At 37.0% G+C, this 144,179-nt stretch overlaps 10 protein-coding genes across 14 annotated transcripts; 4 read left to right on the top strand and 6 right to left on the bottom strand.

Annotated features, from left to right (window-relative positions):
• The first annotated feature begins 21,235 nt into the window (after window positions 1-21,235).
• LOC306872809 (GTP-binding protein Rhes-like) lies at window positions 21,236-22,204 on the top strand. Its single transcript, XM_079421660.1, has one exon. It carries the CDS (start codon window positions 21,339-21,341, stop codon window positions 21,999-22,001), a length of 663 nt encoding a protein of 220 aa, XP_079277786.1. The 5' UTR covers window positions 21,236-21,338; the 3' UTR covers window positions 22,002-22,204.
• Window positions 22,205-26,527: 4,323 nt separating this feature from the next.
• Window positions 26,528-32,114, top strand: LOC306872385 (serine/threonine-protein kinase PLK1-like). Its single transcript, XM_079420910.1, has 11 exons — window positions 26,528-27,228; window positions 27,853-28,021; window positions 28,115-28,259; window positions 28,408-28,501; window positions 28,824-29,046; window positions 29,208-29,274; window positions 29,443-29,543; window positions 29,728-29,805; window positions 30,416-30,570; window positions 30,677-30,859; window positions 30,975-32,114. Exons 1-11 carry the CDS (start codon window positions 26,866-26,868, stop codon window positions 31,179-31,181), a joined length of 1,785 nt encoding a protein of 594 aa, XP_079277036.1. The 5' UTR covers window positions 26,528-26,865; the 3' UTR covers window positions 31,182-32,114.
• A 4-nt stretch (window positions 32,115-32,118) lies between these two features.
• Window positions 32,119-47,598, bottom strand: LOC306872386 (serine/threonine-protein kinase/endoribonuclease IRE1-like). Its single transcript, XM_079420911.1, has 22 exons — window positions 47,253-47,598; window positions 42,899-43,016; window positions 42,661-42,694; window positions 42,262-42,334; window positions 42,111-42,183; window positions 41,713-41,835; window positions 40,863-40,967; window positions 40,493-40,748; window positions 40,210-40,288; window positions 39,980-40,133; window positions 39,364-39,491; window positions 38,484-38,612; window positions 38,131-38,344; window positions 37,758-37,848; window positions 37,489-37,678; window positions 36,797-36,896; window positions 36,408-36,607; window positions 36,090-36,237; window positions 35,683-35,810; window positions 35,487-35,610; window positions 35,248-35,315; window positions 32,119-34,147 (listed from the first exon to the last, which is right to left on the bottom strand). The coding sequence occupies exons 1-22, from the start codon at window positions 47,310-47,312 to the stop codon at window positions 33,977-33,979; spliced, it is 2,766 nt and encodes a 921-aa protein (XP_079277037.1). The 5' UTR covers window positions 47,313-47,598; the 3' UTR covers window positions 32,119-33,976.
• Window positions 47,599-49,569: 1,971 nt separating this feature from the next.
• Window positions 49,570-63,774, top strand: LOC306873295 (chromosome transmission fidelity protein 18 homolog). Of its 2 annotated transcripts, none has more exons than XM_079422485.1 (22): window positions 49,570-49,803; window positions 49,984-50,151; window positions 50,700-50,820; window positions 50,964-51,189; window positions 51,267-51,359; window positions 51,454-51,506; window positions 51,680-51,821; window positions 51,926-52,138; window positions 52,676-52,773; window positions 53,281-53,404; window positions 53,494-53,633; window positions 53,879-53,972; window positions 54,061-54,159; window positions 54,239-54,369; window positions 54,962-55,085; window positions 55,453-55,677; window positions 56,619-56,768; window positions 58,599-58,729; window positions 61,165-61,309; window positions 62,714-62,830; window positions 63,214-63,277; window positions 63,395-63,774. In XM_079422485.1, the coding sequence occupies exons 1-22, from the start codon at window positions 49,716-49,718 to the stop codon at window positions 63,523-63,525; spliced, it is 2,877 nt and encodes a 958-aa protein (XP_079278611.1). In that variant the 5' UTR covers window positions 49,570-49,715; the 3' UTR covers window positions 63,526-63,774. The 2 variants fall into 2 exon arrangements, with proteins under 2 accessions (XP_079278611.1, XP_079278610.1); XM_079422484.1 differs by having other exon boundaries at window positions 49,601-49,803; window positions 49,969-50,151; window positions 63,395-63,743.
• A 127-nt stretch (window positions 63,775-63,901) lies between these two features.
• gng13a (guanine nucleotide binding protein (G protein), gamma 13a) lies at window positions 63,902-64,463 on the bottom strand (the record flags this gene model as incomplete). Its single annotated transcript, XM_079422486.1, has 2 exons — window positions 64,330-64,463; window positions 63,902-64,007 (listed from the first exon to the last, which is right to left on the bottom strand). The coding sequence occupies exons 1-2, from the start codon at window positions 64,437-64,439 to the stop codon at window positions 63,902-63,904; spliced, it is 216 nt and encodes a 71-aa protein (XP_079278612.1). The 5' UTR covers window positions 64,440-64,463.
• A 3,722-nt stretch (window positions 64,464-68,185) lies between these two features.
• LOC306873299 (uncharacterized protein) lies at window positions 68,186-70,044 on the bottom strand (the record flags this gene model as incomplete). Of its 2 annotated transcripts, XM_079422492.1 has the most annotated exons (2): window positions 68,186-69,802; window positions 69,898-70,044. In XM_079422492.1, the coding sequence occupies one exon, from the start codon at window positions 69,800-69,802 to the stop codon at window positions 69,026-69,028; it is 777 nt and encodes a 258-aa protein (XP_079278618.1). In that variant the 3' UTR covers window positions 68,186-69,025. The 2 variants fall into 2 exon arrangements, with proteins under 2 accessions (XP_079278618.1, XP_079278617.1); XM_079422491.1 differs by having other exon boundaries at window positions 68,186-69,922.
• On the bottom strand, window positions 68,186-74,119 carry LOC306873297 (uncharacterized protein). 3 transcript variants are annotated; one of them, XM_079422488.1, is made up of 5 exons: window positions 73,929-74,119; window positions 73,353-73,481; window positions 73,127-73,242; window positions 72,210-72,932; window positions 68,186-70,044 (listed from the first exon to the last, which is right to left on the bottom strand). In XM_079422488.1, the coding sequence occupies exons 1-5, from the start codon at window positions 74,087-74,089 to the stop codon at window positions 69,980-69,982; spliced, it is 1,194 nt and encodes a 397-aa protein (XP_079278614.1). In that variant the 5' UTR covers window positions 74,090-74,119; the 3' UTR covers window positions 68,186-69,979. The 3 variants fall into 3 exon arrangements, with proteins under 3 accessions (XP_079278614.1, XP_079278615.1, XP_079278613.1); XM_079422489.1 differs by having other exon boundaries at window positions 68,186-69,945; window positions 73,929-74,092; XM_079422487.1 differs by lacking the exon at window positions 68,186-70,044 and adding an exon at window positions 70,494-72,126 and having other exon boundaries at window positions 73,929-74,092.
• Window positions 74,120-75,892: 1,773 nt separating this feature from the next.
• LOC306872327 (protein disulfide-isomerase) lies at window positions 75,893-80,825 on the bottom strand. The gene is made up of 11 exons (XM_079420832.1): window positions 80,625-80,825; window positions 79,860-80,066; window positions 79,621-79,754; window positions 78,327-78,464; window positions 78,107-78,214; window positions 77,886-78,011; window positions 77,554-77,751; window positions 77,186-77,306; window positions 76,789-76,970; window positions 76,523-76,612; window positions 75,893-76,429 (listed from the first exon to the last, which is right to left on the bottom strand). Exons 1-11 carry the CDS (start codon window positions 80,788-80,790, stop codon window positions 76,367-76,369), a joined length of 1,533 nt encoding a protein of 510 aa, XP_079276958.1. The 5' UTR covers window positions 80,791-80,825; the 3' UTR covers window positions 75,893-76,366.
• A 760-nt stretch (window positions 80,826-81,585) lies between these two features.
• ubn1 (ubinuclein 1) lies at window positions 81,586-93,611 on the bottom strand. The gene is made up of 17 exons (XM_079420833.1): window positions 92,918-93,611; window positions 91,518-91,803; window positions 90,946-91,047; window positions 90,642-90,740; window positions 90,405-90,545; window positions 90,181-90,278; window positions 89,613-90,039; window positions 89,466-89,536; window positions 89,235-89,364; window positions 88,394-88,512; window positions 88,154-88,267; window positions 87,818-87,961; window positions 87,242-87,292; window positions 87,022-87,061; window positions 86,444-86,899; window positions 85,577-85,814; window positions 81,586-82,775 (listed from the first exon to the last, which is right to left on the bottom strand). The coding sequence occupies exons 2-17, from the start codon at window positions 91,731-91,733 to the stop codon at window positions 82,723-82,725; spliced, it is 2,499 nt and encodes an 832-aa protein (XP_079276959.1). The 5' UTR covers window positions 91,734-91,803; window positions 92,918-93,611; the 3' UTR covers window positions 81,586-82,722.
• Window positions 93,612-101,932: 8,321 nt separating this feature from the next.
• On the top strand, window positions 101,933-105,724 carry uncx4.1 (Unc4.1 homeobox (C. elegans); the record flags this gene model as incomplete). Its single annotated transcript, XM_079420834.1, has 3 exons — window positions 101,933-102,194; window positions 102,862-103,052; window positions 104,756-105,724. The coding sequence occupies 3 exons, from the start codon at window positions 101,933-101,935 to the stop codon at window positions 105,722-105,724; spliced, it is 1,422 nt and encodes a 473-aa protein (XP_079276960.1).
• Window positions 105,725-144,179: the final 38,455 nt, after the last annotated feature.

Genomic DNA, 144,179 nt, shown 5'->3' on the forward strand with positions numbered 1-144,179 from the left:
TTGAACAAAGGAGTATTATCACTCATCTGTATCAAAATAAAACTTTTAGTGTGTGTGAACCTACTGTGCCAGGTTATTTGTAGAGGAGACAGTAGTAAATTGTCACACTTTGTACTAGATTAAACATTAAACAACAAAACTAAGTTGGTTTCTGCAAAAACACATAGTCTTACCAACTGAAAAAAAAGTTTCCACCTGTATTTCCAAGTAAAAAGTTGAAGTTTAGTTTATGTTAACCTTTTGGGTTCGTGGTGATAAGTGATAATCGTGTTATTATATATTAATTCTATATTATTATAAATTTTTTAAATAATATTTATTTATATTTTTTTAAGGTCCAATTTGCTTCATTAACAAACAATTAACTACGACTTTTGCCTCAATAAACTCCTAATTTGCTGCTTATTAATATTTAGTAAGGAAGTTGTTAAGTTTAGGTATTGGGTAGGATTAGGAATGCAGAATATGTGCTTTAGAAGTACTAATAAACTGCCAATATGTTAATAATAGCATGCTAATAAGAAACTAGGTAATAATAAGAATTGGTCCCTATACTAAAGTGTTACCATTGTTCCCAACCAGAGAGTTTTGTTTGCAATTTTCATCTGTAAAACGGCACACCTTCTTCCACATAAAACTGGACTGTTTCCGTCAAGGGTTTCAAGAAATCTTTCAGGAAGAGTTCCGTCTTAATGACAGTCAATGACTTGACTGAACCTGAGTTTTGTAATTAGTGTAATGAATCTCTGTTTGAAACAGAGAAGTTTAGGAAGCTAGACAGGAAACTGAAAAAACAGCTAACAGCTGCTGTGGTGTGAATCTGCCACAAATCATCTTATCTGATAAGGAACGAGCTGTATGGGCTTGCCCACAATCAAGGCATCTGTTCTTCCCAGAGACTTTCATAATAATATATTGATTTCACACAGGATCAAAATTACAGGAATCTTGTAAGGTTAAAAAAGTTCATAGTGCAGTCATATAGACCTTTCAGTTACTTTAAGTTTATTGTCTTATAAAAAGGAGCAGGATAATAAATAATAATGATAATATTTTTTTTTTACTATTTTTAGTCTATTTAAAAGCTCTAATCTATCTTTTATATAGCTAGCCTACACCAGTAAAATGTCTTTTTTTTGGTCTTTACTAGACAAGGAAGAGTTGTATGTTTTCCCCTCAGTCCTTGATCCTCATTGAGGAAATGTGAAAATGGGAAATTTCCAAGGCAATCTCTTCAGATTGAGTGAGTCAGACACACTTGTTTAGTGTAGGTGTGGGTGTGTAAGATATATTAAGACGATGTGATTAGTAGCATAGTTTTCTCATCAACATGACAGACCTGCACTGTAAAACATGAGCAGGCGGTTATTTCCACCAAATCCGACTGTTAAAAATCACTTTTATTAGTTTGAATAAACATCAGTTTGATTTAGTATTTGCAATAAGGTATATATGCCTTGAGTGAAACCCTGAAGCACTTTTTAGGCTGTGAAACAAAACATTACAGTTGAGCAATTGCTTTAGGTGTGGGTGCCTTTCTAGTGACGACATCAGGAAGTGTGCTACTTGTTTCACAGTAGTATTATTGTACTCACTGCAAATTCAGCCATTTCAATACATTGTACCATCATAGCCTTTACAAATGGGGTTGTGGAATCCTGGAATATTTGTTTGGCATACCATGCGGTCTATCTACCTATGCGGTCATATGCACTTTTAAAATGGAGAAGTTATACAAAGATCAGTATACCCCTGATTACACAAAGATTATGATGTGCATACTTGACAAAATTGCTTTTGTGTCATTTAATAAGGATAAATCCTCTGTAAACTGTAATATTCAGGATAGCAGAGAGACATAGATGGTGTCAGTGTCTGTGTGTGTTATGAAATATGAAATAGTTGTCTAAGAAGTATTTAGACACTATAAGCCACATACAATGTCTGAATGAATGAACTATTACTAGACCTAGCTTTTTTGAGTCATTTTCGCATTTACTTTTCTGGCTCAATCTGGACCCAAGGTGGATATATGATGTCAGTTCTCCTCAAATTCAAACAGGTGTCTAAGCATAACCTCAGGTGTTGCTAGTCACATTAAATGGTTAATTCACCTAAAAATGAAAATTCTGTCATTAATTACCCTCATGTTGTTCAAAACCCTTAAGACCTTCGTTCATCTTCAAAACACAAGTGAAGATATTTTTAATGAGCTTTAAAGAGCTTTCTGTGAATGCCAAGGAGTAAGGACAAGCTACGAGAATACCTTTTATGTGCAAAGAAAACTAAAATAATGACTTTATTTTACGAATTCTTCTCTTCTGGGTCAATCCGCTGCCATTCACGAGAGTACCACAACGAATGCGTGTGCAGTAAATAGTTTTTTACTTAAAGAATGCTTGTGCTTTATTTTGTTAAAATAAATGCCACTTGGTTTGACATTTTCCAATGTAATACTGACTGGTACAACATTTTATTTGAAACTTACTTTGCAAAAAATATGTTCTCTATAGTATGAAGAAGTATGAATAAAATTTGACGTACTCTGTCTGTCATGACATGTTTTTTCTGCCCTGTAACTAACCAGTGTCAGATGTGTCACTTTACTGTCATGCCCTCATGAAATCCATGTACTTCAGCTATTCAGAATCTCAACTGGAAATAGTAGGTTGTATACTGTTGTTATTATTAATAATTTGAATTTGGACATACTGATAATCTATACTGTTTTTTTCTACTATAGAAGGGAAGTATTCAGACAGATCCATAACAACCTCATTTTTATCTACCCTGACTAAAGTCTATACCCATGAAGCAATATCCATGTGTTCAGTTAAAGATCACTTCTTTCCCGTTTCACTTCATTGTGTTTTTTTTTTAAATCAAATTCTGTCTATAGATAAAAGAACACCCTATTGAAATGGTTGTTATAGCTGGTTATTCCCCTAGGCACGTTGCCAGCAGAAAGCTGGAGGCAAACCAAAAAGAGTGAATGTTCCTGTAAAAGATTAAGCCCAGTGTTTGTTTTATTAAGGCCAGGATTGATCCTGCTCAAGAAATACTTGTCTTGTTTTATTCCAGTTTACAAGAAAAGATTAAAGCAAATTTATTGCAGCAATATTTTAATTGCATTTTCTCTGTTTTCTGTTTGTAAAAACTATCCATCTATCTAGTTCTCCAACATGTCTTTGTTATACATTTCTGTCACTAAAACAAGCTGTTGAGTTGTTATGGTTTAGAACGAAGAAGACACTCAAGTAATAACATCACTCAGCATGTAGTAACTTCGGTTTAATGTTGTTGAGTTGCAAAATAATCTCAAAAGGTCAGATTACAGCCACCGAGTGATAAAGTGTTAAAACGGTTTACTTTATGCTTTCTTCAAGTTATAATGTATTTGCTGTCAACACATTACTTGATTTTTTATTGCTCAACAGATGGCAAAAATATTTTACAAGACAACCTGAAACTGACATTCAAGCTTATATAATAACACCAAGGAGAAAATGAGAGAGAACTTGCTTCATTACACACACACACACACACACACACACAGACAGACACAGTGTGTGTGTGTCTGCATGTTTATGTGGTTTATGAGGACACAAATTTGTATAATGACATGGGTATGACAGAGGTATTACAATATGAAGGTGGTTTATGAGGACACTGCCTATGTCCCTGTAATTCAAAAGGCTTAAAAAAAACATACTAAATGGTGTTTTTTTGAAAATCTAAAAATGCACAAAGTCTCCTGTGAGGGCTAAGTTTAGGTGTAGGGTTGGTGTAGGGCAATAGCACACACAGTTTGTTCAGTATAAAAACCATTACACCTATGGAGAGTCCCCATAAACCACAAAAACCAACATGTGTTCATACACACACGTTTTTTGACTGTGACTTGTAGTTGTATTTGCATGGTACAGGGCCAAAAAGGTTAAAGTAGCTACTCACCCCCATGTTGTTCCAAACCTGTAATGTGTGAGTAAATGATGACAGAATTTTCATTTTTGGGTAAACTATCCCTAACTGACACAAAGATTGAATGCCAAAGATAGGAATGCAGTGCGAGACGGAATATTCTAGGGTATAATATGAAGAAAGATGTTGCTGACATATTTACTGTCAGCAATAGTACAGCTGTATTATATTTTAAAGCCTCTGTAAAATAAGGTAAGGCGATTCTGAAATTATGGCTTCTACAACAGTGCGCTCTTGTGTTCAAAATATAGGAGCGCACAAGAGATTGTTTCTCCGCACGTGGACATGAGTAGAAATACCAGCTGAAGATGTCAGTTCTGCGCTCTGGCCGCATATGTGCTTTAAAGCGATGGATTCTTGTGAGTGAATTATGAAATCTTTAAACACATGTCCGTATAAAGTAATAATTTGGATTGATTGATTGATTTGTCAATTTATTTATCAGTAACAGCAAGGTTTGGAATTAACACCCGCCAAATGCGCGTAAAAATCAGCTGTGGCGCGTAACGCTGTCAAATCACAAGTTACTTTTCTTAAGTTATGTTCACTCATTAATTTCTTGGGAAGTTCATGCAAGCCAAATCTACCAGGTTTAACGCGAATACTGAACTCGTGAGACATCATGACATTATCAAGTATATTACAAAAACAAAACTTAGTGCGCGTGCGCATTTAGAGTGCGTTCTTTTACTGCATTCAGTCTATTATGCATTAGGAATGAGCACAATTCAAGATAAGGGGGCAGAAAAGGTATATAGTTATATCAATTCATTAAGTTAATCAATATCACACGAAGAATACCGCTTAAAAATCAGCTACAAATGTGATATTGATTTTATTCAACAGTTCAATAAACTATAAGTTACTATCAAGAGATTTACGTTTTAGACACCATATTGCCTGTTTTTGCGCTATATCTACAAGAGAAAATATTCCAAACACAGCCACAGCACTGTTTTCCGTCTCTGCGCACCACGATGGTGTTTGAATCCTGAATGAATCAACCGTTTAAATGATTCGGTTCAGTCGCAATGAATCACTTATTAACAGTGACTTGATGCCACATACTGGCGGTTTCAATTTCACATTTACAGTATCTTTTCATCATTTAAATAATTTCAAATATGTTTCATGTTTAAAATATCAAAACATTATTTATGCATTTCTAACTGCAAGTTAAAGCATTCCATGTCCCTCTAAGCTGCATTAACGTGAAAAAAACATCTATATGCCACTTCAGATATAACTTCTGCAAAGATAAATTTTATTGATACTGATTTCATTTGTTTAGTAACAGCCTAAATGTATTATTATATCTGACTGATTAAATGTAAAAAAAAAATGACTCAAAAGATGATGCACACTTTTAGAAAAAATGGCTTTATAAAGGTAAAAATGTCCATAAAAGGTACAAATCAATTTAAACTTTTTTGGAAAAGATACATTTCTATCACTGCTGTGAACTGACCACACGGAATATGAAGAATATCAAAAACCTTAGGAGCCAGCTGTCCACAACAGTCCTTAAGATACCAGCACAATTACACACTCAGCAAAATATAATCTAATTATCTTTATCGATAAAATCCCCAAGAATGTTGCGATTTTTTTCATCAATATTGCACACCCTTAGTACTGACACAAAATGATTTGCAATGGTCGCTTTGTCACTTCCAGTGTAGACAGCCTCAAGCTGTTGGTTTATTCCATTTTTTTTTTTTTTTTTTGGCTGGTAGAAGTTATGAATGGCCGGTAACTTAAAAATTTAGTAGCCAAATTGGCTGGTGAATGAAAAAGTTAATTTCAATCCCTGAGTAACAGTACTCCCTATTGTACTGTACTGTACTGTACTCTACCGTAAAATCCACAAAGTAGGCTACACTAGATTGTTAGATTTTCTTTTATTTTTTCAACCTGCAATACAGTTTTTTTTAATACCAGTTCTTTTGTACTGTTGTTTGTCTTTTGGTAGAACCATTATTGCTATCGCACTCTCAAAAAGTACTACACAGTGGGCCCAGTATGTTTTTTGTTTGTTTGTTTTTTGTTATTGTTGTTTTTTTCCTCGAGGGTGGTGGATACCATGATGATTATCAACTTTTCAAAAAAAGGACATAGTGAGAAGATATCTTGAAATGCATAACAGGCTATTACAGAATACAGCAACATTTGCTGGCAATGTTGTTTCTGTAAAGTTGGAGGAAATTATTATTATCATTATTACTTATTTATTATTAATATATAGTAGTAGCCTAATAGTTAAAAACTAAGGACTTGTTTCTCAATGCACATTTGCAAATTTTGATTTGTGCTGCCTACTGTGACTAAATGTGATTTTTTTTTTCTATGTATAAACAAGCAAATTTTTATAAGATCAAAAACATGCATTAAGTGAAAATATGTTTACAGTTTTAGATGGTGCTTTGCATGTTTGCAGTGTGAAATATCACAATATGGGCTACACTGTCAATTATTTATTTGACTTTATTGCTATTGAAAGGAAGATTTATTAAGTATGAATATAAAAAACTCTACAAGTGTATGATTTTTGTGAAGGGGGGGCATGGCTTTGAAAGGGAGGGGGTGGAGAAGGGGGCGAGGTGCTGCATGCAAACACGTCGAAGAGAGATATGGCAACGTCAACGCGCATAATGATGAGCCCATGGAACCGTCGGATGTGAAAGCGCTTTTTCCTCCCGTCGACGATCGAACCCTAGGTTTACATATCTGATCATCTGACACTGATCGGCGCATCTCACTTCAAGAGACCAGAAACAGCAGCTAAGAAAAAAAAATCATTCAAGTGCTCTCCTTCGGTTATTTGTAGAGGAGACAGTAGTAAATTGTCACACTTTGTACTAGATTAAACTTTAAACAACAAAACTAAGTTGGTTTCTGCAAAAACACATAGTCTTACCAACTGAAAAAAAAGTTTCCACCTGTATTTCCAAGTAAAAAGTTGAAGTTTAGTTTATGTTAACCTTTTGGGTCCGTGGTGATAAGTGATAATCGTGTTATTATATATTAATTCTATATTATTATACATTTTTTAAATAATATCTATTTATATTTTTTTAAGGTCCAATTTGCTTCATTAACAAACAATTAACTACGACTTTTGCCTCAATAAACTCCTAATTTGCTGCTTATTAATATTTAGTAAGGAAGTTGTTAAGTTTAGGTATTGGGTAGGATTAGGGATGCAGAATATGTGCTTTAGAAGTACTAATAAACTGCCAATATGTTAATAATAGCATGCTAATAAGAAACTAGGTAATAATAAGAATTGGTCCCTATACTAAAGTGTTACCATTGTTCCCAACCAGAGAGTTTTGTTTGCAATTTTCATCTGTAAAACGGCACACCTTCTTCCACATAAAACTGGACAGTTTCCGTCAAGGGTTTCAAGAAATCTTTCAGGAAGAGTTCCGTCTTAATGACAGTCAATGACTTGACTGAACCTGAGTTTTGTAATTAGTGTAATGAATCTCTGTTTGAAACAGAGAAGTTTAGGAAGCTAGACAGGAAACTGAAAAAACAGCTAACAGCTGCTGTGGTGTGAATCTGCCACAAATCATCTTATCTGATAAGGAACGAGCTGTATGGGCTTGCCCACAATCAAGGCATCTGTTCTTCCCAGAGACTTTCATAATAATATATTGATTTCACACAGGATCAAAATTACAGGAATCTTGTAAGGTTAAAAAAGTTCATAGTGCAGTCATATAGACCTTTCAGTTACTTTAAGTTTATTGTCTTATAAAAAGGAGCAGGATAATAAATAATAATGATAATATTTTTTTTGAACTATTTTTAGTCTATTTAAAAGCTCTAATCTATCTTTTATATAGCTAGCCTACACCAGTAAAATGTAATTTTTTTGGTCTTTACTAGACAAGGAAGAGTTGTATGTTTTCCCCTCAGTCCTTGATCCTCATTGATCCTCAAGGCAATCTCTTCAGATTGAGTGAGTCAGACACACTTGTTTAGTGTAGGTGTGGGTGTGTAAGATATATTAAGACGATGTGATTAGTACATAGACTGTAAAAAAAAAAATGGACAAAGTGTCCGTGACGTCACTCGTAGGTTTCTGAAGAGCGTTTTTGAAGCCTAAAGTGGGCGGAGCCGACCGCCGCCATCTTGGCAACGCGTCACCGCGCGTCACTCCCGGATGATCCAAAATGGGCAATGAGGCGGGACGTGGGCGGAACTGAGGTGCCTGGTTGTCTGTATATAGTATGCTTTATTAATCATGTTCTCACTGAGTTTCGTCTTTTAAAAACAGTTTTAATCGGTTTTAATTCTTTAAGCCACAGAGTTTGTATTATAGCCTAACAGTTTTCTATTGGAGGAAAACGCTTAACCAGTAACGTTAATTACAGGCCTAACGTTACAGCCAATCACAGTCTGTCGGATTCTGGAGTGTAGTTAAGTTTTAAATAAAATTATAAAGAATAAATAAATTAATAAATAAAATGGAAAAAAAATGGAGCCTAGACTTGGACGGTCTGTAGTACAATTAACCGCACAACAAGCCATTTTATTAGATAATTTTAAGAAATAATAACGAAAAAAGCCATAGACTGTATAAAACAAAAGCAGAAACACGGCAGAGATGCCAAGTTCAGCGGCTGAGGTAACGTGACGGCTAACAGACAGCAGATAGAGACAGCAACGTCAATCAACCTGTCACTCAACTGGCCACGCCCTTAATTATGCAGAGGTTTAAGGCTTAATATAATTTAAATGGATGAGTTATAAAAAAATTCACCCCCCTCACAGTTGTCACGAAGGGCAAAATTAGCTATATAGACCAAAATAAATTTTTGTACCAGGCTGTAAACATGTTTTTTTCTACTGTAAAGTTGGGCATTTTAACATGGAGAGTCAATGTGATTGCCTCCCTTTTGGAGCCAGCCTCCAGCGGCTAGTCGATGAATTGCAGTTTTAATCACTTCCGTGTTGGTTTCACTAGAGGGAGCGGGAGGTTGCCGCTTGGATTAGTAGCATAGTTTTCTCATCAACATGACAGACCTGCACTGTAAAACATGAGCATGGGCGGTTATTTTTACAGTTGTTACTCACTTTCCACACACCACTCCAAATATCATATTCTACCTATTCTGCCTGTGATTTTGGATAACTCTAAAAAGGAAACTCCCTGTTTCCACAGACCAGTTTCAATTCAGATGAATAGTCCACTACCCCAGGGGGGCACTCAACCAGTTTCAAGACGATCTGATCTTGCATTACAAAATAAAAGCCCTCCAAAATCTCATATATGACCAATCTTGTCTTTGATTTTAGATGGCTCTAAAAAGGAAATTCCCTGTTTCCACAAACCAGTTTCAATTCAGATTAATAGTCCACTACCCCAGGGTGGCACTCAACCAGTTTCAAGACGATCTGATGTTGCATTACATAATAAGAGCCCTCCAAAAACTCATATTCTACCTGTTCTGCCTGTGATTTTGGATAACTCTGAAAAGGAAACCCCCTGTTTCCACAGACCAGTTTCAATTCAGATCAATAGTCTATATCTAAATACTTAGACCTAATAGCCTATTTATTTTAATTTTTAAAAATATTTTAATCTGTACTTTACATTAATTAACATTAGTTAACATTAGTTCATTCAGTAATTAGCATAAACTGCCAATGAATAATTGTTCTAAGCATTCACTAAATTTGATTAACTTGAACATTTAACACATTAAAAGCAAAAGTTTACTTTTACTTACTTTTAGTCATTTAGCAGACGCTTTTATCCAAAAGCGACTTACAAATAAGAAAAAGTAACTAAAACTAAAAGTTAACACTCTGTAAATACTCTATACACACCCATTTAAGAAAATACAGAAATTAAATAAAATTGACAAATGCATACAACAACATTTCAATAGTAAACATATAAAGGAAAAAAAAATAAAAATAAATTAAAAATAAAAAGCGATATTTCCTTTGATATTTCCCTTGATATTTCCTCACGATAGAGTCGATGATCTTTACACTCTTTGGTCTTCACACTAAAAAGAAGGCTTCACACGAGGGCTGCCGCGGTATAATAACCTTTTTTTTATACCTATCTAACAAATCACTACTAGAATTCAGCTGAACCCACTTTCCTATTAATCACTGAAAATGGCCAAGCAAGTGCACACACTGACAAGGTACGCGATACAGTATGAGACCAAACGCGATTTCAGCAACTCTTAAGTTGAAAAAGTTTAACTTTATTATTTAATGAACCTGAGTTAACATGAACTAACAGTTTTATATTTTTAAGTTTCAAGTTTAATTTATTAATATAGCACAATTTACAACAGCAGCATCTGTCCAATGTGCTTTACAGCATCAAAAAAACAAAGCACATTGCACAGTTAGTGGCTTCATTGAACACTAAAATATAAGCATACATATCAATAAATTAATAACACCAAGAGAGGCTGTATATTGTTAAATGCTATGTTGGGGAAACTTCCACTTCGACTTTCACTTAACAAGCTTACAATAATTTCAGAATACAGCCAAAATGACATTGATTCCTGTTTTTTTTTTTTTTTTTTTTTTATAAACTATTAACAGCAAACATCTATATATATATTTTTTTTTAATTTATTTAACCTTTATTTATCCAGGTAAACTGTTTGAGAACCACTTCTCATTTACAAACATGACCTGGCCAAGAGGCTACAAAAATCAATAAGGACATACTATACAACTGTACATAGTCAAACACATAACACACATAGGACAGGCAATTGAATTAAAAAAGGTAAACAGCAAAAAAGAAAAAGGAAAACGAAAAAGTGCTTAAATATGTGTGTATAAATATAGTTCATAATTGTCAGCAGGAACAAGAGTCAACTATGTAATTTTGGAGGTTTTGTTTAAAGGTGGAAATTGGAATCAGAGATGTAAGTTTCAGTGTGTTTTGTAGTATATTCCAGTCATGTACTGCTGCAAAGCGGAAGGCATTACGTCCAAAGATAGTAGAAGTAGGAGGGGTACTAAATTTAATCAAATTACTTGATCTTGTATGATAGACGTTATGAGCAGCATGAAGAAGAGATGACAGATAGAGAGGTGTCTTGCCCAGGATTGTTTTATATATGAAGAGAAACCAGTGATGGAGCCGCCGAGTATGAAGAGAGGGCCAGCCCACCCGTTTATACAGGTCACAATGATGAGTGTGAAAGGGTACATTAGTGACAAAATGGATGGCTGAATGATAAAGTGTGTCAAGTTTTTTTTAGAGCTGTATTTGGTGCCATTCTATAGATAATATCGCCATAGTCCAAAATTGGCAGTACTGTCATCTTAACGAGGGTGCGTTTAGTTGCATGAGTAAAGGAAGCTTTATTGCAGAAAAGAAAGGCTAATCTAGCTTTAACTTTTGTTTGAAGGTTAATGTTGTGTGTGATGAATGACAGATGAATCCAACCATATACCTAGATATTTATATTTTTTGACATACTCCAGAGCCATACCGTTCATGCAGGTGATTATAAGTGGAGTCTCGGTAACTGGTTTTCGGCTAAAAAGGATACATTTAGTCTTGCTGGTGTTAATTTGAAGGTGGAGATTATCAAAAAACTGCTCTATAGAGGTGAAGCTGAGTTTAAGACTGGAAGCCACAGAATTGGGAGAGGAACCAACTGAATACAGAATGGTATCATCTGCATAAAGATGTATCCTAGAGGTGCCAGCAGCTTTGGCTATATCATTGACATAGATAGAAAAAAGGGTTGGGCCCAGGATGGAGCCTTGAGGCACACCTTTAGAGATATTAATTGGGTCTGACATAATATTTTCCACCTTCAATTGCTGGGCACGGTTGGTGAGATAATTGGCAAACCAAACACAGCTAGAAGAGGACAGACCAATACTGGAAAGCTTATGTAAAATGATCCTATGGTCTACAGAGTCAAAGGCCTTGGCGAGGTCTATAAAGGTGGCAATACAGACCTGTTTGCTGTCTAATGCTGTAATTATCTCGTCAAGGACCTTTGTGATAGCTGTTATACACCCATGTCCTACCCGAAAACCAGATTGCATGTCAAATAATATATGATTTTTATCCAGAAAATCATTTAACTGTTTTAGGACGAGCTTCTCCAGAACTTTGGCAAGACATGGTAGGATGGAAATTGGGCGATAACAATTTGGATCAGATTCAGAACCCCCTTTGAAGAGGGAAAAATTATAGCTGATTTCCAATCAATAGGGAACTCAGAAAGCTGTAAGGACATGTTAAAGAGTCTTGTGACGGGAGCGGCAATAATGCGGGATGCTGCTTTTAAGAACATGGGATCAAGACCATCAAGGCCAGCAGATTTGTTTGTGTTCAGCTTGGAGAGTTCATCCTGGACTTCAGAGGTGGAAAAAGGCATAAAAGAAAAGCCATTGTTGCATGATGAAGAAAGTTGGGCATCTGCTAAGGTTGGAACTGAAGTATCCATTGAGACTGGATTAAGGTTTGACATTGAAGCTGTATCGGTTGCATTAATAAAGTGATGATTTAGAAGTGAGGCCATCCGAGACTTCTCGGTAATAATGATGTCATTAAATGACATAGAAACTGGTAAATTAGGTGAAATAACTTTATTTTCCATTACCTTGACTGTTTTCCAGAATGCCCTAGCATTAGTGCCACATGTGGTGAATTTTTCTTTAAAATGCGAGATTTTGGCATTTCTGATGGCCTGTGTTGCTTTATTTCTGCATTGGCGGAAGGCCAGCCAGTCAATTGGAGTTTGGGTAAAGCGAGCTTTTCTCCAAAGAGCATTTATATGATGAATAATCTCAGCCAAGTCATTTGAAAACCAGGGACTATATCGATTTTTTATTCTAATTTTTTTCAGAGGGGCATGCTTACTCATAATCAAACTGAAGGTGTTTTTAAAAAAAGACCATGCCTCTTCCAAGAGGTGGAAAGAATTAATTCTGTCCCAGGACACGGCCGCAACATCTTGGAGAAAAGCTTGCATGTCTAGTTTTTTCAAAGAGCGCTTGGTTACAATTACTGGGGGCCTTTTGAATGAATGGCCAGAACGTACACATGCAATAGCGCAATGATCAGTTATTTGACTGAAAACTCCGGCTTGATAATTAGATGGATTGTTAGGCAAAAGGAGGTCAATCAGAGTAGATGATGAGGAAGATTTAAGATTAAGTCTGGTGGGCTCAGATATCATCCTAGTAAGGTTTAGAGCATCAAACTGTTGCAAAACTGTATCTGGGGGATTAATCATATCCCAGTTCAGATCACCCATAAGGACAAACTCAGAGGATATGTATGGAGTTAGGAATTGACTAAAGGCTGTAAGTGCAGAAACTGGAGCTGAAGGTGCTCTATAGCAAACAGCAACAGAGATAGAGAAAGTAATTGAAAGCCTAAGCTTTAGTACCAATAATTCAAGTTGTTTAGGAACTGACTTAGAAAGAACAACAGTATATTGTAGATGATCTTTAACATACATAGCTACACCACCACCCCTGGTAGCTCTGTCCAACACATTATAACCTGGTATAAAGATGTCAAGATCAGTATTCCCTTTTTTAAGCCAAGATTCAGAAATAGCGAGAACATCAGGATTAGCTGTATGAACCAATGTTTTTAAAGTGTCAAAATGCTTAGAATTCAGCAGACTGCAAATATTTACATGTAAAAAACCCAATGATTTACGGTCACAAAATTCACCAAATGACAGCTGGCCAGTAACTGAGTTAGCTGGCCCAGGATTTGGATGAACATTACCAGAGATCAATAACATGAAAATAATTAACATGCGTCTAAGAGCAACACCAGAACAAATCGATTGTTTGTCTTTTACAGAGGGCAAAGCCAGTAACAAGTTAGAGTCAAACAGTTCCTGCAATAGCATAATTGAAAAATATGGAAGAGTTCGAAATACCTGGGTGACAGAAAGTCCAACAGATTTAGTAATCCAATAGGATAGGACATCTCTCGAATGAAGAATGAAGTCTAATGTTCCCCGACAATGAAATGCTGTGGCAGACCCTAGAGTGCATTTACCAGCAGGCCCGGGGTCCTGATACTGAACATGCAGCAAAAAGGTAAATGACAAAATCCAGAAAACCAGTAATATTTTTATAAAGAAAAGCATGATTCAGAGCTATAGTAGTGTAGCACAGGCTTCAATGTATGCTGAAAACAAGCCTTGATGTATCTTGATGTAAATCCTGATCCGAAGACCCCTGCCACGGATCTAGGCTGAAGGCAAGCCACACGGCAGCAGGTCCATGTAGGCCTCAGACCAGGAGGAGTAGGCCGAGATCCTCTCGAAAACAAACAGGTAGGCCTCAGACCAGATGGAGTAGGCCGAGAACCTCTCAGAATAGCTGTAGCCAGATAGCGTAGGCTTTAGTGTGTGCTGGAAGCAAACCACAATACAGCTGGAGATAGATGTTGTTATCTTGCTGTAAATCCTGTTTAATATTTAAGAAGTGACTAAAAGCAGCATTTAAATTAGACCTTAAGACAATGCATGTGGTACAATGTGGGTAACACTTTTAAGACTTCAATCAGTCCATAAGCATCCCCTTCTTCATTGAGACACCACTCTGTATTTCTGTGTGGTTGTTACTTTTATGTTTTTGCAGATCTCATACTTACAGGTTACATCAGTAATACTGCACCACTGTTGCATGGCAATCATTGAGAAAAACACTGCTGAAGAATGCCACTGCTCGGATGAATTATTACTTTATCAGTAAATTATTTCAGTCACATTGTAGTTTGTGAAACAATTCTCACTATTAATAGATGTAAGACATTATATTCTGCCTCAACCCAGCTTCCACTCCAAATTTTATATTAAACTATTCTCCTTTCCCTACAAAGAGCTTAATTATCCTAGAGATAGTTATTCCTGATCCGAATAATATGTAAATAGTATCTCCGGAGTGATAATTCTTCACTTATAGCGTGGGAGCAACAGTAGGCCATCAAGAACCATCTGCTGACCAAAAATGGTACATGAAACAACTGATAGGGATTCTGTTTAATCTTATCATCCAAACTTGAAAGTCTACTAAAGATGAGGGAACGGAAGGCTATAACTTGCATTGTTATCCGCAATTTACATTTAAAACTAAACTTCATTTACATGTTGAGCAGGAAGATGAACATAATACAGTTTAAAATGTTTTAGTATAGGACGTTCGGAGTTCATTTCGACTACGCTGAATCCGAAGTGTTATTTGTACTTTGTCACTGCTACGCTGTAATGAAAAAAAAATTTTCATCAAGACCTTCGACGTCTTCATCACTTTTTCTAACACAGACTATTAACTATGACTTTTGATTCAATAAACTTATAATTTGCAACTTCTTGATAGTTTGTAAGGTAGTTGTTAATTTTAGGTATGGTGTAGGATTAATGGATCATATGCATAATAAGCATTACTGTGTGCTCTATAAGTAATAATAAACAGCTATATGCTAGTAATATGTATGCTAATAAACAACTAGTTAGTATGGAGAATTTATCCCAAAACTAAACTGTTACCAATATTAAATTTGGTATATATTTTTTGGTTCGTATTACTACACACTACACACAAACACTTTCCTTACAAACCTGATGCTTTAAGTATCTGCAGAGCCATTGTTTTCCGCTCATTTGCCATTTCTTTTTTCGCTGTACCAAAACTTATTTCTGGAACAGCTGGAAAGGTCTTCATCACTGCTCTTGCCATCTAAACAAACAGACATTTATCATCATACTACCATCTATATCTGTACCAGACTCATGCATAGGGCAGCAGTACCAATGCATTAACCACAACTACATTAACAAAATAATAATTATTTACTCATTTAGGGCTGTACAAGTCAGTTAAAAAGAGTTAGAAGACATGGATTTAAATGACATGATACAAGTATGAGCAAGGTATTACATTTTTTTCACATACCATGACGAGAATTACCCCACAGCTACAGCTATCTTGCTGTATTGGATGGGTCAGGACTCCACCTGTCCATTCAATGTCCACCCAGTCCCCTTTTTCATCGCCTGGCTTTCTTATTTTTAGGTAGTCACTGTATGTGATTCATTGTGGGAGTAACTTACATTAGGAACAATGCAGATAAAGTTTGCAACGTATAATCTAAATAATAACTAGATCAAAAATATATTTCTAGTAATATTTCATAATGTTTAAAAAATTAAAAAACACCACAGTTGCATTGTTTAACTCTTAACGTCCTATTCATTAAATAATGTACATAAAGTAGTAATTAACACAGAATGTAAAGTAATCAAGTACTTCACTAGTATATAGATTATGCTTAATATTACATATTGTAATCTCTATTATACATTACATGAATACCTGAATCTTTTGGCTGCAAGATTGGAATCAGTTTCCTCTGTCGAACTTTTTGCAGGATCCACCACATACACTTTGTGGTTCAACGCATTTATGTACTGAAAATTATAAGTAAACAATGTAATACAGTTAACACTGATTACATTTAAAAATAAAAAGGTACCTCACATTGTAATGAAATTATTAAAATGTAGCATACTCACCAGAAACTTCCAGTGGACATTGCAAACATTTACAAATGAAACCACAGCTTGGTAATTTTTAAAGTCCACCTGAATGAATGAATAAACAAATTTAGAATACACACACACACAGTGGTTCAAACTTTGTACCCTGAAGGTGGTGCCATGTACCAGGATGAAAATGCACCAATACACACAGCAAGACTGGTGACAAAGTGGTTTGACGAATATCAAAGTGAAGTTGAACTTCTTCCATTGCCTGCACAGTCACCAGATTTTAATATTTTGATCCACTTTGGTGTGTTTTGGAGGAGTATTCAGGAGAGTCAGGAAACGTTTTCCTACACCAGCGTAACGTATTGACCTTCTTCTGCGAGAAGAATGGCTGAAAATCCCTCTGGATAATGTGCAGGACTTGTATTTGTCATTCCCAAAATGAAATTATACTGTATTGTCCACAAAAGGAGGCCCAACAACATACTAATTGTGGTGTAAACCTAGGTGTGTCAGTATCATTCTCTAACCCCTGTATATATATATATATATATGTATGTATGTATATACATCCTGAAAGTAAAAAATCCAGTATCTCCAAATAATAGAATATTTATATTGTATTTTCATTAAATGACCATCCCTACAGTATACATTCCGGTTTCACTTGTTCTTTGAAACCACAATAATGGGGACGATTGCTGACTTGGCAAAGGTCCAGAAGAAAATAACTGGCACCCTCCACAAAAAGGGTAAGTCACAGAAGGTCATTACTGAAAGGTGTGGCTGTTCACAGAGTGCTGTATCAAAGCATATTAAATGCAAAGTTGCCTGGAAGGAAGAATTTGGGTAGGAAAAGGTGCACAAGCAACAGGGATGACCGCAAGCTTGAGAATACTGTCAAGCAAAGCCAATTAAAACACTTGGGAGAGCTTCACAAGGAGTGGACTGAAGCTGGATTCACTGCATCAAGAGTCACCACGCTCAGACGTCTTCAGGAAAAGGGCTACCAAGCCACTTATGAACCAGAGACAACGTCAGAAGTATCTTACCTGGGCTAAAGAGAAAAAGAACTGGACTGTTGCTCAGTGGTCCAAAGTCCTCTTTTCAGATATAGGTCAATTTATCATTTCATTTGGAAATCAAGGTCTGGAGTCTGGAGGAAGACTGGAGAGGCACAGAATCCAAGCTGCTTGAAGTCCAGTGTGAAGTTTCTGAAGTCAGTGATGATTTGGGGTGCCGTGACGTATGCTGGTGTTGGTCCATTGTGTTTTATCAAGTCCAAAGTCAATGCAGCTGTCTACCAGAGATTTTAGAGCACTTTATGCTTCCATCTGCTGACAAGCTTTATGGAGATGCTGATTTCCTTTTCCTGCAGGACTTTAGCACCTGCCCATAGTACCAAAACCACTTCCAAGTGCTTTGCTGACCTTTATATTACTGTGCTTGATTGGCCAGCCAACATGCCTGACCTGAAACCCATATGTAATCTACGGGATATTTTCAAGAGAAAGATGAGAAAGATGTCAATCTGAGCTGAAGGTTCAATAGTGCCTCAGCAGTGCCAGACTGATCACTTCCATGCCACACCTCACTGATGCTGAAGGAGCCCCGACCAAGTATTGAGTGCATAAACAAAGATACTTTAAAGAACTTGAACTTCTGTTTTGCAAATCTTTTTTTTTTTCATTGAACTTAGGAAATATTCTAATATTAGAGATACTGGATTTGTTTACTTTCATGAGCTATAAGCTCTAATCATCACAATTAAAACTTTTGAAATGTTTTACTTTACATGTAATGAAATAAGAATATATATTTAAAGTTTCACTTTGTGAAATAAGTTAAAAATTAAATGTAAAAAATATTTATAAATATTAAATATAATAAATATATTTAAATATATAAATATTCATAACGATATTCAAATATTTTGAGATGCACCTGTATACACACACTCACATTTTTCTGGTAACACTTTAGAATAAGGTTCCATTTATTAACATTAGTTAACATTAGGAAAGGGAAAGGGAAGTGGTGTGTGGCCAAGTATGGTGACCCATACTCGGAATTTGTGCTCTGCATTTAACCCACCCAAGTGTACGCACAGCAGTGAACATACACCCGGAGCAGATGGCAGCCATTGCTGCGGCGCCCGGGGAGCAGTTGGGGGTTCGGTGCCTTGCTCAAGGGAGTAAACATGAACTAAGAATGAACAATACTTCTACAGCATTTATTAATCTTAGTTAATGTTAATTTCAGCATTTACTGATGCATTTTTAAATTTAATAAAATAATTAAATAAAAAAAAAGTTGTGTTTGTTAACATTAGTTAATGTAGTGTTATGTGAAATAGAGGACCAAAAGGCGAGATGCGATAACTCAGTCTTTAATGAAAATTATTCACTGAGACGGGAAGGAACAAATCTTCTCAGGATTCTTTGATAACAGTCCAACAGAAAACTTCGCTCGTAAAACTGGAACATAAACTGCAGGTAGCAACTTAATAAAGCTGGAACTCTTGATGCGCAGCAAAGTGTTGGGTGAAGTTGAGGTCCCCGTGGAGGCTGCAGAGAGAGACGAAGCCCGCCGAGGGCGAGAGTACCGCAGACTGGATGCTGCGTCTGGTCAGGAACTCAGCGTCTGAATCGGCAGGACAGAGTTCAGTGAGCGAGTAAGAGACTGGAGGGAAATACCGGTTCGAGGAGAGGCATCCACACGAATAACACAGGGCAGACCAGGACAGGAGAGGAGAGGACGAGACAAGACTTTGGTTCAGCTCCACAAGATAGGTAAGAGAAGCGTCATCTGCATAGAAAGCTTGGAATAAACTGACAAAGAGACAGAGAAAGGGAGGGTTAGAAATAGTAGGAAGCATCGGGGGGAAAGGAGAAACAGGTGAGAGGATAGAGCGGAGATTAGGGTAAATGGGAACAGCTGAAACTGATGAGGCTAAAGAGACGGTGTAGTGAATGAGTGTGACGTGCGGCCACGAGAGGGAGGCAGAGAAGCGAGGAACCCGGATCATGACATGTAGTGTGAACTAACATGAGTAAACAATGAACAACTGTATTTTCATTAACTAACATTAACCAAGTTTAATAAATAGTGTAATAAATGCATTGTTCATTGTTTGTTCATGTTAATAAATGTAATTTTAAAGTGTTACCATTTTTCTTATTTATCCTAAATATCATATTTCTTTCATTTAGTACTGCCCTCAGTAACTACTGAATATAGTTACGTTGCCCAGAAAAAAAAGAAGTTAAATTTACCCTGATCCCCCCCTCCACCCGGCTCTTAATGCATTGTGTTCCTTCTGGAGCATCAATGACAATTTGAACCTTATGTAATAGTTACATATGAGTCCCTTAGTTTTCCTCAGTGTGAAAAGATGGCTCTTAAAATCACAGTGTCAATATTTACATATACTGACCACTGCAGACTGGAGACAGGGAGTTTCCTTTTCAGAGTTACCCAAAATCACAGGCAGAACAGGTAGAATATGAGTTTTTGGAGGGCTCTTATTATGTAATGCAACATCAGATCGTCTTGAAACTGGTTGAGTGCCACCCTGGGGTAGTGGACTATTAATCTGAATTGAAACTGGTCTGTGGAAACAGGGAGTTTCCTTTTCAGAGTTATCCAAAATCACAGGCAGAACAGGTAGAATATGAGTTTTGGAGGGCTCTTATTATGTAATGCAACATCAGATCGTCTTGAAACTGGTTGAGTGCCACCCTGGGGTAGTGGACTATTAATCTGAATTGAAACTGGTCTGTGGAAACAGGGAGTTTCCTTTTCAGAGTTATCCAAAATCACAGGCAGAACAGGTAGAATATGAGTTTTGGAGGGCTTTTGTTTTGTAATGCAACATCAGATCGTCTTTAAACTGGTTGAGTGCCACCCTGGGGTAGTGGACTATTAATCTAAATTGAAACTGGTCTGTGGAAACAGGGAGTTTCATTTTCAGAGTTATCCAAAATCACAGGCAGAACAGGTAGAATATGAGTTTTTGGAGGGCTCTTATTATGTGATGCAACATCAGATCGTCTTGAAACTGGTTGAGTGCCACTCTGGGGTAGTGGACTATTGATCTGAATTGAAACTGGTCTGTGGAAACAGGGAGTTTCATTTTCAGAGTTATCCAAAATCACAGACAGAATAGGTAGAATATGATATTTGGAGTGGTATGTGGAAACAAGGAGTTTTTTTGTGGAGACAGGGGTTTTTATTTTTATAACTATGTGTATTTACAGATAAAAAATGGTTAATTGCAAGTTGTAAAAGGCTTTTTTTCTCATCAGACTGTTTTATTTTTTTTCAAATTAATTGGTCTATTTATTTATTTATATCAGACCGTTTTAAACTCATTATTTTTATTTATTAATTAATTTATTCGTTCATTCATTGACAGAGAAACTGGCTGAATGAATGCCAGATATCGCTTTTCCTCTGATCTGAGTTTTACTCGGTATTACCGCAACGCCTAGTAGCCTATATGAGCGCACCACAAAATAACGTGGCGGCTAGAATGACCGTGTTTTTGAAAGTGGAGGCTGGCCTGACCGCGGTTACTAACCCCACTAAATAATTCCTATAAGTCTTTCAAATCGTCAAACTCTACAACACAGAAACCCACGCTTCGCGTCATTTGCGTTTCCATTGGCTGTAGTAGTAGCCTGCGTAGGACGCATGCAGGTAATATAATGGCAGCATCCTTGCCTCATCTCATTTCAACACTTCAGTACCGCGTCTCGATGGCATAAGGACATTAAAAGTATTAGATTTGTAAGTCTTACTGAATCTCTTCTGCAAACTATAATGTATAAAATTAACAACAGAAGCAATATGTCTTTGTTGGTGCGGGAGCATCGGACGGTGCGCTTTGTGTTTTTGGGCGCCGCCGGGGTTGGAAAAACTGCCCTGATCACCCGTTTCTTGCAAGATCGCTTCGACTCCAAATACAAGCGCACGGTGGAGGAGCTTCACGCTCTAGAGTACGACACAGACGGCGCGAGGGTGCGCATTGAGATCTTGGACACGAGCGGTAGTTATTCGTTCCCAGCGATGCGCGCTTTGTGCATCCGAACCGGGGACGCGTTTGCGCTTGTGTACGCCGCAGACGAGCCAGACTCCCTGGAGGAGGTGCAGCGACTCCGTGAGGAGATTCTGGAGTTGAAGGGAGAGAAGTTTACTGGAATCACGGTGATAGAGAACAAAGCGGACCTGGGCAGCCGGAGTCGCCAGGCCACTGCTGAGGTGATGCGCGCGGTGGAGAAGGACTGGGGCGCGGGGTTTGTGGAGACGTCCGCACGCACCGGCGAGAACGTCACCGGTGTGTTTCGGGACTTGCTTCAACAGATGAAGTTACCGAGCCGCGTGAGCCCAGCACTGCGCAGACGGACGCAGACAATGCGCAGAGAACTTACAGAAACGCGGGAAAAGCCTCCAATGAAGAAGAACAACAGCTGTATCTTGTCTTAATGGACAGTCACGTTATATTATAGTTGTGCATCATACTGATGCTTAAGTGGTCTGGATCAATAGACTTCACATAAATGTTGGACAGTTTAAGTCTCAAGAATGGGTCTGATGCTTTATCATAATCATGTAAGGTTTTTTTTTTTTTTTTTTTTTTTTTGCATATGTCTGATCTCTCTAAATGAGAGCCAAAGTTCTTTTTTAATAAATGCAAATTGTGTTCTAATCAATATATGTTCTCTGCATATTCTTTACCTTGTTCCATAAAAGGTCATATCAAATGTGACCTACTTAGGCTAAAGTAGCCTACAGAATACAACATGCATGTTTTCTTAGTTTAACCAAGCATGACTTTGAATGAAAGAGAGTAATGACATTATTTTTTCTTGCAGTCAGATCAATAACAGACTGTCTTAAGCTTTTTGGCTATGTCCTGCTGCTCTAATCCCAACACACAGAAAATATCACTTTTGCTACATATGCTGACCTGATCTTTTCTCAGGAAATAAAGTCAGCTCTGCACCTTTCAGATGGCCTTTTACTATATCAGTGTGTGCATGACTCAACACCATGTTACACCCTTTCTTTGCTATTGGGATAAATAACATAGAGTCTGCAAATAACATGTCCTTAAAGGAATGTTCACAAATTAAAATTTGCGACAAACCCCTAGGCCATCCAAGATATACATGAGTTTGTTTCTTCATCAGAACAGATTTGGAGAAATTTTGCATTACATCACTTGGATCAATGGATCCTCTGCAGTGAATAGGTGCCGTCAGAATGAGAGTCCAAACAGCTCCACAATAATCCACAGTAATCCACACAACTCCGGTCCATCAGTTAACATATTGTGAAGTGAAGAGCTGCGTGGTAGTATAAAACAAATCCGACTTGATGGGGGAAGTCGTGGCCTAATGGTTAGAGAGTCGGACTCGTAATCTAAAGGTTGCGAGTCCGAGTCTCAGGTCCGGCAGGAATTGTAGGTGGGGGGAGTGAATGTCCAGCGCTCTCTCCACCCTCAATACCACGACTGAGGTGCCCTTGAGCAAGGCACTGAACCCCCAACTGCTCCCCGGGCGCCGCAGCATAAATGGCTGCCCACTGCTCCAGGTGTGTGTTCACTGCTGTGTGTGTGCACTTTGGATGGGTTAATTGCAGAGCACAAATTCTGAGAATGGGTCACCATACTTGGCCACATGTCACTTCACTTTCACTTAACTTTAAGTCATTGCTTCTGGCCAAAACATGAGTCCATAATTTATAATAATGCACATCATCTACAAACTAGTTGGTTTTCACTTGAATATTTCTCTCCTGATTCAGACAAGACTTTTTCACGAAAGCAATATTATGTATAGAGAGTTCATATTTTAGCCAGAAGTAACAATTTAAAATTTTACTTTTATTACAAACACACAACTTTTCATTTCACAAGACGTTAATTAATGGACTGGAGTTGTGTGGATTACTGTGATGTTTTTATCAGTTGTTTGGACTCTAGTTCTGACGGCACCCATTCATTGCAGATAATCCATTGGTGAGCAGGTGATGTAGGCTATAATGCAAAATGTATCCAAAAACGAACTCATCTGTGTGAACTATTCCTTTAATGCTTCAAAAACTGAAATGTGAAATAAATGTGAATCTATGCATTATAGTGGCCAATTTTTGACCATAGAATTCATTAAAACATAGTTGTAAATCAACTTTTTATTGTTGATTATTTGGAATCAACACCAGTTCCAGAAATTTTCAAAGCAGATTATGAATAAAAACTGCATCTTTCATCTGATCACATTGCTGCTCTCCTTGCTTCATTTCTTTGTCACCTCCTAAAATATATTATTTTATTATTATATTTATTTATAAACAGGTCAGTGGACAAAATAATAGCTATGCACGATATTTTATCAGCTCTACAGACACATCTACAATAATGATTGACTATGTATAAACAAGTAAAAACCAAAGGTAGTAAAATGAAACACAAATGTAAAAATTAATGCTATAAACATTTGATCTATCACTAAATATGTATGCCAGTCATAGTAATGTTAGTCCCAGCAGTTGCTGACCATATCTGATGTATTTTGGACCTGTTTAATATAGCCAATGCATAATTTATTCAGCTTTCAAGGAGGCTGAAGTACTTCCTTTCTCACTGTAACCATGCAACCCACCTTTTTATATATGCTAAAATTATCTAACTGCCATGACAGCCTTTTAGAGAGACAGTTGTAGTGTTTTAATCAGGAAACAGTGGGTGCACGCGTGCATATGTGAATGGACTAGACAGGAGAAAGTCGTGAGCACGAGAGTGAGAAAGCTGTCATGAAAACAGTAAACAACCTTATTAGGAAACACTTCACAGAATTCACAAAGATGCAGATATACTCTCAAAAAACACCTACACAGCTAATTTAAGTCATGTCTTCTCTTTAATGGTTTGATTATATGAAAAAAACCCATACATTTGCATAATTTATTTTTTATATTCATTTATTTAGAAGAACGCTATTAATTTTAAGCCTGTGAGAAATAGTTGAATATCATCAATTGAATATTGAATAAGACACTAAAATAAATGCTAATAATTGTCAAAAGAAAATTAAATAATTATATATATATATATATATATATATCTCACAATCTCACCTTCCAGTTAGGCTCATCTACCATAACTCCTTCAAAAACAGCCAGAAACCTTGGAGTTGTGATTGATGATAAGCTGAATTTCTCAGACTACATTGCTAAAACTGCCCGGTCCTACAGATTTGCATTATACAATATTAAGAAGATCAGGCCTTTTCTCTCTGAACATGCAACACAACTCCTTGTTCAGGCTCTTGTTCTGTCCAGACTTGACTATTGCAATGCTCTCTTGGCAGGTCTTCCAGCCAATTCTATTAAACCTCTACAATTAATCCAAAATGCCGCTGCAAGATTAATCTTTAATGAGCCGAAAAGAACACACGTCACGCCTCTGTTCATCAATTTGCACTGGCTATCAATAGCTGCTCGCATTAAATTCAAGGCATTAATGTTTGCCTACAGAACCACCACTGGCTCTGCACCCCTTTACCTAAATTCATTAATTCAGACTTATATGCCCTCTAGAAGCTTGCGTTCTTCAAGTGAACGACGCATTATTGTACCATCCCAAAGACACACAAAAACACTTTCACAGACTTTTTCATTAACTGTTCCCATCTGTTGGAATGACCTGCCCAACTCAATCCGAGCAGCCGAATCCTTACCCATCTTCAAGAAACGGCTAAAAACTCATCTGTTCCATCTTTACTTGACCCTCTAACTCTAGTACTCTCTATTCTAATTTTTTTTTATCTATGTCTTTTTATTAAAAAATAAATAAACATTAATAATAATAATATTTATCTTACTGCGTTAGGCTAACTGAGACTTGTAATAGCACTTGCACGTTGTCGCTCTTTTGTTGGTTTTGATTGCCTCTTATGTCCTCATTTGTAAGTCGCTTTGGATAAAAGCGTCTGCTAAATGACTAAATAAAAAAATAATATATATATATATATATATATATATATATATATATATATATATATATAACATTGTTTGTTACTGCTCACTGACCTTGTAACATTGTTTTGGTTTTGTATCACAAGGGCAAACTTTCTGTTTATCTAGCTTTCTCTCCTCTACTCACACACACTTGTACAAACATAAAAACGTGTGTAACGATAGGTGACATGATAATTTTCCCCTCCTCAAGCTAAAATGTGGCCTCATATGATCATTTTCACACACACAACTGCCCAAAGATACACAAAGTGTTAAAAGCACGTGGGATAACCTGGCTAGATTAAAAAGTAGAGCAAGATCATTAACTTTTCGAGGTTAGATACTAAACAGACTGTAAGCACACATGCTTGAATGAATGTGTATACAAACCCAAAAGGGCACATGTGGCATAATTAAACAAATATGCATGTATGCATTTGTCAATTTTATTTAATTTCTGTATTTTCTTAAATGGGTGTGTATAGAGTATTTACAGAATGTTAACTTTTAGTTTTAGTTACTTTTTCTTATTTGCAAGTCGCTTTGGATAAAAGCGTCTGCTAAATGACTAAAAGTAAAGTAAAAAGTAAATAGAACAATGTACAAAACCAAAGCATTAGCTGTATTTGTCATGAGTAAATAATATATAGCAATTTATCATCAGGTAATTTTTATTTTTTACAAAACGTAATTTTAATATAAATTATTTACATTTAATTAATAATGTTATTATTACAAGTTAGTGGACTTTGGATAGTATGTATACTCCATAGAGACTTAATAAAACGTATAATTCATGTTATAAATCATAAAATTAAATTCATGCGGAAACTATTTTACGTTGTGAAATGTTTCCAAAAGTTAAATATCCAAAGAACACAAATAAAGTTTTTCGGAACGCGCACGCCGAGTCCCATGATGCTTCTCTGTGTTTGGTCAGAATTTAAATCGCAGCAGCCAATCAGAGGCGGAGATAACGAATCGAGCACAATTCAAAAAGTAGCAGTGACTCACTGCATTCCCGTCTGAGCAGCGGGCCGGTGCATGTCATTTATGCCCGTTTAATTTCATCCTTATCAGCGAAATACTACCGATGCGTGCTTCAGAGCGGCGATTATACCTCTTTTAGATAAGACACCGTGTATATTGTGGGTTTTCAAATTGTTGGAGTTATTATTTGAATGTAAATTTCTGTAGTTCGCAGCGGATGACTGGTGAATCGCGTGCGTTTCGGGATAAACAAACAAGGAGCTTCGCCTCAGTTATTTATTTTTCAGGACTTTAGGGTTTCTTATTCTACTTAAATCGTCTTGTAAAGCGTGCAACGATGAGCGCTGGAATCGCAAAGTCGGCGAAGCCACCGGCTCACGTCGACCCCAAATCTGCTCCCCTGAAAGAGATCCCTGACATTCTGGTGGATCCCAGAACCACGAAGAGATACATGCGAGGTCGCTTTCTGGGAAAGGGAGGATTTGCGAAATGCTACGAAATCACAGATATGGACACCAAGGAGGTTTTTGCAGGGAAAGTGGTGCCGAAGTCGATGCTACTCAAGCCGCACCAGAAAGAGAAAATGAGCACAGAAATCGCCATTCACAAGAGTCTCGATAACCCGCACGTCGTGGGATTTCACGGCTTTTTTGAGGATGATGACTTCGTGTACGTGGTGCTGGAGATCTGTCGGAGACGGGTAAGATCCGGGACACCGATTTGAAAACAGACCGTCAACGGTCGGTATTCCTGTCAATGATGGTATATTACAGCGCTTCAGACTGAACTCATTAAAATAACTAGCTACACTGTTAAGAGCAACAGGTACTTACTGTGTTCTTTCAAAACGCAAATGTTTGTTCTTTATTAATAATGTACGTTATCTAAACTAAAACGGCTTCAACTTTCTCCCTGAAGCCGCTAGTGGATTTTAAACTGGAGGATGTGACGTCAGCTGATTTTGTGTTTCTCGGAGATATTGTTGTTTAAAACGAACTCCGTCAGAAATAAAAATAAATAATCGATAGTACATATTTTACTGTCTTCACTTCTATTTTTAATGTATATTTATAATACTTAATTTATAAAACATTCAGCATTTTATTTTGTTGATTCTTTAAATTCATGTAATCCTCAAATCCTACCAGATTCTATTTATTTTTTTTCCCCAGAAGTCTGAAATAAGTTTATCCTGAAGGTTCTTGGCAAATTCTTCTTTTATTCCTTTGTCCTTTTTTGTGATGGATGTGGAGTTCAAAAAAAGTTAGTTTGAAGTTCCCGTCTGCTGTATATTTTGGTGCTTCATTTCTTTCTTTCCTTCCAGTCTCTCCTTGAGTTGCACAAGCGGAGGAAGGCAGTGACGGAGCCTGAGGCCAGATACTTCATGCGCCAGACTATTCAGGGTTGCCAGTACTTGCACAATAACCGGGTCATCCACCGTGATCTCAAACTTGGAAATCTGTTCATCAATGATGACATGGATGTAAAAATCGGTAAGGAAAAGTTTGTTCTTTGCCCTTTTTTTCCCCCCACCCCAGACCTTTTTATTAATCAAGACTATGTCCCTCCCATTTGTCTCTCTTTAGGTGACTTTGGTTTGGCCACTAAGATTGAGTTTGATGGAGAGCGAAAGAAGACCTTGTGTGGCACTCCAAACTACATCGCCCCAGAGGTGCTCTGCAAGAAAGGCCACAGCTTTGAAGTAGACGTATGGTCACTGGGATGCATTCTGTAAGTCCGACGTTTAATTCAACTATGGAAGCATTTAATGTAGATTTTCATAAAACACTATGTCTAATGGGATTCCGTCCTTGCATAAGGATTAATTTGTCTAACTGAGCATGTGTGCTTGCTGATGGAGGTGTAATATGTCCATCAGATATACACTGCTGGTTGGAAAGCCACCATTTGAGACATCCTGTCTGAAGGAGACCTACATCAGAATCAAGAAGAATGAGTACACTGTTCCTAGAGTATGTATCTTTGCATCAGGAGTTTGCCTGTTATACTTTTATGTTGACATGAAATGAAAATCCTTTTTTGTTTTTTGTTATCCATCTTATTGTGAACAATTTGTCTGTGCTTGTTTCATTACAAGCTTAAATCTTTCTCTTTTTTTAATTTTTTAATTTTTTTTTTGTTTAATCTTTCTCCACTTTCATTAAATTGTGGTTAATTCTATTTAGGTTGGCAACTTGCTAGGTTTTGTACCTTCTATTGTTGAATGTTTAAAGCAAACATAAATTGAATCTTGTCAGATCGATGGCTTATTGAATCTTATTTTTTTGTAATTAGCACATTAATCCAGTTGCTGCTGCTCTGATTCGTCGGATGCTGAACGCTGACCCAACGCTCAGACCTTCTGTGACCGAGCTGCTGGCCGATGAGTTTTTCACCTCCGGTTATGCACCTGTGCGGCTGCCCACTTCCTGTCTCACTGTACCTCCCAGGTTCTCCATCGCTCCCTCTAGTCTGGATCCCGCCCTCCTTCGCAAACCCCTCTCATCACTTAATAAAGGTATGTGTAGATAAATCCACTTTTAAAATGCAGTCTTGTAATTTGGCACAGCCGTGTTGGATTTCAGTGTTCCCCTCCTTCATTGAAAATCCTGTCACTCAGAAATATTTAAAGTAAATTTCACTTTCAAGGTGCCTGTAATCTTTCTTCTGTGTGTACAGGGACAGATAGTCCTATTGAGAAAATGGGGAAAATGGAGCAGCCACAAATGGAAGATCTTCAGCAAAGGTCAGTTTTATCTGTTGTAGATACTAGCAAACTATTGGGTTTTGAACATGCATTTGGCCAATAGCATCTCAACCATGATTTTTAATATAATTGTGAACTGACTTGCATCCCTTATAAACTTAGGGTTGTATATTTGTATTTAATTTTTATCTACATTGTTCTGTACAGGGATGGAGTGGAACAATCTGAGTGTCATCTAAGTGACATGCTGCAGCAGCTGGCCACCCTAAACACGGCCAGGCCATCTGAGAGAGACTTTATTAGACAAGGTAACTACATGGATTTTCTGCATCTTGCCAGTGATGGGTTGTTGCTGTATTTTAATGGAAATAGGAGTAGAAGCTACTGTCATAGCAAAAAATCTATAAAGCTATACTTTGTGCAAAATATGATTTGGGTTCATGTTCAAACTTTTGACAAGCACAATGCAATGATTTCTTTTTCCCTTTATAGGGGAAGCCGAGGACCCTGCTTGTATTCCTATTTTCTGGATTAGTAAATGGGTCGACTACTCTGACAAATATGGCCTTGGTAAGAAGACCCCATGCTGACACTTACATACTCAAGCCAATATATACAAACTGGACTTTATTAATGTTGCACAATTTCAGCAACTGGAAATATTAATTAAAACGTGTGGAAACATTTATCCTCCCTCCCCAAACTGTATAATTAGCATTTCTTCACTGATGCATTTTGTGAACATAATGGGAATAATCTACTGTACAACAGCCAATCATGTAAGCAATGTGAACTTGCTTCACTTTTTAAAATTAATTTGGTTGAAACGAAGCAACTCATTGCAGAAGAACTTTACTGTGAATGGTGGAATTTATTACCTGAGCAGACTTCAATTATCCTTATTACTGAAATCGTTTTAGTTTTTTGGATTAAAAAAAACTACTGGAACCATGGCTCTTCAAATTACAGGAATGCACCAAAAAAAGAAAAAAATTTTGTGCTAGCTTCCCAGGATTTCTTGAATATGCAGGGAGGAAAAGGTGCTTTATTCACAAATGTTATGATCTTTTATAATATCCCAATTATGTGCACAAGTCTAATTTGTAGCTTAGGGTAATGAGTTACTTGCGTGCTCTCCAAAATTATTGTCCATATGCTAATGTACTTTTCCCCTTCATAGGTTACCAGCTGTGTGATAACAGCGTAGGTGTTCTGTTCAACGATTCCACGCGTTTAATCATGTACGCTGACGGTGACAGTTTGCAGTACATCGACCGCAACACAGCAGAATCCTACCTCAGTGTTCGCTCCTACCCTTCTGCACTCTCCAAAAAGGTCTGTGTGCACTGGAAATAATACAACGAATGACTTTCATAATTCTCTGTTCCAGGGTTGCTGAAATTACTTTTTTTTTTTTTTTTTTTTTTTTTTTTTGGTGTAGATTACACTCCTCAAGTACTTCAGGAATTACATGAGTGAGCACTTGTTGAAGGCCGGGGCGAACATAACACCCCGCGATGGGGATGAACTGACCCGGTTGCCTTATCTCCGCCACTGGTTCCGTACAAAGAGCGCCATCGTGCTGCACCTGAGCAACGGAACCGTGCAGATCAACTTCTTCCAGGTGAGAACCTACCATGTTCAAAATTTCAAGTACTTCATTTGGGTACTTGTGGTGTCAAAATGCATAAGTATCCAAACTGAAACCGTGAACTCACCACTTTCTTTGTGCCTTACAGGACCACACTAAGCTTATTTTGTGTCCCCTGATGGGCGCAGTGACGTATATCAATGAGAAGCGGGAGTTCTACACCTATAAGATGAGCTTAATTGAGGAGTTTGGGTGCTGTAAAGAGTTGGCCAGCCGTTTGCGCTATGCTCGCAACATGGTGGAGAAGCTCATGGCCTGCAAAAGCACCGCCACAGCCATTCCTTCTGTCCGTTAACCCACTGACGTCACAAATTGTATAGCTTATTGAGTTTACGAGATTTCAGCAGTCAAACTTGTCAGTTTTCTGGGTTCTACACGATGACTTCCTCTGGATCTGTTGTTTACTCCTAATACTATCACTTGTATTTCTGGGTTGGGAAGTTTGTGACCCATGCAAGCGCTCTGTATCATGTGAATGTTCTTGTACATGTTTTAATATTTTAGAACTTGTCTGTTTACCTTTTGACTTCTTTGTATAAAAGCTTATGGAAGTTAATCTTTTAGTGTGTAAGAATATTTTAAATAAGTTGGTTTTCCAAAATAAAGAACTCTTTAGAGAAATTGATTGTTAGATATTGTTAATAAGTTTATAATCACGAGTTTAAAATGAGTCTCGAAAATAAGTGTTTTAAATCGAACTTGAAGCCTTGTAATCTATCAGTCTTAATATTTCAATATTACCAAAATGGGGTCTACTTTTGTTTCATGTTGAGTTTACAGTAATTTAATAAGCTATTCTGTTAGTGCCAAGTAATTTTTTATAAATATATATATAAATATATATCATTATATAAACAAATTTTATATGAAAGATTTCTGTTTCAAATAAATGCTGCTCTTTGGAAATTCATAAAAGAACCATGGGGGAAGAAAATCCCTTCTACAAAAATATTAAGCTGTAAAACAGTTGCATGGTGATAAATGTTTCTTGATCAGCAAATTATCATATTAGAATGATTTTTGAAGGATCATGTGACACTGAAGACTGGAATAATGCTGAAAATCTTGCTTTGCATCAAGAAATGAATTGCATCTTAAAATATACAAATAAAAAAAGGTATTTTAAATTAGTTTGAACTATTTCACAATATTACTGCTTTTTTTTTTTAAATGTAGCCTTGGTGAGCATAAGAGTCTTATACAAAATCATTAAAAAAATCTTAACATTAAACATATTGCATGTTTTCTGTATTAAAGGAAGCATGTGCAAATACAACAATGTTCGGGTGAAAACCATGAGGAAGATTACAGGTACTTGCTTCACTACATCTTGATGAAATGTCACTTTAATGTCCTCATTGGAAGTGTTTATTTACATTGCCACTGTGCACAGGAACAAATCTTGTATTTGAGCTTGCCATTTGCATCTGTCACCAAGAAGACCACTTTTATTAATCACAAAGCTGACAGATGATTTAAACATTAAGTGCATTTGCACGATAACAGCTTGCTACAACATAATGGACTAGATGAGCTGACTGATTTATCATTATCAGCAACCTACAACAAAACATCCCTAGATTCAACGGCCGTGAAAATGTAGTTAAATGCTTGAATTTAGAGTTTATTTAGGGTTTTGTTTTATTCTCAAAACAAGATTATATCACTGTCCAAAGTGTTTTGCAGGACACAAAGTCAGTATAAAAAGGTTTCATTTTTAGTGTTAAAATATTTTAGATAATGGTAATACCATGGTGTTTTTGAAGTAACTTGTAATCAACACAGTATGTCGATACCACCTGAAATAATCAGTATTTTGTGCAATGGAAATCCATAACATTCATCTGAATCGAGTATAACAGGTTTTGATCTGTGCCACAAATAGTTTCAAAGATTTCTTTTGGCAAATACATTTAATCTTCACTGGGTAGAAAAACAGGCAATAGTATTTCCACATTCAGTGAATATTTCCAGTGGCAAAAATTCTCAATTTATAAAAAATTTTTTTTTTAAACAAGCAGTATAAAACTAATGTACAGCAGGCTGTAAAACACTTCACAATATTTGGTTTTAAAGCTGTAACACTGAGAGATGAGGATGAAGCTGCGATGAGCGGTGGAGGATAAAAGACCCAGAAATGTAGCACGAAGCTGCAATTAAAACCACACAAAGCAAAATCAAAAGAAAAAAAATCCCAGTCCCAATGTATCTGATTCACACAAATACATATGCACACGTGGTGTACAATATGACAGACAAACTAGTATTTTTTTGTTGTTGTTGTTTTGAGTCCACTAATTATCAAATATCGTCATATATCTGCAAATATCAATGGATGTCTTGCTGGCTTTTATCATACTTTAAGCATGTAACCTTTGCTGAAGGTATAGTTCACCCAAATTTCATTATTTGTTTCTCACACAAAGTTACTGAATATGAAAATCGTGCACAAGATGGACCACATTGATACTTTTTTTTCACCCCTTTATGAAACTTTTGTGGTGAACTATCCCTTTAAGAAACTATGTCTTTATTATGAACACCTACATTTCACTGCTGGTTATACTCTGTATAATTGTGTATGTGACAAATAAAATCTTGAATCTTGAAAATATTTAACTTTCTACCTATTAAGAATATAAGTAGTTCGCGATTCAGTAATCTTGTGCGTTAAAAGTCAGAATTAAAATAAACAAACTGACAGAAATGGTAGAGCATATGCCAATCTACTGGCTGATGTCAACTCGTCAGAAAATATGGCCTTTTTATTTCTTCGCTATTTGGTTGACATGATAAAACCAGCAGCAAACAATGGCAGCTCTGTAAAAGCCCATTAATACACTCAGTAACTTGTTTGGTTAATCTAACCTATAAAACCGGTTTCTGTAAAAGCATAAAAAACTTTCAGTTGCATTCAGCAAGTCCAGTAGGATGTTTAGGAGAAAATTGTCAGTAGTGTTCTACAACGAAATGTGCTCACAGTTCTGAAGTACAGATGTATACATCGACAGTGTTTAGTTGAATCCTCAAGGATCTTACTTTTCCTCTTTAGTCCAGTGTAGGAACAAACAAGCATGTCTCTGTGGATGTTCAGTGGTGGTAGTATGGGTGAAAGAGTCTCTCGGGGGCACAGATGCTAAGCGCTGAATGCGTGTGAAGCAGTAACCGGGGGAAACGGGAGGTAAAATATGCCACAAAGCCATCGGGGACCTCACCAAGAGCTGTCTGAACCTCTGGTGGGAGCTCATGATAATGATGTTTCTATTGAAAAACATCAGAAGAAATGTTAGGTATCATATTATATTATATTACTGTTCACAAGTTATTATTCAGCAAGTACTCATTAAATTGAAGGTGAAAATTCAGCTTTGCCTACAGATGTATAAATTACATTTTAAAATATATTAAAATAGAATAATAATTTGTATGAATATTTTTTTAATATTTCTGTATCTTTACTGTATTTTCTATCAAATAAATACAGCCTTGATGAGCATTAGAGCTGTAAACATTAAAACATTAAACCCCAAACTTTATATTGATTATATTATATTATAACCATTCAAAAGTTTAGTGTCACTAAGAATATTTTTTTAAAGAAATTAATAGTTTTTTTTCAGCAAGGATTGATTAAATAGGTTAAAAGTGAAGGTGAAAATTCATATTGGTCATCATAGGAATCAATTACATTTTACAATATATTAAAGCAGTTTAACAGAAAATAGTTATTTTAAATTGTAATAATATTTCACAATATAACTGTTGTTACTGTATGTTTGATCAAGTTTTTCAAGTTCTTTCAATAACATTTTAAAAATCTTACAGACCTCTTTTTAATACTAGTGTATATATTATATTATATTACATTATATGTGACCATGGACCACAAAACCAGTCATAACGGTCAATTATTCAAAATTGAGATTTATACATCATTGAAAGCTGAATAAATAAGTTTCCGTTGATATATGTTTGTTATGATCGGACAATAAATCTAAATATTGAGAAAATCACCTTTATAGTTGTCCAAATTAAGTTCTTAGCTATTCATATTACATATCAAAAATGAAGTTTTTATATATTTACAGTAGGAAATTTACAAAATATCTTCATGGAACATGATCTTTACTTAATATCCTAATGATTTTTGGCATAAAAGAAAAATCTATAATTTTGACCCATACAATGTATTTTTGGCTATTGCTACAAATATACCCCAGCGACTTAAGACTGGTTTTGTGGTCCAGGGTCACATATTATATTATATTTATTATATTATTAGTGCAATATGAATTTTTCTTTTTTGATTACTCACTTTTGTATGCAAAACATTTCATATTTAAAAACACATAAACACTTACTTTATTTCTCATTGCTCTAAGTAGGTCTCTCACAGAGTTTCCTTTATATGTGCGAAATTTTCTAAGATCTGCCAGATGGAGATAGTTTTATATTAGACATGCAAATATATACATATGAAAAACCATGAATTTAAACATTTTTCATTTCATACACCTTAAAACATTCCACATTTTATTCAATATTTCTATAAAATAAAAATGTTACAGTATTTTTTGTAATGGTAATTGGCAGTGCTTACCAGCCTGCAGTGGTGCTGATATGTGCATCCTCCAGTTGGTTCTTACGACAGATCTGCCAGAGTTCTCCAGATGGGCCACTATAGCGCTGTCTGCCGGCTCCTTCTCTATTCTGTCACTGACATCCTAGAGCCAAAGAACAACTTCAGCACTGCGCTTTCTCACTAGACCCTTCAATGAGCACACACAAACACACACCTGAAAGAACTGCAGTTGTTTCTCTGGGCTCCAGAAGAAGGGATGTTTGAGGACAGACGCTGCTGAAGGACGGGTTTCTGGTTCAGCACTGATCATCCGCTCAATCAGATCTCTGCCAATCACATCCCCTACAAACACCAAAAACTTTAGGAAGCTATTCAAATATGAGTTTTTCAGTACATACACATAACTGATGAAATTTTTGACTTAATTTATTAATTGAAACCTATTAATCAGCCAAACCACATAGTTATTCGTTGATGCTAAAAATTGCTAAATAATATGGTTTTATTCTCAAAAAAAAAAAAAATTCTACATTTATCTCCATGATAATAATGGCTACACAAAATCAGACACTTCTGAAGCAGAAAGTACACATGCATTGATAAATTAATGCATGCACAAACCATGTATATACTCCAAAAAGTGATCGAGGTTATAGACTCCAGAGAGGATATTAGCTTGACGCCGCAGAGTGTCACCAAACGGATGCTGTCCTTTGGACGTCACAAAGTAAAACACACATCCAGCCGAAAATATGTCCACTGCACTTGTCTAAAGTCAGAAAAACAGAGGTGAAAGGAGACTTATACAGGAGACTTGTAGGAAACTTATACAGAATATATCTTATTTAGTGAGTTTTTAAATATTTAAGAGACCACAGTATCTGTTTTTTAAACTGAACATGTTACGTGCGTGTCTGTGTGCATGTTTACTGGACATACAGGGTTCCCTTTTGGAGCATTTATGAGTAATTCAGGGGCAATCCAGCCTTCAGTTCCTGGTATTCCAGAGCGTAGGCTGAAACTATGGTGACCATCTGGAAGCTTCTTACACAAGCCGAAATCTGAGATCACTGCCCGGACTCGACCCAATGCCCCCGGGAGAGAGAGCAAAATATTCCGTGGCTTTAAATCCCTGTGAACTGAATACGAGAGGGGCACGTAATTACAAATGACGGTGGGTCCGTCCGCTTGAATGCATGTATGCCGTCAACATCCAGGTACAATTAATAAACATTAGTGCAACGCAATACCACCATGTGCATTTTTTAAGAAGTTACAGGAAGGAAGTTATGATTAGAATCATTGCTATGGCAATAGTGACGACTCACCGATATTGAGGGAGTGCAGGTGACTGAGGCCACACATGGTCTGGTCCAGCAGGGACACTGGGTTCAGGTCTGAATAAGGACAGCTTGGGTCCTCCACATACTACATACAAAATAGAAAAACCCAATCAGGGTGCATGGAAACAAATCAGTTATTATACAGCTGAAATTAGAGTTGATTATCCTAATATTAATATTACTAATGAATATTATTAATGAAAAGGAATAACAAATGTTGTTATACAGCTAGAAAATAGTAAATACAGTACAGTAAGAATATTGTTTTAGTAGTGGCATATTGCAAAAGTCTTATTCATAATCATAGTTTTTGTCTTGCTTTTTTGTAGAAATATCTAAATCCTTAAAGCATCTTTACAAATTAAAAATGGTGTATATTTGTCAGAGAATGCATCTTAAAATTGAAGCCTAAATCTCACTCATTTTTGTTAGTTATTTCTAATTAAAAAATTTTAAGTGTTTTTTGATAACTCAAATAAAGCTGAAATAAAGTGAAATATAAATGTTGATGAAAAACTTAAACTTAAAAAACTTGAATTAGAAATGTATTCAAAAGCATGTTAAGAAAGTATACCAATTACTAAAAATAAAAATAAAAACCAATAAACATGACAAACAAAATAACTAAAAATGAGTAACTTTCATATTGTAACACACACACATTCACAGAGACACACCTGCTGGAGTGTAGCAGCACACAGCTCTATGGCGATGTAAGTGAACTGTCTGTCCCGCTCTGTGCAGAAGTAACGGATGACGTTGGGATGCTCGTCTGATTCACGGAGGAGCTGAACCTCTCGCTCTGCAAACTCCACACACTCTGGAAGGATACGCTTTACCGCCACACGCCGGCCGTCAAAATTACCCCTGCATGTATAACACCAGTGAATTAAAGGTAAAGAACAACCAACCAACCAAACTATTATTACAATCCATTATAACTCACTGGAACACAAAGGTTCCCTCTGTCCCATGGCCCAACACCTCAGCAGGACTGAAAGAGATTTTACCAACTTCCACAACGTCAGGCTGATCACCTGAAGAATATGAGTTAAATACCATTTTAAAAAACACAAATATCTAAAGGCTTAAATTATAGTGAGCAACATATAATGGGGTTCATTCATGAAATATAAAGCAGAACTAATTTTGGTGTGAATTAATCAGAAAATAATTCTTTAACAAAATCATTCTTATAATCAGTTGTAAAAGCAACAATTTTGTATAGTAAGAATAGTTTGGATTTAATTGGATTTATGCAGAAATTTGTTTTTGTGTTAAGGCTCAAAGTTGATATGGAGGTAGAATAGTTTCTGTACTCTGTGATTGGCCAGCTGTCGTTATTGAGTCTTTGCTTGAGAATGGCTGAGTTTGATTGGATGCCACAGAACTAGTCTTCTCTGAATGGAGGTTGTTGTTGTAAGATGAGGTTGAGGGCGGAGCACTGGGTTCTGTGTTAGCGCTCTGATTGGTCAACACCAGCAGAGGGTTAGAGTCCACTGGCTCTTCAGGTCTTTGGGATTTTTTGACAGACTGATCAAAAAGAGAAAAACAAACAGTTTTTATGCCTGTTTATTTATATTATGTACATACGTATATAAATATAATTTATATTTATATACATATATATATGTATATTATAAATATTCAAAATACACTCTCTACTACAAACCCTTTTGTATGTTAGCAGGAAGGCAATCCATGCTCCCAGCAGCAGTGTCACCACCAGCACGGTCATGGGGTCAGAGGTCAAGGAGTCTGGCAACACAGGGGAGGAGCTGTGCTTTGTTACTGGAGGCAACTGTAAACACAAGAAGACAAGTTTGTACTTGGCTGTTAGGAACGCTTGCAATTTCATCAAGCATGAGATTCAACGGCCTACAAACATTTAAAAAGTTGTTATAGACACCGTCTTCTGAATTTCAATTTATTTAACAATTTCTTTGAGGAATGTACAGTACAGCTCCCAACATTTAACATTTGTTAATCCCCCACTTAGCTTAATACAGTACTTTCCTCCGTATAGTTTGTTACATGGAAATAGCCATTATAAAAACAATAAATCACAATATCAAGGTGTCAGAGCTAAGTAAGATTTTCTGTGAATAACTTAGACACACCTCCTCTGCAAGTACTTAACCACCCCACACCCTTAAACTAATGCACATTCACACATTCTCCTCTTCTCTAAACTGCATCCTTATGTGGTGTAGCAAATAAAACTGCCATTGCATATTACGAATATTGTTGGGTTCTTGATAAATTGTCTTTGTTTCTATTTTGTAAGTTGCTCTGGATAAAAGCTTCTGATAAATGCATAAATGTGCATATTGATGGCAAAAGTTGCATAGATTACTTCTATGGTACTTTTATGTATAGTTAACTTTTATGTTTTTTTGACATTCTATGAAAAATAGCAGTGTAAACATTAAGCAAAATATAACTTTATGTGTTTTAATAAAATAAATAACAATGAAGGCTTTGAACAACATGGAGGTGAATAAATGGCAAGACTTTTTTTAATTTCTGAGTGAATTGTGCATTGGACTCACTGGGTGAGAGGGAGAACGGAAAGAAGAACCAGAACCTCGGGGTGGGATGACATCACCAGAGCGCTGCAGGTTCTCTGGGAAATCTCTCAACATGGTGGTGTGAGCCAAAGGAGGGACTTCATGGTGACCTACTCACACACACACGGATTAAGCTACATATGCATAAATATAATACAGTCTTTCTAAAAACAGAACTGATACTGATTCAATAAACATTAAGAAATGCAATTTGTAAATGCTCTTTCTTTAGAATTTCATTTTTATATTTATTTAACTACATTGTTAAACACAGAGTCAAAATGTATAATATAATAATATAATATAAATGTTTTTTAATTAATTATTTTTAAATTAAATCTTGATTATAATATGTTTCTGAATTAAAAAAATAACCATTTACAGAGATACACCACTGTTTTAAAGCAGTTTTAGGGCTTATTTTTCTCAAATATACTGTACAAACCTCACTTCTGAAACTACTGAACTAGAATTTAAACTGTGGGTGTTGTAGCATTGCACATGCATGCATCTTGACGTACACATAATAATGTAAGTGAGCAAGATTTAGAGTGTCTGTACATATATGAAGATAAATGTGCAAAAGTGTTGACTGTACCAATCAGCAGCCACTGATTCTGCAGGGAATTGCTGCTTCCTGGTGGATATTTAACATCAGTGCTGGGCGTGATCTCACACTCGGGCCGCCCATTACCCATTGTGACGCCAGCGGTGATTGGCCCCTCAATGTGTGCAAGTGTAAGACCTTTTGGCTGCCATGGGAACAGGATGTAGTTCTTAAGAAGGAAGTTTTACTGTTGGTTTAGAAAAATGGATAGCAGAACTTACCACTATTGCCACACCTTTGTGCACGAGAGAGGTAGAAGCATACAGATGAGAGTCCGTCTTGCCAACATAGAGAGTAGGACTATGAAAATATGCACACATGAATACATAATTACTTAAAAATATTACTTTATAATAAGGTAATCATCACTTGATTTGTTTTATAGTTAATTGCCTTTTAAGGCATACAGGTTTGGCACGCAAGGGTGAGTAAACGATGACAAAATGATGGGTGGTGGTGAATTATCCCTTTAAATAAATGGGTTTTTAAAGACTAATGTCTTACACTAGCTGAGTCTTAGTGCTGTGGTTCTCCTTTGTGAACTGGTAGGTCCACTTCATGGTGTGGGACTGTGTGAAGGTCAGGTAACGCAGGGTTTCTGTTGCGACTGTCAGATGAGGAGCTCGCCGCAGACTGTCCTGACTCCATAAATAAAACCCTGCCACTGGAGAATCGAACTTCTGCATCCACAACACCTCACCAGAGTCCCGATCCACCGTAACCACCAGACCGTCCCCGCTGGATGCAAAGTGTGACATCTCTGTGATTCACAGACGCACTCAAATGTGATGAAATCCAAAAACAACATACTTACGCATTCACAAATTCAATAGACTGGCTTGTAAAATCTGTGCATGTGTAGTGAAGGACCTACTATATTCATATTTTTTCCCATCATAGAGAGGCGCGGAGTAGTCGTTGTAGGTGGCATTCCAGCGGAGTTCCTGAGTCTTTGTATCATACATGGTGATCATATATTCTGCAGACATACATGTGGATACATGCATCACATAACCAACCAATCAAAAGTTTGAGTTCGGTAAGAATTTTTAGTTTTTGAAACAAGAATTTTATGCTCACCATGGCTGCATTAATTTGATAAAACAGTAATATTGTGAAATATTATTACAATTGAAACAAATATTATATATATATATATATATATATATATATATTTATTTATATTTTTAATTTGTATATATTTAAAAAAAAATAACTGAAGTGTTCATTTGCAAAAACAGATAACTTTTTTAACTATTTTCAAAAATCATGTTTTTCATTGAGCGTTCCAATTAATCTCAATTAAACTGCAGTAAAAATAACTAAAAACATTATACAGCTAACTAACACAATAAAAACATGATAACATAATAAAAATCATGATTTTTGAAATTTGAAAAAAGCTGAATTATCTGTTTTTGCAAATAAACTCTTCAGTTTTCAGCATCATTACTCCAGTCTTCAGTGTCACATGATCCTTCAGAAATCAATCTAATATGCTGATTTGCAGCGCATGAAACATTTCTTATTATTACTAATGTTGGAAAAAAACAACAACTGTTGTTTAACACACGTAATTAAAAAAACCCATTTTTGTATTTACTCTCACTTTTTTTTTTTATTTCTTTCTTTCAAAAAAATGTATGTGTGTGTATTACATATATACATGTGTACAGAATGACTTAATTATAATAAAGAGAAGGTTCACGTATGCGTGTTCGGACCTGTGCGACCAATGTACAGCAGAGGGGCAGAAGGGCAAATGGAGTCTGAAGAGGAGGTGCTCAGACTCGTCTGCTTTTCACCTGTCTGAGGATCAACCACAAACCAAGTGTCCTGTTTTTTCCCTGGGAAAATACACAATACAATAAACGAGAGTGTGCAAGGCCATGGAGCTTTTCACAGATCATTGTATGACCATGCTATCAGTGTTTCGCTTAGCAAAACTGGTATATCCATGACTTTCAAGCTTTTATTAATTTTCACAGTTTTTAAAAGATCACACTGAGCTGGACATCACTGTGTTCAAAAACAAAATGTCCATGAGAAACCTCCGTTACCACAAAATACATATATCAAACACTGATTTCACCAAAAACATTACAAACATGTTTGACATTACCAGTGTAGAGAACCCCATCAGAGCTCCTGCAGGGAGAAGACTGGACCAGTTCTGGAATAGTGAACGGGAGTTTCTGCAGAGAAGATTCATATAAATGACTGAGCTGTAACTCTCTGACAAACACACTCACACCCCTTCGAATGACACTCACCATCAGACCCTCTTTGCGCTTGCCTCCTAGTACATACAGACTGCCATCATTGGGATCCGGTAAAAAGCCTGGCCTACAAGAGGAAACAGACAAGTTGGATCATAAAAGTGGGAATTACATACCAGAATTGTGTGAGACCTGAATGCAATTTTAAAACAATCACTAAATTATTTTATTGGCTATTGGTAATAGTATCCAATAGTCTGTATGGCTTAAGTGAGGAAGAATGTTGTTTCAGAGAAAAAGCAAGTTATTCCATTTTGACCAAGATACTATCTTTCAAATGTATGGGGTGAGTAAGATTTATTTATTTTTTTATTAACATTTTATAAAATCTTACTGACCCTAAACGTGTAGTAATGTACATTCATTTAGTTTCTGAAGCTGTTAAACACTTACTCTTGGAAATAGGCAGGAACCTGTATGATGGGATCTAGAAGAGAGAGAGAGTGAAATGGTTATGGAAGTTGTTTGGCAGATAATAATACTACAATAATTACACTACTCTTAAAAGTATATCATGGAATAATTTTGTATCAACAAAATGTTTGTCTTAATGCTACAAAACAGCACTACAACATTATAACATTGTTTTTTCATAATTTGTCATAATGCACATACATGCATGCACACACACCTTCCTTTAGTGTCCATTTGATGTCTCCTGTCTGTTTACTGACGGCATGCAGACTTCCATCCAGTGTAGAAACAAAGAGCAGGGATTCTGGGAGAGAGACTGAACTTCCTCCCTCACACTGAAACCAGTAAAACACCATTTCACACAGCACACCGCAGATCACAGACTATTTAAAACTAATTGCTACCTGATATGTCTCCGGAAATACCCACAGTGTGTTCTCTTCAGACTGACTGACTGAGTGTGTGTGTGTGTGTTTTGGCTATACTTGTGAAGGCCAACATTTTTTAAATCACGTTTAGCTTTAAATCTAATAATGCCAACATGTCTGTAAGAGTCAGACTCATTTAATATAGCAAATATGTTATTTACGAAAAACCATGTCTATACGAGCTAAGATAGCTTCAGAGGTTTGTGTGTGTTTGTGTTACAGAGCATGGTTAACAGTCAATGACTATTAACCAGAATATCCTTCTTTGTAATGCCACTCCTATATTTACCAAAAAAAACTGCCTGACATTACATGACTGAGAATTACAATTTTGAATGAGTGAATATCACTCAACAGTATTATGCATGTTTTTAATTTTAATTTATATAACCCCCTACTGACTCCATATCCACCCTGTAATGTATTATAAAGTTCACTGTGTAGAACGTGCAGAAATATTGCAAAACTGTCTTGCTCCACTAAAATACACCAGTACGAAAGGTATCAAATTTACTTGTAGGATGACATAATTAGGCTGTTATTTCATTAAAGCATACAGTCATTATTAATTTGAGGGGATACAATGTTTTACATGTTCAATTATTCATCCAGAGGGCATAAAGGACAGTGGTATTATTACCTCAGGTCAAACTAAACCTGCAAACATTATTGGCCAGTAAGTGATTAAAAGAAATGTTCATATAGCACCACATAGCCTAAATTAAAACTCACTATTCTTGTTATAACACACATGCATCCGCTCTGGGAACAATGCATCATGGATTGCGCGAGCTCTCCAGCACAAAGCCTATTAAGCGCGCGCCTATGCAGGTCTCGTGCTCAGGCTCGGGTAATACGACACTATTGTAAGAATACGAATTGAAATGATCTTAAAAAACTCAGTTAATAGGGTTGTGTTTCCAGCTTCTTCCAAACGTGTTGCTTGAATCGCTCACATTATGAATGAATCGGTCTTTTGAGAACATTAATGATAATGATCCGGTCGAAACGAGTCACAAATTATCAAAGCACTCGACTGCACTGGATAATTTTGTTTAGGAATAAAGCTGTGAGGCAGATATAATGTAGTTAACAATATAAGGAAAAATAATAGTAGTATAATTATTTAATTTAATTTAACCTGTTACCCTGCGCCCCTATTTTTGAGCATTTTGTAAAAAACGATATAACCAAATAAAAATGTCTGTAGCTCTTGAACCCTAAGGTCTATATTTAAAAATCTGGTGTTGTTTGAAACTAGACACTTGATCCTTTGTTACTCTAGAGTCATAATAACTCAAAATTAGTATAGCAATAGAGTAAAACAAGGTAAAATATACATGAAATTGACTCGCGATATGTTTTAATGAAGCTCACTAAGGGAAAAATGGATGAGACTTTCATGCCAAAGGCCTGAAAACACCATAAAGATAAAGCTGAACATCTGACCATGTTTTGATTCAAATTTGAGGATGATACTCCCAAAAATGTAGTTTCTGTAAGCTTTTATTTAAAAAAAATCTAGGCGTCCTTTCAAAAAAGCCATTTGGAGACCCCAAATAGACACTTTGTAAACAAATGTCCAAATGAGTCAAAACTACATAATACATATATGTATATCAATTCAGAACTGCTCTGCTCACCAAAACACACAATAAAAAACTATTTCTGAACAGCATTTGTAGTGCTGACTCATTTAGTCATTTGGTTAGTCTACAAATGGCATTTTTGAAAAAAAACGCCTAAATATTTCCTGAAATAAAATATGAAATAATAAATTTTTTATAGGTAAAGACTTACAGAAAGTACATCTTTATGGTATTTCATTTCAAGAAAAGCTTTGGAAAAGTCATTTGGATATTTTATTTCAAGAAAAGTCTAGGAATCCTTTCAAAAATGCTATTTAGAGACTCCATAAGACACTGCATACTACATATGTATATCAATTCAGAACTGCTCTACCAATGAAACCACAAAAAAACACAAAACTATTTCAGAATTTGAACATAACTAAACAGTCTTTATTCTGAACAATTCCAATAATGAAAACAGTGAACCAAAACAGATTTGATCATTTTTGAACTAGTGAAAACACAAAACATGCAAAATACATTGTTTTTACAACATTTGTATTTTTTATTTATTTTATATGGTGAATATTATGAATATTACTATTTTACTAATATAGTAATAGATTACTATTACTAATATTACTAAATAATAAAAAAAAAAAAAACTATTTACAGTATTTACAGTGGAGGAAGACGCTCTAGCAGCCACTAAAATGGTTTTTTTTCTGACCATCTGGATTCACCAGACCTCTGAAAAGACAGGGAAGAGTGAGAGAAAAAGAGTGAGAAAGTGTGTAAGCAAAACAAATCAAACTTGCAACACTGTTTACATTTTGTACACACACACACACACACACACGCGCACACACACACACACACGCGCGCACGCACACACACACAATAACCGGGACATACCCACAAACAAACACACCCACCCACCCACACGAACAAAACTCATGTAATCCCCTCATATTATCCCTCTCCGTTGTCATTTTTAGAATCTAAAACAGCTAACATGAAACAAAAGCTGCAAATACATGATAAAGACACATAAACATTCAAGAGGAGGGTGGAGACACTTACGTGCTAATGCTATCCACGCTTCCCAGCGATCTCAGCGCGTATTCGGTTACTAAATTAGCCATTTTTCTCCCCACGTCCTCCAAAACACCACCAAACGCCACAGAAACACTTCTCAAGTCGAAGATCCACGATGGAGAGATTCAGATGTGAGCTTTGGACAACATCTGTTCGCTGATAGCCAGTCTGTGTAGCGCTGCGACGCCATTATGTGTACGCTTCATGCGTAACCCGAGAGCGCACGAAAACACACGGACAATACGCCGAGCTATTCTCTAAACAATCTTACGTAAACTATTCAAACTGTCAATCACTTTAAACGTCCTTGTGGTTGGCTAACACTTCCATCCATCAAAACTGTGCTGGCGAGGCATTGGCTGGGTTCAAACACCCCTATTGTGATGTGTCCGGATTGACACCTCGCTGACCCATTCACGGACGCGCTTACTGTCCCGGGTTATAACAGCTCCTGCGATTGAAGGAGAGAGACGAGGGAGGGCTATTCTTACTCGGAAGAGACGATTCTGCTGGAAATAGATGGCGTTTCAAAGCTGGAATACGAATTATAATCGATATTTATTGGAAAATGGACGCTATCGATAACTATAACTCGAATCGCTTATGTAAACAAAGGAGGATCTATCGTGTTTTCCCCTATTTTTTCGTTGTTTTGGATTAAAAAGTGGATGCATTTTGAAGAGTGGACCCTTCTCTTGAAATGTATGCTGGTGTGTCTTGGAATAGTCTGAGCTGACCAGCGCTATTGGCGATCAAACGTGAGTACTGCGGTTCGCTTTGTTCATTTTAAATGGCCGGTCTTTCAGCATTTCTGTTAACCCTTTCCTCTCTGGTGTATTGATTTCAAAAACAAGCTCACATCGTTAATCTTGAGTGTTTTAGCTTTCAAATGATATATAGTTAATGATAATTGATTGAATATTGTTCTAAAACAAAGGTAATAAAAAGTCCGACCACGCCCGACCACGCCCTTCCGGCCCGCCCGCGGGCCGATGCGGGTTAACAGGTTAAATGTTTTTTAGTATTATCAATCGCATTATACAACTTAATGCAATATTCGCAAAAATGGCATAGTTACCACAGATTTAGTACAGAAAACCCACAGTACCTAATCAAAACCATAATATAAAACCAACTAGCTCACTATAAAATGAATGTTAAAACCTGCGCAGGGACACTTTTGAGCGAAAACTAAAGAATCTGTGAATCGGCTCGTTCAAATGAACCGATTCTCCAATATGAATCCGACTCGCACACTTCATTATTATTAATAAATTCACTATATTACTTTTTAAATTATAATACAATAGTATAATATAATAATATTATATATCTTGTTTATTATTTTTAATTAGCCTATAATTCCAGGAACCTCCCCCGCCTCTGAGTAGCCAAAAATAGATGAACACATATCCCCGTCCCTGACCAGCAACATGAAGTGGTAAACACATGAGATCCATTCCCCCCTATTTACCTGTGACACGTTTCCAGCCAAGCTAAGCAACAACAGCAGCAAATGTCTCCAGTCCATCATTTCTCCTTGAATCTGACAGATGTGTCTGTGGTTAAAGCTGCGGCGTGTTCTCGGTCCGAGTGAGTCAATATACACTAAGGTCAAAACTCCTCCAACAAAACGCCATTATCACAAAGTACTGGAAAAACTTCACTCAATCACTTACGGTACTGCTACGGTTCAGTAACATGCCAGACAACTGATCCTATATTATAATAACAAATATTGCACATTTCCGCGTTGGGACGGATCAAATCAAAGAGCCTACAATAGAAAACTAGAAGGCACGGCCATGATTGTTTGATTGACAGCGCGTCTGACCAATAGCGTCTCGCTGCGCTCAGATGAAAGGCGGAGTTTCGAGAAAACATGATGTCATTTTAAAACACGTGGAACAATAACAGCTCGGCTCTGACAATTGATGACACGTTCTGTATTTTTTCTCTTACTTTCGAGGTTCAACATAGAATATTCTCTCTGTTTATTAAGTGGGCAAAATACATTTTTCTGCAATTTCAGTGTCTTCGGAACAAGTAATGTTTTATTACTTACTTAATTATTTATTACTTACTTTATTATTAATATAATAATTGTTTATTATTGAAATGTTGTTGTTATATGCATGTGTTAATTTTATTTCATTTCTTTATTTTCTTAAATATGTGGGTAGATAGTATTTATAGAGTTGTAACTCTTTAGTTTTAGTTACTTTTTCTTATTTGTAAGTCGCTTTGGACAAAAGCGTCTGCTAAATGACAAAAGTAAAAAAGTAAAGAGTGTAAAGACCATCGACTCTACCGTGCGACTCCACCTGGCAGGGACACCGGCAAGGGATAGTAGTAGCTTTTTATTAATTTTTTTCATTGATATGTTTATTATTGAAATGTTGTTGTTATATGCATGTGTTAATTTTATTTAATTTCTTTATTTTCTTAAATATGTGGGTAGATAGTATTTATAGAGTTGTAACTTTTTAGTTTTAGTTACTTTTTCTTATTTGTAAGTCGCTTTGGACAAAAGCGTCTGCTAAATGACAAAAGTAAAGTAAAGTAAGTACTTCATTAAAATTAAGAAATACTACTGAAACATATGTATGACTTTGTATGTTAAGTCGTTTTCTCAACATAGTTATTTAAAGCATAATAATTATACATTCTACCTAGCCTGTATAACTAAACTGATTGCGATATACAGAGTGATAATGTCATCTGGGCTAGCTGTCTCTTTACTTAAGTTAATAAACATTCTTTGTACACATACATTAAAGCTCTGGCAAAAAATAAATAAATAAAATAACACACAAATAAATAAATAAATAAAAATAAGAAATACTTAAAATTAAACTAAACAACAAGGGTGTACAAGGTAAAAAAAAACATTATTATAGCCAACAAATTATGTAATTAAAACATGTAGAACATTTAAACCAATTAAATGTGTTTTAACTCATTTAATCCCACCATTCATAAAGCTCTAAAAACTTTACTGACTGATGTTTTAGTGCACTTCCTGCAAATATGGAAAAAATAAAGGGTCTCAAGTACATATGTGCAGTTTCACATCATTAGTGTCACATGACCAGAGCAGTTTATTTCCTGTTTGCACCTTGAGATGATGATAACAGCATCAAAGCTACAAAATGAAAGGCTGGTAAAGTATGTTAACATAAAGACATGACAAAGATTTTTGGAACACATTATCTTTAGGGTGTCTAGTATTAATGTATGCATTTGCATATATTTAGTTTTGTTGAGTGTGGTCAGAGAGTGAGTAAACATGTTGATGGTCACAATAGTGACCGGTGGGATAATGGTGAAATTAGGTTTACAATATAATCCAGTGGCAGTTGTTAGTGAAAATGACAATAAAATGTTGGAATGACAAAATATAGCACTAAATTAAAAATTCAAATATTAGAAAAAATGACAATAATGACGTTGTAATACTCGTAGCATTGATATAAATTTTACAAAAAAGTAACAATTTTGAAATGTTGAGTTTTTTTTTTATCTCAGTGTTCTTATCAATGTTACATTAGTTTTTTTAAATATGCATAATAGTAACCATAGAATGTAATCAAACAGTTTAAAATAGCTGAGCTAAGATATATAACAATTTTTATGTTTGCAGAAATGTGCAGATTGTGGGATTGAATGAGTGCACTCGAGAACATCCACTAAGGTTTCGAACACCACTTAAAATGGCCGTCCCCTCAAATAGTGCACTATTTGAGGGTATAGGGGGCGATTTCGGATACAGCCAAGGACTTTTATCGAGCGGATGTAGGTCGGAACCGGAAGTACATTTACGCACACAAAAACTTTGCGCGAAAATTTCTGTTGTCAGTGTACGCTCGCCTACTTGTTCATTTATATATCAGGTTGCCTGTACATTTCCTGCCAAAACATTTAAGAGACCGCAAACATGGACGAATATGATGAAATGTACGGGATTGAAGATGATTTTGAACAACAGTTTGCGGATGAATTGGAAGTTATGGCTGAAATGGAGCGTAAGTTAGACAGAGATGTTAATGTCTCTCTCTGATGCTATGACTGCTCCTCCTAAATGTATTTAAAGCTAGTTTAGTTTTCTGTGTCATGTCTAAGATATATTCCATGGTATTCTCTGAAGAATAGAATATAGTATCTGAATGCCATTGCTCTTGCCTGAAAAGGATCCATGTGTGTAGGTGAACATCCTTCAAGTGCAAAAGTGTCTGAGTTCCGCGATAAGAAGCTGATTCCACAGACGTTTGAGGAAGCCATTGTGTCCGGTGATGTGCCATTGAGAAAATCAGTAAATAAACCGTGTCCTGAGAGCATCTCACCTCCAGTATGTGAGGAGGAGGAATCTCTGAGTGAGTGCATTACATTGAATTTTCATGTAATTATATAATAATTCAGAGCTACACTATCATTCAAAAGTTTGATGTCAGTAAGATTTTTTTCTTGGTTTTGAAAGAAGTCTTGTATGCTCACCAAGACTGCATTTAATTGATCAGAAATACAGTCAAAACAGTAATATTGTGATATTTAAAATAACTTTTCTATTGTAATATGTTTTAATATGTAATTTATTAATGTAATAGCAAAGCTGAATTATTCCAGTCTTCAATGATCCTTCAGAAATCATTCCAGTATGCTGATTTTGAGCTTAAGTAACATTTATTATAATCATCAGTGTTGAAAAGAGTTGTGCTGCATAATGTTGTGTGGAAACCATGAGACGTCTTTTTCAGGATTCTATGATGAATAGAAAGTTCAAAAGAACAGTAATTATTTTATTTTAGTCATTTTTATTTTCGTAATATTATGTTTTTATTCTAACTTTTGATCAATTGAATGCATCATTGCTGGATAAATGTATTAATTTCTTCTCATTAAAAAAATGATTTTTTTCTCAAAGCTCCTAAACCTAAGAAAAGAAGACAAGATGTGGCAAAAAAGCTGGAGTTTGGTGTTGAAAATGGTGAGGACATCACCCCTCCATCTTCCCCAGAGGTTTACGACAGACCAGCAAGAGATGGGTAAAAGTCTTTGTGCACATCACAGTTAAACTGTACTGCTGCATGGAACACATTTCTCATCATAACATTACAGTCATTGATTGTTGAGTGTATTCAAATTTAAATTATTAGTATTTAAAAATAAATAAATAATCTTTTTACAGGCCTTCATTTTCTCTGACGCTGAGTCCAGATAGACCAGCAGCCACAAAAATAACAACCAATGTGTTAGATATTAGTGGACTGGCTTCATTGCAGGAGTCACCGAAGCGGGTTACCGCAGCAAGACGCCATGCCCAGAAACGGCCCCCTGCAATCGGAGATTACATAACCGTCACAGACTCCATGGGAAACAGAGTCTACCTTAAGAAGAAAGAGGATGAGGAGAAGGTTTTGGACCCCACCAGTAATTTTACTTGACAGCTTGCTGGAATACATTGTGTGACGTTTATTTATTGTTTTCTCAGGCACCGGACCCTAGAGCCTTCCGTAACTCGCTGAATGGACTAGGACTGTTAGCGGTTCCCATAGAAGTATTGAAAGAACAAATTGCAGAGAGAGTAAGAATATGTGTGCACATGCGAACAAACCTACATGAATGGTTTGGAGGAAATCTGTCTGAATTGGTCTTTTTTTTTTTTTTTTTTTTTTCAGCGCCATCGGCAAGTGATGGAGGAGTCCCAAAGATTGACAGAGCTCATGAATAGGTGACATTTTGTTTGTATTTTTTATTAGTCCCTCAGCCTCAGGCCATTTTTTCCAAATCTCTTCTAATGAAGAAACAAACTTATTTCATCTTGGATGGCCTGAGGGTGAGTTCATTTTCAGCAAATCTCCATATTTGGCTGAACTATTCCTTTTACTCATAATGATGTTTTAGTGGTATAGATTCAGAGCTTCTTGCAGAAGAGCAGGCAGACTCTGGTGTGGATGGTGATAGTGGGGAAGATGAAGGCTCGTCCTCGCGGCTGTGGGTGGATCAGTTCTCGCCACAGCACTATACTGATCTACTCAGTGATGATGTGAGTCATAGACACACTGTTCATTTGAAAACTAACCTCTGTAATTGAAAATAAAGGATATTGGCATGAATTTTCCTTGTAATTATTTATGTTTGTCTATGTAGTTTACTAATCGCTGTCTGCTGAAGTGGCTGAAGCTCTGGGACACTGTGGTCTTTGGGCGAGAGAGGAAACCCCATTCGGCCCCTGCAGACATCAGATCGAATTTCACGAACGCTCAAAACCAGAACCAGTCCCAGCGTTTCAAAACCAAGTCCCAAATGACAGAAGAGATACTAGAGGCTGAGCTCGACCAGTACAAAAGACCTAAATTTAAGGCGAGTAAAACTAAGCAGTCACAACAGATTTAAATTATTATTTTTTTTATTAGGTTTAGATTTGTATAAATAAAGCTTTTTCTATTTGTACTTGAGGTTTGGAATTATTTAGAAGTTTTAGATTTAATGGTTTTTATTTTTCAATTTTTTGTGTAGATTTTCTTATAAGATTTAAATATTTAAATTATGTAATGTTAATTTTATATATTAAAATATATGTATATGTTTTTATTGTTAGTATATTTAATATTGTTTATAGATTTATAAGCTAACAAATACGTGACATTCTTAATTCATATTTAGAAAAGTATTTAAAATTTTGAACTTAGGTCACTAAATTTACCAAATTATTTTCCAATTATTTGATTTGATGTTTGACAGTGAATAGGTGATTTTCATTGTAAAATGTGAACATAAGCTCAATGATGCATGATTTCGCCATTAGAGAAGTAGTGAATGTAATGCCAAGAGGTGTGCAATTCTTATTATTACCATGTTAAATGTAAGTTGTTTAACTGTGTGTGTCATACTACACAGGTGGCACTGTTATCAGGTCCTCCTGGACTTGGGAAAACCACACTTGCACACATTATCGCAAAGCATGCTGGTTACAATGTAGTCGAAATCAACGCTAGGTAAGAGGATGCAAGCCCTGATTGTAATGAATCTTGAAGTAGAAGTATCCACATATGAGACCCTGGACCACAAAACCAGTCTTAAGTCGCTGGGGTATATTTGTAGCAATAGCCAAAAATACATCGATTGTATGGGTCAAAATCATAAATTTTTCTTTTATGCCAAAAATCATTGTTCCATGAAGATATTTTGTAAATTTCTTACCATAAATATATCAAAACGTCATTTTTGATTAGTAAATATGCATTGCTAAGAACTTCATTTGGACAACTTTAAAGGCGATTTTCTCAATATTTCGATTTTTTTTGCACCCTCAGATTCCAGATTTTTAAATAGTTGTATCTCGGCCAAGTATTGTCTGATCCTAACAAACCATACACCAATGAAAAGCTTATTTATTCAGCTTTCAGGTGATACATCTCAATTTCGAAAAATTGACACTTTGTGGTCCAGGGTCACACACAAATGTTGAGACTCACAAGCTGATAGCGCTATTCTCTTCTTAGCGATGACCGCAGTGCAGAGCTCTTCCAGAAACGTATTGATACCGCAACACAGATGAAGTCAGTCCTGGGAGCCAATGAAAAGCCCAACTGCCTTATTATAGATGAAATTGATGGAGCTCCTGCTGTAAGACCTGCTTTCAGTTTTATTGTTTACTTTTAATTCAGTGCCTTGTCTAATTGGAGCTGCTTCTCAATTTTTTCTTATTGGCTCAGGCTGCCATTAATATCTTATTGGCGACATTGAACCGGAAGGATAGCAGAGAAGGAGAGGAGTCAGGTGTTAATGCCTTGAAAAAGAAAAAGAAGAAGCAATCTGTGCTTCTTAGACCAATCATCTGCATCTGCAATGACCTGTAAGTCCCATGTTTAAGTGGCATAAGTAAACATTTTGGTAGGATTTAAATTTTATTTTTTTTCAGTGACCCATTCAACTTTCAGAAAACACAAATAATGTCCAACAAAATTTCTGAACATTTGATTTTTGTTGTGCATCACCTTCACAATGTAAATTACGACTGGAAAATCAATACAAAAAATGCCGTATTTTCATGTGAAAAGGTTTACTTTAATAAAACCAATTTTTTAAAACTCTTGTCAGGTATGTTCCAGCTCTGAGGCCGCTGAGACAACAAGCTTTCCTATTGGCCTTTCCCCAGACTCTGCCCTCCCGCTTAGCTCAAAGACTAGCAGAGGTGATATGCACATGCACTCACATATCTCCAATATGATTTTGTAAATGTCTGAATGTGGACCCATGCATGCTGTTGTTTCTGATTACAGATCACAAGGCGGCAGGGTATGAAAGCAGATACTGGTACTCTGATGGCCTTGTGTGAGAAAACTGACAATGACATCCGTGCTTGCATCAACACATTACAGGTGAGGGAGATGTGTGCTAAAAAACATGCCAGAATTAAAATTGAAATGGGTTTGCTTATGCAAATGTTTGTGTGTGCAGTTTTTACACAGTCGTGGACAGAAGCACTTAGATCAGCGCAGTGTCAATTCAGTCTCCGTGGGATTGAAAGACAAAAACAAGGGACTTTTCACAGTTTGGCAGGAAATCTTTCAGCTTCCTCGACTGAAAAGGTACTGCAAAACAAAATATGCAATAGTCAAGCACATGCTCTTTTCACACAGCCCTCCCTTCAAAATCTTTGAATGAGTTATCTTAATAAAAGCATGATATTGCGTTACTGTTTTAAACAGAATCTTTTAAGTTCTTTAACATTGTTCATTCTTGCATATTTATGACCTCTTATTGATGGAAGGGACTACAGGGTTTAGTTGAAATATTTGTAATGGTGTATATACATGTTTTTAAAAATTCACCTGTTTTCACTTGTTTCACGGATTTCTTGTTTTTAATTTATTTCCCTATTCAACAAAATCCTAAAAATTGATTTTTCTATTTTTCTCATAATGACAAATAGTATGTATTTTTTGTTTTGTGTTCATCTGATTTTTGGGATAAAATGTTACTTGAAAATTTTATTTGAAAATGTTTTCATTCCATTCATATTAAATTTAAACGACAAACTTAAAATAATTAAGGGGGAGGTGGGGAGTATTTTTTGGTTAGATGGTGTTTTTAAATTTTATGTTTTATCAGATTGTGTCACTAATTACTGCATCCTTCAGTTTATGACCTCTGTAATTGTTTGCTATTGTGGTGATTTAGGAAGCGGATTGGTGGAGATCCTTTTGGTGGTTTTGACGAGGCGGGACCTAAAGATGGCACACAAAGGCTTCAGCACATCTTACATTTGGTCTCATCTAATGGAGAGCATGAGAAACTCACACAGGTAATGATAGACATGCTCTGCTTTGGGCTTCATTTGAGAAGGAGTATGAAAAACTTGAATCGTGGCCACAAAAAGCATTCAGACACATAAATCACACTTAAAATGCTTTAATTTCTTTGCTTAAGATACCAAAATGTCACAGTAGTTTATCACAAATAAATATGGTCCTGTGTCTGTAATGTTTGACAACCAGAAAGTGTAATTATTTTATTGACCTCTAAATGTTTTGTCACTTAAAAACTTCACTAATTTCTTTTTGCAATTTTTTTTCTTCAGCCTGAAAAGTCTTTCTTTTTCTTCCTTTCAATATTCTGCAAAATCCATTTAAAACTATAAACCAAAAATATTCACGCTCTCTCTTCCATAGGGCCTGTATGATAACTTCCTCAGCATGAAGCTGAAGGACCCTGGGATGTTGGGTGTGTGCGCAGGTCTTGACTGGATGTGTTTCTCTGACCTGTTGAATGAGTGCGTATTACACGGACAGAACTATTCGCTCATGCGCTATTTCCCTTTCCTGCCCGCTGCCTTCCACCACCTATATGCCGCAAACTCGGTCCCACGCATCAGTTATCCACACAGTCACTACGAGGTGAGAGAATGCAATATCAGGAATGCAATCCTTAATACCCTATTGTCCTATCCGTTCCCTTTCTACCTTTCATCAAATGAAAGCACTCTGTCCCAGTTACACACTTGACCATAAAACCTCAAAACACTGCCCTCATGAGTCTCCATTGTCTCCTATCTTTTTTCTTTTGAACAAAATTAGTACTTTATTCAGCATGGATTCATTCAAATATGATGAAATATTACAGTGAAGACATTTCTTTTGAACTTTCCATTCATCAGAGAATCTTGAAATTATTTTATAACTAGTTACAGTGCTTTACAAAAATGTTTATGCTTTACAATGATTTTACTAATTGAATGCTTTTTTTTATGCATCTTTTTATAAACCTTTGTAAGACATTTATGACTTTGCACATGCTCTGCTATGCACTTAAAGATGTTTAATGCACTTAATGTTCCACTTAATGTTAATGTGGCCACAGTCATTGCATACTTTGCATGTGCTTTATTTGTACCTTTTTGTTTTATTAGTATATTTAGCTGTTTACCATTTGTAGAATTTAAAATATAATTTGTTAGAAAAATTTAATTTCAGATTGTAGTCCTCGAAAACCAAAAAAGTAGTGAGTGAAAAGTCCTTGAAAGTCCTGTAATTTAATTTTAAGCTACGAATCATATTTATTTCCATGCTAAAACAGATTGCATATCATATGTACCATGATTGGAGTTGACAGCAGTTTAGCAGTTCTCAATACCAATTTTGATATGGAAGTAAACATGAGTATGCTTATGAACTCCTTTATTTAAAAAGTTAAAGACGCTACAGTCAATTGCAGCAGCATTGTTAACATTGGCACATTCTCTAACACATTAAATGATTTTGTGTGTCTGGGTTTGCTGATATCAGATAGGGTTACATCTTTATATAATGATAATAAACTCCTATACGTTTATTTCTAGGCTTTCACTAAAAGCCAGCACACCAAGAACGCCCTGCTTGCCATGTTGAACGAGATCCCACCCGCTGTACAGAGCCGTATTTCTATGAGCAGTCTCTGTTTGGACATCATCAGCCTTCTCCTGGAGCTCATCTCCCCCAAACTGCGGCCGGTGAGAGATTTTTTTTATTTTATATTTTTTAAGTATTTGACAAGAAAGTACTATTTTTATTTGTGTGTGTTTACATGTTTCTGTTATGCCACTTCTGTGTAATTATTTGTGAAGTTTAATAGCAATTTCTGAAAATCTTTTCCAGTGTGCATGCAAATAAGTTGACAGTTGTTTCTAAACCCTAGTGAGCTGCCTAGTTAGACAGCATCATAGTAGTGAACACTTGTTCACACAACTGGAAGTATACTTATCTACAGTAGTCAACGTTAAAGTGTATCAAAAATGTTCATCAAAGTTGTCCTAAGACAAGAAGGCGTTTTGGTTTTATGTTTTGGGACAACTTGATGAATGGTTTTGATCCACTTTTGAATAAAATATTTGTTGACTAGTATATATTTCTTATTATGCTGCCCTTTAAGATACACAACTGTTCAAAATGTTTGGGGTCAGAAAAAAGGTAAAAAAAACAAAAATCTAATAAAATAAATTAAACTTTTAATGAGCAAGGACACATTAAATTGAATAAAAGTGACACATAAACAATGCTGTAATGTTTCCAAACAAAAGGTTTCCATTTCAAATAAACCCTGTTCTTTTAAAGTTTCTATTCATCAAAGACTGCTAAAACAACAACAAAAAAAATCAGTTACCACAAAAATATTAAGCAGCACAACTGTTTTCTTTTTTGGGGGAAGCGAAGTGGGAGAAAGAGAGGGGAGAGGATTTGGGAAAGGTCCACGAGCCGGGATTCGAACTCGGGATTCCCGGAGAGCAGTGGCGCTATATGTCAGTGCGCTGCCCACAAGGCTGTCAGCACAACTGTTTTCAACACTAATAAAATATTAAGAAATGTTTCTTGAGCGCCAAATCAGCATATTAGAATGATTTCTGAAGGATCATGTGACAGTCTAGGGTGACCACAGTCTAGGGTGTCCTGAAATTGGGAGCTTTGTCTCGCGTCCCACAAGACGCAAGCTGCGCCCGCATTTCAATTATGTATTCTGTATTTTTTTTCATCCCAGAAATTGAAATACCAAAATAAGAAATACATTAAAAACTGTGACTGGCATTTAAAAATCCATTTGCACAGCCGTCGTGTTCTAGCTGTGAATATAGCCAACTGATGCAGTTGTAGAGAGGGGTTTTTCCGCTGATAATGACGGCGCAAAGGATGTGCGGACCTCATCAAGTGCTCGAGCACCACCGTCAGAAATGGTCGAGCACACACGGAAAAACACAATATTCTCCTTTCATTTAAAAAAAACGATTGCAGCTTTCAGACACGATTTTCTTGTTATTTTAATAGTTAGTTGAGGCGTTTTCTATATGCGTTATTTTAATGACAAGTCTCCAGAGCACATTGTTGTAATGTCTCAACAAATGTCTCCCCTCGCAGGATTCTTTTCACTCTCACACAAAACAGATGCGCTCACTTTCTCGATCAGACATTAGGCCTACGTGTGTGCACTCAAAAGTTATACTCTCTCCTGGATTTAATGTTGCCAGAAGCGCAACCAGGAGTGTGGGCAATGGGCATCCACCGGCAGAAACATAAATCGGCGCACAAGACAATGGATGTAATGTAAATCAGTATTTAAATGGCATAAAGGTAGTAAATGTCTCACACGTGTCCCGCAAAATCACATCTACTGTCCCGCAACAGATCTATTGCCAGGTGGTCACCCTATGTGACACTGAAGATTTGAGTAATGATGCTGAAATTCAGCTTTGTCATCACAGGAATAAATTACATTTTAAAATATATTAAAACAGAAAACTGTTATTTAGAATAAATGCAGCTTTGTGAATCATGTGATGTGTTTCTTACAGGTCAACCCTCAGCTTTACAGCACTAGGGAGAAGCAGCAGCTCTATGATTTGATTGACACCATGATCAACTATAACCTGACCTATAGACAGGACCGCACACCAGAGGGACAGTACATTTATGTGCTGGAGCCGTGAGTACATGCACATAACCAAACAACATTACCCTGATCTACAGACTCATTCATCATATTGTTCTGTTGGCACTTTTCACTGCGCTGAGAGATTCTGTATGTTTACCTGTTCGTCACGATTTATGAGAGATTAGGCTGCGCCTCCAGATTATTGTCTCTCCCTCCCCTACTCTTCCCTTTTTTATTATGCTCCGTCCTCTGTTTCACTTTGGCAATTCTCTCAGATGAGAACTTGTATGTTTTTGTTACTTGCCTCATGCATGTATGCACATGTTCATCACGCAAGTGTATAAAAAGATCTACAATCCTCTCTGTGGCTTACCGTGTCCTACCACTCACATTGATTGGAAGTTATGCCGACAATGTTCATACACAAGCTTTGACAGTCATGCGTGGAGCACTTGCTGCTGAACCTTCAAAAGTCTGCTTGATGGAGCTAAAGGTGGATAAAAACCAGGAGTGAGAAGATAAGCAAGGGAACAATTTGGGCTATTGGACTGGTTTTCAGACGGTGAGTTCAAGCTGGAACAGAAGAGCATCTCTGTTCATCCTGTACGTCTGCCTCTTATTCATTGAGCATTCAAGTTTTTGCAGTGTTTGTTAGTTTGAATTTCTGTAAAAAAGACTAGCATAGTCTAGTAATGGTTGATCAGTATTAGTTGTTCAATGGCTGATTCTGATATGGCTAATGTCTAATGAAATGGTGATGGTACATCCACTACTGTTCAAAAAGTTTGGGTTTTTTAAAAGAAGTCTCTTATGCTCACCAAGGCCACATGTACAGGTATTTGCAGTAAGAAATGCAGTAAAAATATAAATTTTGTAAAATAGTATTACAGTTTAAAAAAAGCTGTTTTCTATTTTGATATATTTTAAAATTTGATTAATTCCTGCTGAATTTTCAGCAGCCATTTCTCCAGTCTTCAATGTCGCATTACATTGTGTTTAAATTTTTTGTGGAAACCATGTTGCATTTTTTCAGAATTCTTAATGCAGTTAAAACATCCTTTCTGAATAAATTAAGTTCTTTACTGGTCATTTCTTACTGTTTTTAGTTTAACATTTTTGTTAAAAATGTAGTGTATTCACTAAAAATACACTAAATACACTTAATAGTTTGTAACGCAGTAATATTTCTTAATTCTTTGCTGTAGACATTTGTCAACTTTTTTTTTTTTTTTTTTTTTTTTTTTTTTTTTTTTTACATGATATTTATTATATGACCCCAGAATCAGTGTTTTGCATTGAAACAGTTCAAAATAACAGCTTTTTGGAATAATATTGAATAAAAATGAATCCATCCCTACTAGTCTAGATTAGATAGGGAGATATAATCTAGATGCATAACATTTTTCAGAAGTTTCTTATTGATATTCACGTGTGTTTGTGTTCTCTCTGTGATTGGTGCGGTAGAATCATGCAGCAGTCATTCCTGCAGGCCCGCTGCGAGGAGACGCTGGTCACGTCTGATTGGGGGATTCCTCTGCTGGTCGCCCTGCTGCTGCTTCTGCTTGTTTATGCCTTCCTGTATCTTCCCGCCATCTCTTATCAAGCTCTGCTTCAGCAAGCGCTGAGTAACCACACTGAAGCCATGCCACTGGAAAATAACAAGACGGACTGAGGACTGCTCGATTCCCATGCCAAATGATGAATGACAATGAAAGCTAACAGCATTTTCATTGCATTGAGGAGAAATGGTTCAGCATTATAAACCAGCTTTCATCAGAGGAGACCTGCATGAAAGAAACGATCACTTCTCGCTTTTGTAATTATTGTGCTATTTTGACATACCATGTTGTCAATGTAATCCAAATCTTTATTGCTCAATCCTGCCAATACACAGAAACATTTCCATATATGTGAAATAGTTTTTGATGTTTAAATGTGAGATGCAATGGCATATCAGCAGCATAGAGATATTGAAGTATCTGGATTTTATCCAGCTTTCACTGGCAACCTTTCATTGCTGTCTTCTCTAGAAATGGAAGGACCATTTGATTTTAGTGTGAAAACAGCAAAAACAACATAATATATGGGAACGAACAAACACACAAACGTGTGAACTGCAGCATGTTTTTTTTAACAACATTCTCCAACTGTCCTAGAGAAATGACTTTGTGTACGTGACCAGGAATACCCTGCTAATCCTGCTTTTGGATTTTCATCTGCTTGTGTGTATTGCACATATTGTTTAATTTACTTCTATTCCTGGAAGAATGTTTTACCTTCTGAGTAAGACGGATTAGTTAGCTCACCCGCTTTCCACTCTTTAAACCATCTCATCTTCATTTATATCCCTCCTTGTTAGATTCCCTTGTTTGGGTTCTCTTTGGAGTAGTGCCCAATAATAAAATGTTATGGTTTGTGCTGTCATTATATTTATCTGTTTTCATGGGCTTGTTGTACATTCAAATGACCTGTGTGTGTTTCCACAGCAATGTAGAAGATGTGGTGCATTTTCCGGGTTTGCCTCCCCGGAGGCAGTTAACCTATCAGGTGAAGCAGCTGATTGCCAGGGAGACAGAACTGGAGAGGATGAGGAGGGTGGAGAAGGCCCAGCAGAAACGAAACCCACACAAGGTAAAATTCACACACACAGCCTGTGCACAAATATGCACTTTTACATAATATCATAAATATGTATTACTACAATATTATTTTAAATAATATTTATAAATTACATAATATATAAAATATTTGAAAAAAAAAAAAATAAAAAAAAAAATATATATATATATATATATATATATATATATATATATATATATATATATATATATACATATACATACATACAGTGGGTATGGAAAGTATTCCGACCCCCTTAAATTTTTCACTCTGTTATATTGCAGCCATTTGCTAAAATCATTTAAGTTCATTTTTTTCCTCATTAATATACACACAGCACCCCATATTGACAGAAAAACACAGAATTGTTGACATTTGTGCAGATTTATTAAAAAAGAAAAACTGAAATATCACATGGTCCTAAGTATTCAGACCCTTTGCTCAGTATTTAGTAGAAGCATCCTTTTGATCTAATACAGCCATGAGTCTTTTTGGGAGAGATGCAACAAGTTTTTCACACCTGGATTTGGGGATCCTCTGCCATTCCTCCTTGCAGATCCTCTCCAGTTCTGTCAGGTTGGATGGTAAACGTTGGTGGACAGCCAATTTTAGGTCTCTCCAGAGATGCTCAATTGGGTTTAAGTCAGGGCTCTGGCTGGGCCATTCAAGAACAGTCACGGAGTTATTGTGAAGCCACTCCTTCGTTATTTTAGCTGTGTGCTTAGGGTCGTTGTCTTGTTGGAAGGTAAACCTTCGGCCCAGTCTGAGGTCCTGAGCACTCTGGAGAAGGTTTTCGTCCAGGATATCCCTGTACTTGGCCTCATTAATCTTTCTTATGTATTTATTATTTAGGTACTCCTAAAAAGTGAATTATATCTGTTATATGAGGGGTTTTTTTTTCAGAAATTTTGATGCTTTGATTGCAAGTATGTTGTTTGTTTATTTTGTATGGTTGTATTTTTTTTGTGCATGTCTTTAAAATAATTTTTTTGTGTTTTTAAAATAATTTAAATGCAACTAATACCCACTCATAGACACCGCACCATTTGTCTCGCCACTCATTTATAGTGTAAACATGAAATACTTTTACATGCACTTTGATCGTTTTCAGTTGGACTGTAACATCATGACTTTGGAAATGTTTGCCGTTTTGTTCAACTACAGTTGTACTAGTCTGATTTTTTTTGTGAAGTTGGACTAACAGACATATATAATATAATTGTATCTTGACTTCATCTAGTATGGACACTAGACAGCAGTGAAAGACATGTATTTAATCCTTTATGCATTATCATGTATACTTGGGCAGATGTTAAGCCCCAACAACTATACAACGTATAATATGCAGAGCTGTAGACAATCGTGTTTCATAAACAGGATTGTGCAGATTGCAAAGTATTTGTTCTGTGTGTTCAGACAGAGGCAGTTAATAAGGTGCCAGAGGAGAAGAAAACAGAAGTGAAGAAACAAACAAGCAGGAACCATCAGCAGAGGCTGGAGAACATCGTTAAACAGACTGTGGTGGAAAGCAGGGTAAAGCATCTATATTAAACCACCTTAAGTCCTTTACATCTGTCCTTAAACCTCCTATACTCATAAAAATCCCATTTTAAAATGTATTTTCCTTAAGTGCAGTCCACCATTGAATATTACCATAGCAAATTCAATACTGGAATCGGTGATTCACAACTTCATTCTGGCATTGTGTGAAACTTTTTTTTTTGACTAATCAGTTTTATATTATTGCAGATAATGATTCTGTGTCACCATGTTATACGAATATCCTCATACTGGCTCTCTTTGCATATGCTTGACTTATGCTGCATAATAATCCAAAATTAATTGGGTTAATAGTGGATCAGGGTCGAAGTGCTCACACGTGATGACTTGTTTGTTTATCCTTTCCATGTTTACAGCCTGAATTGGATTTCTTTGGACGAGCCATTGCACCCAAGGAGAAGCCTGTGGTCACCACTACAAGTGTGTTATTTGTATGCATGCGTGCATGCTTTTCATACTCTTGTGCAATATATTACAGTACAAGTGTTCTGCATAACTTGAATGATGCTAAAAATGAACTGATCTCACTTTCTGCAGCTGAAGATGGCAAAGGAACTGGAGTGGTGCATATCGGTAAAGCCGTGGGTAACAGTGACGTATGGTTTCGTTTCAATGAAGGTGTGTCTAATGCAGTGCGCAGAAACGTTTACATTCGGGAATTACTTTAAAGTGATATGGGTGAGAATGTTAATTTACCACCTTAAATCAATACATGAAAAATCAAAAATGTTCTAAACCTTGTATTGTAAAGTTAAAACGCAAGCATCTACAATGTGTGAAAAAGAAAAAGCTCTGGTTCCTGTTTTGTTGTTTTTTATTGTGATCTTGTATAGTTGTCTTACACTTTTATAAATACATGTTTTCACTAAATAACAACAGGTTTTTTAATTTTTTTTATTTCCTAATGTCGTGGCATGATAAGCGTATACAAGAAAGCAGATTTACATTTGCATGTTTGTTCGTCCTAGTCAAAGTTGGGTAGTGTAACCATGACCGTGGGTGGAGTCACTCCTGCTGCCATAGTGATGAGTTACAGCTCTTGCACTATATTATAACACATTTACTTGACTCCACCCACGGGTTGTCCTTCAGTACATCTGGATTCAGAAATGGATCCTCGCTCATTTTCTCCTCGATCCATTTAATTAACCTGGAAATAAATGGATAATAGGAGGATAGAACTTAACACACACAAAAATATCTGTAGACTTATTATTTATTATTAAATCAAAATACATACTTAAAATAATATATAGTATTTAATATTTTCAGAAGATATGTGTTCATATCTTTATACACAATGATTTGCATTTAAATATTAATATCTATACAAATAAAAAAATCAAGTGTGCATAAAAAAAAGAATTATTTGTATGTATCTGTTTTTAATTTCTTCACAATTTTATGACCATTGTTAAAACCAGTGGTTTGAAACAAACCAAAGCAGCAGACTTTTTACGTTTGAAACTCACTCGGGAATCGAGACGGATGTTTTCTCTCTGTTAAACTGCAGCTGCTGCTTCAGACTGTCCACATGATTCTTCAGCTGAGTCTCATCCAGCTCATCCATCTGAAATACCATCCATCATGTTTGTTTTAATGTTATGTCAAAGTCTCAAAGCTGAATTATCTGTAAATGATAGCTAGGTAATTATATTTCAATATAAAATAATTGTAAATAAAATATACAAATGGCCTACCGTGCTAGGGTGAAGTTAAGTAGCTTAGAAGTGAAGTGAAAGGATTGTCAGGAGTCCTCCAGCAAATAGCTTGAGTTTGAATGCTTTGTTCCACTTAAGAGGAGGGTGTTTGGTTTTTTCCCTTTTGTAAATTTCTGGTTTACACAAAGGAGACCTATTTTACACACCTATTTTTGAGGTTATGCAGCATTCAAACTACTTTGTTAATCAAATTCTTTCTCTGTGTCGTGAGTTGTAATGGGAGGGATGTTTAGCTCACTGGACTCTGTTCATCTATGTAAAATACATGCAAAACTTCCTATTTGGCTTCAAATAGTCCTTTCTAGTCTATGCCAGAGAAAATAAACTTCAGAATGAATGTTGTGATGTTATCATGAGACTACTTGTTGTTTTTCATAGTCACTTGATAACATCCATAAATGTTATTTAAATGTTCCCAAAAGTAGGGCTGTAGTACTCGAGTCCGGTCTCGAGACGTTTTTCTGTCGTCTCGGACTTGTCTCGGACTCGTTGGTATTTGGACTCGGACTTGTCTCGGACTTGGTCATTGGACTCGCCAAATGTTCTAGTTGGTCTGGAGTCCAGCTATATATGCTTTTTTTTCTCTTTCAAAACAAAACCATTAATCTGGCTCGCTTGTTCGGAAAATGGGTAATGTAATTGGTTTAATTTACAATCCATCTAGAACGGGCATTGCCATTGGTCGCCTGGTAAATGCACTGCTGCGTCATATGCCTGGCTCCAAGTGGACTGGCTCCACGTGCTGTGCAGAGGCATAATTAATTTTTATTTTGGCCACAGACACAATGTCGGCGAGTTGCATAATACAGTTTGGTTTTACAAAGTTCGTTGGAGTTTTCCCTCTCTTCCACCTGACTTTCCTTTGCTTTTATATAGCTTATAAATGCCCACGCGCATTTTACTTTCACTTTCAATAGCGCAATTCAGCCTCAATTGCTTATTTATAACTTACGACAAATTTTCTGCAATAAACATGGGACTTTTATTAACAAAACGAATACACCATATGCTATAAGCCTAATATAAAATAACAAACTTACAAATGTTTAAAAGTAAAAACAAACAAAAAAAATGCTGTGCAACCAAATGAATAAGAAACAGAATGAATAAGAGCAAAATGAATAAAGCCTGAAGGATCAAACACCTTGATGCAAAATAAAATAAATAAATGACACAAAATTTAAATAAAGTAAAAATAAGCAAACACTGGGGCTATGGCTGGGCGATTTTTTCAGATTTTATGGATTAATTTTATCGAATTTTCATGTTTGCATCAGGGTGACAGGCTGAAAACTACTGTTCATTGTTTTTACAGAGCATTTATAGTTAATAATAGCACTCTAGGTGTGATACCTTCAGTAAATTTGAATTTGAATTACTTGAGAATTTTTAAAGCATTTTTCTTGTATTATTTCTGAACATATAATATGCATAAGAAAAGTTTGTACAAGATGTAGTTGTAGTTCATGCATCTTTTCTGTAAAGATATTTAGTGATTTGTTTAACATTTACATCATGATGACAACTTCATGTGTGTGGTGCACTTAGAATATAATTTTCTTTAACTAGAGCTTTAATAAAAAAAAAAGTAGCTTGAATCATGTTGTAGTTATATTTTCAAGTTGACTAGTTAAAATTGTACAAAATCGAGAATTGGTCAAATATTCTATGAATATCATTTTATTTATTTTTGCCACATCGTCCAGCCTAGAAACAAATAAAAAAACCCTTCCAATTTTTAATTTCTTTAATTTTTCAATCTTTAATTGTCTGTTCTCTAACTGAACTAAATTATTTTTATTTCTACTATTAAAAATGGCCTCAGCTTAACACCTGTAATTCTGTCTATATCCCCCTATCCCCAGGGGACATATATTGCACCTATATTATGTGGCCTAAGGTAAATGGCAAACAAATGCATGAGCGGCCACACACAGACACACAGAGCTGAAGGTGTTTATATGCTACACAGCCTTGCTTGGGAGGGTTACATTGTACTATGGTTTCTTTAGGACAGGGGTCTTAAAACTTGGTCCTGGAGGGCTGGTGTCCTGCAGAATTCAGCTCCAACCCTTATCAAACACACCTGAAAAAGCTAATCTAAGCGTACTAGAAACTAGCTAAACTCTGCAGGACACCGGCCTTCTAGGACTGAGTTTGGACACCCTGCTTTAGAACAAGTAACAAGTTCAAGAATGGGAAAGTTGATTTATTTTTTAGACTTATGTTGCTTGTTCTTTGTAATATTTTCCATTGGCAGCCCAGAATGTGATTGTTACACTTTAATAAAAATGCTGAAAATGTGAAGTTGCACTTCAGTTTGTGACTTTAGAGAAATTCCTAAACCTAAAGTAAATAAAATAGCCTAATTTGATCCTACAGTGTTGCTGCACATGCTTTTAGATCACTACAAATAATAATGCAAAATTATTATCTTAGAATAGAAGATATGCTGTCTCTCGTGTCACATAAATGATCAATAGTTAAGTATGTGGTTTTGAAGAAGATGCTTTTATTTTCTTTCTCTGTTTTGACTGTCTCACTTGGACTTGACTTGGACTCAAACCTCTTGGACTTGACTTGGGCTCGGTCTTGACTCGGACTCGATTAGTCCTGGTCTTGGCCTCGACAAAGGTGGACTTGACTACAGCCCTACCCAAAAGTCAGTGTGTTTGCCAAAAAGTTACATTTTATGATTTCTTTAATTTAATTATAGTTGTAACATTTAAACAGTAACTTTTACAACAGTTGTCATGCTTTTGACACTTGATTCTAACATTAAGCTACCATTCAAGGGTCATTGTGATTTTATTGAATCTTACCATCACAGGAATAAATTGCATTTTAAAATAGTGTAAAAAATATTTTTATTGTAATATTCCAAAATATTACTGTTTTTACTGTATTTTAGTAAATGTTATCTAAAGCAACTTGCAACAGGGAAAATGTTGGAGTAGCTCTTATCTCTACTTCCTATCATGTAAAGTCGTGACGTATTGTCATGTATGGTGACCCATACTCGAAATTGGTGCTCTGCGTTTAACCCATCCAAGTGCACACACACACAGCAGTGAGTAGTGAACAAAATGCGCGCGCGCACACACACACACACACACACACACACACACACACACGGACGGAGCAGTGGGCAGCCATGCTGCAGCGCCCGGGGAGCAGTTGGGGGTTCGGTGCCTTGCTCAAGGGCACCTCAGTCGTGGTATTGAGGGTGGAGAGAGCGCTGGACATTCACTCCCCCCACCTACAATCCCTGCCGGCCGGGGACTCGAACCCGCAACCTTTCGATTACTAGTCAGACTCTCTAACCATTAGGCCACGACTTCCCCCATGTCTACTTGGGATTGATGCAGTAGTAGAAACATAATCACTGGTGCCCAGCCGTGTTTGGTAAAAGTGAAGGCACCTGTCTATTAATGAAATCAGGAAGTGCTACGAGTGAGCGAGGTTGTTAGTTGCTAAGTCTGTCTAAACCATGTCCCTTAAGCCACTTACAGTAACACAGCAAATATATCTCTGAGTCATGTGTGCTCTTCGACTGTAGAGTTAAGGCTTGATGTATTCTTACAGACAGCAATGAATGGTGGTACGATGCAGATTATCTTTTTATTTCCAGTTTGATTAATAGACAATGTTTTTAATGAACGCATTTTGAAAAAAAAAGTGTGCAAATCTCTTTTCAAGAGAATATTTGCAATACAATTCAAAAATATATACACAACATTGTGAGGTTGCATATTGCGCTTAAACTCTGGATAATCTTACATATATAATTTAGAGGTCAACTCATACCCAAAACAGCTGTGAATGTTCTTTCCATTGTGAACCAATAGCCAAAATGTTAAAAATAAAACACTGATTTAGTTATGGTTGTCCACTTAGGAATAGTTACTGCAGTCTGTTCAGAACTCCCTAAAATACCACAAGAATGGTGATAGACCGATATGTTACCCATGCCAATGACTTCATGACATAATGCATTTAGCAGATGATTCTATCCATAGTGATTTAATTTGCATTTAAGCAATGCATTTTATTTTGTATTCATGCATTCACTTGGAACCAAACTTGGCTTTGTTAGTGCCATGCGCTTTTCAAGCAACGCAAAGGTTATATTCCGCAACATCAGCCAAAAATTCTGTCCATTAGCAGGACATTTATTTATCTATGCGTCAGATCTAAAATATACCGGTAGCCTTGACAACAAATTATGTTTTCACTGTCATTGTGAAATGTAAACATTGGATGTTTGTTTAAAATAGATTTTGCAATTCTAGGTATATCCATTTCTGCCATTAAACTGTAAGTAATACATTGTATGTACCAGTCATAAGGCACCCAGCTCTTCAGGACCCATATCAGTCAACCACTACTCAAAACTACCACCTTTCTCAAGTCAGCACAAGTAACAGGACAAGGAGCGTCTGATCTGTTAGATGCTTTTCTGGCTGATTTTGTCCACTCTACCCAGGACTGTGGCTCCAGCAGCATTCTCCACCCCTCGTAACCATTCAGAACATTTCAGAAGAACGCTCTGATCCACACTCTGTTCAGCTTCCTCATATTCCACGTCATCATATCGGTGATACTCATTTAGAAGAGAGATCTTCACCAGTGGGATGTTGGATTGAGAACCTGACTTGGCAGGCAGACGGTCTTTCTGGTGCGGTGTCGTTACGGTGCTACGGACGGCCCTGAACTGCTTCTCACGGCTACGTTTCTGCAGGAGCAAGGTGGCCTCAGGAGTCAAGTTGAGAGAGAAGTTAGATTCACTATTCAGTCCATGGCCTGATCCTGATGAAGCCCGTGGACTACAAGAGTTTGTGGGAATGTTTGTTGCTGAAACGCTGACAGGAAACCGCTTCTTGCTAGAGGATTTCACTGAGGAGGTTGTTGCCAAATTGGTTGTAGAGGTACTATTGCCAGAAGTACTTTTAGAAGAAGCTGGGGTCAAGGAACCTGAAGGATCAGCAGGTCTTGGAGTTGTAATCCAAGTGCTTTTACCCTCCATCCTCAAGCCAGAAGGGACTCGACTGGTGGGCAGCTTGCTTTTGTGTGGCGTGGCCTTCTTGCTCAATTTCTTAAGCTGGTCCTTCACAGAACTTTTCTCCTCTGCAGTCTCGACTGGAATGACAGGCGATGGTCCTGAAAGTTTCTCTTTGCCCGAGCTGGGAAGACTCCGTGGTCTTGTTACAGGTGGGAAAGGCATCTTCACCAGGTAGAGCAGCACATAGGACAAGAATTCGGTTTTGGAGGTGTAGCGCGACAGAAAAAGAACTTGATCTTTTGCATGTTTAGGGCTACCTGTTATTTCCAGACCCCCCAACATCCACTTCTTTCTTCAGACAGCCACTGCAGAAATAGCATGCAGGAATGGTTTAGCTCTTTATAAGGTGTTGGGAAAGGGGCTTGGCAAAGGCACGAAGTGCAGATCCTCTGGAGCAGGTAAGCCTAATAACACGTGCAGTTTAGAGTTGCATAACGGACTGAGATGTAAACATTCACTGCAGTAGTTGCACTCTTGCTGAACTGTGAGATTGTTAGGGTAATAATGCATATGAGAGTTGATTGATTTACAAAGCCTCTTTTTCCCCAAACAATTTAGGAATTGGCAATTTAGGATTAAAAAGACAGGCCTAGAGTTCTGTGTATTACTGTAAATCAAAGTGGTTGTCAGGCATTAGTAAGTGTATCTGATCCACACGTGTCTTAACCGTTTTCCCAATTAAAGGATTTTAGAGTTTACAGAACCTAATCTCTTTAAGAGGTCATGTAGTATTTCTCACACCCAGTCTGTAACTTTATTTATTTTTTGGGATCAGGTAAAGGGTCTTCCTGCATACAGTAAGATTTTCATTCAAATCTGAATATGACAGCATGCAGAAGGATATTCACGGAGTAAGGTCAAGGTCATTTTTATTTATATAGCACCTTTAAACAACATTAATGCTGACCAAAGTGCTTAACAGTAACACTATACAATAATAAAAATACAACATTATCCCATAAATCTGAATAAAAATCAGGGATAAGAAATTAACTCACTAAGACCAACATAGCCAACAACTATGAATAGGCCTGAGAAAAGAGATGTTTTCAATGATGATTTAAATACAGATGAAGATGATAACCTAACAGATTGAGGAAACAAATTCCACAGCTTAGGGGCTAAAACAGAAAAGGCTCTATCTTCTTTAGAAGTCAAATGAGAAAATGGGACGTGAGGAAGTGAGGCCAAGGTTATGTCATAACCAACAAACTTCCATCAGGCAGAGGAGTCTTTTGTAGGCAATGTCGTCAATTCATTGCTCTGGATAATATATTGAGCTACCACTACTGTGGTATTTTAGGAGTTTTGCGGTAATTATTTATTGCTGAGTCTGGAGTTTATAACTGCATACAGTGCCTGGGGCTAAAAAGGCGTCTTTATTGTTTGTTGCCCATTTGAAGTAATTAGAATTCTAACTATATATTGCAAGTAACATAAAATCCAAATATTTAAATTACAGTAGATTAATGGTTTTTGAAGGGCTTTTAAAAGTGAAATGGGCTTTTTTCATGTTTACCCCCTTTGATGTACAAAGATGCAAGTAGTGAAGGGGTTCCATCAGTCATAATTTGTCTAAATATGATCAAAGAACTTATATTAACAAGAAGTGAAAGCCAATAGAATATTCCATTGAAACACCAGCGCCCAACAGCAGCCCTATGCTTCCGTTGCTATCGCAATATCAGCTGCTTTGTTTAAAAAGAAAAAAAAAGTACATTAAAGCCTGAATGATGACAACACAATGACGTACAATCACTAGACTAGTGATCATCAAATCCTTTAACACCTTATTCTACACTGTCTTCCTTTTTTTTTCACAAAACCTTTGCTCTCTAGAAACCATGTCAGTTTCGGTTCAAGTATTAGAATTATAAACACTGAATTAATACCAACATATGTGTAACAGCTTGACAGTATTGCAGTATTGTTTTATATTAATGTCTCCAAAATTATTTAATTATTCAATTATGACATCCAAAGCAATGCATCATGTTCTATAAGATCATCATGTTTGTAGTGTGTTCCAGGGGATTAAAATGCACAATATATATTTCATACCTATTGGAGTAATAGAAAATGTGTAAAGTTCACCACACTTCTGGTAAATAGCTTCCCACCCAGCCCAACTGTGTGGCTAACTGAGCTGATCTTTTTTTTGGAAGTTAGTCTCCAGTGCTCTGACTAAATCCACCACTGCCATTCAAGGCATTTTCTCTCTTAAGTTGAGATCAGTGTACTGTTTGTCCTTGAGGAATGCATACTGTGGATCAGCAGGGATATCTATGGTCAATATTTTACACTCCTTACAGGGACCATCTTCACTGACTGTGAATATATATATATATATAAATCCCACTCTGTTTGGTCCTGGCTGAGTACTTTCCCTGGATTCTGAGATTCTCAGTTTTACAGATATACTACTCTCCTTGACCTCTCTGACTCACAAGTCGAGTGGATGACCACAATGCAGTCCATCAGCTCTCCTTGATGGATAATAAAATACAAGTTATTGTATTGCAAATACATAGAATTTTCTAAAAATTCAGAAAAACTAATGATCACTTACCATGGTCTCCAGAGCTAAAAGTAGATATTTGGTGGGAATCAAACTGATTGTCAAGTGTATAGTCTATTGGCTGCTCCACCTGTTCAGCTTTGGCTTCCACATTAGCAGTGACTGGTGGATCTGCATATACGGAGCCCGTTTCATCTACTCTACAGTCAGTAGTCACTTTAGCATAGCTGTGTTCGCCAATAGTCTTCTCAATATTGACAGACTTCATAAGCTTCTGCAGTGTGCGGACAGATGGCATAGAGAACACTTTAAACAGCAGCCTGTAACATTTTGGACTGGCATGTAGCAGAGACAAGAAGAAAGCTTTGTCCTGAGAGGTCCACCGAAAACCATGAGCCTTCCGCTGAAACATATGTATCTGTGTACTCACAAATGCATATGCTTTGGCTGGTAAGAGTTTCCTCAACTGCTTCATCACTGACTCCTTATTAACACAGGCCTTCCTGGTCTTCTTCAGCATGTTCACTTCCGCCTTCAGTTTGCACACCTGTACCTTCAGACTCCTAATCGTCATCTTCAGGGCATGTTCCCTGGCAGCAGCAGCATCAAGGCCTGTTGGAAATGACATTGGGGGCAACAGTGGTGTCAGTGGCATCGAAGGTCTTGCTACAGAAGCATCAGGTGAGGTAATATCTGTCTCTGAACCAGTAGGATGTTGAACACTGTCAGTGGATGAGCCTGCATTTGGCAGGTAAACAACATTACTTTTTTTGCCTGTAAAACAGACACAAATTTGGAAAATTATTAACTAAAATCACATTGCAGCAAAACAACCATATGTTACTTTCACATGAGATTGCCACTCTAAAATGGATAATGTGATATACACTCTAAAAGAAATCTAGAGCGACTGAGCTTTCGCTCTAAAATTTGACTGGGATCTCAAAGTATCCCTGTATTTTTCTCACGTGGTAACTCCAGACGTGTCTTTGATGGCTTTCTCTTTAACTCCAAGTCCAATGGGGGTGGTGGGTTAGGGGCATTAACCATTGTGGGCACTGCATCCCATTTCAATCCTGCATGGCTACAAGGTACAATGAGAAAGACAGATACAATACCAGTCATTGTCCCCAAACATTAAGCATCTTTATGATTTTTCTAAAGGCGCTTTACATTATTTCAGTATATACATACACATTAGATGGTCTCTTAAACTGGCTAGCGTGAAAATGTGCACTGCACACCCTATAGTTTTGATGGAGCCGCTGAGAGCTTATCCCCATCAAAGATGCATTCCTGAGATTCTGCACCCAGCTGGCACACCTATAAAAGACAGTGTTGTATGCATGTATTTATTCATTTAAATACTAAAAAATTAACAAGAACTGCTAAGAGGACAAAGAAAAAACAGAATAGGGCTACATTCATTCTAAAACAAGACAGGAAAGGTAAGTCTGAAGCAAGTATATTTAGTATCAAGCTTTTTAAAACTGATTTTGCTTATCTTTTATCATTAAAAGAGGCAGGTAAGTGTAAAGATGACTACTACATAGCTAAATAAATGAATAAGCTCATTCGAACTTAGTGTCATATCCATATAAATCATTATAATGGTTTCTATGGCTAGGACCTGCAAGGGTTAGACTAACCCTTACTAGTCGAGTAAGTCTAGTAACTAGTTAGACTAACCCTTACTTACTAGTCTAAACAGTTAACAAAGTTAGCAGGTGCACTTCAAAACAATATTTTTACACCTTTGTGAATAATCACCTGTCAGGGTCTTTGGGGAAACGATGAAAGGCAAGATTGGTACTGTTGCACTGATAGTTTTTGCAGTTGATTGCCGAACATTGCGTTCTTTTAGTCCACTTTGACTTCTCTTTCGTTGTCTTTCTGTCGGTTTCTGTGCTTCTGTGTTGTTTAGTAGCCATTTTCACTCCAAAATGGCGGCCACCGTCCGCGCTACCGAGGCGCCATCTAGTGGATGTTACCCAAAAAGCATCAGCGTGTCGCCCCTGGTCTTCTTCTGGTAACATGTATTGGCTGTGGGCAAGCCCACTGTTGGTGCATTACCTCCACCAACTGAACTGGAGTATGAGAAGGATAAAAAAAACTCAAAATCCTTACATTCGCATGTTTTTCGTGTCTTATTCTTCTGGATTTACTATTACCTAATATTAGTTCTAATGTCATATTATTTGCACCTTCTGTTTGTATTTTTGTTGAATCTGTCTCTCTTTACTAAGCCTGTATGCTCTACTGTAATAAAATATTTCAATTTCGCCACACGATCTACTCATTTATTGTAAGTTTCCATTCAAAGATGAATGTCCTAATCTTAATCTTGCTATTATTATTACTTCTTCTCTTCCTTTAAAGTCACTTCCATTCTCATTATTTTGTAATCCTATTTCTTTAGGATTTTATGTCTACCTGTCTTCTCATATCCAATTTATGTTAAGATTTCGTAACAGCTTGCTTAATAATTGTCTTTGCTTCTGATTTTTACATCAATTTCTACATTATTGTTTATTCAACAATCGTTTAGCATGTTTATCTCGTTTCCATCTATTCCAACACGTGCTGGAACCCATAAAAGTGAAACAACCCTGTCCTGAACAGCTGCATTATTTCTATAATATCTTGTCTGCAATTTAATTGTCCCGACTGAATACTGAAGAAAGCTGCCAGTGAATCTCAGCATAAAACTGCTTTTTTAATCTGTCTCTACCAACCAATGTAAAGCTACAACAATAACAATCAACTCTGTAGTAAATAAGTAGTCAAGTATACCTGTTGTGGTATGACTATTGCTATCTTATTAGATTCTGGATCTGTTGAACCAACTGTATAAATTTCACCTTGGTTTCTATACTCTTTGATATTATCAAAGACTACCCTGATCAGGCATAACATTATGTCCACTGATTATCTCTTCATCATGGCACCTGCTAGTGGGTGGGATTTATTAGGCAGCAAGTGAACATTTTGTCCTCAAAGTTAATGTGTTTGAAGCAGGAAAAATGGGCAAATGTTGAGCGAGTTTGACAGGGCCGAATAGCGATGGCTAGACGACTGGGTCAGAGTATCTCCAAAACTGCAGCTCTTGTGGGGTGTTCCTGGTCTGCAGTGGTCAGTATCTATCAAAAGTGGTCCAAGGAAGGAAAAGTGGTGAATTGGCGACAGGGTCGTGGGTGGCCAAGGCTCACTGATGCACAGAAGGAGCGAAGGCTGGCCTGTGTGGTCCGATCCAACTGACGAGGTACTGTAGCTCAAATTGCTCAAGAAGTTAAAGCTGATGGAAAGGTGTCAGAATACACAGTGCATCGTGCCCATGCTGACCCCTGTTTACCGCCGAAAGCACCAACAGTGGGCACGTGAGCATCAGAACTGGAGCATGGAGCAACGGAAGAATGTGGCCTGGTCTGATGAATCATGCTTTCTTTTATATGGACGGCTGGGTGCGTGTGCATTGCTTGGCACCAGGATGCACTATGGGAAGTGCAAGCCAGCGGAGGCAGTGTGATGCTTTGGGCAACGTTCTACTGGGAAATCTTGGGCCCTGCCATCCATGTGGATGTTACTTTGACACGTACATATTGAAAATACACTCATGAGATTGTTCAAACTGGAAATATCTTGATATAGTCAACTATGTCACGGTGTTTTTTAAGTGCTGCACTGTCAATATTTTCTTTTCAATGTATTACATTTTTCAATTAGTAAAGTTTTTAGAGAAATTAATACTTTTATTCAACAAGGATGCATTAAATTGATCAAAAGTGACAGTAAATACATTCATAATGTTACAAAAAGATTTCAAATAAATGCTATTCTTTTGAACTTTCTGTCATTGAAAAAGTGTCATGGTTTTTTTTACAAAAATATTAGGCGGCACAATTTAAGAAGAAATGTTCCTTGACCAGCAAATCAGCATATTAGAATGATTTCTAAAAGATTATGTGACACTGAAAACTGGAGTATTGATGCTGAAAATTCAGTTTTTCATCACAGGTATAAATTACAGTTTAAAATATGACTTTTTACTTTATTTCCAACCAAATAAATGCAGCCTCTGAGAGCATATACGATACCTCTTTTCCACCCCAAATTTTTGAATGGTAATGTATACCTAAAATGTTCAAATCAAAATTTATTTTCAAACAAATCAATAAAGCTGCTTTAGTTCTAGCCGTTATAGTGAATTATCAGAGTTCATCTTTCTCCGCAGCCTTCTGTTCATTCAGATACTTCTTCCTCCGTTCCTCCTCCTGCGGCATATACACAAGCACAGCATGAGTGTGCACAATAAATAATTCAATAAAACAATCCATGCCTATTAATGTGAGAGGGAAATATCTTACCTTGGCTTTGTCCGTCTTGGCTTTTTCAATCTCTTTTTTCATAAATGTTACTATAGGTTTCAGCTTCCTCTTGCCAGAATATGGCACTACCTGGCAAACATTTTAGATTATAAAATACTAATGATAATTAATGGATGGTCCTAAACAATACAATATACAACTAATTTCTTAGCACAAAAACTAACAATCACATGGCTATCGTAAATATGGATACATTTTAAATCTCAGACATGTGAGTTAAGAGTTAGTCGTAAGAGACTGCTTACCCTCTCTGAATAAACAGCAGGAAATAATTTGATCGATGGGTATTTTTCTCCCAGATGAAGGTTTACATCGTTGGCCATAATGTCAATTTTGGCAACAACAACATCATCTTTTTCACTAAAATGTTCAGCAAGTTCCTCCCACAGTGGAAACAGAGCACGACTTTCACTGCTCCACGGTGCATCTATTGAAATATACAGTGTTCATATGTTCAAAATGCTCATGTTTGTACTCGTATCTTGATATATCTGGGAATGTCAGAATACAGAGGTGTAATCATACTCTAATTTCATTTACAAATGTTTGATTAACACTGAAACACAAAACTACAGCCAACTCTTAGCGCAGACACAAACCTATGATATCAAGCTGAAGCGTTCTATCATTTGAGGTACTTACAGAACAAGACAATGACATTTTTATTATGGTTAAAAGCCACTTTTTCAAAGTTCATCCCAACCAGCTCTTTCACCGGCTGTGTGTCCCAGTTTTCAGGAATTGGCTCATTTTGCAGCTTAGGCTATAAAACACAAATTATACAGACTATTTGAGTTCTAATACATTATACATTATATTTATATAAATACTGAATCATATTATTGTAATTATACACAGTTATTAAATTAATCTTTTTTAATTTTTATTTTAATTATGTAACTTTCATTTTAATTAAGTTTATTTTTTTACATTTATGTGTAATTCAAGTTAAATTACAGTGTTATAATGCAAGTATAAAAAAAAATATTCATTTATCTGTCTATACTCACCTTAGCTTTCCCATCCAGGTAACTCAGACAGAACTCTAAAAGAGTGTGTGTGTCAAACTGATCAGATGGCAGCTGGTATTGAACGTGGTCTGATAGATTGACCATACGGACCTGAGGAGCCTCTTCTGACCTCACACGGAAATACTCCATAACACGGCCATTCCGTGGCTCACTCACATCAATCATCACAAACAGAACCTAACCAGAGAGTTTAAGAAAAACAATATCATAGTAGTTATCCACAGTATTTCTGTGGATATTTCTATTGTTGACATTAATGTGTACCATCATTTTATGTGGTTTATGCCTAAGTAAGCCAACTGGGCACTGACCTTCCCTCTGAGCTTTCCCGCAGTGGTTTTAAAATCATGGTATATCTCTTTGAATCCTTCCTCAGTCTTATTAATAAACAGAATAAAATGGTTCAACACCTCTGAGTTCAGGATCTTAGATGATGTCTGGAAGGAACCAATAAAGGAAAGAGGTTTGTTTATTTTTATACATCTCCTATGTCATAATGCCTATATATTAAAATATACATAAATAAGGTTACCATGCCATTGTACTCGGTCACAAGTTCCATCTCATACAGTCTGATAAACCGAACAAGATCTTTCTTCACTGTGCTGCTTTCCATCTCAAACTGCTGGTCAGGTTCAGACTAAAGGAAATTATGTACATGAATGAGACAATTTATAATGTGCTGTAAAAGGCAGCAACTTTTTGTACATTTTAGTAATATGTGGGCGGAAATTTCTAAATGAAATTCTTACCTTCCTGATGAGAAGAACAGTATCTTCACTGATCTCATACTTGCTGAAGATCTCATCATGTCCTGTTACTCCAAAGGGCAGGTCAGCAATGTCAGCGGCTGTTTCATAAAACACTTTCACTACGCCTTCCTCAAGATCCTGTATAAAGAATGACGAGCATCATTAACAGTGGGTAATACAACAATACAAAAAAAAAAACATCTTTGTGTTACATAACCTTCATTTGATCTGATTCTTTTGAAATAATTTGATCAAATTTGCAAAACATTTTTCGAGATATTTTAATGCATTAAAAATACTTAGCTATGCCTGATTCACGAATGATTCCTTTATTGAAATTATTCTTTTGCGATATTTTTATCAAATTCGCAAGACATTTGTAAAGATGTTTTAATGCTGTAAAACAGCTTAGTTATGACTGATTCATAAATGAATCCTTTATTTCATCTGATTCTTTTAAAATGATCACATTTGCAAAACATTTGTAATGATGTTTAAATGCTTGCTTTGAAAAATCTTTAGTATGGCTGAATCTTGAATAAATCATCGATTTCAACTGATTCTTTAAAATAATTGTCTAAAATATGCAAAACATTCATGTTTTTAATGCTTTCAAATCTTTAGTTATGACTGAATCTTGAACGAATCGTTAATTTCAACAGATTCTGTTCAAATAATTTAAGTAAATGTGCAAAACATTCATAAGGATGTTTTAATGCTTTAAAAATCTTTAGTTGTGGCTGAATCAAGAGCTTCATTTCAGCGGATTCCTTTAAAATAATTTGATCAAATTTGCAAAACAATTGCAAATTACTCTGCTGTAAGAGAAAAGCTTGCTTTCTTATTTTATTTTATTATTTTTTTGACAAGGATAATCACTGAAAAGCATGATAAAAAGATTTCATTCCTTTTTTTTTGTTTTTTTTTTGTTTCTTTAAATTGGCAACAATTTTATATTGGCACTTTAAAACATCAATAATTATTTAAATGAAAAACTACTGAACAACAGCTCAACAAAACATCTTTAGCTATGGCTGAATCATGAATGTATCCTTCATTTCAACTGAAATAATTTGATCAATTTTCCAAAACAATTGCAAATCATTCCACTGTAAGAAACAAACAAACAAACCAAAAAACATTATAAATAGCAGTATTTAACTAAATGACAAAAATAGGGCTTCTGCAAACACTTGACTATGACTCAAATCAATCTAAGAAGCTGAAAATACTTTTTTTTACTGAAAATAATTGAGTAAAAAGACAGATTCACTAAAATAAATTCCCGAGTTACCTTAAATAATCCCAGCACAACAAGCTCATCTTCACCTAGAAATTGTTCCAGCTGTGTGAGATTACTAATGATGTCAGCGCTCGGCCCTTTTCTTCTTTTAAGCCATGTTAGGATGGAGGCGGAGCTCTTAAGAACTGTGGGTGGAGTCACACAACAAACATTATGGAATACCGATCCTATATTTGAGTTTGGAAAAGCACAAGGGTCAGCACAGAAAGTTGCACATATTTCAACATTACCAGGACAGTACACTGGGTTGTTCTTGTCTCCAGACAGGTACAGCCGTAGTGATGGCATTATTGTGACGTTAAGGGATGCAGCAAGATCTTTTTCCTTTTTCACATCCACTCCTCCCAGTCTCACATCAGACTCTGCTTCCTTCAGCGCACCGGCTGCTTCTCTAAACTCAAGGATGGAGCCAAGGGACTGGCCAGAAAGAGGCGCATCTACAGCAGGTACAAAAAAAAGCTTTAACAGTTTACTCCTTGTTGCAAATACGCACCATAAAATGTACAAAAGAGCATTTTGTTGTAGTCCCAGATGTGCTGAGTCTAATTTGCCTTCCAGTTTACTTCTAGTCTGTCTTCTTTACACACTTATGTGTCTTCATTAGAAAGTAAAGAGTCATTCATCAGACACTTTAATCCAAAGCAACAAACAACCCCCTTAAGTTAAATGATTGTCTCAAAGGCACAATGGTGATAGTTCATGGTTCATTTCTTGTGGAGATTGAACCAGCAACTTTCCAATTACCAACCCTGAGATTTAAGCAGAAAACCACGCCACCATTATTCATCTGGAGTAGGTTTGTTTCTTTGAAACGCATGTTAAAATCTCGGGGAAACAATCAGAGGGGTCTTAATAAAGAAAAACAAGCATTACATTTACCCACAAAAAAGTAGCCTACTGTTATACTTCAAGTTGAAGTATTGATTTGTCACCTCATGGAGCTGGATTTATGACAGGAAAGCCATAAAAACACACATACAAGAAGATATACTTACAGAAATGGACCAATAGCTGGTTGTGCTGTTTAAGAGCTCTTTCGAAATTGCTTTTTGTCAGCACTAGAACGTCTTTGTCCTCGGGGATTGCATCAGAATCGCTCTCCGCCAGAGCTTGGTGTAAACACACGCACAAGCTCAGGCACAGCTTAACGTACACCTTCATACTGCCTTCAGAAGCTGAAACAGTCTCTCTGACCTTTGAGTGTGTGAGAATGTATGAAGCTCTACATTAAAAGGCGTGTCTATTGGTGATATCAGAGTGTACTTTGGCAATGGACCGTTTGCAGCCAATACGAAGAGAGATAAAAGTCTAACAATCTGAGGTTGACAGAACAATAGCTTCTTGTGCTAGGTGCATAAATCCCTGTAGTAGGCTACACAAGGCAAAGGTGTCACACTAAAGTTTGAACTCCATCAGTAACCTAGACATATCTATGAAAAGAGGTCACTGTTCATTAAAAGTCAGTGTTAGCTGTATGTCTGATACTGAAACGAAATTATTTCTAAAATACAGCAGAGGCATTTAGACATTACCAGAGTGATTTTGGGTTACACTAAAGCCATTCTGTGTGAAATAAAGGTGGTAATGGATTTCAGGAACCTGTAATGCTGCCTTGTCTGATTTGGTGACCTTGCTGTAGGCCTATGTCTGTTCCTGTTCACATCTGAATAAACTGAACAAACCACACTAACCACAGAACTTTTACTCGTAGATCTAAATTCTATATTCTAAAATTGCCTAAACATAGTGAATTATGAAGATAACCCAAGGTAATATTTTAACTAAATTTGAAATACTAAAACATTAGTTCAACTCAATTTGTCGCAGTGGCCAGATTAGCATTTAAATGCTACTTGACTGAAAAAGCTAATTTTTGAGTCTACAGCATATCTACATATTTAAGTAAGGATTAATTTATCTGATTAGATTCTTGGAAATGATTTAAACATCTGCTTTGGTCAGTGTACCAAGTTTTCATTATAATTTTTCAGGTTACTTTTACTTGTATAATTACAGAATGTGTGTGTGTGTATTTTTTTTTTTTTTTTTTTACAGATTTACAAAACAGCTGTGCATGTAATGTTTAGATATAATGTACCACTTTAAAAAGAATAACATGGTAAAAACAATATACAGCTATAAATTTCCTCAGTATCTCACATCATTTCTTCAGCAGAGGTCACACACTGTATAGAGGTAATTAAACAGCAATTTAACATCAGTTTTGCTGAACTTTTTTCCAACTTTGCATAGGCTTGACAAGACAGTGTTCACTTAACATTCATATGTACAAAAATGTAGAGGGAAAAAAGAGATCTGACCTCCAACAATACACTATCAACAATAAAATATTTTAGGAAACTTTATTTCCATATTATACCTTCAAATATTTTTTCAAAGTCATTTTTCAATATGTTCAAAAACAAAAGCGAGTGCATGTTCTCTACATATATTGCAGCGTTACTCAATAACTCAGCCACTGTACTTAAACAGCCCTGAGATCATTACACTGGCATCATTTTCATTACCCAGTCCAACAACAACAAAAGAAAAAGTGCCTTTGACTAGTACAACAGATTCGGAGCTCCTTTACATTTTCATTGCAAACATGTATTTGAAAATAACACTGTAGTGTGGAAACCCACACCACCTGGAATTGAATATCGTTTGTTTCATTTCATAAGTTAGGATTGTGGATCTTCACTGGTAGATCTCCTCTGAGAGAGAGAAATGGCATTTAAGAAGGTATATGAATACAGAAGAATTTACTCAATATCCGTCTTAGAAGTTGAAAGTAAGTGCATTACAAGTGCATATCACTGCACTGAGGTCACATGGCTGGTCATATTCAAATTATAATCAATACTGTGAAAAACAAAAGACTTATAGTCCTTATGTCCATTCTCAAGAAGTAAGTTTTTTCTCCAAATAAACATTCGATTTGATTCTAAAATATACAAACGAAATGTCTCCCAATCTGCCCTTTTAAATTAGAATTCAAATCCATGTTCAGTTACATGAGCTCCGTCTTCATAATCTTACGAAAAGTAGCAAATTTTGCTTTAGGTAACAGCCATTTCATTCTAATGGCCATTAATGTAGTTTTCTCAGAGCGTTTAGACCATCTGTGTGGATCTGGCTTCCATCTGTCATAAAAACAAAATGTTATTTTATCTCTCAAAATAACACTAATGTGATTGTTCGATGTAATGCTGGCTTAATTTAACCAATCAACATGAAACAACACTCATGACCCATTTTACTTCCATAACTTGACAATTATTTCATATGACAGAATATTTCATAATTTAAAATATGGCAGGGCTTAAAATCATTCAATGAATTTATCGATTTGGAAAATGAATAAGGCACAGTAAAACCGGAACAAGTTATTCAAACGTGCAAATTTATTACAAGTAAATGGAGTCCATTTGGATTTCATGTTGATTTCAAAACACTACAAAACTAGAACAATGACATCATACAGTCTAGTTTATTATTTACTACGGTGCTCTCCACAAATATTGGCACCCTTGGTAAATATGAGCAGAGGCGGCTGTGAAAATAAATCTGCACTGATTATCCTTTTTATCTTTCATTCAAAACAATTCACAAAATTCAAACCTATCATTAAAACAATTGAAAGTGGTCGGAAAATGTCATTGTGAAATAAATGTTTTCTCAAGTTCATCCTGGCCCCAATTATTGGCACCCAATTTTTTCCCAAAACAACAGCTCGGAGTTTTCTCCTATAATGCCTGAAGTGTTTGGAGAACACCTGACAAGATATCAGAGACCATTCCTTCATCCAGAATCTCTCCAGATCCATAGCTCCATGTTGGTGCTTCTCTTCGGTTCACCTCACTCATTTTCTACAGGGTTCAGGTCAGAGGACTGGGATGGCCATGGCAAGCTTCATTGTGCTTAGTGACCAATTTGTGTGTTGTTTTTGATGTTTGTTTTGGATTGTTGTCCTGATGGAAGATCCATCCACGGCCCATTATAAGACTTCTAACAGAGGCAGTCAGGTTTAGATTTGTTTCATCTGTCGGTATTTGATAGAATCCATGATGCCATGTATCTGAACAAGATGTCCAGGACCTCCAGCAGAAAAACAGGCACACAACATTAAAGATCCAGCAGTAAAGATCCAGCATAGGCTTGGAGTACTTTTTATCCCTGTTTGTACTAAACTTATCTGGTGGGTTTGCTGCCAAAAAGCTCTTTTTTCAGTTTCATCTGACCATAGAAGCCAGTGCCATTTGAAGTTCCAGTTGTGTCTGACAACTGAATATGCTGGCGTTTGTTTTTGGATGAGCTAGGAGAATTTTTCTTGAAACCCTCCCAAACAACATGTGGTCATGTAAGAGCTGTTTGAATTTTTTTTTGTTTTCTGACCTCAAGACTCAACTAATCTTCAATTCTCCAGCTGTGATCCTTGGAGAGTCTTTGGCCACTCAAACTCTCCTCCTCAGCATGCATTAGGACGATATAGACACGTCCTCTTCCAGGCAGATTTTTTACATCTTTAGTTGTTGATTAGAACCTCTTAATTATTACCCTGATGGTGGAAATGGGGATTTTCAATGCTTTTACTCTTTTCTTTCAGCCACTTTGTATTTTGTGATGTTCAACAACCTTGTTCTGCACATCAGAACTATATTCTTTGGTTTTATTCCTTGTGATGGATGATTAAGGGAGTTTGGCCTTTGTGTTCCTCATATTTATAATCCTGTGGAACAGGAAGTCATGGCTGGACAATTTCATGCTCCTAATCACCATGGTGTGCTAAAAAAAATGGAAATACGAATGGAAATATACTTTAGAGATATTTTACTCAAGAATTTCTAAGGGTGCCAATAATTGTGGCCAACATGCATTGGAGAAAAATATTTATTTCATCATGAGATTTTCTCCCCACTTTCAATTGTTTTACTTCAAAGAAAGTTTAGAATTGGACAATTTTTTGTATGAAAGATCAGAAAGATCAACAGTGGAGATTTATTTTCACAGTCACCTTTACTCATATTTACCAACGGTGCCAATATTAGTGGAGGGCACTGTATATGAAATACTACAGATGATCAGCTAAACTAAAACTCAGACTCATGCATTACTGGTCACACTTCAAAAGAAAGTTAAAAACAAATTAAAATGGTAATCTAAAGAAAAAGCAGGACCAAAAAACATACAAAAAAAAGATACATAAAGCAAGCAAACATCAAAACAAGAGCTGCACAATATTGTAAAAACTGACATTAAAAATGTTTTATTTTTTAGAAAAACTTGAAAAATGTATTAAGATTGTTATAAATAAAATATTAAAATGAGAAATGTTGTAATAATAATAATACTGTAAAATATACTTTAAAAGTGTTTTATTTTCATCGGGTTTTTTTCAATATATTGTGCAGCCCTAATTAAGATGAACATGAACAATGTGAGGGCGTTTCAACTGTCCCTATGGACTTTCCCAAAGGTGTGTAGCTTTACCTAAACCAAAGAGCCATGGTGTTAAAGAATGAAGAGGAGCAGGAGAAGAAACAGGGACAGACAGAAGATGAAGCGTGCTAGAGCACAGCATGGAGTTACCTGAAATAGGAAAGAGGAGGAGGAAGAAGAAAACACCAGGATGACAAATGTAACATTACAGCGATGGAGCAAAGTGCTTTAAACATCACACAAGAGTTGTGCTTCTGCTCATCCATTCTATCCTTTGCACACAAAGACAAGAGTACTAAATCTTTGATGTATATGAGACAGATTATGAATTTAAGCCCCTGTATGTAGTTAAAGGTGAAGTGTGTCATTTTGAAATGCTAGAATAGCTCCGGAATCAATTGTTTTGTGCAGTAATTGGAGCATATATAACACACTCTACCTTTAAACAAACGGAGATGATGCTTACCAAGTTCCATGGTTATTTTCAGGATCAATATCTGCTCACCGTGTGCGAGACCATGCTGGAAAGTTCCAGTGGCTGGGCCAGGAAAAACAGCTCCTTTGCAGGCCTGAGGCTGTCCAGGGAGTTTGGTGCCAGGGCTGAGCCCAGGGAACGGGAGAGCATGCAGGGGGGCAAAGCTCGGTAAAACACCCGGCTGTATTGAGGTGGGGTAGGAGGATGGAAGGAGTGATAGAGAAGGAGTGGGAAGCGCTGGGTTTCCACAGGAGATCTCACCAGCTGCCTGAAATACAAGAAAAGAAAAATATTAAAGTGAAAGTGTTATTCAGTCCAACTATAAACAAAAGCTTTAAAAACAAATCCTTTCTCTCTTAGGCTCCAAAATAATTGACTAAACTTTTTTGTTATACATAAAACAAAAATTGACATCTAGAATTTGTTACATAAGATTTTCAATAAATTTTGTTCTTTTCAACTTTCAATTCATTAAAAAGGATTTTTTAAAAAAAAGAAAAAAAAAATATTAAGCAGCATTGTTTTCAACATCGATAATAATAAGTAATGTTCCGTGAGTAACAAATCAGCATATTAGAAGGATTTCTGAAGAACTGTGACACTGAAGACTGGAGTAATGATACTGAAAATTGCAGAAAATTACACTTTAAGATATAGAAGACATATTAAAATAGTTTTTTTTGTAATAATAATAATAATAATAATAATATATTTTATTTATTTATTATTATTACAAAGTGGCATTACAACTACAAAAAGATAATATTCAACATTGGACACGATAATATTTAGATTAAATATTTAGGAAGGATTTTTATGATACCACAAATTATATTATCTACATTTAAGCAGCAACCAATGTGTGTCTTTTTTGCATTTTTCTTTTAAATGACTTACTGCTGCCATAGAAACCGGTGTGTCACCCACTGAGGTTGTAGTGAGGAGCCTGGCCACTCCCTGCACCACCGACAGACAATCACCCTCAGCACCATCTGGCGGCGCCACCAGCGTCAGTTTTGGAGTCGCCCTCTCTCCAGTCTGGAGCTGCTTTGAATCTGAATCCATAACAGACCTGGTCCACATCATCTGGATTGATCCAGCTCCCTCTGCGGTCACTGGACTTCTCTGAGTGCTGGTATGATGGTTCTCAATCTTGTTACCTTCCCTGTGGTTCTGATTAGATGGATGGGTGGAGTAGGTGGCAGAGGTTTGAGTGTTTGATGGCGTTTTGGCAGTGGTGCTCAGCGTGGCTTCAGGTTGCATGCTCACAGGAACACTCAGACGTTTGCGTTTCAGTGCTGGTGGGCCCTGAATTTCCGGGTTATTCTTACTGTCCTCAGGGGCGCCGCTGACCTGTGCATTCAACATTGGAGAGAGCAAGGTTTAAGATCAGACTTCCACCTATATTTTCCTAAAGAATGCAACATGCAAGACTCTACCCCAAGACTGGGGTTTGCAGTTTGTTTCCGATTTACCTTTTTTAGTTTTGATGTACCTATTGGCTTCTTCCTTGCCCTGTAAAATGAAGGAAAAGGGCAATTTATGAACTGTGGTAAAGTATTTAACTAGGAAGGTTCCATATGTTAATTAGTCTTTTCTGATAACAGAGTTAGAAAAAATAATGAATCATTTTCTTCAGAAGGGTTGAATAATATAGTATCTAGGATATGCGTAGTAATGTAGAATCACACTTACACAACACCAGTGATGTGGCCATGTGCTTTTCGGGTTTCTATAAGCAGAATCCTATTAAGAACACGACATAAATTTATAAAAAATATTAATAAGGATTTTCCCCAAGCAAGGTTTCATGCCTATTAAGGCCTGAACACTGACGGTTGAGTTTTTTTTATTTGCTTGTCTGATAAGCAAAATATCAGATTTTTAATGCATTAAATTGATCAAAAGTGACAGTAAAGACATTAGACAAATGCTGTTCATTTGAACTTTCTATTCATTTAAAAAAAAATGTATGATGGTTTCCACAAAAATATTAGGCAGCACAACTGTTTTTAACATTAATAATAATAATAATAATAATAAGAAGAAGAAGAAGAAGAAATTATTCTTGAGCAGCAAATCAGCATAGAATGATTTCTGAAGGATCATGTGACACTGAAGTACTGGAGTAATGATGCTGAAAACACAGCTTTCCAGTGTTTGAGAAACTTGAATTACTTGTCACTTGTAAATGTAAATGATGAAAAACTTGGCCCTAGAGATTTCACTTATGTCCAAAATGTCAGAGTATTAATAATTTGCTTTGTATACCTCGATTGCATCCATCCTTTAGGCCAAAGTGGTTTAACATCAGCCTCTAGGAATGCTTTTAGATACTCTTCCAAACTAGAGCATGTCGGCGACTCCGAATCATAAATTATCATCTTCAAATTGACAATCTCAAAGAGCAACTCCCTGTAAAAGTCCATACAGTGATATTTATTTATACTGATGATCAGTGCTTACATAATTGAATAATATTTCATTTTACAAGATCTGGTATTCATTAAATTCAAAGATTATGCAATGTGAATGTAAAGCATTTACTAGTAGCAATCAAGAGAGCTTTAATAATCATGCATTGCACACACACTGGAGAGACCCGACCTGATTTCTTCATTCCATCTGAACCTCTTGCGAGGCCCAAACACTCGTTTTCCACTCCTCTCCTCTTCTTCCTCATCAGAGCCATCAATCACCCTCTCTTTCTCAGCCTCGAGTCTTAAAACGCAAAAAGAACATACAAATCAAACCGAAGTTGCATTCTAATAGAAAACTGCAAACCAATTAAAAAGTCAGTAAAAATACAGTGATAGAGTGATAGGCACATTAAAAATGACTGATTACTTGGCAGCTCTGGCTTCAGAGTGAGCTTGGCAGTGATTCTGGAAACGGGTGATCTGTTCTGGCATGGACCTGGCAACCGCATTCTCCAGCTTCTTCAGCAGCTCCTGCAGCTGTTCATCCTGATAAAACACACGACCAGCACATTGAGCTTACAGAGACATTAAACTGGATTTCAGTTACACACACACACACACACACAACCATTTAAATGTGTAGGGTTGGTTAAAAAAAAAAAAAAAAATAATATATATTTTTTTAAAGTAGTCTCTGGAAAGTAGTCTCTTGCTCACCAAGGCTATATTTCTTTAATTAAAAATAAAGACAGTACTACATTGAAATAACATTACAATTTAAAATAACTTTTCTATTTGAAATTCAAATACATATATATCTATATATATAATTTGTAATTTACTTTTGTGATGCAAAGCTGTTTTTCAGCATCATTACTCCAGTTTTCAGTGTCCTTCAGAAATCAGAATTCCTTCCAAATTCTAATTTGCTGCTTGAGAAACATTTCTTGTTATTATCGATGTTGAAAACAGCTTAATATTTTTGTATTTTTTTGTACGGTCACTTTTCAATTCAATGCATCCTTTCAAACTAAAAGTATTAATTTCTTTAAAAAAAATGATTGACCTCAAACCTTTGAACAGTATATTGTAAAATCTTTAAAAAATCTTTAAATTGTAATTGTAATCATGATCAAAGATAAAGATTTTGGAATAACCTGCACTGATGAATCATGTAGAATAAGACCAGGAACAAGAAAGGAATGAAGAAAGTAAGTAGGGTCATGTCACTATGCTGAAGGGTCATGCAGTGTTGTAAGTTCACAGACCTGCTGTAGACTGTGGAGTTTTTTGGCTCTTTTCACCAGAGTGCCTTTGCTGCAGGACAGCTGTGAAGCCAAGTATGAGAAGATTCTGGAGCGCACTTTCCCACTAAGCTGTTTAGAGTTCACCTCCACACTGAACATACAAAGAGAAATAATCAATATAAGATTGGCTTAAAATACAAAGTATGCTTTGTAAAATGTTACCTGTTATATAATAAATGTAATGTAACTTACTCTAGTAGAACACTGTTGAGTTCTGAAGACAAAATTTCCATCTTGTTTTGTCCTTCAATTTTCTTAACAGCCTAAAGAGCACAAGTAATGCATGAGTAATGCATATTCCTGCAAACTCTTCTCTAAAGTTGTAAGTGCAAACAATACCTGGGAAAGTTCCTTAATGTGTTGCTCTAATGTAGGTGGCAGACCATCGGGAAGTAATGTGGTGGGTTTCTCAGTGACGGACACCATCAGAGCCTCTCCATTATCTTCTAGGCTTGGAGAGCAGACGTTCTGTGGCTCCCCCAAGAGTCTATCAAAGTCAAAGTCTTGCTCTGCTGCTTTGACCGCCTGAAGGAGGTCATCTGCACTGGCAGAACCAATGAGTGTGAGAAGAGGGTCAGCTGATATGGGCGGCTCTTGAACCTCAGCTTGCATGGTGTCATTGAGAGCATGCGGATCTCTCTCTCTAGCGTTGAACATCTGCAGCTGCTGAAGCTTTTCCTTGTGGAACTTCTTCAGCATCTTATCGATACTTAGTGGCTTCTTGTTTTTTTTCTTCTTCTTTGCAGATGATTTGTCTGGCGGGGTGCTGAGAAGGAAAAAGCAAATAATGAGGGGATTTAAGAAAGAATCAATGAAAACTATGATTATTCCTAAAATATGTTGTGAAAAATTTATGTTTTCTTGAGAGTAGTAAACATTCAGTAGTAATCCATCCAGCAGCAAAAACCTCTTTCTGGGTTCCTCCTCTTCCTTTCTAGCAAGCATGTCTTCCTCTTTCTTTTTTTCCCCAATCTTCTTGTCTTTTCCTTGCTTAAGCTTTCGTTTCTGAGAAGGGAATCAGATCAAATGTATGGTGACAAATTAATATATTCATGTCTTAATCTTTTGCATACAGCTGAAGATAACTGTACAGACAATCTGGAACTGACATTTTTGCAAGAAAGGACACACCTTAGGTTTAAAACCGCTGTCCTCAAAACCATTCTCGTTCTCCTCTTCCTCGTCAGAGGCTGGACGGAACTGCAGAGTTCCAGAGTTGATGTAGAAGCCTCCGTATCTGGTGGTGAGACAAGCTGGGACAAGCTCATCATACTGCGGCATGCAGAGAAAATGAGACTTGAGCAAAACATTCATGTGTTCTATAAAAGGAATCATTTGAGGTGATGTTATCATCTGGTCTAAACTTACAGCCTCAGAGTTGTCAATGAATGAATCAGATTCATCGTAACCAAAGCCCATATCCACCAGATCCTGTAACCGGTCTTTTTTTCTTTTGGCAGCTCCACCCTAAACAAGAAAATGGTGGATATTAATGTATAGCTTTAAACACGCACACACAAATCACTAAAATGTACATATATACTTAATCCTGTTGAATCACACCATATGTATAATTGCATATACAAGTGCAGTGACTTTTGAAATGTACTTTGTCTCCACAGCACTGACATCATAAAGCTAGAAATATAATCTTGGCAGAATTCATACTCACGTATTTTGCTTCAAACTTTTTTGCAAGCGCCTCCAGTTCATCTCTCTCCGTGTCCTCCACCATCTCATCTAATGTTTGTGATTTCCTTTTCTCAGTGGTTTCCTTGAGAAAACAAGACTGATTTTCATAAATCTACCATTAATCCTCAAGGACTTGTAGGCAAATTGACTAAAAACTTGAAAAAGCAATTAAACCCAATTTAACTGAATACTGGTAAAATACACATCTCAGTTGCTGAATTCACAGTTAGATAATGATATATAGGCCTACATATTAAAAAAATTATTTAATTCTAAATGTAAACAACAAGGGAGATGCTCATTTTGACACCACTGCTAACACTTCTGGATCAAAAGCAAGTATTTAACTTGTGACTATTTCCCCACAAAATTAAAAAAATGTTTTGATTTGAAAATTATTAAATGCAAACTCAAAGCATTTATATTTTGCAATATTTTTTGTTCTTGCATACTTGCATACAGTTTTGAATTTTTGCTTGTAATGCCTAAAAATCATGATTTCCATAACAAGTGATCAATTCAGAAAATACATAAGAGTCGATGCTTGTTTACTTTTGCGCTGATCAAATCCGGGTAGCTAAACTCCGGGCAGCGTTGTTCATCCGACTGAAAGAGTTTTAATTCCAGTCTTGTTGCGGGATGCGGAGCTGGCGCCGGTGCAGGTAAGCCCTGTTTGACAGGCTGGTCACTGGCATTGGGGTCGGTGGGAAGAGGAAAGCGTACATTGCTTGAGAGTGCAGTGAGATGAATTCTTCTCGGAGCGGCCATCGCTCAGACCGACAGCAACACACCGCAATTCTTCCCGAACAGGTGCACGTTTGGTTGATTAATTATGAACCTGTGAAGCCAATTGAACTAAGTGTTACTTTCCGTCCTTAAAAGCGCACGCAACGTTTACCCCATGCTCCTGGAGGCCTGCACTTATATTTGCACGTTTCAACTGATTAAACCTTTTCAGGTCTGGCTTTTGGAGTAACAACGAGGGGAAGTAGGCTACATAACGTTTTGGTTGCTGCTATTTTTGTAGAGTAGGTATTTTTTTTTTTTTTTTTTTTTTTTTTTACATGACGCAAAACATAACGTGTTTTTGAAATGATTCAAAAGCAAAGTTACACTACATTTTTATTTTACATTATTGATATGTGCCACCATCAACTAGGCTACCAAAAATGTACCAACTTCCAGAATGTAACGTACGTAAATTATTTAAAACGGAAGACAGCCACTTTTTTTTTTTTATCAATCTCTTCTACAATTGAAGAGTTCAGATGCAAAAGCCTCTAAATGCCGTTTGAAATTTTCTTCAAAAATTAGCATTTTTCTCAGGCTCCTTTTTTTAATGTTCAGTTATTTCACTTTAATGGCAAACAAAGGAACCTATGCACTGCCATTAAAGTGAAATTACTGAACCTACACACAGGAGCCTGATAAAAATGCTCATTTTAGAAGAAAATTTCAAACGGCATTTAGAGGCTTTTGCACCTGAACTCTTCAAATGTAACTTAATCTCATATGAAAGTAGATGTTCGCCCACAATACATGTACAAAGTCTTAAAAAAGCGCATAAGGTATAACTTTAAAACTTGTGACCTATTATTCTATACTTCTCTCCATGTTTATTTGATAAACTCTTTCCTTTGAAAGATGCAGGCCTGTGGCAAAACCTTTTACAACGACGCAGGCTGCTCCTAATACCAGATTAAAATAGTGATCTTTTTTAAAATGTCGCGTGACGCAACTGCGGCGTAGTGAAAATATATTTTCTATCTATCATATTGACTATGTACGATAAAAACGTTAGCACAAAATATTTACGACTTAATACATTTTGGAGCATAGTTATGCTTGCTGGGGCGCTAACGGGTATATCTGTGTGTTTATCAATATGCCTTCTGGGACACTACTGATAGATGCACCGCATCTGTAGAAAGAGCTATAAAAAACAAACATACCACGGATGTTTATCCATGTCATGTAAAGGTGAATCGTTGATATGTCATGTTCCGATGAAGTCTGCAACAGCGTTGGTTTCATTCTATCTCCGCGGCCCTCGGTGTCTCGCGCAGCCGTTCTCTCGCCGATAGTACAATACTCTCCACAAAGCACTCGCTGCACTTATCATGGCGATGGAGAATTGTCGTTTTCAGATGCAAGGCGCAAATAGGACAGAGTCGGTTTTTATCTCCAATATGGATTGGCCGATGGTTCACCTTGGATCACAAGCCTTTGTGTTCCATGTAGTATTGACGATTTTAGCAGCGATGCATTTTTGCTAGAGAAATTTCATCACTGATATGGACACCCACAACTATTTCCAAAATCACCGTTCACTGCTCTTATTGGACGTACCACTGCCTAGTCAGTCTAGTCGTCATCATCCTGCGCCTGAATTTTTCATTAGGAAAGGAACAATATTGTACTGTTACATTTAATCATGTTGTCTCACGTTTTAATGTGGTTAAACTGATTATACTAACAGGTGAGACTGGAGAACAATAGCCTACTAATAAACTGCTGAGTTTACGAAATCCTCCTTTTCTCGTTTGCCATATCTCCATTATAAATCTCGTAACCATACATACATGATGCTCTTAACCAGGCTGCTTGAATTGTGATGTCCTCAGTGCTATCGTGCAGAAGCAACACACTGGCGCTGTCCGTGGTACTGAACGAATACTGTCAGGGCCTCTGAAGTTAACAGACATTCACCACTAAATACTCACAGATAAGACTGTTAAATGCATGCACTGCAAGTGCAAGATATGCATTGCAGTGATTATGCTCTAAGATACTCTTTCACTCAAACAGAAAAAGCTGTCTCTCTTTAAATATTCTAAATTTACGATTTGAAGAATATGAAAAACCCTTAATAAAAAACGAATACATTTGAATAATCCATTACATTTAACATTATAAATTAAGTTATTAAATATGAATCATTATAAATGTGTATTGTGTAAAAAAATGGTTCAGGTTAGTCTGATTTTGATCCAGTCCAGAGAAGAAAAAACTGACTTCTGATTTGACATTGACATTAAGGAAACGCTTTTAGTTTCAAGCTTCTGTGGTTTGGTTGTGAAGGTGACCAGTAGGTGACCAGTAGGTGGCAGCACATTTCTTAAAACCGAATGTAATTGGTTATTGTTCAACTGTAATTTGGGGTGTGGGTGTCAGAATACATGCAGATAAAGTCTGTGAAAATGACAGTCACATTAATTAATAACATTTTAGGTCTTGATCATTACCGGATAAATTAAGTGCTTTTAAATAGTTTAATTGTTGTGCTACCATTTTTTAGGATAATTAAAAAACTGTGACTTTTAAAGAGAAACTGACACATTTGCAGGTTCTAAATTCCAGATAATAAAGATAATTTGAACCTGAGGTCATGCCTTGCAAAAGATATGACAAAAAAGGATTTGTCAAATAAGGATTTCTGTGGAAACCTTCACATGTAGTGCAATAGAAGTTTGACACTTAAAACATGTTATACGTGGCTGTTGTCAGCTGTTCTTTTTTTTTTTCTTAATATAGTGCAACAGTTCTCAATGCTGGTCCAGCACTGCATATTTTGCACATCTCAAACCTTTTTGTTGAGGGGAGAAACTTGTTGTGAGAGAGAGAGTGAGCATTGGACCAGATCTGCCAGATGGTTGCACACCTGGTTCATCATCACCACCAACCAGGTTCTGTCTCTAATACTATGATTCACGAGTTCACACTTACATATATTTAGCACGAGTAAGGTAATGCGTATTTGGCGTGTATAGTAATGCGTAGTTGGCGTGCTGTCCTGGGGAAGGGCTCCGGGCTCAGGAATGGCCCGAACCCAGAGTACCCCCCCATAGTGTGGTGAGAACTCTAGTGATACCTCCTTTGAGTGGAGAAGGGGTGGAGGAGCGATGCTGATTATCCGTCGAGTGAACAGAGGTATGTCAGCTGTATTTATAGCCGGGTATTGATTAACTGGAGTGGGAACCTCCTGTGTTAATTAGGCTAAGTATCTGACGCGCTCCTCCCGAACCTTGTTAATAAAACATCATTATGAATGATAGACAAGATCGGTTTAAAGCATCAAGCCATCTTACGCAGATTGTACAAGCATCAGGAAACACTGGCAATAAAGGCAGGCCATTTTATCGACTTTATTACATTGTTCGGTCTGTTTTCGTTTCCTCCAGAAGAGATTTCTAAGCCTTCTCATTAAGATTCACCTCACCTTCTTCTCTACGGGCGCTCGCCGTGGAACGAGCCTCTTTTGAATCGAATTTGACAGTCACAAAGGCGTCATAATTGCAGTCTGTCGCATTCCATTCCATGTTAACATATCACAAACTTATTCAAACGTAATTCGGGACGCATATGCTTGCGCTATCTCTCTCTCTCTAGCAATTATAAATGAATTTCACGGTGTAGGCTTTTAATGCTAATAAGATCCCCCTCCCCGCTGGCTTGCGAACGAACAGGCCAGTCTCACTGACAAACAGGCCGTGAAAACCCGTGATGTGCGAGAGAGACATGTATGGCCTCAGAGAGAGACGGAGAGAGAGAGAGAGAAAGGACAGAGGATCAGATTGCATCTCTTTTGTTTAACCAGACTCCTGTTTCAATGAGCTAATGGAGCGGAAGAGATTGGCGCCCCGCGGCTTGAGAAGGCCGACAGAAGCGCCAAATTAAAAAAGGTGTCAATAAATGCGTGAAAGACAATGAGCTAAAATACACACGCTTTATAGGGAGGACAAAGAGGGACAGATGGAAAGTGAGGAGGGGGTTCCGACCAGTGACAGGACCCCTCAGCGTTTCATCAGAGCACAGAGAGAGTTACAATATTGTCCCGGGATGATTTAAGGCGCTCAGGGACTCGGGTCCCCAAAGTGAATAATTTAGTCCTTTTATTAACTTGAGCAAACATGAGCTGTTTTTAATTAACCAGTTAGATCGGAGCATGATGGCCAAATGCATCCATCAGTGGGTGGTTCAAGAAAAAGCTTAATGTAAAACAACTTTGACTTTCTGTAGAATTTGCTTCAACGAGTTTTGGCCAAGATGGGCTACTTACTCCCACAGCTGTTAATTGTATTCTTATGCCACGTTTTAGCAGGATAAATGTGTGCAGTATTATCATATGGTATCATTGCTATAAAGTCTATCAACATAATTTATAGGAAGATCTAAAGTTTATGGATGATGACTCGGATCACCACTAGGAAGCGCTGTGACCACCATGAGAGTCCTCTGCAAGTCGCCTAATTAAGCAAAAAATTAAATACAGTTAATTAGGTTTGGGTTCCATAAACGCAATTATGTATTTAATTGATAGACTCGTCTAATTATTCTGTCACACAATTTACATCTTCTTTAATTTGCTTAACTGTGTATAACGTTTAACTGAGAACCATCTTTTGGTACTTAGCAAACATTGTTGGAGAACAAATTATTGAAAAATAATGTTTTTTGTATTATTCTTCTTTTAACCCAGCGAGGCTGAGCAAGTTTTGGTACACTTAAAAAAAAAAGAGAAGATTTTACGAAGTTGTACTAAATAAAAGAAAATCAGTCTTTCTTTCTTCAAAATTTCACGTTTCATTAAATGTTACCTGCCGTTTTTTTTGTGATTATTTGTGAAGTTTACTGGCAAATTTTCCCACTATATTCTGAAGTTTGGACATGATAAATCTTTACACATAACACAAGATTTACACATTTTGGGTGCCTCCTACACACGGACACACCAAGTTTAGGTCTGAGAACCTCTAGTAATGAGCTGATGATGATTATATAAATACGGAAGAACCCCAAATGTTCAGTTCTGGGGTAGGCTACTCATGGACCAGGATGAGAAGACTGTAGTGTTTTTGGAGGAGGCCGAGACAAGAATCACGTCTGGTTGACAAGGGGAGGCCAACGAAGGCAATTCATTAAGCAGAAGAGTTAACCTGCCTCGCCTTAATTAAAATATCTTCGCTAGTTTGCAGTGTGGATACTGGGGCGTCTCTGGGGTTTTGGGTTTCCTGCGCGCAGCAGATGGCCGCGCCGGCCGAAAATAATAGTTGACGCTCCTCCTCCCATGCCTCATTGTACCAGACCCGAACAACCGTGAGCCCGTGAGCCACCGGGGGATTAGAACAGCGTGGATAACAAAGAGATATTAACTATTCAGGGCCCTCACGAAAGACCGCGGTCAGCACACATCAAGACCCTGATTGATATCCAGGCGGATGACACGAGTCACATGACATGTAGGAGATTTGTTTATTTATTTTAGAGAGAGCGAGAGATGGGTGATCCCGAGTTGTCTAAGAACTATTTGCAATAGTCTAGAATAGATCGTCTCCCAGCATTTCTTGTCACCATCAATAAACCTTACTGACAGATTAAACAAATTATGAGATGGAAGTTTATCATTTAACCCTTTATAACGTTTTTTTTGTTTGTTTGTTTTTTGTTTTAATTTAGGCTATTCATTCTTTAAAAATTAGTTTTTGTAACCAACGTGCAAAAAAGATATGTTGTCATGTAAGAAAGCACTCATTTAAAACCCATGACGGTGACTTCCTTTAATTGCTTCCTTTTTTAATGAAAAGTCAGGTTTTGTTCAGGTCAAGAAAGAAAATTCAAGAAAACAGAAATGCATGGTAGGCCTATTTGTTAAATTAGTTTATATAAAATTTGTTTTTTGAAGCTTTTTGAAAATTATTAGGTTGTTATTAAATAATTTTACATTCTTTGATTCTTTAATAATACTGTAAATGTTTTTGAAAAACGTATGAAACCAACATGGGCACAAGATACAGTTCTATGAACTTGCACGTGTTTTAAAATCTGTTGCTTAATAATAATAATATATATATATATATATATATATATATAATGTCTCTCTGTGTGTGTACTTGTTTATGCTACATTGAGGGGACCAAGTGTCCCCTCAAGGATAGTAAAACCTGACACGGTTTTTTTTTTGTAAGGGGTTGGGTTAATTATATAGTATTGTGTATCACATTGGATATAGAAAATATCGTTTGGTCAGTATTAAAGTAATAAAAGTCTATGCAAAGTCCCCACAATTCACAGAAACAAACGTGTGTGTCTTTTGTGTGGTTGTCTTGGACATCCTTATTTGTAACTGATCCTAGTCTTGCGTTTTGACCCCATGGCACTTTACGGTATAGGCGAAGTTAAACTAGCCTTTATAAAAACACGAGACGCTAGGTGGCGATAAACGAATGGTTTCTTTTTCCACACGACAGCTGAAGTTTTTGACAGCTGTAATACCTGTGTGCTTGATCATCAATGAAGTCGTGTCACAGGTCGTTTCTGCTCATTTTCCTCACTTTTCATGGAGATGGATAGAATCAATATGCTTTTATCACGAACGCGAGCGCATGGGCACAAAGACGCACAGGAGCGCGCACTCCCACGTGCAAGTGCTACATTAATGTGTCCTTCAGTTTCAAAGTGATTAACGGGGGAAAATAGTGGAATGTAAAAATATGAAAATTACTCTCACAAAGGCTCCGAAAAATTGGCGTCATCGCCATTGCTCAAATGATATCATTACTATATTTTGAAAATGTTAATCTGTTCAGTGGATTTCCCTGGGGAGGCAAGTAAATTAGTTCTATTTCCGTGCATACCAGCGCGAGGCGACGGGAAGCGACAAGCACCTTCGATTAGACAATCCCTGCTCGGGGTGCGTCAAGCATTGATCATTTTTGGCATATTAAGCACGTCTTAGCAAAAGGTGATAAGTCAGTTTTAATTGAAATTAAATTATTACTCTAATAGAAGTTTGAGTTATTGTTATTAAAAGGATTCCATTTTGCCCAACCTCATAAATGCAGAAATGCATTTCTGAAGGGCATTGTAGGTTGCCAAGGCTGAATAAGGTAATTTGAAGGGGAATTACGTTTTTCTCCGTCTCTCTCAATCAGGAATGCAGTGAATTAAAACTCTGAATCAATCGCTTTAAAGCTTCTGCTTTCTCTGCAGTCAGCCCAACAATCGCAGATAATTAGTGCGCGGAAAAGTTTTAATTGCATGATTAGCTGAGCGGGATTAGAAGGAAATGTGCCTGGTGGGATAGCCTAGTTTCCTACTAAAACACCAAACTCTGTGATTGAGTGAAACGCAAACACAGAAAGGAAAATCATTTTACACTTTAATTGGTTCCGTTTGAGAATCAAATAACTTTCAACAATTAATTTACGTTCCACACTCTAATTATCTGTACATCGACTAATGTGCTGCTCAGTTTTGATAGCTACAAATGAATTCACATTAAGTTAATTTAGCAATTAAGACCTTCAAAAGTAGTATATTGATTTTTAATTAAAATATTTTATTCGAGCCTAATGGTTATTTATGATTGTCGTTTAAAAATACCTTGTTTCAAGCTTCAGGGTGCTGAGAGTTTATGAACTTTGTATTGAAGTTAACAGGCTACTTATAATTATAAACATGTCCGGACCCTTTAACTTATTTAAATGGATTTTATTCATACGTGTAAATATGAAAGTATTTTATAGCCTACTGTGGCCACAGATGAAGTGTTCAGTATATGCCGAATGAATAGATCATATAAACATGCGAATGAAATTTTCAGGAAAAACATTCAAGTGCGTTGCATTAATTTCGACAGGTGTTGATTCTATATACAGGTTCATCTTTATTTTATTTTTTTATATAATATCTTACCATAAGATATAGGCCTATACAGATATAGCGGAAGTGTGATAAAAGTGGAAACGCACTGAACCCTGGACCTTGTGTGGCTTGGGCACGTATTATTATCAAGTTAATTAAAGCCCGCACATCTGACACACTCACTCTGCCGGATTAAAAACAACGGGCGCCTCGCAACGCTTCGCAGGGGCCGCATGTCAAGGGTTTTATACCCAGGAGCCGCGTGCGTCTAGCGGATACCGCTTGCTCAGAACTGGAGGAGTGCCCTTTCAAGAAGCCGTTTTCAAAAAGCAAACGACAAGAAGCCAATTATTGAACTTAGATGTCTTGGGAGGGGCAGAATGAAACGATTTCCATAATTCCTGTATGCGAAGTGATGAAATGTTTGGGGATAAAGAGTGGAGGAGAGAGATACAAACCAAGTAGCATCAAACGCGCGCACACGCAGGGAACATGTGCTTTGAAAACGACTAGCTCTTGTAGAGAGCCCCCCCCCCCCCCCCCCTTTTTTTTTTTGGAAAGTGCTGAAATGAACACATTGAAATGCAGAGAGGCGGCCAGCCAACAGACTGCGGGGTCAAGTGACGAACGGATTATATGCTTCTTCTTAATAATATTAATTAAACAATTTGCATGCTAATAAGGTAACAATTATTGTGCCTCTCTGTTGAAAGATTTAGGTTATTACTACACGCCATCCGGGTGCTGCTGAGGGTCAGCGCAAGCGAGCGAGTGGCGAGAAATTTCAACTCAAATTAACATTCTGGCAGCTGGAGAAATTGGATAAATAAAGTGGAATTAATTCTCGGTAATGGAGGAGGAGAGCAGGGAGAGGGAAAGACCCGTGTACTTACTTTATACATGAACAGGATTGATTACCATCCTGTATTCAGAACCATCTCTCTCTACTCTCTCTCTCTCTCTCTCTCTCTCTCTCTCGCTCACACACCACACTCTTTCCAAATCTAAAGAAAAAGAAAAAACTGGAGATGTGCTGGACAGCGTTTACATATAGGCTACCATTTATAGAGGCAGGGGACCTTCGTTATACATAAAAACTTAAATGTTTACAATCGTTACAAAAATCACAGTCGGATAAAAGAAGATATTTAACATTATTGTTCGGTAATGTGTGTGCGCAATAATTCATATACATTCTTTCTTATATGAAATATTGTCCTTTACATTTAAAATAAGTCAGTGTTTAATTTATACTTTTAAATGTGAATAATTTTATGACCCTCTCACAACACAGCTCTCTCTTTTAGATACAAATAATCAGTGGAATAAAAACATAATTGATTATTTGAACGAAATGGCTTAAAAATGTCAGTCATATCAGTTTTTTTTAACTCCGTGGCCCAATAATCTAAAAACCCTATACTGAAATAGCAGTTTGTTTCCATATAGCTTCCCCCCTCACAGATATTCTGTCAGACTCACTTTTGTTTCCACCTTCAGATATTTTTTTCATAACACCTGCCAAGATCAAGGCCACAGTAATCAGAACTGTGGAAATGAGTTGAAACGATGCGAAGCGCGCTGGCGTGTAGATATTAGAAAGGCTGAGGTGCTTGTAGTTTTAAATTCATCTTGACAGCTCGCAACAGGGTGGGTGATGCATGCTTGGTCCGTTCTAGGACCACTCTATTCAGGGCACGGTGCCTCCGCGTAATAGGAGAGCATCATTTTACGCATTCAGAGAGAGCCAGACGTTCCTTGAAAAGTAGCTATCAGATACGGGGTCTGTTGTTAGTATGTTTATTCTGCTTTTATAGAACTAATGTGACGTTCAGAGCAGAACAATTAGCTATTGGAACAGAATCATTGTGTTTTTATGTAGCAGCTGCTTAGAATTTAGTCGGGAATCAATCAATTTGCCGGTTTCGCCTCCTCCTCTTTCTCCTCCCTCTCGCCTAGTTGTGATGTCTCATGTCGTGTTTTGACAGCGCTGGTATTGTTTATTGAGGTGGATGTCAGGTATAATTAGCAATCGATATGGAAAACGTTTGTGTCGTGACTCTGACGTCACCGACGATTAACGTTCCTTATTGGTCGCGAATTCCCTAGCGCGAGAGCTAGTTATTTGGACAAGAGGAGAGTTGATGTTGACAAAGTAGGAGAGAACGAAAACCTCGCGCGCCTGCCTCGGTCTCCTTATTCCTAAATCGGGAGCGCAAAGCATGTCAACGCCGTACGTCCCTTCACGGCTGCTGCATGCGCTCTGAGGGAAGAGTTGGAGCTTGTTTTGCCCAGACAAACGCTTCCCTGATTCCGGAGATGCAATGATGGATAGCCGGATCCTCGAGCATCCTCATGCCCAGTTTGGAGGCTCTTTGGGAGGCATGGTTGGAATGGGTTTCCCCTATCACCTCGGCCACCATCATGTTTACGATATCTCCGGACACCAGCTACAGTCGGCGGCCGCTGTACCTTTTTCTATAGACGGATTACTTAACGGATCATGCTCGGCGTCTGTTGCAAACTCCAACCCACTGCTCGGATCTGGTTGTGGTGTAAACGGGGATAGTCAGTATAAACTCAGCGGTAAGTGAATGGTTATCGGACGGCTTCATCTATTCCATGCAGGCTATACAGTTATATTGTCAATAGTTTTAGGAAATATTTACACGAGGCCTTTCTCAAAAAAAAAAAAAAAATGCTTTTCCCCCCCTAAATCGCACACTTTATAAATAGCTTTCACTTTTATGAGTTCAGGTAAACTGGAAAGTAAGCCGATTTTACTTGGAGAGATAATACACTGATAATAATGAAATGTCATATATTTCTCATGATAACCACATAATATGTTTCGTGTGTTTAAATCCGTTTGATTTCTGTAAATTCTATTTGCAATTCTAGACTTTGCAAATAAGCGCATAAGGATTATAAAATAGCTATTTAATAAACGTCTTAATACTGTGAGATAAAATGCGACATTAATCCCATTGTATTTTAAGATTCATACTTTTAGCAATCAAAAGGATATTGTGACCTATATTTTTAAAAGTACACTTGACGGGTTAATTAGTTATGCCAGTACATCAGGCACATTTTATTGTAGTATTTTATTTGACAACCGTTGGGTAGTTTTATAATTGTAATGTTTTAAATAATTGATGTCAACAAAATGTTATGTATAGCCTACAGTTCCAAGTGGAACTGCTGGAGGGTGTATGTGCATGTTCATGTTTGCATGCGCGTGTTCTGACAGACTCTGTGGTCCTAGATGCCGGAGACCCCGACAAGGAAAGCCCTGGTTGTAAACGGAGGCGAACGCGTACAAATTTTACGGGCTGGCAGCTGGAGGAACTAGAAAAAGCGTTCAACGAAAGCCATTATCCGGACGTGTTCATGCGCGAGGCTCTCGCGCTACGTCTAGACCTTGTTGAGTCACGTGTTCAGGTAAATGATGGTTTGTTTTTGTCATAACAAAATCTTTCATTGACCTTTTAATATAATGGCCTATTTATTATTCATCAGACACAGTTTTAGCTATGGCCACGTTTTATGTATCATACTTTTTTTTAGTGTTAGCTTTGTTTTTGAAAATGTAATATTTTAAATTCAAAAAAATTTAAATAGGCCTAGTTATGTTTTTTTCCAAATGCATGGCAACAGGATAGAGATTTAAAAATAATGGTAAGGTCTACATGTTAAATGTTCAACCAGTATTTCATCTGCTAAAAGCATTAATCGATCATAACAGACTGATTTCCATAACAATTTATTCATGTTGACTGATCACTAGTTGAGCAGTAAATGCATGTTAATTCTAAAGCAGATTATTATAAACAATTTATTAATTAATTCTGCTAAAAATTCTGACTGACGTTTAAAAACGATAGCCTACTAATATCCTGTTTTACTGCCTGATATATTAAAACACACTTATTCACATTTTAGTTAATACAATTACTTGTGATCAGTTTTACCAATTCTTACTAAATTAAAATAGGCCAGTGTGTTGAAAATGATACTGTGTAAGCGTTGGACGTGCAGCCTTTGTCTGCATTTTCTCTTTTTGTAGAAACTCGACGCTGGATGAGAAGCAGTCTTGTTTGGGGAGTTAAAAGCTTAGCTTTGTATTATTCTTATTTCTTAAGGAAGATTAGCCTGCGTTATCGTTAGGCTTGTGTGCTCACAGATTTTAACGACATTAACATTTTATGTGTATACACGGCTATTGTCATGTATAGCCTCGATGTCTCTATGTTAGTATGCGTTTTAGCCTGCTGGTGGATGCTAACTCTCCTGTTATCAGCGCTGAACAGACGGCAGTCGCCATGTGAGGGGCCTGGGTGTGAGGTGCGAGCCTGCTGCTCTCTGCCTCTTCTGGGCCAAATCTGTCCTAGCGCTTATACGCGCCTAAATGAACTTTAGGGGAACAGGCCCAAATTAGCCACGCAAGAACCAGGCTTAATTGAAAGACTGAGAGTGAGCCATTACATTGAATCAATTGACAATTAAGACAAGCGCATCTGTGGCTGTGGGCTTTATGAAATATGCTTCGATGAAAACATTTTCTCTGTCCAAGTCGTGGCATATCCTATTATTGGAGAACCTTGGATGTATATCAAACAGAAACCGAAACACAAGACGATTCAGAAACCGAGTATCTTGTCTGACTGTCAGTCCATTCTTTTCTTTTCTTTTATTTCTTTTTTTTAATGAGAAATCGGCTATTACTGTTTTATTTAATTGAATAAATGCATACAATTAAATATAAAGACACCATTCTGTCATTTATGATTACATGATAATATTGTGATAAAAATCGAAATATTTATAGATTTCAGGTGCATTTATTCAAACATTTGTTTAAATTTGTCATTATAATTTTGCCTATCGATGTTCATTAGCCTACATGAGTCTGATATATGCCTACCGGTTACGCTTTATTTTAAGGTGTGCATTTAAGTACCGAGTAATATTAATTAACTACATGTAGGCTATTTAGGCTACTATATGGTTAGGGATTGGCTTAGGGTTACTTGCATATAATTATGCATAATTTATTGTTATTATAATAGTAATTACATGTAACGTGTAACAAGTACACCTTGCTTATGAAACTGAGTAAAGAATTCACAACCTTTTCTGTTTAGGTGTGGTTTCAAAACCGGCGAGCTAAATGGCGCAAAAAGGAGAACACGAAGAAAGGGCCCGGTCGACCGGCTCACAACTCTCACCCCACGACCTGCAGCGGCGAACCAATGGACCCAGAGGAGATCGCACGACGGGAGTTGGAGCGCATGGAAAAGAAGAAGCGAAAGCTGGAACGCAAGCTGCTAAAATCTCAGAACAAGCTCTTAGCAGGTGAGCTCTTCCACACACCCGGATCTGACAGCGACAGTGGAGTATCCCAGAGCACCGATGGCGAGTCCACTCCGCACACCGGGCCTCAGCCTAGCGCGCACCGACAGCAAACAGAACATATGTGTGACCAACATCCACGCCACCAAAGAGCCGGTACAGTCAACGAGACAGCGGAGCCCATGGACTCCACGCGGAACTCTGCACTGTGCGCCGCGAATGGCCTCACACGCGTCTCCACGCTCCAGAAACTCAACCCATTTAGTGTGGAGAGTTTACTAGCCGACTCGAGTCCCAGGAGAAAAACTATCCTGGATTTCTCTCAGTTACCGCCGCAGCGACCACTGGTCGGTAAAGGCCATTTCCTTCTGTATCCCATTACCCAGCCGCTGGGTTTCATTGTGCCACAGACAGCGATGAAACTTGGTCAGGATTCAGGAAACTCGGGCCACAACTGTTCCACGACAGACACCTCAAACCAGAAAAATATCAGTCACTTGTGCAAAGACACCGGTGCCACAAACGACGAGCTGCAAAGAGAAAGCAAGAACTCTTCCATGCAAACTTCAAACACAAGCTCAGAGAAATGTTATGCAGAATCTAATTCGCCACAAAAGGAGTTTGAAAACGACTCGGAGTCCACCGTCACAAACTCTAGCCAGAAAGCAGGCATCTCTCCTAACCTGTCTGAATATTCAGACACGAAAACCCGCAGCTCTGCTGACACAAATACAGATGGAGAGGATGTTGACATGGACTGAAATATAAATGGGCCAGAAGCAGTGGCGCCAAGTGACTTGTCACAATCCCAAAGCTGATAACCATACGTTTTTGTATACAAGACTGTTTGAATTTCATTTTTTATACTTTTCAAAATCGGATAGCCTATTCTTGATTCAGGTGAACTGTCGGCTTAAAATGTCTGTTCCAATTCTCTGCGAACTTACAAGTTAGAGCAGCAGACAAGAACAACATCCTCAAACGTTGTATAAATGATAAAGTATCGAAAATATTTATATATGTAACATTTTGATAAGTAATAATAAGAATAAGAATAAAATATTGTGAAAGAAACGACCTTTTATTGCCACCTCAGTGCTTACAGTTAACATGTCTATTTTGTTTATCGCTTTGAGAGGCTGCTGTACAGCAGGCTCGTGTTTATTGCTTTAACAAATTCATTCATTCAAAACCTCCAGTTAAAATGAGGTCTCACGCCGCGGGCGGTAGGACCCGGTCAGCTCCTGTGGAGTTTTGATATGAAAGTAATTATTTTCCCGGTGGCGGCTGGGAGGATACGGTTTTTTTCTGTTAGCCTGAAGGGTTATTATACATTACCGATTCCTGCGATATGAAATCACATAAACTTCCAACAATAATAGAATTAGCATGAAAGGCTGGCGAATCAGATTGAAATGGGGAAATAATAGCCCAGGCAGCTGCGAGCGTACGTGTGTGTGTGTGTGCGTGCGTGTGTGTGTGTGTGTGTGTGCGTGCACACAGTGAGGCAAGTCTGGGTGGAATTTTCATGAGGCGCACAGGCCTGTCAGGGCACGCGTAGGCGACAATATTAAGATAGATGTTCGATGATATCCCTCATTGTTCTGTCGCGTACATTTATGTTCCTGCCTTATCGGCCTATTGATCATTTGTCGCTCTATAAAAGAGCAGCCCCCCTCTCTCTCGTCCTCACACACACACAACTGTCTCTCTCGCTCTCTCTCTCTCTCTCCACACACACACACAGACCAATTTAGTCTAATAATGTTACCTATAGGGTCTAAATTCATGGCACACTGAAGCATTTGCGCTTGAAAACATTAGCGGGGCATAAGTGAATGAATAAAAATATGGTGATCGGAATGAAGGAGGGATTCCTAAGGAAAGATGGTCCCAGCTTGGGTCTGAAATGGATTTTAACGATACTTCAAGCAAAACCTTTAATTATCACATTTCTTAAAAGATTTTCTCAACACACAGTTTAGATTCTGTACAAGTAGGCAGTATTATACAAGTGTAAAACCGCCACCCTCCGGTCATCTTCTCTGAGCCCCTGTATTTGCAAATAAATGAAAAGTAAACTGATGGACTCGAGCCCTATAATGACACCTTCCAGCCTTAATAACATTTACATAATTTCTTATTTCGGGTTACTGCTATTTGCACTGCATGAGATCCTGGCTTCTAGGAAAAATAATGAGAGAAGGGATCATCTCTGGGGGTATGTGCTACTTCAGCGAGGAGAAATATAAATGTTTTAGTGTAGGAAGAAATGAGCGTATCCTATATTTACAGTGGTGTATTTTCTAAGAGTTGATCGTGAAGGCCTAACAATCTCTCATTACAATGCACAGCCACTCACTGGGAATCCAACAAGCACTAGGCATAATTTATTAAGACAAACAATGAATTGATTTATATTAAATGAATTGATGATACCACGGGCTCTCTTCAGGTCTGGTCCGGCCCCCTGTGCTGTAATCTAGTCTTGTGCACGTTATGAACTCGGTTTATAGATTCAGGGAGTAAAAAGTTTTCACTTTGGGCCCTGAGACTCATTATAAACGGAGAAGGGAGGTGTGTAAATTGTTTTTACGCTATTATCTGTCCGCAAGCCGCAATTTCTCCTGCTAATTACGAAGGTGTTGCTTCTCGTCGACAGCCGGCTGCTGATTTTCAATTTAACTGATCATCATGCATTCATTTCTCCGCATGATAAATCTACAAGGCCGCCATGCCCTGGGTACTGAGTGGAGAGGGGGTGGCTGTCAGGGCGAGTTAATGGGGGAAGTGTATGCGCCAATGAGTGCGGATCAGGCAGCTAATTTACCACCTCCCGTAGCCTTCTATCTCCGTATCTCATTTCCTCTTTTCTCCCGGGAGGGATTGCCACCCTAGAGCCGCCTGCACAGACAACGGACAACGGGGTTGTCTTTTTAAAAACGTGGATGATGGCTCACAACACTGTGTTTTGAAACTAGGATATCAAGTTTCATTAATGCTGGTTGAGTTTCTCATTTAATTGCATGTCACAATTCTATTTAAAAGAAAAACCTTTGCATAGTTAATTATCAACGTCAATTCTCGCTCTTGCTTTCTTTGGACAGATTGCAGTGTTTACACTGCCAAGGGGCCAAAGAATTAAGCTGTATCTTAAGACCGCATATATGCCTATGTTATATTTTTCGAAACAAAGTTTTTTTTATTTTTTATGTTTAAGATATTAACATTTAAGATGCATCTGGTCAGGTTTTCATCGGCCATTTACCATCAAGAGATCATTCTAGTCCTGCAATGTCAATTATCCTATACCATTAAAACGTGCATTAAAACTGTTGCACAGAGACAGCATAAATATTATAACAACTGCAGAAATAAAGTTATGAAAAGTAATAGGCTATTTTAAATATGAAATCATGAAAATATAAACGACGAAAATATAAAATTATAGAAATATGAAACTATGAATGTTAAATAATCATAATAATGAAAACAACAAACTTACGGTTACTATGGTTACTAACTTCGGCCTGTTTAGCAGCAGGTGAAAATTAAATGTTTTTGGTAACTTAGCCTATTAAACATTTTAGTTAATGCTCTGAGACGTTCTTAATGTAACAAGGAGTTACCTGTTTAATGTACTTTGTAAGACCCCCAGCAATTAGTTTTGAGGTCCTCTGAGTGGGGGCGCATGGGCCTGTGATGATGCACCGCTTGAGGGAGTAGCGCCTGATTTCCTCGGTCGTGTCTTTAGGCCTCCGTAATTTGGTAGATAAATCAAGCACGTTTTGGTCTCAGGTTCAAGCTCGGAGATTGATTCGGGACCCGCGGTACTACAGGGTCACTGACAGTCTGGATAAATCAGACCAGTCCGGCGGTCGATTATAATGAGACCAGATTATTTCAACAGCCTGAAACATAAAATCTACCTCATCCCGAGGTGTCAAATCAATTCAACATCACTGTGCAAATACACACGCATAGCTTGCGCACGGGTGGGTCCTCGTTGTTTAATTGGACCTAAAGCACAGGTAGATCATATTAAATTGTCACAATTCATCTATAGCCTGGCGCTCAATGCGCAACAGAACAATGTTACACTTAATATTTTGAGTTAGTCTAAAGGCTTTGAACATGCCCTTCATAGATGGTTGACTAATGTGAATTAACACTAAGAATATCTTAGAGAGGTGTGTCAGAGAAGATCATTTTTGTCTGTTCAAGATTAAATTATTGAGATCCTTCTGAAGCGCTTCATGCATCTGTTTAAAAACAAATAAAAAAGGATTAATACAAATAAAAAAACTACAGCTTACACTCCATATTACATATAGATAAAACAAATAATAGCATCTTCTTATAATTTTTTTGCAACCAAAAGAAGTATCATTGTTTAACTTTGCCAACAGAAATCGCGTTTTTCTGAAGTGGTAACCGTGGCAACAGCACACCTCACTTCCGGTATCGAACGGGTTACATTTGCACACGCCTAAAACAAAAACACGATATAAAACACCCCAATAGTGACAAGAAAAGAGTGACAAAACACAGTAGTAGCCTCCATTGCGAGTGAGACTGATTAAAATAATTCAAAATAGAAACAATAGAAATGTATTCAAAACAGATGATGCAAATTCCAATTTAAAGACATGATAGACAGTATAGAGCCAATTTAATATTTCCATATTATGTTCGTTTATTTATTTGATAAGCGCCAGGGAAGAAATACTTTTATGTGTATTGAACATCAGGCTAATAGAAAAGGCAAAACTGTTAAATCGTAAAAAATTGAATTAAGGCACCGAATGCAATGCACTGCAAACTATTACAGGTTTGCATAAATTGATATGTTCGGCTGGTATGGTCTGATTTTGTTTTAAATCAATTGCATGGGTGTTTCGTTGCGATAAAAGATTATAAATTCTGCTAGGTCCTACGCAAGACTGTTTTTTTTGCACCCCAATAACGCCCCCACCAGTTTTCTTCTCCACATAAGTTAATCCCATTTAATATCTGTAATCAAACCAGTGTATATTAAATTTAAGATGTTTTAAAACGCAAGTCGTTATCTAGACTAGAGAGCTGTAGCTACTCTTTAAATGAGGGGGGGGGGGGGGGGGTGTTGGTGGGGCATGTTGGTGTTTGGTAACGATCTCACACCCTCGATTATGATTCTCCAGCCTTATTCTGTTATTATCACCTGACCAAATGTGTTTCATTAGAGCTTCTCCATTTTTAAGAATTGCTCCCTGAGAGATGGTCACACACGGTTAACCCTGTATGTACCACACACTCTCTCTCTCTTAAATAAATGTAATATATAGATGAAGTGACCAATGGAATCCAAAACACGGATTTAACATGTCAAAGAAGATAGTGAACCAGTCATCTGTAAACTTGTTGAGGTGCTGGCACAGAAGGTATGGGGAGAAGTAGCAGATTGGCACACACTGAGGCTGGGCTATCTTTATTTTGTGCCAGGAGAGTGCCAGGGCAGGGCAGAGCAGAGCAGTTGGGTCCAGTCTTACACACACATGCCCACTATACCCCTGGCCTGGCATCTATCACCAGGAAACCATGATCTACTGACCTAGGGATGAAGTTGGGGAAATCAGTGCAAGGCAAGGGGTCAAATGAAAACAGAAAAGGACAAAGAAAGGGAAGATAAAATATATTTTAGATATATAGAAGATATATTTTATCCCTTGATAAAATATATGGGTACATATTACATTTTGAACAATATACATGGCTGTTGAAAATTCAGTTTTGCTATCACAGGAATAAAATACATTGTAAAATACATTAAAATACAAAATAGTAATATTAAGTATAACATATTTCACAATATTACTATTTTATGGTATTTATGATCAAATAAATGCAGCCTTAATGAGCATTTAAACTGATAAAAATGAAAAAAATATTAAAATTATTCAAATATTTGACTATATATACATTTTGTCTTACAAATGGAGTATATAGTTTGTCAAGAGGCTGACAATAAAATAAATTTTGTGTCTTAAATTGAATAAAAATCTTCAAAGGTGAAATATAGCATGTTCAATGGCTTTATGCACGTTCCAGTTTTCATAAAAATGACCAATTGGAGCACAATTAAAAACAACAGTTAACGAAAACATAAAAAGGGGCTTTTTAACAAAGCACAAGTTGTTATGAAACAGCTTTTGATACCACAACTTTATCATCAAAAGTTATTTCATTGCCATTTTGAATTGTAAGAAACGGTGCCATTAGTAATTCTGTTCCTGGTACGCAAAAACAAAACAACAAACTAACAAACAAAAACACCTTGTATCATATGAAAGGACTTTAGGACGATAGCAAAGTCAAAAAGTAGTGAAATATGGTTGATTATGTAATATCACATTGTATAACATATAAAAGGTGTTATCAATTTGATTATAGAACTTTTTAATCAGCACTGGCAGGTCTGCTTGTTAAATGGGCATTCCCAATACAGCAAAAACAACGATTAAAACAAAAAATCACATTAGAACCAATTAATTAGTTTTAATTTCATTCTAAATGCACTGAAGTGCTTGTTAAATGGAGGATGAGGCGTATTAAAAACGCCAACCTCCGCTCTCACACACATACACTCACAAGGAATGGTAAATAAACAGCTTAAGCCTGCTTTCCGGTGGAATGGGCAACAGACTCCCTTGGTGGCACCCGGCAACCATAATCTGGCGTAAATAATGACATCTCTCTTCACGGCCGCAAGCTTTAGCCAAATTAAGACACACACGCTCACACATACACACACTCATGCATAGAGACAAAGAGCTCCAGCCAGTATCACTAATTATTTACTTTGGGTTGGACTACACTGACCCCCTGGCCACACCAAAGCCTGCCAGGACCAGCAGGGAGAGACGAGTCAAGCATCTGCTGAGAGAAAGAGAGAGAGAGAGAGAGAGAGAGAGAAGATTCAGTCTGCCGTTCGCTTTAGTGAGTGAGATTTCAGACCCACAGGTGTGTGTGATTGGATGAGGACAAAAACAAGCCTGAGAGTAATGGAGATAAGTTCAGGGATTTCCTTTAAACGTCCAAGAGAATTACTGGCCAACAACAAGTTTTAGACTTTTACAGTTTTAAAGTCACTAAAGTTTTAAACTACACCAGTAGCATGAATTAAGTTATACTGGTTAAAACGATGTATCTTTTTTGCTCCATCACAAGCAAGTCTATGGTAAAATGATCATATTCAAGGTTGGGTTGTTTTGTGATAAAGTATCATCGGCTGCTCTGAAGTATTTGGGTGATGATCACAGAAAATTGAAACCTTTGTCACCAATCCTGCATGCTAAAAAAGTTGCAGAAATTGAAAGTGGAAAAACAAATCGACATCCTACAAACAGTTTTCCTTTTTTTTCCACTATAAAGAACCTTTTGTGCAATGGAAAGTTTCCATGGATGTTAAAGGTTCTTAATGGTACCATCAGTGCCAAAAAATCTTTTTTTAATGGTGCATATAATTCATTATGAGAACTTTGGGTTTAAATGTAACGAATTTATTCAGACAGAATGATGAGTTAATTGGTCATACGCTAACAGTATTGGTGAAATTTTTACTTGCTATATACTGAAAATCTGTTGAGAGAAATGCAGAAATTTTCACAAAGCAATGATTGAAATCCAGTTAATATAAACTTATTCTGAAGGGGAAAATGAAGCAAACGTTCACTGGTATTGCATTAGTAAACAATTATATTTCTTGTAATCCATTTAAGCAAAAAATATGAAAAGAACAGACACACACACACACACACACACACACACACACACTTTGGCTCAAATCCATGAGATATAATGGGTTTTAAGCTGGCATAACTCATATGCTAAATTAAATAGTGTCCATTGTTTCCATTGTTTCATTTGACAAATCTTATTTCAGTTTCCATTTGCTTTGGTGCGGGCCAGTGGGCATAGACTTCCTGCAATTAAAAAGGGTTTGACGTGAGCTCTCTCTCTCTCTCATTCCCTCCTATCCCTTATTCCCTCTTGCTTAAACTTATAAGAGCCAAAGAACAAGAGAAAAACAGTTGAGCTCGATTTCATTAATACTGTTTACAAGTAGTGACAGTTTGGAGCTATGATGAACTGTGATATACAGATTCAATTGTTGCATCTGCTAAAAATGGCATCTCTTTGAGTAAATGACAATAACCTTCCAAATGCATGAGGGGAAAGAAATATCTCTTTTCTGTGTTCTTGGAAAAAATAAAAAATAAAAGCTCACCCACTGCTGTTTAAATCATTAACTAACAATATTCAAAATAATGATCTGCTTTATTAAACGCAGACTACTATTATAATTAATATTATAATTAATATACTATTATAATTAAGCCAATGCTGTTATTCAGCCAAGCAAAAATGATTAACCTATAATCAAACTATATGATTAATATGAATATGTAAATGATTCATTACACACACACACACATTCAAAATATTAATGATGAAACTATTTTGCATGCTCTGTTTTTAGTGATTTATTATTAATAATGACATTTTGATTGTGCATAAAAAAGGAGAAAAGGTCCAAATCTGCAGTTTTAAGCCTAAATAATAAAGTGTCTAAAATCTTAGACTATTCTACAGATAGTGGATGTGAATACAGCATTTGAGAAAATAATGTTGTGTGCTGACACATTTATTGGACATCTGCTGTGATGGACACACTGATCAGCCAATAGGATTGTGCCTTAATTTGTGCAACTATAAAAAAAGAAGTACGCTGCAGACTAGGCACCTAATGACAACTCTTTGTCATTTTAACAGCTAACTTAAGAATGTTTACATGGTTATTGTCCCAGAACGTTTCATTTTTTACCTTTAATTATCACCAATCCTGTATGCTAATAGCTCTATAACAGCAGCAGTACTTTTGGACTTCTAGGCAAAGCACTCCAGCGGTTCACAGTATTAGGCGTGACTAATGTCAGGTTGAACTCTGCTCAGGCCGCTAGGGTGAGCAGACACAGTAATAACAGCCATAGCTCATTTAGTGTGCAACCTACCAAGGACATGGAGCTAGCACACACAGTTATACTTCTTCACATACACAGACACGTGTACTCACACATTTTATATGCGTTATCTTTGCCAGTTGTGTTTAGTCCCTAAAGGTTTCCAGGTTTCGGATGGTATTTCCCTAAACACCCGAGTGCTAAATGGGAGCTGATGCATCTTCCAGGGACTGTGAACGAGCTGCGTGAATATTTAACACTAAACAACACCGAGAGTGAGAGAAGGAGAGACAAAGAGAGTGAGGAGCCTCATTTAAAATCAGTTTTGTCCACAGATTCTGTCAGGAAAGTCAAGAACCAAATGTCACCGATCCGACACACACACTCCAGCACGAACAGATATTGAAGGTAAAACGCCAGTGATTCCATTTCCTCTTACCACATTTTTCTCCTACCTGTTCAAATCAAAATGATCCCGAGTTAGGTCACACACACACACACACACGCACACTCAAAACCAACACAATAATTGAAATATTTTCAACCTGATTAAACCTAGCACCCCAGGCTATGCCAGTTGCTATGGCTCTGCGCCTTGTTGCTAGGGGGAGTAAATCATGGTGCGTTATTTGATTTTTGTAATAGATATGAAAGCTCGATTCGGCCGATTAAATGTCTCCCCGTCTAGCACCTATAAGACCTGAGGCAAAGCGTGAGAGAGTGAAAAAATGGAAAAGAAATGGAGATTTGATATGGCTTTGAAATTGCAATAAAATGTTAATGGTTAATGAGAAAAAAAGTGTAAAATATATTTATGAAAATATATATAAAAGTGGTTTAGTAATGCAGTCACATACATTCATTTAGTAATAATACTAAAAATAAATAAATAAATAACATATGTATAGGGTAGACCTGGGCTAGTTGTTACACTTTTTAAAATGGTGGGTTTATTTTTGAAAGTCATAAACATTTTTTTTTTTTTTTTTAGAAATAAAGTTTGTTTGAAGCCAAGAGCAAACCAATGCTGAAGAAAACACACATTCTTCTTGAGTAACTGGCCTCCAAAACCTTACAAGGTACTGAAATATAAGGCTTGTGACAAATCCCCAGTGTGACAACTAGCCCCGGTCTCCTCTACTATTCTGTTTTCACACCCTCGGATTACAATGTTACTTTACTGAACAAGTTACATCATTGAATTTTGCATTATGTCTCCCTGAGCAGCTTGTACATTATCCACATATTGGATCAAACTCTTTATCTGGTTAAAATGCTCCACACACTGAGTTACATTTTCCTCTCCCTAGTTTTATTAGCTGCATTATCTTGTCTCTGTGTTGCATTATAATAGTGGAACTTTGTCATCTCCTCAAAGACCAATATAACTGTCAAAGGTTTTTAACTGGCTGATATTCTATTAACAAGCAACTTATAAACAAACCACTGTTCAAAGTTAAATTTTTGAAACAAATTAATAGTTTTATTCAGCATGGAAGCATTAAATTAATCAAAAGTGACAGTTAATACATTTATAATGTTACAAAAGATTTCTATTTCAAATAAATGCTGCTTTTTTTAACTTTATATTCATCAAAGAATCCTAAAAAAATTATATCATATGTGACCCTGGACCACAAAACCAGTCTTAAGTCGCTGCGGTATATTTGTAGCAATAGCCAAAAATACATTGAATGGGTAAAAATTATTGATTTTTCTTTTATGCCAAAAATCATTAGGATATTAAGGAAAGATCATGTTCCATGAAGATATTTTGTAAATTTCCTACTGTAAATATATAAAAACTTAATTTTTGATATGTAATATGCTTAGCTAAGAACTTCATTTGTACTAATTTAAAAGCGATTTTCTCAATATTTTGACTTTTTTTGCACCCTCAGATTCCAGATTTTCAAATAGTTGTATTTCGGCCAAATATGGTCCGATCCTAACAAACCATACATCAATGGAAAGCTTATGTATTTAGCTTTCAGGTAATGTATAAATCTCAATTTCAAAAAATTGACCCTTATGACTGGTTTTGTGGTCCTGGGTCACATATATCATGAGCAGCAAATCTACATATTATAACAATTTCTAAAAGATCATGAAGACTGGAGTAATGCTGAAAATTCAGCTTTGCATCACAGGAATAAATGATATGTAAAAAATAATGGTAATAATATTTCACAATATTACAGTTTTTACTGTATTTTTGATCAAATAAATGCCTTGGTGAATAAAAAGACTTTCAAAAATACTTAAGAACTTTTGAATGGGGCATATACAGTATATAAACAAAAAAATCACTTTCACATATTGTTGCATTTCCATCTATGCCCTTACAAAACACCATCTGCATTAAAATCAATGAACTTACATAATTGTCTGACATAACTAAACCATCCACATTTGTCTTTACTTCACATTCGTCATTGATTCTTGATGATGCACAGACCTATCTGTGTCCTAATCTTATTTGTCTTTCCTTGGATCCCGTTTAATTTTTCCCAGAACTGTCTGTGAGAGGATGTGCCTTCTGGGAACGCTCTGGGCTCACAGACTTTGTGATGTCCAGTAGGATGCCAGGAACTTTCAGCAGAAGGAAGGGGCAGGAAGGGATATTACAGTGACACCAGTGCAGCTGTTGTAGACGGTGACGACAGCGAATTGCATTTTAAATGTTGATGTGCATAAGGTTTTTGTGAATACCTGTCTGGAGAGCGTGTGTGCTGAAATATACGTTTGTGCGTGTACTAATTAAAGCCTGACATCCAGCTTTGTTCATCCTCTATGATTCTAATTAGCAATGAGCTGTGCTCTCAAAAGACAGTTCTGAAATACACTACACAAATCACTATAATACTGCTGTTGACATGAGAGGCAGGGAAAAAGAAGCGAGGGAAGAGTGTGGGAGATAGAAAGAGGGAGAGGACGGTGAGAAAGCGGGCTTTGAGAGATTAGAAATTTACATATCTTAATAGACAACCACATACTCACATTCTTTCATCAGGAAAGTCCCAGTGCAGCACTGGAATTGTGGGTAGTGGACTGGCAAGGCAGAGAAACTTATTGTCTAATAAGACACACACACACACACCACACCACACACACACACACACAAAATACTACAACATACAAAAAAAGACCAACTCTGGGCTGATGGAACAATTAGCATTTTGGAGCCTAGCAGAATAAGCATTATGTTTAAAATGGAAAGAAAAGGAAGAGTTTAATGAAAACTGTAAAAAAAGTTATTATTTTGTATATTTATTTAGTTAAAAAAGACTTTCCTAAGTGACAAATAGTAATGGGGGGAAAAAAACCTACATCACAAAGCTAACTATATATAGATGCAAAAAGTTTACATTATTATTTTCTATTGTGCTAAGCTGTGTAATAGACCATTGTCCTGGGCAAACAATTTCTTATATATCTGTGCTAGTTTCACTCCACAATCTTTCTCTTCTCACATAATAAAACAATTTAAACTCAAATCCATATTTCATATTTCACTATATGCATTTATTGCAAGCAGCCTAATGTACAGTCAGTTGATTATTATCACAATGTAATATAAAATAATATAATAAATGCCAATTACCTGGGTAGGTAGCTGATCATATATCATATCATATCATATCATATCATATCATATCATATCATATCGGCAACCCTGGTATTTGCCAATAACTTTATTTATACACTGTACTGTAAGTTGTATATGTAAGAAACTGTCTAAAATGTCTAAAAAGTAATAAATATGTACTACCAAATATACACTTAATATATGTACAGGCACATATCTGGAATTGTTAGTTGCTTTTCTATTCTTCAAGTCACAGCCCTTCTAGCATAAAATAAACTCAAATCCATATTTCATATTGATATTTACAGCATGTATTTGTAGCCTTGCAATAAGGTAATGCTAATGATAAGGTACAGTTGATAATGTTACAGTCATTTAATCATTTACACAAAACAAATGTATTTTATAGATATATTTTACAGTACTGTAATTTTGTGGTGTTTAGAGCCTCTTTTAGTATGCATTATAATATAATATAATATAATATAATATAATAAAATATGATATGATATGATATATAATATAATATACCCTGGTAATTACAATTATATTATATATTGTGATTATATTATACTATATTATATTATGGCAAGTCTGGAATTTGCTATTAACATTATTTATGTACCATATTGTAAGTTGTTTGGGTAGGAAAGTGTCTAAAAATGTAATCAACGTGCTACAATCCAATGTGCTTGAATCCATCCTCTGCACTTTAATAACTGTCTGGTTCAGCTCAGCTACCAAATCTGACCTCAGAAGACTAAAGAGGGTAGTCTGGACTGCTGAGCGAATCATTGGTACAACCCTCCCCACTCTCCAAGAACTGTACTCATCCAGAGTGAGCAAAAGGGCTGGTAAAATCACTCTGGACCCCTCACATCCAGCACACTCCCTCTTGAACTGTTACCGTCTGGTCGACGCTACAGAGCTCTGAGCACCAGAACGACCAGACACAGGAACAGTTTCTTCCCTCAGGCAATCCATCTCATGAACACTTGACAATAAACGTGGAACACACAACTATAATACATTATCCATTCACCACACTCACTTATTTTATTTCTCATTTCTAATTTGCACATACTTGACCTGTACATACATAGTTGTCTATATTATATATTGTGTTTTTGCTATTTTGTACATTGCCTATTAGGATATTTGTATATTATTATTTTATTATCTGTGCCCTGTCCTGTTGCTGTCTTTCTGTTGCACTGTGGATCTTCTGTCGCTACAACAAATTCCTTGTATGTGTAAACATACCTGGCCAATAAAGCTCATTCTGATTCTGATTCTGATTCTACAAAACCAAATATGCACTTAATCTATGTACAGGCACATATGATCTATCTGGAATTATTAGTCGTCTTTTTAGTGTGTGTGTGTGTATGTGCATATAAATCTAGTGGTGTCTGACACTTCCCTCTCCTCTGGAGAATATGACCTCTTCCCCAGTCTCACTCAGTAATTGGCTAACTAATGTGTAAAGAGGGAGGAGGGGATGAAACTGAGATGAGCATAATGTAGGACAGCATGTTTCAGAAGTGCAACCAGTGGTAATGCTGTATTCAATTTCAAATGGCGCTTGAGCTTCATTTCTGAATGTACATACTTCCTCGTTAACCCTGATTAGCTCATTGAGCACTTGTCGATGCGGAAAGAAACTGATGGGGGTGTTTACGTATAGGTGTGTGCTTTCGTGAGTGTTCTCAGAACATGAGCTCTAAACTGTCTTGGCAGGTGTTGATTGGGGGTCATTGGTCTTGCTGTAGTCTGGACTCTCAGATCAATAAAACACTCCAATCTCTTTATCTACCACCTAACAGCTATCAGAGAGTGTAAAAAGAAAAGAAGGTGAGACAGACACAAAACACAGATACAGGGGGGCTGAAAAGAAGTGCTCTCTGTGTTTCCTTGTAGTTGGTCACTGAAACTGGATTACATTGGAACTAGAGTTGAATGTAAGGTGATATTTGAGTCACCTTTGAATAAACAGGATATACAAAAGTTTTGTATTCATGCTATCTCCCTATCAAATGAATCTGTTTGGTTTTATAGTAACAATAAAGTTACAAAACATTGTCAAAATTAACTTTGTTAAAGGAATAGTTAACCCAAATATATACTGTATGTTTCTTGATCGAAACAGGTTTGTAGAAAATTATCATTACATCACTTGCTCACCAATGGATCCTCTGAAGTGAATGGGTGCCGTCAGAAGGAGAGTCCAAACAGCTGATAAAAACATCACATAAGTAATGCAGTCCATCAATTAATGTCTTGTGAAATGAAAAGCTGTGTGTTTGCAAGAAACAAATCCATAATTAATTTAAAGTTTAACTTTAAACTAATGCTTATGGATAAAATACCAGTCCATAATCCAAAATACAGCTTCTTCCATTAAAAACGTCCACCCTCTATTGTCCTCTCAAAAATCCACTGACATATTTGTTAGAACTGTTTGGACTGTTTTCACTGGAGACAGCAATATATGGATAGATAACTTGTATTTAAGTTAAAACATCTTAATGATGGATTTGTTTATTAACAACATGCAGCTTTTCACTTTACAAGAGGTTAATTGATGGACTGTAGTCATGTGGATTAGTTGTGGATTATTGTGATGTTTTTAACAGCTGTTTGGGCTCTCGTTCTGATGGCACCCATTCACTGCAGACAATCCACTGATGAAGTGATGTAATGCTAAATTCCTCCAAATCTTGGATGGCCAGACTGTGAGTACATTCTCAGCAAATATTCATTTTTGGGTGGACCATTTCATTTATACACATTCCTGATTTTATCATGAACAATTCATCAGTGCATTTTTCTTAATCTTATGAATTGTCTAATAAAGAAAACTAAACCCTCAGCATCCTTTTCCCCTTTTACATTCATACATATGACTATGTAAGTAAAATGGGAAAACATTTACCTTAAAATTAAAGAATAAATGTCATGCATTACCTTCCAATTTAGAATATGTATTTTGCTGGTGATACAATAGTTTTGTGTGCCATTATACCATATATATACACATATAGTCATGAAACTGAGTTACTACTGTTTGTTTTAGCTAAAAAAGGTTATACAATTAAAAATACAATGTGACAGACTTAGGTCACATTCCTTGCCATTTCTTACTCAAAACCATGCAAAAGAAAGAAATAATTCTTTTGTGCAAGGTGTTGTGAGAAAAAGTAGCCCAAAGAGCATGCTTGGATACAAAAATCCATCAGAAATTGTAGGTCATGCAATCCATGCACTTTTAGAGGCATGCTATTTAAACACGCATTTGATTTTCATATGATTTGGGATGCACTAATTCTCATCTTGCAGATAGCTGGATAGTATGTAAATTGGGACGCAAATAGTCTCTCAAAAGACAGCCGTCGTGTAGATATGCTTTCTGGGTAGCACGAAGGAAATCGGCTTGGCGTAAAATTAAAAGAAGACTTACAATGTCAATCATGTACGCACAGGTGTGTGCGCTCAAATGCATGAATGAGTTGATCCGGATGGTTACACTCATGCATTTCCTCCGTTAAGCAGTGGCCCCATGAGTAGATCAGGTAGAATCCAATGAGCAGTAAATGATTGAGACATTAGAGCTGCCTTTCTTTAGCTCTCACTTGTTAGTGTCCATCGAAACAGACTGCCAGATTACATTACTTTAAACCTGCTCTTAACTCCACATGAGTGTGGAGAAAAGAAAGACTGAAGCAGAGGAAGAATCAAAGCAGGAGGTGAAAGAGAAAAGAGCATAAGTAACTCTGGTTAGCATATTAATTTATCAAACAATGATTGCTAAATGACTCTAGTATGTTTAAAAATTAAAACAAGATGAACATAAAAGTTCACTGGCATCCAAAGGTTTCGAATTAAGACATTTTTTAAATGTTCTGATAATTAATATTGTGAAATATTATTAGACTTAATTATTATCTTCAGAAATCATGCTGAAATATGCACAAGTAAACAGATTTGCTGAAAATCAATCAATCAATCAAATGCATTATTTGAATCAAAATGAAAGTAGACAATTTTACAAAAGTATTCTATTTCAAATAAATGCTGTTCAATGAACCTTCTTTTCATCAAAAATCTTGCCCAAAAAGACCACAAAATCAGTAAAAATTATTTTTTCAAAACTGATAATAATAAGAACCATTATTCATAATTGAGCACCAATAATAACCAAGCATCAATTTGGCATATTATAATGATTTCTGAAGGATCATGTGACACTGAAGACTGCAGTAATGATGCTGAAAAATCAGCTTTGCATCACATGAATAAATTTCATTTTAAAATATATTTAAATAGGAAGCAGTTATTTTAAATTAGAATAATATTTCACAATATTACTGCATTTAACAAAACAACAACAACAACAAAAACAAAACATGATGCCTTGGTGAGCAAAAGAATTAAGAATTAAAACATTCTAGTTATGTCATACTTTTGCCAGCAGTGTATACAGTATATGCCAGACAATACATTTCCTAAAGGGATAGCTTATTTTTGAATGAACTTTTCTTTTAAGGTAGCAATGTTAAAGTAAACTTCAAAAAGGTCATCTATATAATATGCTGTCTTGTTCAGCGAGACCACTGTAGACAGATCATTTGAGGACCTACAACAAAGCCCTTTAATAGGATCCCTTAAACTAATGTCAATTCGAAGCTATATTTGCCTCGTTAAAAATGTTAATTAAGTGAAAGATCATATCATTGTCCAATCTGCCCATCTTTAAACCACTGAGCAAATCAAAACAGTGGTTTTAGTCATTTATATTCTGATTGCTTGTGATTAGCTTAGTATTAACTGGAAGGTGGACAGTAATTAAAATCTGCCACACTTGATTGATTGTTGATTTGTTACTGAAATTCGAAATATGTTGCCAAAGTTAAATATCACATACTACTTTACTTTTGTATTAACAATGTATACATAGCATTGCAAAGACTTCAGCATTGCTCATGTTATGGTTTGACAATTTTCCTAAAAACAACTATTTGATAAATGTCCCGCAAGGTACTTAGAGTGACAGCCATGAGAGAGAGAGAGAGACTGCATTGTTGAAGTGAAGTGCAGGCACTTAAGTTGTTTGATGCGCTGTAAGTGTGTAAGTGAAGCACTGGGGGCTAAAGCTGTTTTTTGATGTGTATAAATTGCACCTCTTTGATGTAGCTGCTGCATTTGAATCCCGTTTGATAAGCTTGTCAGTCGCCTCATCTGCAGTAATTACTGTCAGTTCTTGTATCCCTGTAGATGAATAGACTACGCAGACTCAGAGATGTCGCTGGTGAAAAGAACGTCATTACATTTATCAATGAATCAATTAATCCGCCGTTTAATTTTTGAAACACATTTGGTAATGGTAATTCCCTTAGAATCAAAGTAGATACTTGGCTTTCCAACAAGCTTTAATTTGACTGCCGTGTATCTGAAATCCAAATGCAAAAGACTGGCTGAATTGGCATTGGTCAGAAACAAAGAACAAAAGTGGAGAGATAAGCACTGCAGCCTTCATTTACTGAAATTCAGGTTGGATTGTTTCAGTAACCAGTTTCCTCTATATTGTGGGATAAATTATGTTGCCATAGTAATGATTTAAAAGTGCATTCAAAACGATTATTATTGTTTTGGCATAGTCTACTATTGCCTGGATGCTGCCTCGATTTGATTCAAAATCCTTCGATGTGCCCATTGGTAGCAAATTAAATATATCCCTGAAACACATATGAGGTCAATTATATACAGTTGCTATAATACTAAATGCTATCTCCATTAGCATAAAAGACCTCCTATCTCTTTCAAGAACAAATGGAGTACACTAATGGTGTTTAAAATTCAAATGCTTCAAATTTACTGCCATTTGAGGTATTGCAATTATCATTTGGCATCTTGATGCATAACATATATTAGAGCTGTCGTGATGACTTAATGGAATTAAAATATGCATCTTTGTTAATCACTGCTTTTAACAATGAAAACAGTCATCTTTGCAGTGGAAGTGTAATGACAACTAAGAGATTTTAGAAACTTCATTAATGTAACTTAATGCATGCATGATCTAAGCATAGAATCATCAAAACAAATTTACTTTTTTTTTTAAATATATTTTTCCACATAGCTTACATACGTTTATATATTACTCTTTAAATGTTTGAGGTCTGCAAGATTTTTGAAAGAAGTCTTATGCTCACCAAAGGTGAATTTAGTACATCAAAAATAAATTAAAAGCAGTAATATTGTGACATTAATGTAAATGAATAATGTAAAATAACTGTTCTTTATTGCAATCTTATTTATTTATTTTCAACAGCCATTACTCAACAGGGGTTACATAAAAATGTAAAAGGGTTCTTTGTTACTTTTGATCATCTAATGCACCCTTGCTAAATAAAAGTATTAATTTCTTTAAAAAAAGGTAGTGTACCACATAGTATTCCATTATATCAGGCTGTGGATTTCATAACAATTTTATATTAAATTCAAACTTATGCATTAATGTGTACATACATAAAGTAATCATGCTTGAATTTAATAAATAAAAATGGTCATTTTGCTTTGTTAAATCTGCAATAGCAATGCATGTGATTAAATGTGGTTGTGTGTGTGGCTTTGAGTAGCTCATATATCTTGCACTGACAGACAGTGGCAGCTATTGATTTCAGAGCTCAGAAGGTGATCATTGTGATCTTAATCATAACACACATTTAAGATCAGATATAACAATCCTGCAGATATTACTAGCTGGCTAGGAAGTTTCCTCATCTTAGATGCACTATTGCATCAAATCATATTTATTAATGTATAAACAAAGGTATCGACTTTTATTTTACTTTATATTCTATTGACATAAACCTACTATTTTTATTTAAAATTTTTCTGGTATCTTGTTTAATACACAAAGAATTTACACAGAGTGTAACACATTGAATTAAACGTAAAAGTAGAAATACTAAAATAGTATTTTCTTGTACTCTAATAATCTTTTTTTTGTTTGTTTTCAATGTCTAAAGCAATTTCCTTCATATTGATTTATGCATAAACACACACTCGTATACATACAACTGGGACATTTCAGATCAAATGAGCTCTAGTGATCCATCATACTTGCCCCTGCCAATCAATCACCATGAGTGACAGCTGTGAGCTTCCTCTGTTCCCGCGTTATCCGCCATCCCCGGGTTTAAAGTCTAGTGTCAGACTGAACATGAGTCACTATAATGGAAAGAGAACAGAAAGATATAGTGAATCTAACAGCATCTCCCTCCAATCTCCCTTTCCATCTGACTTTACATTCAGCTGACCTTGACAGTGCTCTCTCTCTGTAAAGTGGAAAGAGATTGCTGGGGCCCCTGGTATCCAGGTCAATCAGCAGGGGGCTAAACACCCCTGCGCCCTCGGAAAAATACCTTTTTAGCTTCCGATTACAGCGATTCTTGCGTTTTATTCGCAAAGACTCGGTGCTCTGGCAAGCCGAAACGGCGGCCTGGATAACTACCCATTATCCTGCAGTCCCGCTCCACCGGCTCGGCCAATAAAACCCCAATCTCCCCCTAAACAGTGGATATGTTAGCGCGAGCGTGTGGCACTCCTGTTATAGGCTTTGCATTACAATTCTCAGTTTGTCTGTGAATGTCTTTGGCTATAATAACGTAATTGATGTGAGAGAATTGTGTGTGTAATCTAAATGATTGTGGATGGGCGATATAATAGCAATATGATAGCCGCCTTTCCCTGACTGCTGAGCCAAATAATACTGTCACAGTGTCATGTTAGCCCTGGGTAAAATGGGACTCATAAGAGACAGCAATTTCCTTCCACTCTCCTCCAATGTCGCTATAAAATCAATTAACCATCACGACTGACCTTTCTCTCTCTATAAGCTTTTAGATCATCACTCGCACAATGTACAACTGACATTTATATAAAAAAAGAGGGTGAGTAAATAAAGAGATAAAAAAGGAATGGTAAGACATAAAGTGGGGAATTCAGTGAGCAGTTGCATGCTGTATTTCCGCATCAAATTCTTATTCGCAATCCAGTTTAGCCAGGTGCTAAATGTGCAAACATGCCTGCTTTTTATGCAAATTGGGCTCATTATAGATTGCAATTAATGTTATGATTTTGTCACCTGCTTTCTGCAGAACTGATATGCAAGATCAGGAATTGCATTGTCCAGTTTGCAATTTTGAGGCCGACATTTGCATCATTCCCTGATTTGTGGAATTCTAGTTTTATAACAGTACAGTGCATGCAAATAAAAAAAGCAAATAAGCAAATAATTAATCAGTGGTGCAATTAATTCACACCACTTCTTTGGTATGATTCTGCCTGGCCCTCTGAACCATGAACAACTTCACTTTTTTTTTCCTTTCTGAAGCTAAAATATTATACAATCAGTGATAATACCCGGTCATTGCCAATTTGTGGAATATCCCAATTTTAAAAAAAATTAAAATAAAGAACTCTTAGGCATTAAATCCCTGTTTCAAAAGATTCAGGAAACCCTCAATTCGAAAAATTTATTACTTAAATCTTGTATTCCAGTTTGACCCATAGAGGATTTTCTTTTCCCAAAAATGCTAGTTAAAGTTCCCTTCCAGGAACTCGAGCTGCGTCGAAAACGCTAGGGGAACGCCTTCAGCGTGACCGCGCTTTGAATACATGTGTAATCTGTCCAATGGAAGGGCGAGACGTCACGGGCGGGTGACGTAATCGACCAGGAAGCATAAAAGCACGTGCCCTCCGCATTACACTGTGTCCGTCTCTCCTCAGTGCCCTCAGGAGATCAGTCTGCCAACCCTGCCAGAGTTCCAGGGCGCAGCTGGCTCCAGCGAGTGCTTCTCTCAGTCACTTCCGCCCGGAAACGTAGCCGAGCTGAGAAGCCGCCACCCCTGCGGGGGTCTATAGAGCTCCTGGTTCGGCCGTCTCCTGCCGGTCCTCCACTTCAGGGCACCGAGCTAGCAGCTCTGAGTACATCAGAGGCCAGTCTCGAGAGACTGGTTACCTTAGTAGACCATCTGGCAGCGTGGAAACTACTAACAATGTGTCTCAGCGGGTCCTGCGTACTGTAGAGAAAGGCTATCGTATTTAGTTCGGCGCTCCGCCGCTGCCTTTCAACGAGGTGATTCCCACATTGGTGGGCCCCAAGCAGGCTCTGGTCATGGAACAGGAAATAGACACTCTCTTGAGGAAGGAGGCCATCGAGATGGTCCCTCCTCACAAAAACGAGTCTGGGTTCTACAGCTGGTACTTCATAGTTCCCAAGAAGGATGGGGGGTTGCGTCCCGGGTGGTGGTGATGGCGCAGTGGATAAGACACATGCCTTTGGTGTGAGAGACCCGGGTTCGAATCCACTGTGAGACACCAATGTGTCCCTGAGCAAGACACTTAACCCCCTAGTTGCTCCAGAGGCGTGCGACCTCTGACATATATAGCAATTGTAAGTCGCTTTGGATAAAAGCGTCAGCTAAATGGATAAATGTAAATGTAAATTTTAGATCTGCATCAGTTGAACCGCTCAGTCAGCAGACTGAAGTTCAAGATGCTCAAAACTCAAACAGGTAAGTACAGTCAGGTCCATAAATATTGGGACATTGACACAATTCTAACATTTTTGGCTCTATACACCACCACAATGGATTTCAAATGAAACGAACAACATGTGCTTTAACTGCAGACTGTCAACTTTAATTTGAGGGTATTTACATCCAAGTCAGGTGAACGGTGTAGGAATTACAACAGTTTGCATATGTGCCTCCCACTTGTTAAGGGACCAAAAGTAATGGGACAGAATAATAATCATAAATCAAACTTTCACTTTTTAATACTTGGTTGCAAATCCTTTGCAGTCAATTACAGGCTGAAGTCTGGAATGCATAGACATCACCAGACGCTGGGTTTCATCCCTTGTGATGCTCTGCCAGGCCTCTACTGCAACCGTCTTCAGTTCCTGCTTGTTCTTGGGGCATTTTCCCTTCAGTTTTGTCTTCAGCAAGTGAAATGCATGCTCAATCGGATTCAGGTCAGGTGATTGACTTGGCCATTGCATAACAGTACACTTCTTTCCCTTCAAAAACTCTTTGGTTGCTTTTGCAGTATGCTTTGGGTCATTGTCCATCTGCACTGTGAAGCGCCGTCCAGTGAGTTCTGAAGCATTTGGCTGAATATGAGCAGATAATATTGCCCGAAACACTTCAGAATTAATTCTGCTGCTTTTGTCAGCAGTCACATCATCAATAAATACAAGAGAATCAGTTCCACTGGCAACCATACATGCCCACGCCATGAAACTACCACCACAATGCTTCACTGATGAGGTGGTATGCTTAGCAGTTCCTTTCCTTCTCCATACTCTTCTCTTCCCATCACTCTGGTACAAGTTGATCTTGGTCTCATCTGTCCATATGATGTTGTTTCAGAACTGTGAAGGCTTTTTTAGATGTCGTTTGGCAAACTCTAATCTGGCCAGTGGCGGTTCTAGACAAATTTTACTAGGGGGGCCAAGGAGGGGCCAGTATTTAACCAGAGGGGCACATTAAAAAATGGCAACAAATGATATTTAAAGATTATAAACTTTATTTAACTTTAAAATCATACAAACATTTATTTTGTACAAGAGTGAGTGCAGGTGCAAAAGAGGTAGGGCCATAAAAAATGAAAAATACAGTACAGGGTACAAATACAGTGTGTCAATTCAATGTGAACAAAACTCCAGGGTACAACAAAGGGTACAACAAAGGGTACAACAATGTGCCATTTCCTATTTATGGAAGCCCCACTACTGTGGACAGTTGAGTCCACACTTATGTATTTGAATTGGCACAACAATGCTAGATCAATTGAATTTTAATAAAATATAGATACACTACACTACAGCAACAGGATACGGCGGTTGTGCTGTCTGGAAAAACGGTCCACAAATACATCAAGATCCAGAGCCTTGGCCCTTCTGGACTCTATGCTCAGGACACCAAGATCACGGAGTCTCTCATCAGTAGTGGTGGACCGCAGGAAGGTTTTTATCAGTTTCAGTGTGGAGAAACTGCGTTCGCAAGAGGCTGAGCTTACAGGAAGGGCTACTGCAATCTTGCACAGTCTAAAGAGCTCAAAGAAAACTTCCCTGTATGGCTCAATAAAACAAACTGCATGGCTTTTTAACTTCACCACTCTGTATTTTTCTGTCCAAAACTCTCTTAAATTGATGGAGCTCATGCCCTAAATCATCAATCTCTGCATTATACAAACGGCCAAATGAAGAAACATTGCTCTCCTTTAAAAAGGCATCACTCTGGGGGCTGAGAGACTGTATGCTTCTCATGAGCTCACAGTTGGTATTGGAGAAACGTCTGTTCAACTCATTGAGCATGCTGTCAATTACAGGATAGAAAAATGACGTGCGAAACATATCTTTGTCACGTTCTACCTCCCTCTGACCAACAGTGCTTAGTGTGCAGTAGCCACTGAGTCTAGAGCTCAGCATTTTCTGACGTTTCGCCACTGACGTTGTTGCAGAATCACACGATTATACCATGAAGATGGATGAAGATTATACCAGTTTGGCCTGAAGGTCCGTTTTCTGTCCCTCATCAAAGTGGTTGGGAATATATTCAAGTTGGGCTGTACTGGTACATCATTCTTGGACTTGCTGATATCTGTAGAAAGATGTACAGTAAACATAGGGCACAACTACAACATTTATTTACTTATGCATGTATATCTGCATGTATTTCAAAATGTAGGCCAAGTATTTACTTAAAAAAAGAAACATTAGAGCCATATTGACAAAAAAGAATTTACAGCAGAAAGCACCATTTTAAGGACACACAGCAGGCCTACAATTAAATTATAATTGCACTGCTTTGCAAATAGTAAGAACCTTCTTCATCACAAACCTGATGGTGCAGTACTTGATCCACATGGATCCACTTTCTGTCCCTCTGGCTGTTCCTCTCTCTGTCCCTATATGTTTTCATCCTCCTCACCCTCTTCTTCATGCTCCTCACCCTCTGGAATTTCCCTCTCTGTGTCAGAGCTCTCACTTTCATCACATGCCCTCTCTCCAACCTCCACTGACTCCTCTGGCTCTCCCTCTTCCTGCTCCTGAACTCTCTCAATACTTTGATTTGTTTCTCTCCCTTTTTTGTTTACTGGGGCAAAAAAGGACGCTATGTCCCTTCCTCGTTTCATAATAACTATTAGAACAAGAAGAAATTTAGGGGCATGCATTACCTTTCGTTTTCTAACCATCCCTCCCTACAAATCTATTTGTTATCGCAATGCAACAGCCAAGACGGATGAAGTTATGTGGTTAACATCACAACATTGTGTAGACCTAACAAGGATACGGACATTTGGATATTCGCTTCTGCTTCGAAGAATTTGCTTAGATATGATTTTCTGATTTTCTATGAAATTTTTGGTAACACTTTACAATAAGGTTCGTTAGTTAACATTAGTTAACTACATTAGTTAACATGAACTAATAATGAACTGCACGTATACAGCATTTATTAATCTTTGTTAATGTTAATTTCAACATTTACTAATACTTTATTAAAATCTTGTTAACATTAGTTCATGCACAGTGAACTAACATGAACTAACAATGAACAGCTGTATTTATATTAACTAACGTTAACAAAGATTAACAAATACAGTAACAAATGTAAAAGTGTTACCAAGTTTTTAAAAATCTCGAGACCAGCCATTTACAAACTTGATTTCATTATCAGTGTGAGGAACAAAAGTAACACGGTTATATGCAAGAACAAGTCACTCACGAGATGAAATTGTTTTGCTTACCTTCGACTCTTGCAACAGGAGAAATTAATCGTAGCTCCTCTCTCCAAGAGTAGTTCTAGTTGTTGCTGAGCTCTTATTCACCGAGCAGCACCGCAGGCTACAGTGTTTGGGTGTGCCGCTCTAATTTACCCGTGTAGAACGGTGCGTCGCATTAGTTCCGCTTTTGGCGCTCGTGTGTAAAATCATAATAAATTCATAATTTTTTTAATTTGGTCAGCACGGGGGGGCCACAGGGGTGGCCAGAGACATGTCTACAGAGGCACGGGCCTCCCTAGGCCTCCGTGTAGAACCGCCACTGAATCTGGCCTTCCTGTTTTTGAGGCTCACCAATGGTTTACATCTTGTGGTGAACCCTCTGTATTCACTCTGGTGAAGTCTTCTCTTGATTGTTGACTTTGACACACATACACCTACCTCCTGGAGAGTGTTCTTGATCTGGCCAACTGTTGTGAAGGGTGTTTTCTTCACCAGGGAAAGAATTCTTCGGTCATCCACCACAGTTGTTTTCCGTGGTCTTCCGGGTCTTTTAGTGTTGCTGAGCTCACCGGTGCGTTCCTTCTTTTTAAGAATGTTCCAAACAGTTGTTTTGGCCACGCCTAATGCTTTTGCTATCTCTCTGATGGGTTTGTTTTGTTTTTTCAGCCTAATGATGGCTTGCTTCACTGATAGTGACAGCTCTTTGGATCTCATCTTGACAGTTGACAGCAACAGATTCCAAATGCAAATAGCACACTTGAAATTAACTCTGGACCTTTTATCTGCTCATTGTAATTGGGATAATGAGGGAATAACACACACCTGGCCATGGAACAGCTGAGAAGCCAATTGTCCCATTACTTTTGGTCCCTTAACAAGTGGGAGGCACATATGCAAACTGTTGTAATTCCTACACCGTTCACCTGATTTGGATGTATTATTTCTGATTTTTTTATCTGATTTGGTCTGATTGCAGCTGCGTCCAACGTGATATCTATTGGCCTGCTGTACATGAGACCCCTACAGTGGTGGCTCAGAACCAAGTGGTTCTCCCCGAGGGGAAACCCACTTTGCATTCAAGGTCACGCGGCGATGCCTATGTGCCTTAGACATGTGGAAACGTTCTTGGTTCTCGTCTCAGGGCCCGGTGCTGGGAGCTCCTGGTCGCCGCATAATGCTAGCGATGGACGCATCCCTCACTGGTTGGGGAGCGGTCATGAGTGGCCGCCCTGCCTGCGGTCTGTGGAGTGGTCGCCATCTCACATGGCACATCAAACTGCCTGGAGATGCTGGCCGTGCTTCGAGCACTCAAACACTTTCTCCCAGGCCTAAGAGATCACCATGTGTTGGTGCGCACCGACAACACAGCAGTGGTCTCTTACATCAACCACCAGGGAGGTCTGCGTTCGCGCCCCTTGTACAAGCTGGCGCACCAGATCCTTGGGTGGTCACAGGGCAGACTTTGCTCGCTGAGAGCCGTCTACATCCCTGGGTATCTCAATATGGGAGTAGACATCCTGTCGAGGCAGGGGCCGAGGCCCGGGGTCATCCAGCTCCACTGGGACTGGATGCTATGGTACAGACTTGGCCGAGGCTTCGTCTGTACGCCTTTCTCACGATCGCTCTGCTCCCGGGAGTTCTGGCAAGAGTGCGTCGGGATGAGGTTAGTCTACTACTGGTAGCACTGTTCTGGCCCGGCCGAGTATGGTTCTCGGACCTGATTTCTCTCCTCAACGGCTCTCCATGTAGGATTCCTGTCAGGAGAGATCTCCTCTCACAGGCGGGGGGCACTATTGTTCACCCTCGCCCGGAGCTGTGGAAGCTGTGGGTGAGGCCTCTGTGGCCTCATAGCTTTCGGTCTCTCAACCGAGGTTGCTGAGACCATCCTCCAATCCAGAGCTCCCTCTATGAGGAAACTTGTCACTTCATGGTGCGGAGACCACCATCTCGACCCAGTTAACTGCCCGATTGGTACAGTGCTGGAGGTCCTGCAGGCCCGTTTCTCCGCAGGGATAACCCACTCCACCCTGAAGGTTTACGTGGCGGCTTTTTCGGCCTACCGCGCCCTTCTCGGTGGCCTCTCAATTGCATTGGGCTAAAACTTACCGAAATTGCTCACATATGGTATAATACTTCCCCCAAAACATTTGAGATGTTTCGTATTTTCCCCTTTTACACTTGTTCCTGGGTTAAACATGACCTGCCTTTTAAAATTTCTCCTTATGATATAACCAAATATTGCATTCTGTTTTTGAGTGGAAACCCCCCCCCCCCCCAACAAACCCCCTCAAAAAGTGAGGTTCACCAGCTTAGTTCCAAAAAGAAATACAAAACTTCTGTGAATTAAAAGAAAATAAGTTGATTAAAAGATTAAATCTAAGATTGGTGATATGGTATAATGAGAGCTTTACAAGCAATTTTTAACAGGGCATTCATTTCTGACCTGGAAAACCAAATTATATAAATATTTTCAGCACATCACAATGGATAAGGCAGGATGGTACAGAAGGCCTAATTTACCAACTAAAAAGGGATTTGACAGGGGAAAATGGCCAAAGAAAAACAGATGAGGAAGAGAAACCCCTTCAGATATACAGTAGTTGTGTGGTGTACTCAAGCTGCTGGATGACTTTGTCACATATAATTATTGAGGATAATGCAAAAGAAATTAATGCTCTCTAATGATAACTTCCATCTGTTGCATCACAGTATGCTGGAAAGCGGTGCGATGTAAGAGCATGCTGCGAACGCACTGCCAACCTAATCGTGTGCTTTTTTTATGTCATGTCACCTTTATTTATAAAGCGCTTTATACAATACAGATTGTTTCAAAGCAGATTTGCAGAAATAAACAGGAAAATAGCAGTAGTATTTGTAAAATTTCAACAGTTATAAAATAACTTCATTGTCAATATTTAGGTCAAGTCAGTTCAATGGCAGTCATCAATTACAAAACAAAATCTATTCAGCTATAAAGCAGATCTGAAGATAATTCAATTCCACTCGATAACTGTCAATGTTGCCAAAGTTACTCAATAATTAAATGACTACCGAAGACAATAGCATGTTATAATGCATATGTAATTCAGTACATTCTCCTTAATAATGTCTGGTTTCTGAATATTCAGACATTTGAAGCAATGTACTGATAATAACCTTTATAACCACGATACTGAGCTGTCAAACAAATAGATTTCCAATATCAGTTGCCGTCTGAAATACTAATATATTCGTTCAGTGGTTCACACACTCCTGAACATTAAATCACTGTGACAGGCACCATCTGAAAGACATATGTCTGAGTCCACACATACGCAGCAGTTTCACATGCTGGATGTGGGACACAGAGATTTGTATGGTCACAAAGAAAACAGGTGAGAGTCTCCAAAAGTGATAATTCCCATGTACCTCCTTGACCTGGGAGAAATGGCCACCCTGCTGAGTTGTGTGTGTGTTTGGTGTGGAATATGAGAAATTCATCTCAAAATATTGACAATTCACTCTACTTAAACTAAATCTCAGCTGCCAAACTGACACATAGTGTTTTCAGTAATGTAATTTATTAAAGATCTCATTCTCAATACTTCTTTCTGTTTCTCAGCATAGTGAGTGTACTCAGATGTAATACCATAAGTCATGGTATTACAATATACCATGATTACCATGGTAATACCATGTTTTTTGGACATGTGCCACTGATTACAGTGGTAATACCATGATATTCTATGATGCACCTTAGAATACCATAGTAAATAAATATGATAGCCATTGATGGTATATACCAAAGCACCATGGCATAGCATCCCTGTACCATAGTACGACCAAATGGTTTATCCATTGATCCATCCATCCATCCATCCATCCATCATTCTGTCCAATTTATAAGCCTTTGAATGTCTTCAATATAATCAATACTAAGATATGAATATTATTAGAAATGCACTTTATTCTTGAAGTGCTGCATGTATTCCTCAAATTAATGAATTTGGCTTCAGTAAATTCAGTGTTCGGCTTGAAATTGATTTGAACCAAAGGTAATTATGGGAGAAGAAAAGACTAAATGAACAAGTCTGGGCATGTTCTACAGGTTAAAATGCATGACATCATACTTCCATTAGAGTCTCCATATTGGTACAACATCTTTGAATGAAGAGCACATATCCCACATTTTCAAACATAACTGTCTCTTTATAAAGCTAAAAAGAAAATAAATTAGTTATTTTATCAGAAAATGTGGTTTGTTATAATGGGTCACATTAATAGAGATATTAGGAATATAGATAAAAAAGTAGGACAAGGACAAGACAAGGAGTTTTTGACCTGTGAAGACTAAAGAAAATACACCATATCAGCAATTCTTTATAAGTTTAGAAAACTATAGACCTACTGTATATATAGACAAAAACAGATCAATCGTGATAAAAACTAGTTTCATAAAACCATTACAAATTATGTTGCAGGGCAGCACAATGCAGAATATGTAACAGTGGCAGATGCATATGTATTTGACATACATACATATGCATACTTACAATTTGCCAAAATGTATACACACGCTACCAATTGAAGGTTTGGGGTCAGTAAAATGTCTTCTCTTTTCTTTTTCTTTTTTCTTTTTTTGAAAGTAACAGTTTCTTTTATTCAGCACGAATATGAACGTTGTTACAAAAACTGCTGTTCGTTTCAACTTTCTCTTAACCTTAGAATTCTGAAAAAAAATTAATATTAAACAGCACAACTGTTTTCAACATTGATAATAATAAGAAATGTTTCTTAAGCACCAAATTAGTATATTAGAATGATTTCTGGAAAATCATACGGCTCTGAAAATTCAACCTTACAATCAAAGGAATTACATTTTAACATTTAAATATAATGTTGTTGTTTTTTAAATATTGTAATAATATTTCACAGTACTAGTGTTTTTACTGCATTTTTGAGCATAAGAGATTTCTTTCAAAATATAATTTTTTTTTACCAATCTCAAACATTTGATTTTAATATTAAATGGTCCTATATATTATATAATTTATTATATTATATTATATAAAACTCTCTCTCTCTCTCTCTATATTATATATATATATATATATATATATATATATATATATATATATATATATATATATATATATATATATATATATATATATATATATATATATATATATATACATACATACATACATACTGACCAAAATTATAAACGCAACACTTTTGTTTTTGCCCCAATTTATCATGAGCTGAACTCAAAGATCTAAGACTTTTTCTATGTACACAAAAGGCCCATTTCTCTCAAATATTGTTCACAAATCTGTCTAAATCTGTGTTAGTGAGCACTTCTCCTTTGCCGAGATAATCCATCCACCTCACAGGTGTGGCATATCAAGATGCTGATTAGACAGCATGATTATATCCAGCAACTTTGCACAGCCATTGAAGAGGAGTGGACCAACATTCCACAGGCCACAATCAACAACCTAATCAACTCTATGCGAAGGAGATGTGTTGCACTGCGTGAGGCAAATGGTGTTCACACCAGATACTGAATGGTTTTCGGACCCCCCCAATACAGTAAAACTGCACATTTTAGAGTGGCCTTTTATTGTGGCCATCCTAAGGCACACCTGTGCAATAATCATGCTGTCTAATCAGCATCTTGATATGCCACACCTGTGAGGTGGATGGATTATCTCGGCAAAGGAGAAGTGCTCACTAACACAGGTTTAGACAGATTTGTGAACAATATTTGAGAGAAATAGGCCTTTTGTGTACATAGAAAAAGTCTTAGATATTTAAGTTCAGCTCATGAAAAATGGGAGCAAAAAAAAAAAAGTATTGCATTTATAATTTTGGTCAGTATATATATACTGGCCAGTGCTGGGAAATGGGAAAAGCAGCATTGTAGCACAAGCACACTCACCTGATCAGACTTTCCCACACTCTACACTGAGGGAAGATAGGGGGTATCTGTGACCAATTGATCTTCGGCCCTGTCCAACAAATCTAGCACTGATCACCTGAAAACAGGAAACAGGTGGTATCAAGGGTTATGTCTCCACTCCTGTTCACACCCTCCTGGTGAGGATAATTTTTGCGCACACACACACACTCTCATGCCTCATGTCGACATTTACGAGAGGGCCTGTAGTTTGAGGTAAACACATGGTGAGGAAAGTAAACACATGCTCTCTCCCGCAACAACAACACAAAAACAACACCAACCAGTAAAAGCAGGACAGCACAGGAAACCACCATTGCCTTTAGAAACTCAAATAAATGATACAGAACACTATCATCAGATGAATATGATTTCATAATTAAATGCATGCATTCATTTTGGTATGGTTGAAGTTGAATTGTATATTTAAAACCTTATAGTATGTATTAAACATAATAGGAATAGTTGACCCAAAAATGAACACGTGCTGAAAATTGTGTCACCTTCAGGCCATCCATGATGTTGATCAGTTTGTTTCTTCATCTAATGTTAATTGATGGCCTGGCGTTATGTGGATTATTGGGATGTTTTTATCAGCCGTTCTCAATCTGATGGCACCCATTCACTGTAGAGGATCCAATGGTGAGCAAGTGATGTAATGCTATATTTCTCAAAATCTGTTCTGAAAAAGAAACAAATTCATCTACATCTTGGATGGATTGAGGGTGAGTACATTTTAAGCAAATGTTAATTATTGGGTGAACTTTTCCTTTTAATGCATCTAAAACCTCACACTTTGAATAAAAGTGTCCAAAATGCAAAAATGTAGATCACAGTAAGAACACAGAATAATTTCAAGAAGCATCATATCATCAAGAAGAATGCTTGAATAGCAATAAGAAGTCAATTTAAAAACGGATTTTAATTTACAGCAGAATTTCTGAGAATTTGGGCTGCGGATCTACAAACATGCAGATCAATTTTATGCCGTGCATTCATATGTGTGCTGTTATCTTTACGGGACCTTTTCACAGAGCACATGAAAGCAGCTTCTGTCTCAAAAGAATACATTCAGAGATACCAGAGGATAAAATAACACCAGTAATGTCATCTAGTAAGCATTCAGACCATGAGGAGAGAGCATACAAAACCAATTACGCTGCCCCTGAAGAAAATGTGACAGACAATGCATCGGGGTATGACATAATCAATTATTGTTAGCATAGAAATAGTAGATATAAAAAAGATCATGAGGAAAGATATTTGTCATGCATGACACATTTGCAGCGATTCTTTAGTCACGCTATGCAACTTACATAAGCAGTTCATGACAGCAGTGAATGGGAATGTACATATTACATAGACTTCAGAATCTGACAGATGAAACAAACTGAAATGAAAGCAGTCCTTTTCAAGAGATAAATCATGTTGATTATGCATTGTTCAAATATAAATTATAACATTCATATGGACCGCAATAATCACATTACAACTAAAAATCCCATTAAAAAATTGATCTTGAATTTTGTATAAAAACAGCAATTTTGTTAAGTATGTGGGATGTGACAGCTCTTTGGCTAGTTTTTATTTGATTGAATTTCTGTGTGCATAAAAAAAGCATATAAAAACATGCCTAAATTGTTTTTCCATCTCATAACACTCATGTCTGGATGCAGGTAAATGTAATGTGAATTTAAGGAACTACAATTGACCTTTAAATGGTTTAAAAACAATTGAGGAGCTGTGACTGAGAGAAAAGTGAAATTTTAAATAATATAAACTGCAAAGATTCAGACCAACCTAAGTATTAAAATATGCATGTGAAAACAACTGACCTTAAAGCAAATGTTACTATCTTTTATTTTAATGGACAATAAAAACCATCAAATTAAAAAGTAATATTTGAAGAAATATGAAAATGAATCATATGAGTCCTAATGAGTTGGAAAATAGCAATAAAATAATTCTACAATGTATTTTTATGTTCATATGTTCATGCTGCTTTAAGTTGAAAATGAATTCAATTGAAAGAAATTCAAATCTTTTAAGTGTAGTTTCTTTGTGTGGATATATATATACATACACACACACATATATACACACACGCATGCACACACACACACACACACACACACACACAGTTATTATTAATCAGGCCTGATTGGTGATTCAATCAGAAGCCTAACCCCTCTGAATGTGGTCCAGTGGATTTGGGGTGTGTGAGGTCTGGGGGTTTAGGGGGTATTCAGGCTTGGCTGGTAAAACACAGTAGCAGGTGAACTGGGACAATGTGGCAAGGTGGCCCCTGGGCTGAGTGATATTCCAGAGTGCACTGTAAATCTCTGCCTGCCGTTTTACTGCTGCACCGGGGCGGCTCGCCGCTAAATCACCGGCTATGGAGCGATGACGGGAAGAATGACTGTTTTCATAACCTCGCTCGGCTGTCAGTGATACGAACACACACACCACATACACATCCCCCTGTCTTTTCCTGGTGTAAACACATTTTTCCTTTCATAAAAACATCTGAAGACAAGTAGAAAAATATATAAAGCTTCAAATAAAAGCGGTGTAATATTGCATATGTCATACATTCTTTCTGTGATTAATATCACATTACCATTATTTTTTTTTTTTATGTGGTACCATATAATATGATTATTTTTGTATATATACCATGGCAATACCACAGTATGTTTTGAAGCACCTTGGAGCGCTACATAACTGCATATGCATAAGGCAATCATTGAGAAACATGGTAGAAATATCAAAGTGCAATGATATTAATACCATCAAGGATAGCATGGTAATCCTAAAGTACTTTTTGTAAGGCCATCTCTCTGTTCTCACACTTTAAATCTGTCAGGTGGTGCAGAAGGTGGTCCGCTGGAGAGACTGAAGCTATATTTTGTATACCACCCAAGGGTACATGATACCACTGTCTTTTTGTGGGAACGAGAAAATACAGATCAATTCAAAAGATTTAAATTTATCACCGTTACAACAGTTCCTAAACCTTGTCCCTGTCAGTACTTAAAAGGCATTTTAAGTACTGACATGGACAAGACTCAACGTCATTTAAAAATTTCAGTACATTGGCTAATGTGAATAAACAGATATAGTTGTAAATGTTCAGAAGTTGAATTTTACAGGATATAAATACTGGTGGTACCAACATTTTTGAGAGACGCTTACTTTGCTTTGGACCATGAGTTCTCCGCAAACAGCTGGTGACTGAAAATGATTAATGATGAATTAGCCAGACTGATTCAGATTTAAAGTCATCATGAAACAGAAGCTGTGACTGAGATTTGGGAATGACTATCAAACAAGAAATAAAAACCTAAGGCAGCACTTGATTTTATCCATTAGTTGTTGATTGGATAGTGAAAAGTAAGAGCTGCTGCATGCTAGAAGCAGATCTGAATGTAGTTACTTTAACTGTAGTGCAGTCTCGTATGCAGCATATCACAAGAGCAAAGTACAACATTTTGATTTTATATCATAAATTAAAAAAGGTTACACTTTAATTTAAGGTGTCCTTTTTACAGTGTACTTATAAGTACTAAGCAATTAACAACTTGCACTTACTACATGGGTTAGGTTTAGGGTATGGTTTAGCTGTGCAAACACAAGATGAACGAGTTGAGATGACTGTTCATCTAATGTCACATGACACAGCACATGACCAGCTTAATACTCCTCCCATTATCAGAGACGTTTAGCTGCAAAATTACTTAAATGCTGACAAATATGCTTTCAAAATGGTAATAAAAAAAAAAAAAAAGGTAATCGTGGCTTATCTCACAATTACCTTTTTTATTCCACGGTGGAAAAAAACAACACAACTGAGAGATGTAAACTCATAATTCAGAGAAAAAAGTCAGAATTATGAGATATAAATTCAGAATTCTAAGATATAAACTTGGAATTGCAAGAAAAAAGTCAGAATTCTTTGTTTATATCTTGCAATTCTTTTTTTCGCAGAACTGCAAGAGTACGAATTGTGAGATAATGGAATAATATTAATAACATCAATATAAATATAAAGAGAAAAATCGGGGTACTTTTTTTTTTATGAAATCAAATGTTTCGCAAAAATCTAATTGATAATCCTTTATGTAGTGCACTTTTAAATATTAATTAGTTGTTGATCAGCACAACAAATACTGAATTTCTGTGTTTGGCATGGTATTGTCCTTTGAATAAAGTAAACGTACCATGTATTCCCATAATTTAGCCACAGCGACCTCCCTCCTTCCCTCTCTCGCTCTCGCCCGTGGTCTCTTTCTGGTCACCTGGAAATGCTCTCCTGATCCACTGTTTGCTAGAGCAGCAGGAATGACCATTATCCACCACGGATCACAAAGAAAGGCCTGCAAACTCCGGATACCGATTGAGAGTGAGAAAAAGGGAAAGAAGAGAAAGAAAGAGAGAGGGTCACACTTCTCTGACATGCATTCATCCGATGGGTCGTTTCATCCCTGAAAAACAAAAACACCACAGAAGAAAAGCAAAACTGGAAACCTGCAGGAAGGAAAAAATAAATCCAACCGGGGGGGGGGGGGGGGGGGGGGGGGGATAAGCAGCAATTTAACCTCACACACACACAAAAACAGATGCACACACACACACACACACACATACTTCATGTCGCATGAAAGCCTTCATAAACTCAATTCCTCTCTCCCCCTCTCGCTCTGAACTGTGTGATAAATGTTTAATTAGGAGACTAATTGTGTGTATAATTAACAGTCATCAATCTCATAACATCGGAGAGTAATCATCAGCTAATGCTATCTGATGTGTACTCTCTCTCACACACACACACACGCAAGCACCCCGGCACATGAACTCACAACAAAATATGCCATGCATATTTAATGTGATTTAAATATCCATTAACACTCTATTATTTCACTTTATAAGGAATAACGCATGCATAAATTCTATATTTACATTTTTGAAGAAAATATGAATGGTGGTTGCCATGCAAATCTTGTTGCCATATGCTAAGGTGTTGTTGGTTGTTGGTAGTTGCTAGGGCACTGCAATGAATTTGCCATGCTGCATGAATATTTTTTGCATTGCAATGAAGTTGCCTACTGGCTCAGGTCCCTACTTCATGCAAACCTATAGCTATTTAATTTCATTGTCCGTAAAGCAATAAAAAAGTGTGATCACTTAGAAAAGCTCTAGCAAACACCACTAATGAATTATAATTATATGTCTGTATCTTGCCCTGACTGTTCACTGGATTTGCCATAAAGTCAAACTAGAGAAAACATCAAATGAAATGTACTTGTAATACAAGATTAGCATCAAGATACATCACCATATGCTGTGATTTTAGAAAAAAATGAAGTTTTTTTTGTGTAATTGCCTTTAAGATAGATGTTTTAAATAAACTTTTTAATAGCTTTGTCTCATATGGTGGTGAAGAGTGTAATATTCTAAGCATTTGAGATGTTTTCTTAAGTGCTACTTTTTGCAAAGTGAGGATCACACAGGGACTGTATTTTGCATGTAAATCTCACTACAGATGTCAAAAAGGATGTCACTCTCCTGTCAAATATGACAGGAGAGTGACATCCTTAAATTATTCCCTAGACACGGTCACGGCACACAAGCACACTGTCTGCGGATGCTGAAAGAAAAAAAAAAACCCTGCTAATGGAGTGATGGCAGATACAGATTAGGAGAAGTCAGATTATGTCAATGTCAGGACATAGATCTGGATATGCTGAACTGCTTTAATACAGCCATATCAGTTTAGTCCATTATAAGTCTCTACACACACACACACAAACATGCACACACATGGTCAAAGACATACATGGTTTTACTACGATACCAGATACTCCTGAATGTCTGATAGGATCCTGATGAATTTCCCCTCAGGGATCTATAAAACACCTTTATCTGTGTATCTGTGAGTGATATGTAGCCTCAGTGGGTCATGTGGTGTTTACATATTTGTAGAAATGACTACTACTTGTCAACAAAGCAAATATATTCAAAGAAATATTGTGGATGCAATCGTACAAAATTAGATGCACAAAGAAATTGTGGATGTGAGGAAAAATGCAGAAAGTGACTAGGTTTCTAACTTTTTGTGCTTCAGAAGATTCACATGCTTTAGAAAACTAATTTGATCAACTTTTTGAAATCTTTATGGTTCATACAGATATATTTCTTTATTTGTCTTTATAAGTAGGCAATATTTCATTTCATTCCATAGTTTTTATGTTCATACTTACATCGGCCTTGTCAAGAATAATTGTTGGGAAAAATATTCTTGAAATAAAATGTTGTTCTTAACACTATAATTTGTTTTTTACTTTAAATGTAGATGGGGGCAATGATTTGTGCTAATTCAATTTATTATTAGCAAATTTAGCTGACATTCAACCTTGTAATATTTCTATCCATGAACATCTTAAAATGTGACTTATCACAAAGCATGTTTTGACATTAAAATGTTGTGGGCTGTCTTTTTATGTATTTTAAAGCACGCACGCACACACACACACACACACACACACACACACACGCACATGCACACGCACACACACACACGTTTGTTTTTGTGAAAAGTGGGGACATCCCATAGGTGTAATGGTTTTTATACTGTACAAACTGTATGTGCTATTGCCCTACACCAACCCTACACCTAAACTTAGCCCTCACAGGAGACTGTGCATTTCTACTTTCCCCCCCAAAAACCTCACTCTGCATGATTTATAAGCGTTTTGAAAAGTGGGGACATGGGGCAATGTCCTGAAAAGTCACCTTCACTTTGTAATACCTGTGTCATACCTGTGTCATAATACAAAATTATGTCCTGATTTGTCACAAAAATGCGCGCACGCACACACACACACACACACACATACACGCTTGTTTCTGTGAATTGTGGGAACTTTTCATAGACTTCTATTACTTTTATACTGACCAAACAATATTTTGAATCCCCTAACCCTAAACCTGCCCCTTACAGGAAAACCTGTTTGCATTATTAAGACTTTCAGATAAACATCATTTACTATTTTTTTATATCTTTTCCCCTTATAACACACACATACACACACGCACACACACACACACACACACCTACTTCAAATGAAATGGAAAATTTGGAAGCATTAGTGGCATATTTTTCAAATAACTTTAATATTTCAGTTGTTTCTCTTAGAAAGAAAAGTAATTAAATAGAGATCAAATAAAGACATGGCTTAAATCTCTTGTTTCTCAGGTTTTTGTCCTGACACTAAGAGCCCAGTAAATGCCAAGGTAAAAAGTGTAAAAATCAGACGCCAATATGAAATCAAACATTCATCATCAGAGACCAAAATACTTGCATTGTACTTTAATTGTTGTATACCTCTATTCTTTTGCTACATGCCAACAATTAACAATTTTGTAATAGATAAAGTAGATACATAACTACTGCAGTCTTTTACAATAAATAAATATTACAAAAAGAGGGACTTCTGAGAAATAATATTTTCATCAAGGAAGTTTTTTTAATTTTTTTATTTTCCGAAATCACATATAATGAGCCTGTAAGTGTGGCAAAACAAGATTCTTTCAAAGCTATTTAGATGAACGTCGCTGAACACAATGCTCAGACTACAGAGTCTACCTGCCAAAACAGTGCAGACTTCACGTGGAACCGGTTTGAAAACATGCTTCCACTTTGAGGAAAGATTAAATTATATTTGCGAGGTGTTTATGTGGATCATGTAAACAACTACACCTTGTGATATTCCAGCAGCCCGGCCTCCTTCTCATTCTCCTCTCTCTCAGGCTCCCTCACTGCCTCTGTCAGATTGACATATTGGGTTAATAAGTGCCTCTCCCTAGCCTGAGCAAACTAATTAAATATT

Source organism: Barbus barbus (genome assembly GCF_936440315.1).
Source record: "Barbus barbus genome assembly, chromosome: 7".
NCBI classification, from domain to species: domain Eukaryota; kingdom Metazoa; phylum Chordata; class Actinopteri; order Cypriniformes; family Cyprinidae; genus Barbus; species Barbus barbus.

Excerpts from the sequence above, each read along its gene's own strand:
- LOC306872809 (XM_079421660.1), top strand. The coding sequence starts at position 21,339 with ATGTATAAAATTAACAACAGAAGCAATATGTCTTTGTTGGTGCGGGAG.
- LOC306872385 (XM_079420910.1), top strand. The coding sequence starts at position 26,866 with ATGAGCGCTGGAATCGCAAAGTCGGCGAAGCCACCGGCTCACGTCGAC. Across the intron at positions 27,229-27,852 it reads TGGAGATCTGTCGGAGACGG|TCTCTCCTTGAGTTGCACAA; the intron begins GTAAGATCCGGG and ends CTTTCCTTCCAG. Across the intron at positions 28,260-28,407 it reads TGGTCACTGGGATGCATTCT|ATATACACTGCTGGTTGGAA; the intron begins GTAAGTCCGACG and ends TATGTCCATCAG.
- LOC306872386 (XM_079420911.1), bottom strand. The coding sequence starts at position 47,312 with ATGATGGACTGGAGACATTTGCTGCTGTTGTTGCTTAGCTTGGCTGGA. Across the intron at positions 42,695-42,898 it reads CAAATGGACACTAAAGGAAG|ATCCCATCATACAGGTTCCT; the intron begins GTGTGTGTGCAT and ends TCTCTCTTCTAG. Across the intron at positions 35,611-35,682 it reads AACAACTGCAGTTCTTTCAG|GATGTCAGTGACAGAATAGA; the intron begins GTGTGTGTTTGT and ends CTTTGGCTCTAG.
- LOC306873295 (XM_079422484.1), top strand. The coding sequence starts at position 49,716 with ATGGACGAATATGATGAAATGTACGGGATTGAAGATGATTTTGAACAA. Across the intron at positions 53,973-54,060 it reads TAGCTCAAAGACTAGCAGAG|ATCACAAGGCGGCAGGGTAT; the intron begins GTGATATGCACA and ends TTCTGATTACAG. Across the intron at positions 54,160-54,238 it reads CTTGCATCAACACATTACAG|TTTTTACACAGTCGTGGACA; the intron begins GTGAGGGAGATG and ends TTGTGTGTGCAG.
- LOC306873297 (XM_079422487.1), bottom strand. The coding sequence starts at position 74,089 with ATGGCTACTAAACAACACAGAAGCACAGAAACCGACAGAAAGACAACG. Across the intron at positions 73,482-73,928 it reads TTCCCCAAAGACCCTGACAG|GTGTGCCAGCTGGGTGCAGA; the intron begins GTGATTATTCAC and ends TGTCTTTTATAG. Across the intron at positions 72,127-72,209 it reads TTTTAGCTCTGGAGACCATG|GAGAGCTGATGGACTGCATT; the intron begins GTAAGTGATCAT and ends TTATCCATCAAG.
- LOC306872327 (XM_079420832.1), bottom strand. The coding sequence starts at position 80,790 with ATGAAGGTGTACGTTAAGCTGTGCCTGAGCTTGTGCGTGTGTTTACAC. Across the intron at positions 80,067-80,624 it reads CCAGCTATTGGTCCATTTCT|ATGCGCCTCTTTCTGGCCAG; the intron begins GTAAGTATATCT and ends TACCTGCTGTAG. Across the intron at positions 78,465-79,620 it reads TTGTGCTGGGATTATTTAAG|GATCTTGAGGAAGGCGTAGT; the intron begins GTAACTCGGGAA and ends TTCTTTATACAG.
- ubn1 (XM_079420833.1), bottom strand. The coding sequence starts at position 91,733 with ATGGCCGCTCCGAGAAGAATTCATCTCACTGCACTCTCAAGCAATGTA. Across the intron at positions 90,040-90,180 it reads GAGGAGGAACCCAGAAAGAG|CACCCCGCCAGACAAATCAT; the intron begins GTTTTTGCTGCT and ends TTTCCTTCTCAG. Across the intron at positions 89,537-89,612 it reads ACATTAAGGAACTTTCCCAG|GCTGTTAAGAAAATTGAAGG; the intron begins GTATTGTTTGCA and ends TGTGCTCTTTAG.